Raw genomic sequence first — 121,896 nt, forward strand, 5'->3', positions numbered from 1 at the left:
CTGGCTTTTTAATGCCCAGGCGGGTGTGATCTCCAGCTGTGCATCAATGCCAGGCAATAGCTATGCAGGGAGAGCTCTGGAAATGCAGTTTTCACTTATCCTAAAATGATGAGTGAAACCAGGAAGGCCAGGCACAGAAAAAGGCGTGCGGTGGCACCTCTGCGTGGCCAACTTTCTTCTGCTGAGCTTCGGTTTCCTTCGGTTTCCTCTCCGTTGCGGTCCCCAGTGGGCTCAGCTCCTGCGGAAGGTTCCCGGGTGCCCCAGCCTGCCCCGCTGGGTGGGCAACGCTACAGCTTCTCCTCCAAACTCTTGTCACCCTCAAAGGAAAGTCCCCATACCCAGAGGTGCCTGCAGAGCATCAGCAGCAGGAATGGAGGGAACTGGGGGTGCAGTCTGGGAGCGCTAACAGGGAAGAACAGAAACTTTCTTTCTCTTGCTCAACTTGGAACAAAAATGATGATTTTTAAAACTAAACCACCCCCCTCATGCTTCCTAATTTAATGTGATTGATGATTATTTGGTTGGACAGCTGCAATTTTCACAAATACCTTGGTGTCATTTTGGGGAATGGAAAAAGCATTATGTTGATTTGAGCTGCAGAATTAGCAGTGGCCACTGAAGTGTACAAATAAAAATAACACTTCCAGGACAGTTTGGGATTGGAATATTAAAGGCAGCAGTGGTTACTGCTTTCAGGAAATTGGAGATGGAGTGATTCAATGTTAAGTGTTTCAAACATAGCTAGCAATACAGCAGTGTTTTAATTAAAGGTGCCCAGAAGTAATTAATTATTTTAACAATTCAAGCAGGAGATAAAAATGAGGTTCTCACGCTTTTGTAAATCACTGTACTGCATCGTGTTAGCAGGATGCTGTTAAGGGATGGTCTTTTTTCTTAAGAATTTAAGTGTTACTCTGGCTCTACAATGGCAAAAAGATACAGATGGGATTATTGTTTTGCCCAAGATCAGACAGCAAGTGAGCACAGAGCCTGGAAGAGAATAACATCCCCCCTCCAGCTCCTGGGCTTTGAGGCCAGGGTGTACCAGTCTGGCAATTTTGTGAGGTGCCGCAGAACCAGGACTTCCATGGCCCCAGCGCTTTGCAACCATTTTGCCCTTGTTGTGTGTTAGAGGGAGCAGCTATAGGAGATCCCTGCTCAGAAGAGACATGTATCAACATCCTTCACTGCTGAAAACAGGTCTGAAGGACAAAATCCATTTGAGAAGAAAGAATTACTGCCATCTCCTGCCTGGTGAACCTCCATCAATTCCTGATAGCCTCTGGGGCTGGTGGCCAGTGGCAGCCTGCACGGGGTCTTGCCGTGATCGTGAACCACGTCCCGTGTTTTTGCTGTTGCTGGAACCTGAGCCCATGACTGACGCTGAGCATCCGCTTAAAAGCTTGAACGCAGGGCTGTCCGCACGAGAGCTGGAGATTTGCTCCCCTCTTCAGACCTCACAGAGACTCAGCCTTCTCTGGCCTAGAGTTATCCAGAAATTAACACTGCATGGGACTGTATATCCACCTAAACCAGGCAGCAGCTGCTGCTCTGTTAGTGTGGATTTTGGAAAAGAGTCCTCCTCCTAGCTCCACTTCCCATCCCAGAGATAACCGTAACTCTCCGACACCGTTTCTGCCTGGATGGCAACACTGCAATAGCAGAAGTGATGGAAAACTGGACAAAGATGCTATTAGGTATGCATTTGTTATCCAATTCTTGTTTATAAAAGTGGATACTTGTAGACATTTCCCACCAGCCCTCCATAGGGAGGCACCGATACGCATTGCATGAAGTTTTCTATGCGTGCCAAATTTCTCACTCAGCTGCGCTCTTGCAAAGCCTCGCTCTTTTGGCTCTTTGCTTGCGCTAGCGGCTACGTGTAATGCTGTGGATCCCGCTACGTACATAATTACCAACACAGATGCCTGTGCCAATGTAACAAATAACAGGACAGATAGCACATGCCAACCTCTAATCGCACCACCAGCCTGGGCACCAGCGCCCAGGGTTTCTTGCCCTCGGTGCAGGTATCGCTGCCAGAGAGGATGACGGTGAGGACAGGAGAGCGAGGAAGGCTTTGCTGTCCGTTAGCGGGGCTTGGTCCCCAGTGTTTTTTCATTTTCTAATTAGTTTGGTTTTGAAGAGGGCCAGAAGAAGAGTTGGGGTGAGAGATGGTAAACTGCTGGCTGGGCAAGCACATGCTTGAGTTTCACTGCTACAACACAGCTGCCCCTGCGCGAGCGTCAATGCTGCGGCGGGCTGTGAGAGCAGCTGAAGGGCTACAGCGGTAAATAAAAGCGCTCCAGGCTCACCCCTTCCCTCAGGGACTTGCGAGCCATCGCGCATCCTCGGCCAGGCAGCGGGATGCAGGGCAGAGAGGTGTTCCCCCCTTCTCACGGAAAACCCACCCCGAGATGCTTGGGCTGCTGCTCCCAACCCCTCGCAAGGGCAAGCGGTGAACTGGCCCAGCCTGGGGGGGACCCCAGCTGCCCGCAGGATGCTCGGGGGGGGGCTGTGCATCCCCACTCCCCCATCCGCTGGGGACCAGGAGCCCCGAGGTACCCGTCAGGGAAGGAAGCATCCCTGGGGCATTTCGGTTGAGGCTGGAGGAGCTGCTGCTGCAGGACTGCGCCTGCTCCCACTCCATCTCAACCGGCTGATGGTACCGGCAGAGATCTCTGCGGACACGCTCGGATCATCCTGCTGTGTCAGGGAGATTTTTTTTCAGACAGTCAGCCTACATTTCTACTTTCTTAATTTCATTCTTAATGTTCTTTGCTTAAGCCCTCGGGGCAGTAAATAGGAGGCAGGTTAGCAGGAATAGCTAAGTAGCTGTAATGAGATTTCTGCTCAGGATGGTCTTGCCTCCCTGTTCGTCTGCATCATGCCGCTTCTCCCTGAGTCAGCCTCCCCTGGAGATGTGCCGCTTGCTGAGGTCTTCCCCCAGGATTTATTTTTAGGTCTTCCAAATCAGGACCAATTAGCTCCTTATGCCTCTCCCTCTGTTTCCATGTTTCACCTGCGGCTGGCTGTAGGATCTTCAGCTCCTTGGAAAAACTGGAGAACGTAGGTCCTTCCCAGCTCAAGTCCGTCCATCCTCAGTTACAGCTATTCCTCACCGTGAGGCAGTTTTCTGCAGCATTTCTGAGTGTAGGAGTAGGGGCTGTGATGTATTCACTTTGGCATCCACTTCTCACAGACATGGAAGAGCTTTTGTAGGTCTCGGGCTTCCTTTCTGCTATAAGAGTGACTGTCCTCTTTTTTTCCAAGATTTACAAGATTCCTTTAAGACTCCCACAGTTATTGCTTTCCAGTGACTTTATTTACTTTTCACTTTCATCCTGCCTTATTCTTTCTTAATTTGCAATTAAATTCTCTGATCTCCTGCCCGACTCCTCCTCCTCCCCTTTCACATCTCCTTTTTCTTCCTGGGAGTGAGATGCTCACTTGGGTGGGTCGGCTGCTGCAAAGGTCCAAGGAGACTGGAAGTTGCTCTGAGCCCTACAATGCAACCCTAAATGAGGGCTAACATCCCGGTAGCCCCAGTTTCACCCCGCTGATGGGAAATTTGCCTCCTGAGCCTGCTTCGATCAGCCTGCACTTAGCTATGCCATGTCGAACCTGACGGTCCTCCGGTGCTGTATTCCTGCAGCCCTTCTACCCGCGGATGCCCCCACAAAGCCCTTTTTCTGCACCCCAAGGCTTGCAAAACACACCCTTGGCACCCATTGCTATGAGAAAGCACCGCTCTGGCAGGCTGCGTAGCGACCTTCTTCTTATTTCAGACCCTCTGAACTGGAAAACTACGGAAAAAAAGAACAATTACACCTAATAGCCATGGGGGCACAGTGCAGGGCCCCAAGCCTGGGCCAGCCAAGGACTGGGCACAAGCCACCGATGCCCGCGGGGATGGGGATGCTCTCCCTGGCACTCCTGGGGGGCGCATGTAGGGTGCAGAGGGGCCGGTCTGGGAGGTTTGCTCCGTAAACGGCAATGAATAGTAATGGATGTAGTGTCATCCACTTCTCCTCCGGCACTGCGTGGCCTCCTGCTGACCTGCTCACCGAAGGGAGCCTGCCGTCATCTGAGCGCCGAGCGCCCGGCCGGAGAGCGCAATGGATTTGTTGAAGAGGGCTGTCGAGAAGAGGGCTCCACGCAGTATTAAGCACTTTTTATTCAACATACTCCCTGCTGTTGCATGAGATTTTGACATGATGGTGTGTTTTAGCACAGTCTAGCTTTGAATTCGTTTTTTTACTGGAGGTCTGAAGTTTGTTATACGATGCTGGAAGCTTTTTTTGGCCCGTGGTGTACAGGGAGATGTGAACGGGCCATCCTGGGGTCTCTGTTGCCCATAAGCGTACAGTCTCTGATGGATATTATCCCTTACAGGTCCATGCCTTTGCCAGTGTGTTTTCAGCCTCAACCCTGGCCTCCTCCTGTAATGTTTATCACCTCTGAAAACACCCACAGCATTTGAATCAGTCTGTTTGGGAGGTAATTGATGTTATCAGATGTATGTGTCAGAAGGAATTTGTCCCTAGAGCAATTAGGTTGGTTGGTTGTCTTTCATGGGATCTCTCTTGATTGATATAAATTGCAGTAAATATAGGCTTGGCCTCCTGTTAGTCAGGCTGCGACTGGTCCGACCGGGGTGATGAAAAGCTCCTGGGTTTAATGTCTCGGCATATTTTCTTGTAGGAGAGTTCCTATATTTGCTGCCTGCACGCGTGCACGGACGGTCACGAGTGGTCCCCTCCGAGCCCTGCAAGCGGCAGCCGCACACTGCGACAGGGAGCGAAGCAGCTTCACATCACCCCTGAGCCATCACATTGGTCCAAAACGGGCATGTTTGGTTCAAATTCCTCCTCGGAGCAGCTGGCACAAGATGCCCCTCTTTGGCTCTTCCTGCTATGCTGCAAATCGATGTTCAAATAACAAGTGATGCAAAATGATGCCCTTCCCGCGACAGCCACGGAAGAAGGCACTTTGGGGTTTGAGTAAGCCTATTGATGTGCTTCAGATTTAGCACGTGTGTTAAGTGCTCGGCTGGGACAAACCCCGAGGAAATTTCTGACTGTCCTGGGAGACAAAACGGCTGCGGGATGTGCTGCGGTAGCAATGAGGGGATGCCCTCGACCTGTCCCAGGATGAGAGCGTGCTGCGACCTCCGTTTAACCGACCAAAATAATTCCCATGGATCCCGGGTCTGGAGACCCTCCCCTTGCGAAGCCTCTTCTCTGGGGGAGCAGGGAAGTCATGAAGCGGAGCAGGACATCTCTTCTCCAGGGAGTGGTTCTGGAAGAGCTGAAATTGTGCCAAGCCAGAGCTGTTCCCGCCTGGCAAAGCCAGTTTGCCCTCACAGGCCAGACCTCAGACCTGCCCCATCCTTTTACGAGCAGCCAGGTTCCCCCAAACCCTCCTTCTCCTGCAGTGCCTCTTGGTGGGGACAGCCACCCCCTGCCCTGGTCCGGGCTGCCCCGCGTGGGAGACCCCGCTTACGGGCGCTTCAAGAGGTGAGCTGAGGTCTTCAGGTCCACTTCTGCCATCCCAACGGTTTGAAGAAACGTGAACCGACCAAAAAAATGAAGCAGCGCTAAGGGCCCTGGCTGCCGAGGCTGGGACAGCTCACGGGCACGCACCCCCTCCCGGGACGACTTCCACCCCGGCAGCAATCACGATGAGACGCCTTCTCCATCTTTAATTGCCTCCTTCCGTCGCGCCCTCCCTCGTTATCCCTGACCCCCCGGCCCACGAGGATCAGCTCGTGATGCCCGCCGGCACACGGGCTTTCGCACGGCCCCTTCGCGGCGTGGAGGGGGCTTCGGCGTTTCCACCCTTCTGCTCTTCCTCCTCCTCTCCCTGCTGCCGCTTGGTATCCCGGGTGTGGGCACTTCACCACCAAAACCCATGCCATCGCCACCAGCTTGAACCAACTGGGTGGCACTGATCTACACGTGCACCCTTGGCTTGCCGGCTTGCACCAGAAAATATTTCCATTTAAACCGATCTGGCGAACGTGATCGCAGTGAGTTGCTGCAGCACAGCTGACGGGTACAAATAATTTCCTGAATCGAGGTGCTGCCATCTGAAACGTGCTGGATCTGTTACCCAGGATGAAGAATTGTAACGTCGCCCAAAAGAGAAATCTTGGCCACGGTCAAGTGATGCTGTAGGTGCCTTAGCGAACATTGCTGATGGTGGTGCTCACGTATCTTCCTGCATCTGAAGATAATTTTAAGCATCCTAAAATGCCTAAGAGGTTGCATAAATAAACATTCGAGACAATATTCATGCCTCACATGTTAACACAACTGTTAAGCAACAAACAGGAGGTGAGTAAAGAGAGGACGATGCCTGATTGCTGTAGGGACCTAAAGGACAGAGGAGCCGGAGAGCAAACTGTTTCTTCTGTCTTTGCCCAGAGGCAATTCTCTGATTTTAATTTCCAGATTTCATGCGTTCCTCTAAGGTGAAGGTCCTGAGTCGGGTGCTGCTTGCTCAGGGGCCAGCTAGAGACAGGAGAGCAAATCCCTGGATTTCTTCTTGCTGTGACTACTGCATGTGGGTATTTACTATTTGATGTTTAATCAAACAGAAACATGCATAAATGTAATTATAGTAATAATGATAAAAACCAAACCCAAACGACAGAACACAAGAAGACACCAAATTAGTCTGAAATTAGTCAGACTGTCAAAAACGAGAAAAATGCTAGATGTGAGTGGAGCCTTAATTCCCACCCACCTGGGGTTGACACAGGTTGACAGTCTGTAATTGCACCGTGACACACCAGTTTGTTTGCAGGGCTGGGATGAGGGTTTTCGGGAGGAGGGAGGTGGCAGGAGAGGAGAAGCAAGCTTCCCCACACGGTGCTGCCAAGCATGGCCGGCAGTGACGGTCACCGCAGGTTCCAGCTCCAGCCCGGTGTCCTCCCCTGCACCAACCATGGGTCTGTGTCTGGAACCTCGCCGACCCCCTCTCTGCCTTCGCCGTCCGCCTCCAGCGCGTGGCTTGGCTGTGTGCGCACCCAGGTAATCCTTTATAATGATTGATTTCCTCGGAGGTGCTTCTGCGATGCTGTCATCGTGGCAGCAATCAGCAGCCACTAATGATGCTGCTGTCCCCTTGCAGGCGCAGGCAAGCCTCCCCTCTCGGTTTTGCAGCGGGGGAGCCGGGGTCGGTCTGCCCGTCTCACCTGGGGCGTTCAGGACAGGATATTTTCGGTGTGCAGAGCACGTTTCGGTGCAGCTGTGCCTGCCTAGCCCTCCTCAAAATCACACGTCCCTCTCACTGGGTGTCTGGGAGATGGGGAGGGGAGGTCACTTTTGGGTTGATGGGCTGGTGGCACGGCTTCGAAACATCCCAAGTTCGGCAAGGGCAGAGCCCCGTTTTTTGGCAGGGCCATCAGCTCCTTTAACCCATCACTTCAGTGAGTCACCGTCCCTCTTCCCCTTTCAGTTCCTTTCTTTCCTTCCTGACTACATCACGCAGGCAGGGATCCTGCAGGCAGGAGCCTCTCCTGTGCGCAGCCCAGATGCGTTCCCAGAGCGTCGTCTCTCCTGTCACGGATGGGATCAAGGGTCCCAGGTGATCTCCAGTATGTGACCATGTAATTAATTTTCCTAATGCACAGGTTAAGTGAAAGCTGCACAAGCAACTTGGATGCCGCTGAAGTACAGCTAAGCAAGAGCGATAATATATTGCATTTGTGTACCTTAGACCAGCTATTTGTTATATCATATGCCATGCTGATAGAAACATGTTCTGAAGGATGAAACTAGTGGTTTAAAATGCTGACTTACCAGTTTTTCTGAGTACTTTGATTACTTTTTATTTTTTGTCTGCACAGCATCATCTAAATCCAGCTTTCCCTCAGATCTTAAACTGAAAAAACTGCAAACAAGCCCCACTTGTAGGGAGACCGAACCCTTCAAAATGTTCTTCAAAAGCATGGCTGCGATGGGGGAAAGACAACAGGCGACCCTCACCGTCCTAGCAACGATGCTGACCTTCATCAGCCCTCCCAAAGCAAGGAGAAACACTGAGGCATCTTCCCCATCTCCAGCTCTTCCATGGTGATGATTTCATGGCACACCTCAGCAAACCGTCAGTTCAGCAGAAGAATTATCTGCTGTGTAATGACACCTTCCAGCCTTGCGACAGGATTCCTTCTGCACTTTCTTGTAGCGGTATAAAAGCCACGGACAGGTCATTGGGATGTAGCTTTTTGAAAGCTAATGCATAAACTGCTGCTGAAAGACAGCAGACCTTGTCTACCAGAGCCTTAGGCCACCCTGTTAGTGGATGCCTGGATGGGGACCCTGGTGTGAGCCTGGCTGGAGACAGGCACTGTGTGGGTATAAATATATATAGGATAAATATGAAATCGCTTTGTAGTGGGGGCAGGTGAGCAGCATTTAAAGAAAATCCTGTTGATATCTGCCTACCATTGGATCAGACCCAAGGAGACCCTGTCACTCAGGGTGCTCCAGCCGACCAGCTTCTGGTGGTCCAGCCAACCTCTCCTGTGGACCTGGCTCTGCAGTCACGGATGAGAGGGTGCTTGGAGCTTCACGCTGCCCCTAGAAACAAACCCACCCCTTTTTCTTAGGAGAAAATCCCCTCTCCTTCCTCTCTCCAAGCATTATTGATTCTCAGCTTATGCAGGGAGCAGTTTTTGATATTCCTGCGACACCTTTTTGGCAACATTGATGTCCCTCAGGGAGGGAGGGAGGGTGCAATCATCCCCTGACCTGACAGTAAGCAGTCCCCTTAGCAACTTCTCCAGCGCTTAACTGAGGAGTAAACACCTCCTGCGAGATGCTCTCTCCTCTTAACACATCAATGTTCAAAGCTTCAGTGCAACAATACCTTAATCCAGTGTGAGGGATCCTCATGATGAGTCAAATGCTGTGGCCACCCTGATGCAAAATATTCAGAATAAACTCAGCGATGGGGCTCTGAACGGTGCAGGCAGTGACGGACGGGTGTCCTCGCTCCAGGGCCAGTATGTTCCTCGAGCGACCCTGCACTGCGCTGACCTGGCATTAACCGCAGTGGACTGTGGAGCCTCTCCATAAATTCAACTTTTGGATGAATGAGTAAACTGGCAGCCGTTCTTTATTTGCAAACATTGAGACATCGCTGGGGCTGGCCTGAGCCCAGCCATGACGGTAATTGCCCACGTTAGGATGACAGAGGTATTGAGGTGACCGACCTCCAGTCCCGGGGTTCGAGGGATGTCGACACACCTAACTGGGGAGCGGGGGCTGTGGGAATCCGCCTCACCTAGTCCCAGATGTACAAAAGATGCGTTCGGGTGTTACGAGCAGCTTGCGGGTGCTCTGAACGCCCTGTGCTGGATACGTCCACAGCTGTAATGTTTTATAAATTTATCTCCCGTGATCTTTGCTTTGGCTAGTCCGTGAGGCCGCATGGCAGAGAGATGCTGGAGCGGTAACAGTGGGAGGCGACCCCAGGACACTGCCAGCCCTGCCTTGGGCACGCCAAGTGTGCAATGAGTGTGCAATATGAGTGTGCAATGAGTGTGCATTGAGTGTGCAAAGTGGCCCAGCTGGCTGCAGACCCACAGCCACGGGGGGGGTACCCTGTACCTGCGCGTCCCCCAGCCGCAGCCCCGGCCTGGGTTCGGTTCGCCGGGCGCATTGATTTTTTTGTTGTTGTTGCTGTGAGCGGGCACGTCTTAAACGTTTCAGTATAAAGAAAACGAGGATCAAAATGAGAAACGAAATTCGGGAGGATTTTCCCGCCCCGGATCCGAGCTATGGCTGAAAGGGGAAGCGGTGGAGGCTCGTCCGGGGAGCAGCCGTGAGCGATCCCCACACCGTGCACCCCTGAAACCCCCTCCCAAAACCAGGAGCAGCCTGACCCTCCTCCTGGCTGCGGGAAACCCTTCCCTGGAGAGGTAGGTGAGGGCAGAGGTGTGAGGAAGAGCGAAGCAGTGGTTCCCTGCCGTGGCAAAAGCCATGGGCAGGGTGGAACAGAGAGACTTGGTATCCTCCCCACGCACACTTTCTTTCTTGAAACTAAAAGCTTAAAAATAGCTTTTGCTGCTGCCGTGGAAAGCCTCGGTGGCCCCGCAGGTGCACTGCCATGCCTGGAGCGTGGTGGCTTAGTGGTCCACCACTCGTGGTGGACACAGCTCCTCTTCCTCGGTGGTGGAGCATGCTGATGGGATCCCGCTTCACCCTGCCAGGGCTTCAGTTTGAGATGGATGTAATCCATTAAAAACAGCGCGGTGGCGAGCGGTCGCAGGTTCAGCAGAGCCCTCCATAGCAGGGAGCTGTGGGCAGCTCTGGGCTTGCAGAGAGGAGGGAGACCAGAGCCTGGTGCCCCATACGGCACGGCCATCGGTCTCTGCTGGCTCTCTCCCCACTGCCACAGCCGTTCAGTCCCTTCCCAAGGGAGCCAGAAAGGCTCTTGCAGCGGGTGCTCAGTGCATCGCATCCTCCGTGGGCTCCGTCTGGCCTGGAAACAGGGTGGGTGTGCTTAGCCTGTGGCTCCCTGCACAGCACCAAGCTGCCCAGGGACCCCACTGTTACCCCGAACACCCCGTTTCTGATAGCACAACCAAAGGCTAAGCGGTAAAACATGGGTATCTTTTTTTTTTTTTCTTTTCTTGTTTTTGCAGGGCGTGACTGCCCCGCACCGTGCGCTGCGCAGCGCGAATAAAACGGGTGTTATTCGGGGCTGCGGGGCTGCCTGGCAGGGAGCGTCGCGGGCTTGGCTCCGCAGTACAGCAGCCGTCCATCTGTCAGTCCGCGGAGCTGCCTGCAGCCACTTCCAGTGCTGCCACAGCTTAACTGGACCGGCAGGGCTTCAGCCTCGCGGGGAGACACGTCCTGCCCGCCGGCGATAGCAGCTCCAGCCCCAGAGCTTGGGCTGGGGATGGCTTTTGCTGGCATAGCCTGAGGAGGGGACCCGGGGGCCAAAAGCGGTACCCGGGGGAAGGCACAACCCAAACCCGACGGCATCGTGGCCGTCGGCATTTTAAGGAGCGAGGGGCCGGATGCTCCCTTTTCCCAAGCTGCCTTTGCAGCCCCAAAATTTTAATTTCTGCAGGTACTGAGCCCCGCCATCCCTTTAACACAGTCCACAGCTCTGTCACGTGGTGAAAGGATGCCACCTCCAACGGGTAATGGTTGTGGCAGCGGTGGGGTGACGTGCCCTGCCTTCTGCCCCTCTGACGGAGGCACTAGTTAAGCCATTTAGCAGGGATGCAGTCTTGCTTCAGATCAGATAAGCGGCAAATTTGGCTTCCAGGAAGGTGCACACAGAGGCAGAGCTGGTGCGATCATCCCTCCCCTCAGCCGCACATGCAAATACTTTAAACCGGGCAATCATGAGTGCTCGGTGTAGCCCCAAGGCATTTCTTATTTGCTTTGCGGTAGCAAACTGTCATGTCTTACAAGAAAATCTCTCTTTTGATAGTTTTCCCTTTTTTAGCAGCAAACCTTCAGCTTTTCCCAAGGGCCTTGGCAAGCTAATCCTAACATCCCAGGTTTCAGCTACCACCCACCACATGTGTCAGTGGTGGGAACGCTGGATAGTTGGGGGTGGCACATACCCTTGTCCTTCCACTTTTTGTCTGCCGGGAGAAAAGCCCAGGCCCAGGAAAAACCTCTTGCCAGGGAAGGGAACAGTGTTAGACAGATGTCGAGGATCCAGAAATCATCACTCTTTCTCTAAAGGAGGGGGGCTTAAAGCCGTGCCTGGGCAATGCACTGCCCCAAGCATCCTGAGAGGGGGACACAGGATTGGGGGTCACTTCATGCAGAGATGTCTCACTAGTCCAGTGCAAAGGCCGGGCTAACTACCAGCTTGCCACAAAGCCAAGAAACCAAAATATTCACCCTGTTGTCTGTTTTGGCTTCTCTCACGCTGCCTTGGAGCATCTGTGACACTTACGTCCCTCACTGAAATGCTGATTTGTTTCTGTCAGGCACCTGGAGCGGGTTCCCCGGTGCCAAGCCAACTCATAAGTCACTGTTTAATTTGGTGTGGGACACGGTGGAGCAGTGCGTGATGGGACCGGGGTCACCCAGCCCTGCCGAGGCTGCGCACATGGGGCAGAGCCTGCAGCATCTTCCTCTTGGGGAGAGGAGCACGCTGGAAGGGTAAAACGCACGAAAGGACAAAAAGCAGCCGAGGAAAGCAACCTGGGACCCTTCAGTATGTGTCCGTGCCCCCGGCATCGCTCTGTTAAGACAGCAAGAGGCAAAATTATTCTTAGCAAGAAGAGCAAGGTGATAGAGCTGACAGCAGAGCTGGAGCTCAGACGTGTTCTCCCCCGTCCTGCCTGGCTGACACCTGGCTCCCTGTGCCAAAGCAAACCTTCCATTAATGCGTGGTGGGCTCTCGCCTCCACCCGGGACATTTCTGGAAAGTGAATGATGGGTTTACTGGGGGGGAGAAGAGGCGCGCTGGGGGCTGTCCCCGTACAGCGTAGTGCGGCTGCTCGGACGCGGCTCCTTCTCTTTCCCCATCCAGCCTGGAGCCGTTGCCCCCAGCGCTTTCCTGACTCACCTGCCCAAACCAGCCCTTCCCGACCTGCTCCCGCAGCGGGAGGATGCACGTTTAGCAGAGGCGTGATGCTAATAACAAGGCGTAGGGCAACATAAACAGGAAATCCTGCCACGAGACACCTCCGGCACTTAATTAGGCTTTCAGAGCCAACCATCACCCCAATGAGACGGAGCAGCCCTGTATCCGCTTGTAATGCTGGGTGGGAACGCTGCCGTTGGGGTGACGGAGGACTGTGCCTGGCCCGGCTGCTCCGCCTTTGGCAGCCGTACCCTCCCAAAAGTGAACGTGAGCGGGAGTCAGATGCCTGGCAGATCCAAAGGAGAGAGGTTGACTTGCCAAAACTATTTAGTCTATTCGAGGCAGGGTAATAGATGCTTGTCTGAGTTGTGTCTACTATTAGTGGACCTGTTCCAGAATGGTAGGAGATGTGATGGAAAAAAAAGTGCTTCCATTTTAATAACTAATTAAACAGGCTAACCCAGCCAGGGACCGCTGCCGCGGAACTGAATCCAAAACCTAAAAGAAATAGCGGTAGCTGTTGCCCGAAGCCTTAGCAGTGAATGAGCGATAGAGCAAAGGTATCAGTCCCTTGGAAGAAGGTCAGAAAGGCTGATAGTCCTCTTCCAAATGGAAAAAAGCCTCTCCAGACCGGGAAATAAAACTGCTCCCCTTGGAACCGTGCCCCTCAGCCCTCGACAAGCCGGCCGGCGCGGTGGCAGATGCTCCGTCTGCTGCCGTGGTTCGGGCATATGGCTGCGTGTGGGCTGCGGTGGTCGGGGGGTAGGACAAAGCCGGGGGGATGCCGCGCTGCTGCGAGAGCGTCCAGACTGCCCCAGCCCAGAGCCGGCCCTTCAAGTGGCGTTACTGGTTTATTAAATCATCGGCTAGGCTGACAGCTCCCCAGCGTCCTCGTGGCTCTGCCTGCAAAGCTGGCTTAATTCCTGGCCTTGAAACAGGCTGGGAGCATGGCGTGTGAGGATGTGCAGTTCTCGGCACATTTATTGGGGAAAACCAGGCCTTTTCCACGAATGTTTGGGCCAGCACACAGCCTCCCCCATCATATTGCGCTTGCGCTGGGGACCGTGCTCACCTAGGTTTCCTGATGCCCCATTGACACCGGCTTTTCGTGCAGTTTTCCCCAGTGCAGAGGGCATCCCGCTTTACTCGGGGGGGCCTGTTTTTACTGAACTTGTACAAACCTGGTTAGCTGGGTTGCCTTTGCCCTGCTGCCACATTTGGCTGAAATTGGTCACTAAGGTCAAAAATTACTCCGGAGAGGAGCAGAGAGGCAGGTGCCGGCGTGCCGGGGGGCATTTGCCGGTGCAGGGGGGCACCAGACCAGGGGGATCCGGCAGCAGCAGCAACCAAGGGCACGGGCAGAGAGTTCATCCCACCTGGTTTTGCACCCAGGGACTGTGCGGCCAAATCAGGTGGGGAAAAAAATTGTCTCAGCAGGTGCATTTGACAGAAAAAAAAATATTTTTTTTTTTTTTTTTTCCCCTCTGACAGGTTCCTCAGGCAAATCTGGAACAACCCAGAAAGGATGAGCTGGGGACAGTTTATGCTTAAAGTGGGCAGTCATCTCTCCCGTGATAGCGTCTCATTTCTCTCTGCGTGCACAGCTGCCAGGCAGAGCAATAAATCTTTCACATGGAAGTACTCGGCATGGACCTAAATTTACCTTCCCTTCTGCAACCCCCTCAGCTGCACAGCAGCAACTCCTAACGCTGTGCTCCCGGCCCAGTTATCTGGTTGCAGAGCCTTTTCAGGATGCTAAAACCCGGCTGCCTTGGGTCATATTTACTCCTACTAGTTTGGGATGAGGCAGAGATAAAGCGACTCTCCCTGTGGGAGGCCGCGCGGGTTTATTTGTTAAAGGAGGCCATTCTGCATGCTGCAGCAGCTGGGCCGTGCTGATCTCCGCGAGGGATTTGTAGCACGTATTTGACCCACGGATGCACACGGAGCAGCCCCGGCAGAGCCCACGGAGGACCGGAGCCACCCCCAGCCCTGCTCCGGAGAAGGATGTCGGAAAGCAAATCAGCGCTGGGAGCGGCGCGTGAGTGTTTATTCCAAAATAATCCACGGCGTGCCGGTTGCGGTGCTTTGGGTCCTCGGAGCTGGGGTTTGCTCAACCACCTCTTCTCCTGACCTCGGGGCTGTCAGGATAACAGCTCCTCTCCTCTTATCTCAGCTGATGCTATCACTTGTTCCTCCCATGCCCGCAGACACATGGCATGTGGTAAAATCTCCCTCTGGGGGAAGCCGCCTTCCCAGCTGGGCTGCCAGCGAGCCCGTGATCCTTCACCTCAGAGCGAGAAGGGAAGGGGTCAGAAATAGACGCTTCTCTCCCTTTTAAAGCATCTTTGATGCAAAAAAAGTCTGCACGCTATCCTGCCCTTTGATCTGTATATGAGACCTGGCGAAGGAAGATTTCAGCTTCAACCCCTCTTAGCACAAAGCACAATGCTGGACTCCGTAAATCTGAATTTTTCCAGCCGCCGGCTCCCGTGTGAGCCCGGGCAAGCCCCTCACCCTGGCATCCCATCGGGGTATGGGGACAAGGGCAGGTGTGGTCCTGCAAATAGGGATTTGCCTTCTTCCCAGTCTCTGCCTTTCGCCGAGTGGGGAGAGACTGTTTCTGTGAAAGCTGCGTGCTTGGGAAGCTGGTCTCCGGACCGGAGCTGGATACCCAGTTCGTTGCCTGTTTTGCCGCAGAAATAAATCTCCGGCGGTTGTACGCGTGTGCCTGCGTGCACACAAACTCACCCTCTTGTGCGCACTCCTTCTCCGGTGGCACTTAGGATTTTTCCTTACGCGCTGGTGTTTTGCTGAGCTCAAACGGCCCTGGCAGAGGGAGCTTTAGCAGCATCGTGCCCGAAGGGACCCGGAGCTGGCAGCTAGAGCCGAGGCGGGAGGAGCGCAGCACAGCTTTCTGCTGGCCGACGAGATGAGTCATTTGGACTCTTCTACTCCCTTTACCTTTTAAAATAAGGTGGTGAGTAAGCCTTGTAATACCCAGCTTAAAAGACAACTCTGCAGTTAAAAAAAGTAGATGGCAGGTTTGCTATATATACTTCTTATTGCTGTTTTCCTGTGTGCTATAATCGCTCGGTGTACGTGGCCAAGACAAGCAGGTAAAAAATGGAAATATAATATTGGTTCCCTGAACATTTTGTGTGCAAGGCAGGCACGGGGCGGGGAAAGGTGGGCAGATTCACTCCCCCTTACCCGCCTAGCGATCAATAAAGTCTCCTAAGGTGCTGAGGCAACACTCAAACATCCAGAGCAGATGGGCTGGGTGGCTTTTCTGTGCAATAGGATTTTGGAGAGCAGCTGGCCATCTGGGCTCAACGGCCTTTCTGTAACAAACCGGGGAGACCCAGGGCTGAGGGCTTGCTCTGGCTTCTTGATTATGAAGGATGCGGCATCCCAGAGGATTTGGGTGAAGGCCTGATGATGGCAGGGCTGAGCCTGGAGTGAGAGCACATCCCGTGCCTTGTGAAACCAACTCTCCTAGCCCCTTGCCCCAGCTGCCTGGCCAGGGGCTGTGCCAGCAGCCCAGGCTGCTGCTGGTGGGAGCAGGACCACGGGGTGGTCACCTTGTCCCCTGGGCTGCCTGTAGAGAAACCTCCCGGGGCTGGGTCTCTCTCTCCATATATATCCCATGAGATGCATGGATTCCTCTCGGGTTTCTCTCCAGCACATCACTTCGGAGAGATGGGGGTTGCGTTCCTTTGGTCCTGGCTTTGTTCTCGATTTGACAGGGGTAAAAATAGTAAAGGAGAAAGAAAGGCACCGTGTGGGAATGGTCTTTTTTTCATGGTGCATCCCCCTCAGCACAGAGGCTGGAGGCAAACCCCCACCAGTCCGAAGATGCCCTGTGCCAGCCCTTGTCCCTCAGCTCCATGGGGACGCTCTGTGACCAGCTCTGAGAGCTGGCACCGCCTGTACGGCACAGAAACAGGGCACGGGTGTTGCAGAGATACCTCTCTAATTGCCCTGAAAACTACCGCTCCAAATTCATGATCATCCTCTGACCTGTCCAGACACTCACGATGCTATTTTTGCCTTATCTGGATCTGTGCTGCAGTATGTCATATGAACACGGCTTGTCACCGTGATAGCTCTCTTCCTTCCTAATCTCTCATCACCGTTGACGGTCGCGTGCAAGAGAGTGACTCCTCTCCTGTGACGGAGAAGTGCCATACCTAAAGGATTAGTTTCACGCAACCCACGGGAGATTCATCCTGGCAGCTGTGAGTTACCCCCCTTTTACAGTCCGGTCCTTAAACACGCTGTTTTGGCTCTCTGGTGTCACACAGAAGAGAATTCCAGGCTCCCTCTTAGCTTTCCCCACTACCCTTCAGGAGGTTTGGTGCCCAAAATCTCACAGGAGTTTGCAGGAGCTGAGCACCGCTTTGGCGAAGCAGGGGAAAGCTCCTGGCAGCGGAGACCAGCCGAGGACAACCACCGCAAGAGCTGCTCAGGCTTTTGCAGGAGCTGTAGGAGCCAATTACTCCCAGGAGCTGATTACTGCCAGGCCTGCTTCATTCCCAAGGCAGTAAGGAGCTGCAACACACCATAAATGCCATAGCCCCCTGATACAAAAAGCTTATCTAGAATAAACACGCGCTGCCGGTGGGAACCTGTTTTTTGAAAGCTCGTGACTTAACTCTGTATCACATCAGGGACCGTCTCCCCCTGCGGCTGGTGCAACCCTGTGCCACCTCCTTGGCTACTATAACAGAAATGCACCCAGGTATGTGTCCCCCTCTAACCCGGGTCAGATGTGCCCAAACGGGTGATTTTGCTGAATTTAATGATGACAGAGCCACAGGCTGGGATTGCCCACCTCGAGGAGAGCATCTTAGCCCTGCAAGATGGCATATGCTCTGCTCAAGAAACCCTTGGGCTTCCAAAGAGATGAGAGCAGCCAGAAACGCTACCCCCTAGAGAAATTAGGGGTCAATAACCTTTGGGGAGAGAGGGAGACTTGAAGCTGAATCGCATCCCTGAGAGATTTCAAGAAAGAAAAGGAGTATAAAGGCTGCTGTGAGTGGAGTTTCCACCCTGTGAAGGCAGCCTGAGGAACTGGGGGACACAAAAGCACCAGGGGAGTTTGTAGCAAAGCAGCGGGAATAAAACAGCTTCTTTGCAGGGGGCAACGCTCTCGGCTCGCTCGGCAAAAAGACCTCACAGAGGGTGGGTGCCGTGCCTTTTATCTGCACGTACGTTTGTAGCGATAATTCTGTGGTTCTTGAGAATACCCAAGATCAAGTGTGAAAATCAAAAGAAGGCTTTATTTCAGTTCCAGGGCAGAAGCAAATAAAATGGCCACCTTGCTATAGTGAGCGAGCATCACCAGCCTTAAATCAGGTAGCTCCAGCTCTCTGCTTTCACACAGCAAAGCAAAACCCATGTTTGATATGTGTGTGGCTAGTGGGGGCAGAAGCGTCCTGTTTGAATTTGAAAACTCATAAGGAAAAAAAAAAAGGAAAATTTTGTGTTAGGTTTAGAATAAACAATGTTTAGCTATATTTTGCAGTTTGTGTTATTCTCAGGCACAACCAGCAACAGACTCATCAGACTGAATCATTTCAGAGCTGTGCTCAAGACTGCTGCTTTATCTTTTATTGCCACCAGAATTTAAACAGAAACAACACATTTACTATTCTTTTTACTTTTCTCATAATTTTTTATGGGAATGATAGAATTTCAGAGTCACAGGATAATTTCAGTGGTAAGGAACCCAAGGCAGGGCCAGCTCCAAAGCTAGACCAGGTCCTCAGGCCTTCGGTTCTGAGGCTCTCAGGGATGGAGAGCCCACCTCCTCTCCAGGCAACACGAGCAAGTCTTTGACCACCCTCACGGTGAAATACTTCCCTTATATCGAACCAGAATTTCCCTTGTTGCAACTTGTGACCATTGCCCTGGTCATTTCAGTGTGCATCTCTGGGAAAAGCCTGCCTCTGTCTTCCCTGTAATCCCCTTTAGGCAATGGACGACAGCACTAGGTCCCCCCATAGACAGCATTAGGACACATCCCCCCCTCCCCAGACTCCCCCCTCCCAGTATGTCCACATCTCTCTCATACTGGGAGCCTAAGACTGGACACAGCACCCCAGATGCAGCCTCACAGGTACCAAGTAAAGGGGAATTATCATTTCCCTTGATGTGCTGGGTATGCTCTTGCTGATGTGGCCCCATGGGTGGTCAGCCCTCACCCCCTACTTAGCAGAGCTCTAAACAAGTGCTGCTGTGTTAGTCACAGAGTTTGGAGGGAAAAATGCCATTGCTGGTAGAGTTCCTTAAATATTTGACTTCTCAAGAAGCCTAAAATCTGTATTTGCTTAGAATAAGACTTAGAGGATGACTTGAGAAATGAGAAAGAAGGAAGGGGACATAATCTAGTCAAGATATTCAGCCTCAGTGAAAGCTATGGACAAATATTCATTGGACTTATTAAACAAGTTTAATTCCCATTCAAGTCAAGGATCTCCTAAGGCTTAAGTGGAAAAAAACTAGCCCAGCCATCAGGACGGGCAGTGTTAGACCTGTATGCTTTTGCCCCAGAGTCCAGGCTGCTGCTCCCTGGAGCACCGGAGAGGCCAGCCTGGAAGGTGGTGAAGCTCACGTGCCTTCCCTTTCCCTCCTGCCCCTCAAAGCATTACCAAAAACTACCAAAGAAAGCAGGGTCAGCCTGCTTTTCTGCAGGCTCTCCAAACCCCCAAACATCTCAGCACGTGCAGGAAACCTCCACCGGAGTCCTGGGCTCTTGCATTCCCATCACTGCCTACCAGTGCTTCTGGCACAAAGTCTTGGGCTGCATCCGTCTTTCCAACAGCTCCTCCCTGCAAAAACCCATCTCTCTTCCTCGTGCTGTCTCTTAGTTTTAATCTATGCCCCAAAAATATTTTACCAGCTAGGCTTTCAGCCCACCTCTAACACTGTGGCCAGCCCGTGGTGGTAGGGCTGCCGCGCGGACAAATTCATGGCATGCAGTGGAGTGTGTCCTGGGAGCCCCAGCATCCTGAGAGGGACAGCGCTGGGGGGAGACGGGGGAACCCCCTGCCCGGGGAGACATGGTGCTGCTGGGAACAGTAGTTTCTCAGAGAGCTTCCCCCATGCTTAACCCCTCCTTTTGGGAGCTAAAAGCCCCATCGTGCAGAGCACCTTTGAAGCACTCCCTCCTCTCGCTTCACACTACTCCATTGCCATCACCTTCGCTGCTCTGACGCTGCTAGAAACCTGGCTAGGCTGGAGTAGCCATGGCTTGTGCAGGTTGGGGGGGGGCACAGCCTTTACAAGCAGTTGGTGGATACCCTGACCAGCCAGTTCACAAACACACCCCCTTTTTGTCCTTTGCTTCTTCCTCAAGCTACAACAAACCCATGCCCGCTGACATGGCTGGTGGGTGATCTCCCACGCACCCTCCTCTCCCATCACAGCTTGGACCAAAACTGCGGAGAGGCAGGCGGGGAAGGTTGGGCACATTTTGGTACCTGCTTGGTTACGTGAAAACATGAGCATGGCAAAGCCTGCACCTCACGTCACCACCTTCCCTTCCTCGCTGGATCCCTCGCGTCACCCCAAAGCCGCCGCGTGCTCCCCGGCACCGCTCGCCAAGTCACTTGGAAGCCTTCTGACGACACGTGCTCGTTCACCTAACGGGGGATGCGGCTGCCTTGCTGTCATGTGCTGTGCCCTTCACATCGTGACTCATGCCTGACAGCCCTCTAGTAAAGGCATCAAAATGCCCCGGGGGGGGTTCTGTGCTGGCCCTCTAATTCCCATGCCTCGCTCTTGGGGCGGCCAGACAGATTCCCAGCACTGTTTGCAGGCTGCTGTTTTGAGGTGGATGCTGTTAAGAGGGTGCCTGGATGTACCGGTGTCATTGCTGAACTGCGTACGGTTGCCATAGAAATCTAGGACACATAAATCTGACTGATAATCATCTTTTTTCCCCCCTTTTCTTTCTTTTTTGCATTAAGTAAAGGAAACTGCACAGCTAGACCTGCTTTTCTGAGGAGCTGGACTGGGAAATCTTGGCTGTCAAGTGGTGATTTCAGATGTTGATGCTGCAAGTAGCCTTGTGTGTGCTGACAGATGAGGGTAACACTCTGGGAATAGACCTGCTCCAGAATGGGTGATGGACAGAAGCTGGAGAAGGTTTCTGCTCAGCTGGGACCTTACACTGCCGCTGGCGACACAAAGTGGAAGTTAGATCAGACCCCGGTTTTGCAATGCGCCATCTCTCCACCCCCAAAATCCGCGCCCCCATAACGGTAGAAATATTCCTTCCTAACTAATGATCCATCTTTGCGTCCACAAAGCTCTGCTGGATATTTCATGACAAATACTGTTTGCACTTTACAGCATGCTATGATACAATCTTTAAGTATATAAATCTGATTTCCTCCTGTAGATCCTGGATAAAAGCAATATAAGGCCTCATTCACCTCCAGAAATACCGACTGCTTGGCTCATGGTACATGCCCCGATGCTACTGATTTTTAAGCAATCATGCTAGTATTACTCTTGCTGCAGTTGTGTTTATAACATGCCTGCTCCTTTTGCTTTGCAAGAGCAAGATCAGGGCACAAATAATTATACAGCAAAGAAATAACTGTTCAAACATTTCAGCACAGACCATAACAGAAGCATTTAAGAAAGTGTTGAAGTGTTAAGAGTTTAAAGAACTCTTGAAGTGTAAAGAGTTTAAAGCTGTGTTTCCTGACACAGCCAGAATTACCTCCCCCTTTGCTTGCATGATGTCCTCCCAAAACGGAGCCCTGACCAAACCCAGCGGCTGATGCGATGTGAGCAGCAGCCGAAACATCCAAGACAAGGAAGCCCTTTGCCTTGCTGAAAACTTTGCTTTTTCCCATAGAAGCCCAAAAGCCACCCTCTGCTCACCTTAGTGAGTCCTCCTTCATGTGAGCGCTGCCATTAATGTCAGAGGAAATGAGTACATGCCCAGGGGCATGGGAAAGCCTTGCACAACCAGGCCTAAATGTAAACCGGACACGAAAGATAAAGTCTCCAGTAAATATAATTGCGATAGCTCGGGGGCTCAGCCAGCTCGTGTTAATGTCAGGGGCCATCGGTTCCCTGGCCATCTCCTGGCTTCCCCTCAAATCAAACAGCAACATCAAATTCAGCCCATGGTTGAAAACTAAGGGGTTTTTTTCTGAATTAAAAGCATTAATTCTCAAGACAGCCCCTATTAATTGGTGTTGCAAAAGTGCCATGGCATAAGATGATGAGCCGCGCGGCTCCTCCTGGTACTCTCCAGCCAGGGCAGTCCTCCTCCCTGCGGAGCGGTCAGGACTTTCATTGCGGCAGCTGGCTGCGCCGGCCAGCCTGATATCTGCCAGCTGGTGGGATGCTCGTGGGCACCAGAGCTCATACCTGCATCACCTGGGCCCCATCAGAGGGTGGAAATTCGGGTAATTACCTCCCTGAGAGCCAGACTTCCAGAGCGTGTAATTGAGCTCAAATTAAGCTGCTCATCAACAGGTCATCAGCTGGTCCGCTTGATTTGCTAAGAGTCATAGCTCACGCTTTCCTGCGTTTTGTTCTTTGACACGTTCCAGAGTTTAAGGTCAAGGTGGGGAGCAATGATCAGACCGTCCTGCGTGCCGAAGCCTGGCTTCAAACTCCAGCCTCGTAATATCTTTAAATGGCTTTGTGTTGGAGGTTTCAAGTACGTACCATGGGTAAGATTGCTCTGGCACATCCTTTTTCTGACACTCCTCTAGTGGGAGATATTGCTTCCCAGACAGCTTTCTGGGCAGCCCAGCTGCTGATCTGGCACAGTATGGTCATTTTTGCAATACACCAAAATGTCTGCAGTAATAATGCTTGAGCTTTCTTGCATGGCACTTGAAGGGTATAAACCTACAGCAGCAACAGATGGATTTAATCCTGTGAGATGCTGTGCGCCTCTGAGGATGTTCTGATGCTCTTGCCTGCTGCTGGTGACTTCAGGAGATGCTCCACACCTTGTGAGATATAGGCAGCTGGCCAGGCTCTTAAAAAAAACCCCAAGCATTAACGCAACGCATCAGTTTGTGGCCTGAATTTCAGGGGGTTTATAGGACCTTTTGCACCAGTTTCAGCGAGACAAATATCATTCCGTAGGGTGGTGGTTTGCAGGAAAAGCAGCGTGGCTTGCCTGCGCATCCAGGCAGAGTTTCAAAGGTAATGGAGATCAAAGGAAAAGGCTTCAGACAAAGCCACAGCACCGGGTGTTAGGCACATTAATAATTTAGAAACAGTCAAATGTAAGAATGGTCGAATGCAGGCTCTGAAGGAGTCACAGGGCTTTCGAGGTGAGTACAGCCCAAGGCAGGAGACGGATACCGGTGCGGGACGAAGGGCTCCCGCTGCCTGGCATTCCCTGCCTGCTCACCGAGGAGAGCTGACGGACAGTCCTCCCTCTCCGGAGGGCCTGGAAGCATGACACGTATGGGTGAGCACGTCTTTGGGAATAAAAACCTCTGATTTTTGCTGGGTGTGTATGCAGAGCCTTCGGAAAGTCCTGAGTGCGTAGACTCTGGCCTGCTGCCATTCATTTTGTGCGCGTGTGTGACCTGGCCCTGAGCATGCTGAGTGTGCCCAGCTGATAAAAAGCACTTTTTGGGTGATGGTTAAAGATTGTTAATAAATATTATTAGGGGGATTAAATGTTTCTTGGGAAATAAAGGATTTTTAATCAAGCTTTAATTACCACGTGCCACAGATCTTCCTTAAACTGAAAATAATGAATTTCAGTGTGAATTGTATTCCTAGGTGACTAATGGGATATTGGAAAACTCACATGGTGATTTTTAGGGATGACTGAGAGAGGGTGTAAACAAAGGGCCTGTCAGAAAAGCGCTTGTAATCATTCAGCGCTGGTTGCATTGAGAGACGAAAATGGGAATCTGAAATGGAGCTCCTTTATAAACCCATCTCACAGTAATAAGGTATAAATTTTAGAGGCAGCCCACATAATGGCTTTAAGTTTCGAGTCACATGTATGATCCATTTTTAATGGTACTATTTTTGCTGTGGCGCTTCTGACAAATGGTCAGAGAAACGTCAGTCTTGGCAGTCCATAAAATTAGCAAAATCCCCCTAATAAAGCTAAAAGCAGGAGCCACTTTCCGAACCTGTAGGGGCCGGAGCAGCCCTGGGTGTGCGGCACGGCTCAGGCTCCCCAGTGCTGCCGGGATGTCTCTCCGCGGCACAGGAGAGCCTCTCCTGGTCCTTGTGCCACAGCCCTTGCTCTTACCGGGTGTGAGCATCCACAGCTTCTCTGGGCAACCTGTCCCGCTGTCTCACCACCCTCACGGTAAAGAATTTCTTCCTTATGTCCAACCTAAATCTGTCCTCTTTCAGTCTAAAACTGTGGCCTCTTGTCCTGTCCCTGGTAAAAAGTCTCTCTCCATCTTTCTCATAAGTCCCCTCTAAATATTGAAAGGCCGCAATCAGATCTCCACAGTGCCTTCTCTTCTCCAGCCTGAACAACCCCAACTCCCTCAGCCTTTCTTCATTGGAGAGGTGTTCCATCCCTCTGACCATTTTCGTGGCCCTCCTCTGGACCCGCTCGAATAGGTCCATGTATTTCTCATACTGGGGACCCCAGAGCTGGATGCAGTACTGCAGGTGGGGTCTTACCAGCGTGGAGCAGAGGGGCAGGATCGCCTCCCTCAACCTCCCGGCCACGCTTCTGTTGATACAGCCCAGGATACGATGGGCTTTCTGGGCTGCGAGCGCGCACTGCCAGCTCACGTCCAGTTTTTGCCCACCAGTATCCTCAAGTCCTTCTCCGCAGGGCTGCTCTCAATCTCTTCATCCCCCAGCCTGTATTGGCACCGGGGTCACCCCGACCCAGGTGCAGGACCTTGCGCTTGGCCTTGTTGAACCTCACGAGGTTCACGTGAGCCCACTCCTCAAGCTTGTCAAGGCCCCTCTGGATGGCATCCCTTCCCTCCAGCGTGTCAACCGCACCTCTCAACTTGGTGTTGTCTGCAAACTCGCTGAGGGTGCGCTCGGTCCCACTGTCCACGTTGTTGATGAAGATATTAAACAGTATTGGTCCCAGTACAGACCCTTGAGGGACACCACTCGTTACTGGTTTCCATTTTGACATTCAACCGTTGACTATAACTCATCGGACATGGCCATCCAGCCAATTCCTTATCCATCTAACAGTCCATCCTTCAAACCCATATCTCTCCAATTTAGTGGCAAGAATGTTGTGTGGGACCGTATCAAAGGCCTTACAGAAGTCCAGGTAGATGACATCCGTAGCTCTTCCCTTGACCACCGATGCAGTCACTCCATCGTAGAAGGCCACTAGATTAGTCAGGCACGATCTGTCCTCGGTGAAGCCACAGAGGGTGTCTGTGCCCACAGTGTACGGCCAGCACTTTTGGGCTGAGTAGCTTAGACCAGCCGCGGCAGGGCAAGGGGCATGATGCCTGGGGGTGAGGTGTTGAAGAGTCCCAGAGCTGGTGGATTGGTGAGGCGGTGGACGATGAAGCTTCCTCCTACAACTGGCTGCTCCAGGCCACACAGAGCTCCCTCGTGGCCTCCTTCTACCCGAGCTGGGGCTCGTTTTGTCCATGCAGTCTTGTAACCCCATAATTGCTATTTTTTTTTTCCCCTCAAGCGCCAAGAGGACGCTAGGGTCTCTGAAACAACCTGGTGGGGACCATGCCCTAGCTGCAAGGCGCGCACGGTGGAAGCATGCCATCAGTCCTGGGCTGAGCCCGGGGGGCTAGCAGCCTGCACAAGGCACTGTGCATCACCATGCCGGGTGCAGGATCAGCCCCTGGGGAGGAGGACTGGGCTGGGGGCGATGGAGGAAAATGCTTACTCAGCACTTAATCTTGACAGATTAGGAGTTCCTTAAGGTACCTGCCTACACCTACACATACTTAAATATATACATACTTTATATAGATCTCAAATCCAAAGTTGAAGTGTGAAGGCTTTTAAAAGCTTTAAAGGATTTAAAGACTCCTACTAGGAGCGATGCTGATGTGGGAGAAGAGAGAAAATAAAGGTTTGCCCTGGCTTGGGGAGCAAAAATGCAAAAGGGTCATCGTGGGGAAGCCCGATGTCAGCTTCTTGTCCTTACCCAGACTTTTTGTCTGCTCATGAATCGTGGTCAGTGCCTGTGAAATGGGGGCACTCAGCCTCTTCGCCACCATGGTCCCTGATGTCCTCTGCTCACGGGTTGCCCCTCGGTGCACAGCACAGCAGCAATCCTGCCGCCTCATGCTATCGCAATAAAAATAACATGAAATAACAGAAAATGAAGCTTGGGTCAATAGCTACTGACTGGAAACGAATGGAAGGGAACCAATTTCGGGGAGGGCTGGTATCGGGTGATACAGCCAAGAGCTGATGCTTCAGGCAGTATTCACCAGGGAACGTGGGTTTTTCCTCTCTTCTTTTCTTTTTCTCTGCATCTTTTTTATTGATCTGTGAGAGGAGAGAGTTCTGTGGCTGCGATATCTGAGAGCTGGTGGTATCTCGTGCCTTTATCTGCAGCCCCCGTCTCCATAATTGTTTCTGGCTTCCTCTGTACGGCATCTAGGGCTTTCTCTGGGAGGCCTTTCAGCCACCTGAAATTAAAGGTTCTTCCTCATCAGCCCCTCACTTGAGCTCCTTGCTTCCACTACTAACCAGCATTTTTCTCAGCATCCTGAATTGATTCAGTATTTCCATCGGAGGTCAGATGTTTCAGCTGGGAAAAAACATTGATGGTGAGGCCATCCGCCTCTCCTTTCGGCCCCAGCCCTCTCCCTCCTCGCCCAGCACACGGGAGACTGGTTCAATTCTCCCAAGTCCTCCTCCAACACGAGGAGCTGGAGCGATGCTGCAGCCCTGCATCTCCCTCGTTTCAGTGGGGGTTTAGAGCCAGGAAAACAGCTCAGCCCCCCCTTATATTTTAATTTTTCTGGGGAGGTGGGTGGGTGTTTCCGTCCCATTATCTGTGTGCTCAGAACCAAAGGAGGGGAAAGCGTTACCCTGCTCCTCGCACCTGATCCCCTCCTCTCTGCCCCTCTGTGCCCGGCCGGTGCGTCCCCGCGACAGATGGCCGCTCCGTTTGCATCAGCATTCAAGCCCAGACACACCGGCGTTTCCCAGGCAGAGTGGTAACCGGACGCAGAGATTAGCTCTGGCACATCTCCATGTTTAAATGAACTTCCCCTAATTAGCAAAATTGCCTGTGATAACACTTCAGACAGATCCTCCCTGGAATTATATTCATAAACTTCTCATGCGCCGCATCACAAATCAAGCCGCCAGCTCAGTGCGAGGTGATGCTCATCCCCCAGCCCCTGCCTGCTCCCACCTCCGCTGCGGTGGCCACGTCGCTGCCCAGAATTTATGCCCTTTCGCCCTCTCTTTCCACACCAGATGATGCTCACCTTTTCGGCTTGAAATGTGCAGCTTCCTCTTCCCCCACCTCTCGATGGTTACCCTAACACCACCAAAACCATGACCCCCCACCTAAATTTTTATTATCCACCACCCCCTGCTTAAATCCCACTGAAATCTCTACCTGGCCAACTGATGATAAGACTTTCCCTGCCTCCCTTTGCTAAATGTGCACGATTTTTAGGAGACCTTAAGGAAGAACAACTTAAGGGGGCTGTGCGCATCCATGTTATATTGCCACATTTTTGCTCAAAACAGGCTCTTTTGGGATATGGTGAAGACTGTGAGCTCTGAGACAAATTAAGTCAGGGGAAAAAAGAAAGAAAACCAACCAAATTAAGCTTGTTAAGTTTTACAGTAAACCGCTGCAAGTCTGAGGCATGACATAAAAGCTGGGGTTTTCAAAGGGCCCTGAGGGAAGCAGACCTGGGGCTGACACTGAATTTAATTTGCTCTGTGCTGAAGGAGGCAGCTTTGGAGAAATGCCCATATGCATACTGATCCCTCAAATAGACGTTTTACCAGGTTTAGCAAAAAAATTATGTGCTCCAGAGCAGCCAGGGAGTCCTCACGCTGGATAGAGAGCAGCATCCAGAGAAGGGGGTCCCTCCACCCTGGTGCGTAGTGGGGACTCCATAGCACCACACCTTATCTTTTAATAGAGATATTACTTCTTCTCGGGAGATATAGTGGGAATTTCTCAGTGTACACAGACAAGAGAAAACATTTTCAGAACAGAAAAATACCACCCCCAACCCTCGATAAATGGCAGATGAAATCTATATAAGAACAGGAAATGAATTTTCTGTTAATAATCCTTAAGGTTAAGAAACTCCTACGAGCCAGAGGACGAGGACGCTGCCCACCTCTGACATCTGCCCTCCAAAGCACTTTTTATTTTATGTCATTTTTTAATTTTCTCTTTTTCTGTTCTTTGAATTGTGAAGATGCTTTGGACAGCATAAAAAGGCACCTAGCCAAAACGATCTGGAATTGAAAGAGAACTGAGGGAAAAGCGGAGATTCCCTGGTTTGAGAATATTTCTTTTTAATGTGGGAAGAGACAAACCAAATGGGCGGAGTTCCCTCCAAAGGAAAAAACACCAAAGCCTAATTCAAGTCCTGGCTTCAAAGCCTGGTTCCTTATCTAAGCAGCAGGATTTGTCATCACAAGTATGATCACACAGAGAGTAATAGAATAATAAGAGTGAAAATGCATTTAGTGCTTTTAATACTATGTTGTCAATCTGAATTATTTCATCTCGAATTCCAGCGTCTGGAGCTTTTGTTAAGGACCAAGATGCTGCAGTCGTGCAGCTTTAGCAGCATTCTAACTTTTCGTTCCAGCTTCTTCTTTCTCTCCTAGACGTGGGGGAAGAAAGCTTGAAACCCCAAGTCCTTGTGAAAGATGTCCAGCTGTTGTGGTTTGAAAGCCCCAGTGTTTACAAGCAGGATGAAGATTTTGGGGGCAACCAGGTGAGCGTCTGGGGTTGTCCAGCACGAAACATGAAGCGGCATCCAGGGGAGGCGAAGCATCTTCATTCCCCCTTCACACGGAGGAGGCGCGGAGTGGCCATGCGGCCGTGCTGCAGGAACTCGGACTCGCAGCGCCGTCCTCGGAGTCCGTGCTCTCCCTTACGGCCTTGCTGGCTCCGTCTGCAGCTACTGCCCATTTTCTTTGCCTTTGAGGAACAAAGCCACCAGCCTCCCTTCTCCGGGGATCTTGCCCCAGGCTCCTGCCCAGGCGTCGGGGCAGCGTGCGGAGGGCACGCATTGGACTTTTGCATTGGCTCATTAGAAAAGCAAGTTGTCAACGATGTGTTGGAGCTCAGAAGGTCCCCGTGCTTCTCGGTGAGCCCGGGCTGGCTTTGAGTTTTGCTGTACCTCCACAGAGATCCCTTGCCCAGAGGCCAGCTGAGCATCTCGGTTTCCCTCCAACTTTTGGCTTCATGGTTTCAGGAAAAGAGTGAGATTGTGCACTGTAACCAAAAACCAAATAAAGAGAGTGCCACGTACATGATTTTTTTCAAATAGCAGGATTTTATGTCAGCTTCATGATGGGAAGAAGATGGCCGGATGCTGGCAGTTGGCAATCCTGCCTTTACCTAGATGTCATCCAAAAGTGGGATGACATGAATGTGCTGGAGGGGACTCTTAAGCCTGGGGTTAAGGTTTTGCCTCCCTGCAGGAAGGGAGGGAGTAGGGTGTCTGTCCTGCCTCGGGCAGACCTTTGCGTCCCACTGACATCCAAATGCTGTTTTGGGGGCTGAGTATCAACGATAGTGTCTCTCCTGAGTAGGGATGTCTCCCTGCAACCAGGCAGGGATTATGAGCTGTCATGCAAGGTCCTTGTCTCCCACTTGAGTACTTTTGCCTGGGTCTGCTTTGTGGTTGGATCTTTGACTGGTGGCAGAACTTAATTTCATGCTAAATTTGCCTGGAAATTAATCCAGTTCCTCCAAGCGCCAGCTATTTGCAAAGAAATAACAACGTCCCGGGTTAGAGTAACTCTGCAGCCAGTGATTTTATCGCCAGCCCTCCCTCTTGCTTCGCACAACACATGATGAACACAGCATTATAATGTCAATATACTCGGTACACTTTTCAAACCCAGTGAGTAAACACTCGCCGAGAGCACGCTGCAGATAGGCTTGCTTGCCAAGGGCTGTTACCTCTTTCCTTAGCTGTGTTTAGCGAGTACATGGTTTTGTTTAAACAGGACAACACATTAAGAGGCACTTCATCTTGGAGTGTTCCCCTCTACGCTGCCTGCATTCCTGGCTGGGGTGTTTTACATACATTAAGTGCAACGTGCTCATGGGACCCTCTGATTAAAATACCAGCAGGCCAACAGCACTGCACTGGAGTAATCGGGGTGACTACTTAACTAAGAAAAGGCCAGTTATGTTCAGTTTTTCATCATGTTTCTTTTTCCTTAGGTTTCACCTCCATTGTCCAACAGTCCGTATGCTTCCGATAGAGGCTCCGGTGGCCACAGCGATGGCACCTGGGATAAAATCCACAGTCACGATTTTCAGGCATGACTTCTGGGGTTGGGGTTGGGTTCCTTTAGCTCGCCCCATGTGAAAGCTGACCTCAGCCTCAGCCGAACATCTGGGTTTCTTGTGTGGCCAGGATCAGTGCGGGGTCGGTGAGCCAATGCTCTCCCCATTCCCATTTTTCTGCGGTGACCATGGACAGACACGGGATGGCTTACGGAGGAGGGATGATGCTGCATGAGGTGAATCCCAGCTGAAGGTGCTCTATTTTCAGATGCTCATGTTGAGAGGGGTCAAGGTGCCCAGACTTTGTGGGAGAGCTCAGCACCAAATCTAGCTCCCTTAAAGTGTGTTGAGTTGAGCAAAGACACTCATCATCAGGCCAGGCCCTCATCCTGATTAAATCTGTATTCGAAATTTAGTTTTATTCTCTTCTGCTCAATGGGGTAATACAAATTTATAGCAATGCAAGGCTTGCCCAAATGTGAAAATTTGCAGATGCAGCTATTCCAGAAGAATTACACCAAAACCAGTTCTTGACTATTACTCCAAACCCCAAAACACATTCCTCCACGATGTCCTGAAACAGATACTTTGGCTGAATGTAAGAAGCTGTCTCCTTACCTTACTGAATTTAAGTCCCCAGACATCAGATCCACAGCCCCATAAACTTCTTGGTCTGCAAAGATGACAGCACAGCCTCCTTCGGGCACCCATCTCCTCCAGCGTGGGGTCCTCCCCGGGCTGCAGGTGGAGATCTGCTCCCCTGTGGACCTCCCTGGGCTGCAGGGGGACAGCCTGCCTCACCGTGGTCTTCCCCATGGGCTGCAGGGGAATCTCTGCTCCGGAGCCTGGAGCATCTCCTCCTCCTCCTTCTGCACTGACCTGGGGGTCTGCAGGGCTGTTGCTCTCACATCTTCTCACTCCTCTCCTCAGCTACTGTTCTGCAGCAGGTTTTTCCCCCTTCTTAAATCTGTTATCCCAGAGGTGGTACTACCACTGTCACTGATGGACTCGGCCTTGGCCAGCGGCAGGTCTTGGAACTGGCTGGCATTGGCTCTGTCGGACATGTGGGAAGCCCGCGCTGGAGCAGGCTCCTGGCAGGACCTGTGGCCCCCTGGATAGAGGAGCCCACGCTGGAGCAGGTTTTCTGGCAGGACTTGTGACCCCGTGGGAAGCCCACACTGGAGCAGTCTGTGCCTGAAGGACTGCAGCCCGTGGAAGGGACCCACGCTGGAGCAGTTCGTGAAGAACTGCAGCCTGTGGGAAGGACCCACATTGGAGAAGTTCATGGAGGACTGTCTCCCGTGGGAGGGACCCCACGGTGGAGCAGGGGAAGAGTGAGGAGTCCTCCTCCCCCTGAGGAGGACGGAGCGGCAAAGACAACGTGTGATGAACTGACCCCAACCCCCATTCCCCGTCCCCCTGTGCCGCTGCGGGGAGGAGGTAGGGAAAATTGGGAGTAGAGTTGAGCCAGGAAGGAGGGAGGCGTGGGGGGAAGGTGTTTTAAGATTTGGTTTTATTTCTCATTATCCTACTCTGACTTCTAATTGGCAATAAATTAAATTAATTTCCCCGAGTCGAGTCTGTTTTGCCCGTGCTGGTAATTGCTGAGTGATCTCTCCCTGTCCTTATCTCGACCCACAAGCCTTTCATTATATTTTCTCTCCCCATCCAGCTGAGGAGGGGAGTAATGGAGCGGCTTTGGTGGGCACCTGGCATTCTGCCAGGGTCAACCCATCACAACTCAGTAAAATACTGCTTTTTCCTTTAAATGAATTCAGAATTGTTCAGAAAATGGGAGAGATGAGGGCAGCTAATAAGCAGAGGGAACTAACATTAATCAAAAGGGAGCAAGAGTCCTTTCAGACATTCATTTAGACAAACTAAGGGGAGGATGATGAAGGAGAGAGTAACTGATAAAACACTGAGGAATTAAATTAGTGGAAACTAAATAATAACTGAGATCTGAGTTTTTTCAACAGCCAACTTTTCTCTAGCAAAGAAACATGCCATGGCCTCCAAGACGCAATGAAGTAGGTCATCAGGATTTGAGGGATTATGTTTCTGGAGCCCCTGAATCCAGAGTCAGATTTTCCGGGCCTCTGATGCCGCGACAAGGAGTTACTTGACAGAAGGAGCTGTACAAAACAAAACATTTCAAGGAGAGTGAGGTTATAAGGGGCTTGCCTTGTTCAGTCGGGGCTGACGGACGTTGCAAAAGACCTCACCACCAGTTTATTATTAGTGGGACTGCAACAGTCCTAGGCACTGTGTCAAATGCGCGAGGAGAGGCTGGAGGTTTTGAAATCTGAGCGGACCGACACGGAGCACAGAGGTGAAGGGACTTGCCCGGGGTCAGAGTGCAGGCTAGAAGGGAACTTGGGCAGTGAGCCCAGATCCCTTAGCACTGCATGTTCCTGTTGCATGTACAGTTAGGCAGGGCTGCTTTAGGGCTTTTACATACTGTGTACATTTTTGGCCCGGTTACTGCAGACTTAAGCTTTGACTCCTTCTAGCAGTGCCATGCTGCCCTGCGGTACCCAAGCGGGAGGTTCTTCCTTTCACTTCTTCTTTGCCCGGCTGCACGCAGCCCTGGGGCAAACGGCCAAGAATGGCAAGTTCTCCTTTGCAGCTTCCTCAGCTGAGTTATGCAAGCAATTAAGCGGTTTATGGCCCCCCATCCTGCCCCCATTTTCTACCTTGTGACTTTATGCAGGGTATCTTTCCGTCAAAATTAACAGCCAGCTATCTTGGCACTGGTCTCCAGAGCTGCTGACCTGCCCTCCTAGCTCCAGAGCTGCATATAACTGTGCTGGGGCAGCGCGGCTGTGGCCCTCCTCCAGTCCTCAGCACAGCTCTTTGAAGAAGTCACAGCCAAGATGCCGAAGTTTCATAGGAAGCCGAAGCGGTTGCCTTCACTGAGTGCCCAGGCCGTAGCCCAGCTGCCCTGGAGGAAGCCGTCTCCGCCGCACACGCTCCCTCTCGCTGTTTTGAGCAGCTATTCCAGCTGCCGGGCAGAAGCCTGTTGTCATTCATCAAAGCCATACCCATGAGAAAGGGCAGTAAGAAATTATTCGAGGATATTTTACAACGGAAACTATTTTTTATGCTTCCTCTTGAGATCGGCCAGTCTCTACCCAGGCACAAAGCATCTCTTTTCTCTTCCCTTTCCCCTGTGCCACCCTGGTCCCGGGAGGGTGCTGGCAAGGGCAGAGCCAGGCGCTCAGCTCCCGGGGCTCCAGGAGCTCAGGATACTCAGCTCTTCCAACACCCATGAGAAAAGCAGCAGGGTGATGGGCAGGAGCACCCACTACCCTAATTGTGAAACTTCAGGCAGCCGGCACAGCAAGTGGGAGTCACTCGGCCGTCTCGTCCCCTGACGCTGCCACCCCCCCCTCTCCCTTCCCCTCGTTCAGCTCTGTGGGGTTCAGCCCAAAGCACTCCTTCAAGGTGAAGATTGCTTCCGAGAAGTCTGGAAGAATGCCCCAGTCTTTTCCAGCATCCCCCATAGATGGGGGCCCCTGTATAACTCCCTCAAGAGTTCCTAGTCTTGCTGGAGGGCTGGCAGCTTGGCTACAGGAGATTTTCTGTATGCACTTTACCACCTAAAATTTCTTTCAGAACCGATTGCTCGGAATATGAAGCTGCAACACATTTACTGTGCCAGGGTGTGCCTGACCCACCAGCTACAGCTCACAGTGCATCGCTTAGTCTTTGGGAAGACTGTAGGTGCTAAGCTGCATTGCAAACTGGATAGGGCCAAACCTTCCCTAACTCTGGAATTACTGTATTTGCCTTCCCAAGCCCATCTTTTCCACCTCTTCCCTGTTTTTAGCAACGTAGTCTGACCAAAGCGTTTGGGAGAGAGGTGCAATCAAGCCCTCCAAGGGCAAGATGGGAGAACAGGCAGGCGTCTGTTCCGTCCCAGCTCTGAGCCTGACTCCACGTGTGGGTTTGGGCAAGTCATGCAGAGGTAGATGCACGTGAAATCCTGGGCAGCACTGGTTGTCTCTGGCCAAAACGATCTGGCGGCCAGAGGGTACACTGTCTGGCTCCTGTGGTTTTTGGGAGTTCGGAGGACGAGCCGTGCCCATCGTGCCTGTGGGACAGCAGGGACCTGTGGGACAGACATGCTGCCCACCTTCCCTTCCCAGCACGGCCGGTGCAGCTGCGCAGGAATAAGAGGTTTTATAGCTCTTGGGAGCATCTCAAAGATGTTCCTCGTCTGCTCGAACATGTCCCGTAAGGTGTAAGGGAGCCCGGAAGGGACTGCGTGGATGTTGAAATTACTGCCCTCTGCTAAGAGAGCCAGCCACAGGAGGGAGGAGAAGAGGAGCCTGACGACCCTGCGGAGCAGGCAGCAGCCTCGGCGGGGCAGGACGATGATGATTTCCAGTCCCTGCTTCTGGGCTTCTTTCTGAGTTTCTCTTTGTATCGTTCCTTGTGAGCTCCTCCGTTACTACGGGGGACCTCAGCTGCTACCGATGTAAAGCCGTGTGTTAGGGGCTCACAGAGGGCCTGCAGCAGCGGGAGACGCTGGAGACAGGTCCCCACGGAGCTGTCTAAGCAGAGAGAGCATCCTCCTGCCCAGCATCCCCCCTACTTTCCACCCCAAACCCAGCCACACACCATTCCCTTTCAGGCCTTCTGACAGCACGTGTACGGACCTCCGCTTCCCACGGGGTTAGTCGTTCCCATCGGGATGACCCGTGACACAGCCGGCTGTGCTTCGGCTCCCACCCACACATCCCGTTCGCTCAGCCTGGCACCGGGACGCCCACCCAGTGCCACGTCTGCGCACCCCGATGTTAAAAATCATAACAGTGAAGCCAAAGGCTGTGCAGAGCAAGGTGCGCCTGCGTGGTGGCAGGGAGGGGACCGGGCTTTCTGTCGCCAGCAGGTGGCATCGCCACTTGGCCAGGGAAATCAAGCAAAATTTCTTCTTTTCCATTTTTTTTTTAATTTTTTAATATTTTTTTTTTAAAGTGCAGGTGAGCCTAGAGCTGCAAAGCACTTGATGGATAAATTTATAAAATGTGATTTTCTCTGAAAGGTCTGTTCACGCAAAACCTAATGAAGGAATGCTGTCCCAATTATTCCTGGAAAATAAAGAGCTGGGTGTGCAATATACCAAGCATCCTTACATCCTCCTAACCCGAGGAGCTGAGGGTACTTGGTGCCTCGGGTCAGGCCCCAAGAGGACCCAGCAACACATCTCTGAGTGCCTGTGAGGTGACAGAGAACCACGCTGGATGCTGATCCCAGCCTGCTCGCCTGCCAGCTCCTACATTTCACCCTGCACCACACAAGCCCTGCCTGAGCAAAGCGCTGCCCAGGGAAGATGGGCTGTGCCTCCAAAAGCAAAGTCGGTGAGTCAGCAGAATAAGGCTGACTAAGCACTTCCCCGTTAGATGCTGGACATCAAGAACAAAGCATCAATGACTTTGCATTTATTAGGCGGAATTACTGAAGTGGCTACAAGCTAGCAGCCTTAAAATACCCCATTACTCTCTTTCAAATACAACATCCTTACCAAGCTCTGGTGACAGAGATTTCAATTCTTCCCTTCCCACAGCGAGGCAGATTTGTCCAGGAGAACTACAAGCCAATATATCCTGTCATCTCCACTTACATGCTTCCTCCACCACGTCAAAGGGTCAAGTATGTTAAATTTTGCACATACCATTAATGATTAACTGTTGTCTGTAGAGGAACTAGTTTTTCTCTTGGTTTTAAAAAAAAAAAGATCTTGAAAGATGAAATGGAAAACCAGGCTTGGGTTGGCTCCAGTGGGCATTTATGACTACGGCATTGATGGTACAGAAGATTAGAAGGCATTTGGAATCTCAGGCATTTTTTTTTTTTTTTTTTGCTGATCTGTTCCTGGTAGGTTTGAAAATGGTTAGGAAAGCGTAAGAGAAAAAAACCAGGCTTGTGGTTGGGGCACATCATTTCCTGGTCTGGTTGCCAACTCTGTGTGACCTTGAACAGGTCACTTGGTGAGGAAAGCGAGAAGGGAGTATCCATCATTTCTGTTTCTAGGCTTTTGCAAGTTCAAGTCCAACTCCCAGTGATAGCAAACCCTGAGTCAAGGTCATCCCCTGAGCTCTGGGGATATACCAAATACCACAGGCTTCCCTGAAGGTGGTTGTGTAGGTTCTCCTTACAGCTGATGGAGGCTGAATCGTCCCACTTATTTTGGGATGGGGTGAAGTGCTCTCTGGAAGAACCTACTAAAAAGAACATTTTAAAAGAGAGGTTCTCGCCTTGGCTTAGCTGCTTAATTTTGAGACGGCTGAAGATAGCTAGGGTGAGTCCTAGCCTTAACCTCCTCAAGACCTTGCCTCTGAATTGGGAGTAACTATCCCTTCTGCTGTCTTATTCCTTTGTATGTTAAGATATTCACAGAAAGGACCAATTTCTACTGTACAGTATCGGGGACCTTGTCTCCAGCTAGATGCCAGATCAGGGAGGGCCAGCCTGACCCGGGGGAGCTGGGCGAGCTCCTGACACCCACGCTCAGGGATCCCCCAGCACGCTTGTGCTCCCGCTCACACATACGCGCGCCGAGCTCTCCAGACACCTCTGGTGGCTCTTGGCTGCATGAAGCCTTTTGATATGTACCTCGTGGGATCGCAAAGGTTTGGCCAGCCCTGCTCCTGGCACTGCGTGAATGCAGGAATAGGTAGCTGTATCGCTGGTAGGAGAGCAGCTACGCTGGCTTGTAGGCATGTACCTCAGCTGGACGAGATCAGATAGCTTGTCGTTGACTCCCATCTTGGTGGCAAGGGTCGGGCAGCACGTTCGCCGTCAGCCCGTGGGCTCACTGTGCCGGCGCTGAGCGTGTCTGTGCAGGAAGCCGGCTGCTGTGCGCAGGTCTGCCATGGCGGTGGAAACCCCCTCCCAATGGACATCAAAAGGACCACAGAAATAACCAAGAGGACCACTGATTCTCCCAAGAGAATCATAGAATAGTTTGGGTCGGAAGGGACCTTTAAAGGTCACTTAGTCCAACCCCCCTGCAGTGAGCAGGGACATCTTCAACTCGATCAGGTTGCTCAGAGCCCCGTCCAGCCTGACCTTCAATGGTTCCAGGGATGGGGCATCGACCACCTCTCTGGGCAAGAAGTCCCACCTCTCCACAGCTCAGATTTCACATGATAACTATCCCCTGACAATAAAGGAAAATAAAACTAGTCATGACCAAATTATTCTTTCAAAGACACCCTCTGGTCACTGGGGAGAGATGGAAGCATGAATAGAGAGTCACAGATCAGTCAGTTGCTGTACACAGAGACTGTATTGATGGACATGTTAAAAATATCCTGATGGCTGTAAGCCAGAAACTATTTTGTGTCTAAAACAAGATTTCATTTCCTTTTCCTTTCTTCTGTTTTTGTTCCACTTTTTCTGAAGGACCCTTTCCATGATTCATTATGTCGGTGCTTTACACTTCAGTTCTGTGAGGCAGCAAGGGTTTTTTATCTGCTAAGGTGCTTACAACAACATTTTGGATGGTACGATATGGACAGACTTGCAGGTACGATTCTGGTTTGCTGCTGCAGAGCGCTGCACTGAGGAGCAGAAAACTTGGCGCATCGCCCCTCCTTCCAGCTCTGCAGGGAGCTGGCCTGCCCTGGGGAAGAACAAAGGGTTAAAAATGATATTATCCTAGAAAAAGTCAGGTTGGAAGGAACTTCTGGAGATGACCTGGTGTGACTTTCCCTTGAAAGCAGGCTCTTAGATCAGATTTTCCAACTCACTAAGCACCGTGGTGGCCATCCACTGCACCCACTCCCATTTTCCAACGTTTCTTTTGAACTGGGGGCACCAAAATTGGACCAGGCCCATGAACTGAGTAGAAGAGTGCAAGAATCCCGTCCCCTGCTCTGGCAGCTATGCCCTCACTGGTCCAGACCAAGAGAGGGCTTGCTTTTACAGAAGCACGCTGCTGACTCAAATTTGGGAAGCTGCATTTCTGCTGCTCAGAAACAGTTTGGAAGGCTGATTTCAGGGACACGCACGTAGTAATATGCACGGATCTGTTTGGGAGCAAACACGTGCTGAATAATTGATATATACTGGGTACAGCACTATAGTATAATCTATACTGGATGCAACAAGAGTGTTGCAAAAGAAGCAGGGGAATACAAAGGCCTTTTGCCCAGGAGCTACAATTATTTAAAATCATCATCCAATGAGTTAAAACTTTCTTTCAAAGCAGCCAGTTGTATTTCAGCATACAAATACAGTGCATTCCTCAAAATGAATATAATAATCAGAAAGCTTTTACCAAAGGTCCCCAATTAGTTTTTGGATATGATTTCACATTGCAAAATTTCAAGACATTGTGTGCAGAGAGCAGGTAGATCTTCTCTGGCATAATGGTGGTCCTTTGTGAGACGTGACAGCTAACTCCCTAATTAATCTTTGAAATGTCAGAGCCTGCTGGAAGTAATTGGGCCTGACAGTTTAAGGCCTAATTAACTTTAAACCTTGCATTTTCTCCTGCTTCCTCCACAATTCTAGGTCGCTTATTTACTTTCTTTTTACATGATTTTTAATGTTCTGGAGCGTGTCTGTTTGTATCTGCTTTTCTGGACCTGAAGGTCAAGACTGAAGGTATTACATTGGGTGTGTTGCACCTTATGAAGCCTCCTGCAGTATCTTGACTTCACGGGAGAAGAAAGCTGCTGTAAGCGGAGTGCTGGTCCCCGGGGAGCAGCTCGCTGTGGGAGATGCTGGCTGCAGCCTCCGGGGGCCTCCTCTTTGCTGGGAAGTACCAGTAGTATCCGGGAGCAGGGAGCAGGCGGTGTTCCTGAGGCTGGGCATCCTGCGGAGCGGAGCCAGTGCCATTCATCATCATCATCGCCGCCCCAGCGAGGCAGCAGGGAGCGGTTTTACGGGTCTCATAGCACTGCGGTTTCACCGCTCAACTTTATGGGAGCAGCGTTAGGTGTGCTATGACCTGCTGTCTCGGCAAGCCTCCGCTGGCCTCCTGCATCAGGTCTCCTGGGGCCGGTGTCCCATTTGTCTTTCTCTCTCTGCAGTCTCATTTGACCCTTGGCTGAAAAAAGATGAAGGACTTTTGCAGCAGAGGCTCCAAATCCCATCCCCTGCTGCCCGTACCCATGTCGAATGACCTTGTGGCTATTACTAGAAATGCATGAAAAGCCTTTTCTCTGGTTGACAGGCTCAGTCTCTGGTCACGCACGGATATAGAGCACGTCTTTGTGAGAGCAGCATGTGCGTAGACTGCTGAGCTGACCCCTGCATCTCTTTGGTTTCCACATGGCCAATTTACAAGGACGAGAGAGGCAAAGAGCTATTCGGGAGGCGTTCCCCGTAGGCACACCTGCGCCAGGAGCCGCGGGGCTGCCTTCAGGCTCTCTGGAAGCAGGAGCCCGGTGGTGGGAGCAGGGTCCTGCGGCAGCCCCTGACCTCTGCCAGCCCTGAACGGGTCCCCACCAGGGCATGAGAACGGGGCAGCAGCATCCCTCCGCTACCTCCTGCTGCTGGCGATGCAAGTCGCAAGTGCCAAATGATATCAGTTTCTTTCTGCTTCTGGCATAGCTGTGCTGATTACATTTGCCCTCAGCGTAAGAGGGTATGAAGAATGGGAAGGAAAACCTATTAAATTGTGAACTATTTGGGGGGAAGAGATGGTTTCCATCTGCCCAGGTCTAAGCACAACAAAGCTGCGATTCGCATCTCTGGGTGACTGAAGTTAAATCACAGCAGCAGCCATCTCCCGTTTAGCCATTAGCTTCAGACACACACGGCTCATACCTGAGCAGAAGGATCATCTGCTCCAGAGAATAGGGGCTGGAAAACTGTATCTGATTTCCTTGCTCTTTTTTTAATCCTCATTTCCTCTCAGCTAGGGCCTTCTTACAGCTGCCGCATAACCTTCTCCAGACAATATCTAATCTGTCTGTCGCAGGCATATCAAGATGTCCCTTGAGTGTGGTACCTAGTGATGACTGACAACTGTCATTAAGTGCTACTCCTCAAATGACAAGGCTCATTTTGTTAACAGGATTGCATAGACTCAGCCTGCAATCTTGGAAGGGAAAAAAAAAATGCCATATGTTCACAAAGGATTTATATAATATCTCCTTTTACGATCCCTGTCATTTAGTAGCCCAACAAAATGAAGAACATATGATGATACTAACCATATATTTCATGTATATTTTTTGTTGGTTTGCTTTTAAGTGTTCTGTCAAAGAAAAGAATGTTTGATCTTATTCAGGCTGTTTTCTTTGACTAAATGTTATCCAAGTCACTGCAAATTGTCTGAGCCAATGAAATAGAGGTGAAATGTCAATGGAGAAGAGGCTTCTGAAAAGTTACTATCTGATGGTAAAGGGGTGGTGGTGGTGGAAAGCAAATATAATGAAGCAGAGAGCAAATGGCAGCATGAATCCTTTCCATACAGATATTGCAATATTTCCTCTGCAGTTATGGCTCTTTTTGTTCACACTCTTCTAGGAAGGCCATATGAAAGCACTATTAATTTCAGTTTTTCCTGGTCACCTTCCTATCCTGTGTTGAATGATGCCGTGACGACAACTGTTCAACACCACCAACTGAAATCAGCTCTGCTATGAATTAAACTACTTATTCAAGTTAGAGAAGTCAGAGGTTCATCAGACACAGGAATCCAATGTCAGAAGTAATAAGTCTTTTGTTCAGGCTAGAAAGGTTCCAGAAGCGTAAGGAAATCACCTCCGCCAGCTTCCTTTCCTCAGTGTTGCAAAGGCGGCACACAGTCACACGACAGGAGCCAGCGATGCTGAAGGAGGGGGAATGACTTTGAGCAAAGAGCCCGGAGTTTGTTGCCTCTGTTTGCATGGCTGAAGCTTACATTTATCCTTGCTTCAGTCTCAACACCCTCCACCCCCTTGCCCTGGCTATCCTGCTCGGCTCTGGCAGCCAGGACCACCTGAAGCCTCTTTTTGCGTGGGTAATGGAGCAATCCCATGCTGGGTGCCCTCATGCAGCACCTCAGTACGCTGATGTTTTTCTGCCTCGAGACTGCATCCTTTGCCTCTGTGCACAAGCTGTACCACACGCAAAGACAAAAGTCAAGCGAGGACCATTTGTCTGGGAAGATGTTGGTGTCGGGGAGGGATGCTCCTGGAGTAAAAAAGTCATTTGTTTTCCTTAGTGAGGTCCAGCTCTGACAAAGGCAGGGAGTCACTCCAAAACATGTAGATGCTTCCAGCAGCTGAGATTACTGCCCCAGGAATTTTGTAGGCCTTTAGGATCATTTTCTTCCTGACTCTGTATGAAATACTGCCCACAGTAAACCAGCATTCGCCTTTGGGTTTAGCCCAATTCTTCTTCTGAAAGTAGTTGTTTCTCCCCACCCTGTCACCGATGTATTGGGAGGAATTAGGGGAAAGAAGAGGGTATCTGGGCTTCTGGCCGCAAGTGTGAAGCCTGGCACACCAATAAGTCCATTCAGATACAGATAACCATGCTTTGAGCTGGCTGTCAACAAATCAAACAAACCAGCGGCGTTTTCACATGAGAGAACTTCACGTGCTCTGGAAATAACCAGGGAGGAGAGCAGCTGCTTGCTGTCATGTGTCTAGCAAGCATTGTGCCTGCAGGGTTCTCTATCTGGGTACTGCTGCTTTTTCTTTCTTCACTCTCCATCAAAACCGTGACTTTTGTTGCATCCACGAACAGAACCAGATGATTTTCATTGTGCTTTAAAAGCTGGAGCAGAGCAGTAGCATGCAGCAGTGAGTGGGACTAGCAAGACTTACTCTGACCACCGCTGCCTTCTCTGTTTTGTAGAGCATCCCTGAAGGAGCGTAGGAATGGCAACGGACCTTCTGCTGCTGTCTCCAGAGAGATGAATGGTTTTGCAGGCACTTACATTTTGGCAAATGGAAACTCCAGCATCGCCTGTAGTGCTGTGCACTTGCTTTCTAGTGAGGGGCTCAGGCACCGGGCTTTTTCCTGACACCAACACAGCTTCGTCCTTTCCCTCTCCTGCACTCCAAGGACAAGCCTGAAGGTAACCAAAGGCGGCTTTCTCCTCTCCAAGCTGGAAGGCATTTGGGGATGGTGCTGGGAGCGAAAGCCAGCATGTGGCTTCTCTGGGTGTGAAATGTGGAGTTCAACATCGGGGAGAAAATCCTCATGGGTTCCTGCACCTGGGTGTCATTACAAAACTAAATGATTACATTTTCTGCTTTGTGTGTGTTTAGATTTTTAAAAGGCATAAGCACTTTCTGGTTTCAAAGTGAGAAGCAGTAAATACATTTGTACCAGAAGTGGCTTTTGAGTGTTTCTTATTGTCTTTATTTTCGAGCAGAGTATTTTAGCTCCTGCATAAGGAGACACTGCCAGCTTTCGCCATACAGAATATGCAAGCTACCCGGGGCTCTGTGCTATTGCCTTTCCCCTGACTTCACTGTGTATAGGTGAGACCATTTTTTCCACAATATACAAGTAAAAGCACATTGGTAGTGTGGGCGTTTCTAGTGATTAATGCTGGAAAGGTTAGGCATGGATCCCTTGTTGAGATATCACTGTGCTCTAGCAAAGATCACTTTGCTACTGTGCACAAAGTGGTTTGTTGTTTTAAGAACAGTAAAGTGTTTTGTTGCTCTAATATTACGAAGGTTGTTTTATTTCGATGTAATGGCCAAAATCACTTGAGCACACTGTTGTTCTCAGCCCGAGGCTCCTCACTGCTCAGCATGCAGCTGGAGGGGTATTTTTCTTTTTTTGCATATCAGCAAAGCAGGAATGCTCTGGCAGCAGGAATATGACAGTACCACATCTCAGCTGAGAGGCAACCAGTTTTTAAAATTGATCTGGCATGACATGAAGTGCTTGGGGTTTTTTGGAAGAGGAACAATAGACTCTGTTGGGGGACCCAGAGCTACTCAGTTTGTCTTAAGATTAAAAATATAAGGTTGGGATTCCTATCACCTAAATTTAGCTTTTCAGGAGTCAGGCATCTAATCTAATCTAGCCGTGTTGGCTGCCTGTCTGGTCAGAGGAGAGATGGGTTGCCAAAATACAGTTCATCCCTCTGAAGACAGCTGCCAGCGTAGATGGGATGACTTACCCTCTGCTCTTGCCTTTATTTGTAGTTCATTTGAATCTTAAGGTAAACACCAGCCTTTCAGATGGCTTTGAGGGGAATCCATTTCTAAGTGTTCACAGCTGCTGCAGAAGACTTCTCTCTGAATTGGAGGACTGATATTTTCTCCATGAGATGATGTTGTTGAGGTGGGTTTTTTGACGAGCATGCTTGCAACAAATGCGAAACCTGTTAAGAAATTAACAGATGGGGTTTTTTTCTGGCTTGGTTTGTTTTTTTTTAAATGTATGTCAGTATTTTCCAAGGGAGGTGTTTGATCTGAGACCAGCTTGTATGTCAGAAAATGTTTGTACTGACCCCTCAGAAAACAGAATTCTGGTTCCCCCTCGGGGAAGAGAGGGTGGTCACAGAGCTGAGAGCAGGAGGGTAAAAGAATGGGGCTTTTGGCATCTCCTCACCCATTTGCTAATGAAACAAGCCTACCCAATACATAATTTGGTAGCTTAACAAAAGAAGCTATCCCTGCAGAGCTGGAAACAAGCTTCATTATGCCATGTCTTTAAAATTGCCAACAAGTCTCTACAGGACCTAATTTAACACATTCATTTGCTCACAAAAGTGCTTGAAGAACAACAAACCCGTCCTGTACAAGGACAAAGAAACTCTCTATTGCCGTACTTTGTCAAGCTGAACCAATCATAAAAGTAACTGTATCCTTCTCTGCTTTATTTGCACATGTATATCTGATTCTGTACAATGAGTGAGAGTACCCATAAAACTTTCCTGGGGCCCCAGAGTGCTGTGGACTCTTAACTAAAGCACTCCAAATGCCCTTCACTAGAAGACCCCACCAAACTTGCCAATTACTTCTACAACACAAAATGCCCAGAGGGCCAAGCACCAGGTAATAGCGCTCCCAGGCAGGGGATTTGGGGAAAAAGAAACAACTGACTTTACTCATGTACACACACACACATATACTTTATAAATATATATTTTAATTATTTTTTTTTCTATGTTCACCTATCTGATCAGTATTTTTCTTTGGCTTCTCCAAGAGCTGCTGTTCCCCGGTAGGATGAAGTGGATGCCCAGACTGCCTTGGGAGGAATTGTCTGATCAATACATGACAAGAGCATCCATCATGTGTTGCTCCACCTTACACAAATTCCCTGACAGTGAGCCAAGGTCACAAGAGGGAAGAGACTGTCCCCATGGGACTTCTGACAGATCTGACAGGTCACCTACCGCGTGAGGAAAGGGCAAGGACTGATTCAGATTCCCTGTTCTCCACAGCTGCAAAGCCAGGACTCGGTCTGGAAATGAGAGAGAAAAAACAGGGCTGCACCCAGACCTGGAACACTATGGACCTTACAGGCAGAAACCATGCTGAAACATCTAAGATGGACTTAAGCCAACAACTTCAGCTTGGCATTTAGTCCAGACCACCTGAATAGCTCACTGATCTCCTGAATTTAGTTGCCACAGCAGGTGCTTAAGCCTGATCTCCAAGGTCACGGTATGCATGACCCAGGGAATGCCTCATGCCCACAGGGAGAGGATGTCTTCTCCCCACCCTTGACCGGTGGAAGTCAGCCCCATGCACCACGCACACGGTATAGGCTTTCCCAGGAGATGATGGATCCCCACATAGTCTCAGCACAGGTCAATAAAATACTGCAGGCTGTGCTTAGTTTGCACACATAAACAGTCCGGGATTAGTGATGCCGTTGGGGTTAAGCATGTGCAAAAATACTTTGCCAGAAAAAGGAAAGAAAGAGTATGAGAATGGAGGCCGGTGATGAGAAGACAGATGCACGCTTTGCTAGCTGCTTAATGCAAACAAAATATTTGGGACAAGATTAAACATATGCTGCCCAAACTATTCAGCTACTTGTTCATCAACCTGTAAAACACCACGTCAAATCCTGTTAAACTAATTGGAAAATATTTTTGATATGAGAAAACCACTCTCACCTTTTTTATTTTTTTCTAATAATTTCTGAATCTATAGAGACCTTGTCTCTACCATCACTTTAAGTGCTTATTTATACTTGCTAGCATGTAAATCCATTTTAAGAAATCACCTGTCTTTAAATTAAAGGGTTGAATGAAAGGCTTAAATGCTGAAGAAATCAGCACAATTATTTATTTGTGAACATTCCCTGATACAGCGATCCTGTGATGCATCACTTGGATGCTCATTACCGAGGAGGAATGGCATTGCAGTCAGTGAAATGAAACTGAATCTAACGATGCATGCCAGCAGCAAAAAAAAAAAATTGCTTTGCAAAAGAATTTATAGGGACACTGTTTAAATTATTTGTTTCCTCAAACCAGAACAGTGTCCGGTGTTGCCTACCTTTCCTCATTACTTTTGATGTAAGTTGCTACAAGCTGTTGTTTATTTAAGGGTTCAACTGCAGAAAAGGAAAAACAAATGTGGAAAAGAAAAAAGCTTACCACTTTGCATATAAAAATTCAAATTCTACAAAATATTGCCAATGGCTTAGAAAATACTGAAAATGCAACGGTTGCTCTCATGGGTTCTTGTGTAATTTCAGGAGGGCACACACTGCTGCCACGGCTCACCAGGCAGGCAAGTGATGGTTCGGTGCTGGTGAGACTACAGCAAACACATGATGCTCATCTCTGCGCTAATGTTTCAACTCTGTAGCTGTATTAGTACCTGGGCAGTACATAAGGACTAAGCCAAAACCAGACATAAGAACGGGCAGGGTAGTGTTGGTAAATGGCTTTGTTTTAATGAGAATGTATTGCCTTAGTCCCCGAGTTTATGAATTGCTTAGCTACATGTTCCTCTTTATTGCTCTTCTCCATCCTACAGGCTGCAAGCTACTCTAACTTAATACTCTTGCGTTTCCATGCTCACACTGTTTTTCTCATGTCTTTTTTAACCTGACTCATATTTGCAACATTCTAGGCTCAGATGTGATTAAGAGTCACCAGATGGTATTACTGGAGATGGTTTTGCTGATCTTATTTAGACTGACTTATTTAAGACCAGTTCCTTCCTGAAGAAATGTTTATGGCCAAGTGTGATACATTGCCAGTCTCAGTTGTGGAGAGGCTGACAAGTAAAATCTATCTTGTCTAAATGAGGGTTTTTTTCAAGGCTGGTGTTTGGATTCTGCCTGTTGGTTACATCTGTGCAAGCAAGCAGCCAGGAGCCTTGTAAATCCAAAATCAATCTATGGAGAAGTTTGCCTATATCATTACATTTGCTGGGATCCTAGAAAGGATTGTAAAGGTCTGATACTCTTGGGAGCTGGAAAAGTCAAAGCAGCGTGAGAGCTCTGCTGGATCACTGACAGCCTACAGAAATGTGCTGCTTTGAAAATCAGTTCTTTATCAAAAGGTTCGCAGGCATATATTGCCTGCAAAAGCTAAAATGGAAATGCATTTTTTGTTTCATCATGCTACACACAGTAATCAGGAATAGAACAATTCAGTCTGATGACAGTTTTCATTCCTTTTCTTTTAGGGGAAAAAAAATACTGAATAGCTTTTTGTTTTTCAGTACTTGCCTTGTTCCTCTAGTCTAATGTACAGCTTTCACCCGCTTTTTCAACTGCCACTTATACACTTTCTAAAGCACAGGAAAATTAGTTTTTCATACAAAAGGGGAGAGGTGTTTCATAAATAAGGAAAAGCAGGAGTTCACTTTTACTGCAGTCATTTGTCACAGAAAGGGCAGGGAAAGTGAACAAGATCTTTGTTTGGTGGCATTTTTAATACTCCTGAAAATACTCTGCAATATTCCGTGTAACCAGTCTCTGTTTAAGAACTACCTCTTGTTGCACCTACAAAGAAATCTGCAACAGTGAACTAGAAAGGATACACATATTACATGCCATACTAAAGCTATGAAGAAAAAGAGATCTAGACATGTTTTCTCCCAGCTTTCACGTCCTCTTCTTGTTCTCTTTCGACAAGCCTTTAACGATCAGCTCCCTCACTGTGTCCTTGGTGTCCTGTATATGGATCCTTCTGGAAAACTGAAAGGTTTTCAGGCCTGATGCAACTCTCACCTGGGTAGTGGGACTCTGCCCATATAGTTTAATAGCAGCCAAGGCTGCGCCCCGAGGACCTGACGTCGCAGACTCCAGAGCACACGCTGTGATCACTGAGTAGCCTCATTTAGCAGAACCGCCAGCCCATAACCTTCTCACCTCTCTCAGGAGAGCACCGAGGTGTTTTAACTGATGCCATGATTGTAACGCTTCCAAAGTTACTTCATCATTCATCAGTTTGAAAACCGAGTTAATTAAGTGACAATAGCAAGTTTTGTGCTGCAAAGGAAACAAAAGAAGAACATTTTCTTGGCTCGAGGTGATTATTATTTAAGCCTTGATCCTGCCAAAGTTTATGCACCTGCTTAAGTACATAACTAGGTCTGCTTGCTGTCAAGTAATTCATTCAGCCTGTGCCCACAGACTCCAGCCACGGCAGTACTGCTTTCATGCTGAAGGTCCTGCATAAATGTTTGCAGCATCCCTGGTGTTGGATCTCAGCACTTCGGAGCATTAACAATGCCAGGGTCTGGGTGGGTTGGTGCAGAACAGCCCTGAGCAACAAATCATGGTTAACTTTCCAGCTAAGCAGTGTGTGGAGCTGAAAACACCTTGTTGGTGGGGAGAAGTGGAAGAGATTGGAGATAGATTCACCAAGGTTATCTTCAGCTGTATAAAAATTAAGTATCTAGTCTAAACTAATTGTGCAGGCTTTTTTAATGCTCAATAGAGTGAAGCTACGCATCTCATCTAAGAGGTCAAGATGGTGGACGTACCTTGCTCTGCTGATGACAGATGGACGCCGGACAAGTAGCTTAGGTAAAAGATATCCAATATTTTTAGAGGACTAAATTTAGGTGAGTTGAATCCCACCCCTACCGTCTGATAAAGGGAATCTGAAAATGTGGCATAAGTTTTTGCACATGGACAAACATTGACACTATTGCTTCTCATTCATTTGTCGTGCCTGCAGCTGGCATCCAAGACACCAGCCCACTGCCAATGACAGACGCAACATAAGTGAGTAGTGAGACTGATGTCTGACAAATTCTCCTTTAATTTAACTTTTAACTAAAATAATTTTAATAAATTAATAAAACTAAAATTAATAAAAACTAATAAAGCTCTTTAACAGCAACTACACATACATAGAACAAACTCAGATGTGGTAAAACCTGTCCACTCACTCTTTCAGACTCTGTTGCTCTCTTGCTGACAGTAAACCAATTAGATGATTTTTAGTGCTGGCTGTTTTGGGAGCAGTTGCCTATACTACACAAACACCTATTGCTGTCCACATAGGCTTTGGGACTGGAATGAGAAAGGGAGGCTAGAATTAAATCAGGCCATCTTGGGTTTTATGGTCATGATGAGCGAAAATGAAAATAGAGAAAAAAATCGATCACAACACTGGCAGTATTCAGGAGCCAGGTGACTGTGAGCTTGGAAGTAACATGGAATTCAGGCTCCTATTAATTTCCCCAGTCCCTCTCTCACCTTATTGTAAACCGGGAATTATTCAGATTACGTCAATGGAGTCAAACTCATATAAAATTTATGTAAGATCTCAATGCAGCCCAAAGTCTGTTAAAAAAAAAAAACAAACCCTATATGCAAGACTCCATTCCCCAGAGCTATTTTTTCTGTATTTTCCCCTTTAAATCTAAAAGAAAGGGGACCATTCAGCAAAACAAAAAGCAGTTATTCAGTGTTTCATATACTGACAACATTCATCCTCAGGAAGTCTTTGTCGATTGTGCCTCGCATGTATAGTAATAAAGTAAAAGAAACACAAAACTGTGGTATCTCCATATCCTATAGATGACATGAGACTATTGTCCCGTTATGTTTAAACAATGCGCCACTGCTCACGGAGAGCCTCCCCAGCAACAGTAACCAGTTACCAGAGGTCAAGCAATCTCTTTAGCCAATTAAAAATAGCATTTCTAGATGCTGCTTCATTCAGATATTGTTTCTGGTTTGGAGACTAATGAATGATAGAAAATAAGGCAGATGAAATGTTATATTACACTGACATAACGTATGTAAACAACAATTATCTCCTCAGCTCAAATTCTGAGATGGGTTTTGTTTCAGTGCAAGTAGCATCCAATCAGATTTGAGTGTAATCTATCTGAGTGCTACAGTTAATTTAAAAAATGTTCAGAGAATTAATATGCACGTGTGCATATAGATTTAGAGCCTATATAAACATATGCTTATGTATATATACACACGCATATGCATATAAGTAACAGCCTTAAATTACAGACATATGAAGACCCTTAAATTAAAAAACCTGAAGAGCTCTAACATTGTGTAGATAACAGACATGAAAATCAAACGAGCAAGAATGATTTCTTACTTCAATTTAGTATTTTCAGTACTGATTTCATAAATAGTAAATATGAGCTGTAATGGAAGCTCACTAATGCTTAGCTGCCCACTGGAGACCCTTACAGTAAAAAAAAAAATATATAAATGAACCTAGCTGCCTGATAATGTAAAAAATGACTTGCTGTAGTCAGCAGGACAGAGGGATGATAAATCAGTCAGTACGCCAGGGTCCCCACTGAGTTTGGCTCTGCCCAGCTAATAGGCTACACTCAGCCTTGGGCTGCAGTGGCTCCCGTATGGCATAAATGAAGGCTGGGATCCTGGTAGCACCAACAAGCAATTTGAGCTTTAGCTCTCGTGTTTAACAGTTTTACAAAGCCATTTTCCTTCTACATCCCTGGTGGGACTGAGAGTGATTTCCAGTGCTCTTTTACTGTCCTCTCTTGAACATTAACTATGTATTTTTCTTTAATTATTTTCTAGATAATTTCTTTTGCAATGTTGAGTTTTGCAACAGCCATTCCCCAAAGTCACAGATTCTGTTCCTTTTTCTGCAGAGCTGTCATTTAATTTGATATGGTACTTTCAAGGATCTTTCTGACCTCCCTCTTCTCTGGCAAATTTTAATATTGTTGGCCACCACAACCCTTATGACCAGTTGTCTAGGACTTTTTAATTTCCACATATTTGATTTCCTGATATTAAAGAGCATTTTACTGCTATGTTTTGTAAATCCTCTGCTAAATTTACATTTCAAGCTCAGAGCTTGAGCGTTACTTCAATGCTCCCTTAGTTCCTCCTTGTTGTCAGGAAGCCCATCCACCATGGATGCTTCTCCGCTAAAACTTCTCCTTCCTGTTTCTTATCTATTATAAAACAAGGAACTTCTTCCAATTGTTTTCAGGGTTATTTTTCTATACGGACTGGACAGATATATCAGTTAATTCCTAGACATACCAAGAACACCAGTGGTTTGAGCACTCTCTAAAACAGGCCTGGGGACTTCCTGTTCTTATTCGTGTTATTCTTTCCTTCTCCTTATTGCACCTTTGTACCCTCCTCTATCAGTCTTCACCCCTGCTCTTAGGAGTTCCCTGATGTAATTTATGATATCAGTAACTGTAACACCACTACGTCATATCTCTGCTACAGCCATTGGATTGGCAGGGCACAGTTCCTGCCTGGTTCAGCTGCATCAGGACGGTCAGGAATAACCTCTGGCACTCAGCATCACTCCGTTGTTTCCTATCGTCTTGTATGTGCACACAGGTACTGCAAATGTGAGGAGGAAAATAAATCCTTAAAGCATATTGGGACATTCAGGGGCCTGATGTGAGTTGTTTTAAATAGCTGTGCATTTTTATCTTCCAGCAAGAACGGTCTGATGAGTAACTTGAAAAGTAAATAAAGAAACCATGAATCTGGCCGGTGGTGTGTATTATACACTCTACAAAACCTCAGAGGTCCTTTTGTTGCCTTCCTGCTGGCTCTGAGGCAGGTGAGGACCACTAAACGCTATTCCCAGAAGCCAGCTGGCATCGATGGAGAGGCCGGTAGGACCCACATGCTGGTTTGGCTTGACACAGAAGCAGCAAACAGGCAAAAATCAATGTTCTTCCAAAGGGAAAGGAATCAGTTGAGTCCAAATAAATATCTGAAAACACAAAATCTGTTTTTTTTCAGAGGCCAGCACAAGAAACCAACAGTGCACAGGAGCAGACAGTGGGCAGCAAGCACGCTGCGGGATCCAGACCTCATTTCCAGTGCAGCTTTTTGCCCGAACGCTCCCTTGTAAGGGGCCTGAATTCAACAGGACTGAGTCACACCGAGTTAAATGCAAACTTGGCTCTGTAAGAGTTAAAAAAAATGGCCACGTGTTTCTACAGAGGTATTAAAAGTATCCTGTTGACTAACCCAGTGTGTTCCTTGCTGCCCTGGATATCTTGTCTCTGTGGCTGCCAGAGAGGGAAAGAATCCTGATCTGTCCCACAGCCAAATCCCAGAGAATTAAACCCTTTGTCTCAGGAGCCTTTCACCTTCTCAGGCTGCTCTGAAAATCTGGAGAGAAATCAGAAACGATGGATATTCTCGCCTTGGAAGAAAGTTCATGGTGCTGTGTTCCTTCTCCTGAAGATGCTCCTGTTCACAGCCTGCCTCAAAGGGAAAACGCTGGAGCACAGTACGGGGTTGAAAGCTTTTAATGTCGGTCTTGGAGCATAGATTCGACATGGTTTCCAACCCCAGCAGTAACAACTGTCGGAAGAGAGAGCTGCTCTTTTGAAAAATGGCAATCAGTCTTACATGTTATAGATGGGTTATTCAGCCATTAAGGCTATAAAGGACATGAAGTTTTGTGCTTCAGGGCATAAACCAGCCTCTCTGGCAGCCTTGGCAGCAGTAGAAACTCAGCAAATAAGAAGATTATAACATGATTGTCCACTGTGGGGGTTTGTGTGTCTTTCTCTGAAGCATTTGATGCTGGCCACTGCTGGAGACAGGATATCACATTGACTGGACTACTAATCTGATTTAGAATAACAGACCTTTTATTCCTATTAGGTGCGTCTCAGTACAGAGTCAGGTTTCAACTAGTACTGATGGCCATGAAACACTAAAACCGCAGCCCAATCTACTCATAGATACCTGGCACAATTCTTCTCAAAGGGAATACAGTGTGGCAAAACTCTACTTATTTACTCATGCCATGTCATTCTTTTCAAATGAGGAGCAAAATACTAGTTGTATACTTCATCATTTTCCCCCATAAATTGCCAAAGCAATGATGATGAATGATTTTGTAGCTGGACAGCTAAATTTACATGATAGTTCTGCAAGGGAGACTAATGGAAATAAGATTTGTGCATCTGAGCACAGGATCAGGTCCCAAAAGCAGAATAGCCTTTTAAGCTCTCTATGTTGCTAGCACTCCTCTTGAGCAGCATTTCCCTTTTTGCTTGATCCTTGGATGTGGGAAAGATTTGTTTTCAGATGTGTATGCCTGTAGCACTTGCTCAGGATTTATCTGCAAGCTGATCCCAGACTCAGCCTGCAGTTAGGCTTTTGCAGGGTCCCTTCTTCCAGCCGACTACTGCTGACCACAACTCTCATTTCCTCTCTGTGCAAATGTGAAATGAATACTATCATAACAGCCTTTCTTAATACATGCCAAGGAGAAAAGACCTTTTTCTGTTTTATATTCGACCACACTGCATTTCAAATACATAGCCTTAACTCTACAAAATCGGTGGGATTTACCCCTGTCATCACACGTAGTACAACTTCTACCAGGATCATCATGCAGCACCTCTTTTTGTTCATTTGCCCAGCACACAATCAACCTAAAATGGTCTCCAGCATGTACCAGCTGTGCTGGATCCTCCATTTGTTTGTGTTGGGTCGTCATGGTGAGAGCCAGGAGAAAAAAATCACACAAATGCGATATAAGTGTCAACTGTTGAGTAAACCCAGCACCATGAACTTTTCAGGACAGAAACTGGTGTGTGCTTCTACTGCACTGTGCCTAATACAGTGGTATTCTGGCCTGCAGTCATAATTGTAGATTCACATACATAGTAATAGTAATAATAAAAGATAATTCTTCATAGTAACAGTAATAATAAAAGACAATTCTTCATGCCATCTCTTGGACAGCACAGCTGTGTGTCAAAGAGAGCAGCTGATCCTCATTTATACAACAGTTGGCAGAAAAGTTGACCAACTCAAGTGCGTACACCAAGTAGCAAGGACAGTCCCCTGACTCCTCCTATACCACGCTGCTTCATCAGCACGAAATGCATGATCCTTCCTTTTAATGGACTGTTAAACTAGAGGCAAAAAAGCAAAACCCATAGAACCATGCTGTTTTAGGCTCTATGTCTTCTGTATTCTACCCTATGTTTATGTCCTGTGGATGTGCTTATCTTTATGTGCCACAGATGAGCTCATCCATCTAAATAATTTAAAAGAGCCATCTCCAGTGCAGTGGAAGTGCCCTGCTGCTGCCTGCTTGCCTTGCTGACCCCTCATCCAGTTTGCCTGTGCTTGTTGGTGTCCTTACTTGCCTGACTTGCTTAGGCACATGGACTTCTGCTGCTCAGTTGCCAGGTATTTCCATATAACCTTCGGCAATTCACCCTGCGAGCTGTAAACGATTACAAAGCCCTGCAGCCTGCCCTGTCTCCTTGTAGCAGAGGAGGTGGGAAGGGCCATGCACCTCAGCTGTCACAGCACGGCCAAGGACATAATTTTGAGTTGCCACCAATTTCAGTTTACATGAGGAGACAGCTGTGAGCTGCAGTGCCTGAAAAGCAGTCATGGTACCTATTCTCTTGCCCCTACTATGAGAGTGGTAGTGGGGAGGGCATGGGCAGACCAACTCCTAAATTACCCTGAGATTACCTCCAGGCTCCTGCACAGGGCTGGTGTCTGCGTGGAGTGAAGGGCTGGTCTGCAGGATGGCCTTGGAGCAGATCTCAAGAGCCTGTTTAAACCTAAGCTGTTGTATGTAAGGGGTTTTTTTTATTTTTTTCAGGGAAAAGCCCACATTAATAATGTTCTAAGTATAAAATCTATTCAGCAAGATCTATTTATGATTCTTTGAGTCTGTCACTGATTTAACTAGAAAGTCATATGTGCCCAGGAATGCATATTATTAGGGATGGAGAGACATCCTTCAGGGCTCATCCATTGGACCCTCATTTATGAGTATTATTATTTAGATGCTTTATGAAAGTTAAAAAAAAAAAAAAAGAAAAAAGAATGAGGAACCCTTGCACTTTCTCTGTCCCTCAAGGATATGATATTGGAGAAAAAGTAAGTGATGCTTCAACAATTTGCTATTACTCCCACAAACACAAGCCTTTTTATCCCATTGGCAGCTAGAAGACCTGACTAAGATTGGGGATGACGATATAAGGTACCATAAAAGCATTGATCAGGGGAGAGTCACAGTCACAGCACCATTCGGGTTGGAAGGGACCTCAGGAGGTCATCTAGTCCAACCCCTTGCGCAAGCAGGGTCAGCCAGAGCAGGTTGTCCATGACCACGTCCAGTTGGGTTTTGAGTATCTCCACTGACAGAGGCTCTGCAACCTCTCTGGGCAACCTGTGCCAGTGTTCGGTCACCCTCACGGTAAAAATAGTCTTTTCTCACATTCGGGTTGCATTTACTGGTTTTTATCTTATCCCTGTTGCCTCGTTCTGTCAGTGGGCACCACTGAGAAGAGCCTGGCTCCCTCTTCTTCATTCCCTCCCATCGGGCACTTACACGGACGAGATCCCTCCGAGACCTCTCTTCTTGAGGCCGAACAGTCCCAGCTTTCAGCCTCTCCTCCTGTGAGAGATCCCCCAGTCACTGCCTCCCAAAAATGTACCATCTAAGCAAACTAGGCTGACAAAGGAGGGAGTGTCGTGCCTGAAGTCACACGTGTGACAGCACAGGATCCTCACAGAGGCCATGCGTGTGGGGCCGCTTCCGCTGGCCCCAAATCTTCCCCCAGGCTTCAGACAGGGCTGCTTGCTGTCAAATCTGTCTTCTGAAGTCAGTAGCTTTGTGCTGTTTTGGAGCTGAGTATAAAGAAAATAATTATAACCTCTGCAAGGGATGATGTCTTGCCAGGGGTTGCCTTTGCTGCGTGAAGTCCTAAAGAGGAAAGGCAGCCTCGAACTTTTAGTATTAAAGGGAACAACTCTGTCTTAATTTCCTGTGGTTTTACATGAGATCTGTCCCCAAAGGAACCAGGATGCATCTGTCACAAGCTCCATCTACTTAATTTTCTTGATTTTTTTTTTTTTCTTGGACAGTTTTACAGTACCGGCACATGACCATGTCTCTCTCAAAAGGCCTACTCGTTTTTTCAATAGATCTGTACCTTGTGTAAGATTTTTTTGTGTCTTTGAGGTGGGATGCATTTTTCATCAGGCACAGCCTTTCTTTGTTGAATGCTGGTATCTGGGAGCAGCCTGGAATAAGGAATAAAATACCCGTTACACACACCATTTCAGATAACGTGGATCCATAATGAACGCGAAGCTCTTCGGGGAGCAGGACGGCTTCTGAAGGGGGCATGTTGCAGGCTAAGTGCCCTTTCTCCAGATGCTTCTAGCTTGGAAGTCATCATTTTCGCTGTGAATCTTACAGGAGCTTTGTTCATTAATAAAACTACAGTTTGAAAAAAAACAAAAAAATAGGAAACCAAGAAGAAGCTTGGTATTTCAAATGCTAAAAAATAATGTGAGAAATACAAAGAAGTGAGGTACAGGACCGGACTTGCGGACCTGGGGTGCAAAAAAAACCCCAACAAACCAGTAATATAATTTTTTTTATTATTATTATTTGGAAGCCGTCCGAAAGTACAGCACAGGGCCCACACACTGGGAAGGGGATCCACGGAGAAAGGCCTGCAAAGGGGGAGCCCCAAGCTGCAGCCGCCCTCGGGAAAACGACGATTTATGTGGTATTTACCCGGGTGGCGGAGGAGGAGGAGGAGGAGGAGGAGGGAGGAGGGCGGGTGCCTGCTGCTAAGGCGAGGAAGCGGCACCGAGGCCCCGGCGGTGCCCCGGGGACCCCTCGCTTCGCCTCAGCCCGCCGCCACCCTGAGGGGGCGAAGGACCGGACGAGGGGGGGACCGCGGGGGCGGGGGGCAGTCGGCGGGAAGCCCCGCCCCGCCGGCGGCCGCTTCCCCGCCCTAGCAACGGTTGCTGAGGAGCGGGGGGGCGGGGCTGCGGCGCTGCGGGGCGGGGCCAGGCTGGCCCCACCCCGCTCTCCTCGGCAGCCTACAAGCCCCATGTTGCCGCGCGGCGGGAGCGGGCTGGGGGGGGGGGGGGGAGGAGGAGGAGGAGGAGGAGGAGGGAGGGGGTCCGTCTCTCCCCTGCCGTGTCCCCTTTCTCGGCTCGGCAGACGCCATGTTGGTTTGAGGCGAAGATGACAGGGGGCGGCTGCGGGCGAGGATCGCGCTGAAGGAGCGGCACCTCCGGCTCACAGCGGGGCGAGGCAGCGCGGCTCGCCGAGGAGGAGGAGGAGGAGGAGGAGGAGGAGGAGGAAGGGGGGGCGCCCGGAGCCGCCGGAGGACGAGGCGGGGGAGGGAGGGAGGGCGGGCTGGCTGAGGAGGAGGAGGAGGCGGCGGCGGCGGCGATGCGAGCGGAGACCTGAGGCTGCCGCCGTCGTCGTCGTCGTCGTCGAACGCTCCCCCGGCCCCCCGCCGAGGGCCGTCGCCGCCGGAGCGCCGCGGGGGAGGGCTTTCCCCTCCGGCCGCCCCTCAGGCAGCCCTCCCCGGCCCTTCTCCCCGGCAGACCCTGTTGAATGTCGCACACCGCCTAGGGGGGGGGGCCGAAGCCCGGCGTCCTCCCCAGCGGCCCCGGGCCCACCCCGGCTCTCCCGCCTCCCTGCCCCGCCGCCGAGGGCAGGAGCGAGGTCCTGCCCGCGCTGACTGAGGAGGTGACTTGGACGCACCATTATCCCGTGAATCATCCCGTCGTCATTTGTCAAGGCTGGGAGAGAAGGAAGAGGGAGAGAGGAGGGGGTAAAAAAAAAAGAAGCCCGCACGCAGCTCATGTGGCGGTGTAGTCCTGCCTGGTCTACCTGGCACCGCTGGTGCTGCTGCCGCTGCTGACAGGGATCTGCTGCCATCTCTGGTCTCCCGCCGGCTCCTCCGGTACAGCCCCGGCACCGCTTGCCCCTGGATATTCCTCCTCCTCCTCAGCCGGCCGCCTTCCCCGCTGCACATCGGGCACCTCTGTTTCGTAGGGGACGTGGAAGTTGCTGCCTCCGACATTGACACCGGTTTTGCTTCTTGAAGATCTCCGGCGGGCTGTGCTTGGTGCTTTTTTTTTTTTTTTTAAACTTGATTTTAAGCCATTAGGGTAACATCAAGATGTCCAGCAGCGTTCCAGCTGATATGGTAAGTCTTACAGTCCTTATTTAATAGTATTATTGTGGAATAACGTTTATTTCGGCCTGTTTTGGCAGAGAAGGTGGAAAGAAGAGGGGCGTGGGAAGGAAAAAAAAAAAAAAAAAAAAGGTCTCGGTTACATATTTAAGGAACAAAAAGTTCCCGGTTAATAACCCCCCCTCCCGCCCAGAACCAGAATGCTGGTTCTGCTTTGCTGTTTGGTAGCGGAGTGGGGAAATCTGCAGCGTCGCCTTCTGTGTAGCAAGGCAAGGGGGGGATGTCTGCTTTCTCTTACCTATGGCAGTTAATATCTGACTGCTCTTGCTTATTTCGTGTGGCACTGCTGTTCAGCTCTGGCGAGCGTTTTTGGGGGGGAGAGAAATACGAATTAGAACATTCAAAATGATTTAAACAAGGCGTTTCTCTCTCTTTTTTTTTTTTTTTCCCCTAAACCAGCTGAAATTTAGTCTCAGCCTTCTTCCTTTTCTTCTCTGAAACTTCGCTTGTTTCTTACCGACGCTTTGTCTTCTGTGGTGATGGGAAGTTAATCTCTTCACTTGCTGCCAGGTCAAGAGCGAGAGAGAAATTCTCATGTATTTATTTACATAGCGAGTTCCTTTGTGCACTAGCTGCAATCTGGACATTTTTCAAGGGCACTCCTAGTACTTCTTATGGCGGACTGTACTTCAGCCTGTATTGGATACTCGGCTCGGTACATTTAAAATAGGAAGGTATAGCAGGGCATGAGGAGGGAGGGTGAATCAGGTCTGCTAGGTAATCAATCCTTCGTTCAGCACGACTTTCCCCATTGGTATATATTTCCATAAATCACTTAATTGGCGGAAAAAAAAGTTACGGCTGCAGTTTGCTATGTTAGTTCTTTATTCTTACGGCAGAATATTTTCACCTATCTCTCCGTGGCTGTTCACATTTAAAGGTACTTTTTTTTCTAAAAGCAGCAGACTTGTCCATGCTTCTTTTTTTTTCCTTTCTGGGTGAAGTTCTGTTCTGCGAGTAAAACCTGCCCCGGTAGTGATAACAATAAAAGCTAGTAGCCCTTGTTTCAGCCATCGATATGCAATTAATGGTGCGTATGTATGACAAATGGGCTATTGAAATAGTGGTATCCTTTAGCTGCTTACTTTCAGTGTTTCCTTCACAGCTTTTGTGCTGCAGTCAAAATGAATGAATTCTGCCAAAAAAGCAAGAACCGTAAGTTATAGAGGATGATCAAACACGGTTTTAAACTCACTTTTTTTTTAATCTTCTCCCGCCCCCCCCCTCCCCTGCCTATCTCAAATACTATAAATAAATTTTGACCCCTGGCCGGAAAGGGTGATGAGGAGACTATTGCCTCTGACTTTAAATCCTTTCAACTATCAATTTTCATATATTTCTTTTTAGGGTGTCTCTGGCTAACGTTTACTCTGAACCCCCTTCTCACTTGCACGTTTCTGTCTAGCATCACAGAAATCCTCTCCTTAGCTGTGGAGGTTAGATGCAAATCTTTTAGTGCTGCTTTTTAAATTGCCTGGAGGAGTCCCTTGACGGTGACATGAAGCACTCCTCTTCCCTCTCACCCTGGGCTGAGCGCACTGCCACCTCCACACTACTAGTAGGTCCTGCCTGTCTGGGAATCGTGGTGTTGCCTCTAGACTTGTCATGTTTGGCGTTTGACATTTTATACAAAATATACGAATGTTTGATATTTGACATTTTATACAAAACACAGGAATTTTAAGATAGGTATAATACTATTTTGTTTCTATGAAAACTATTTCCTTCTATTGTTATGATGTAATGAGAATACCACTGATGGGGATAGGTAGGCCTAGTGATGCTCTGTTTCTTCAAATCAGGAAGAAGCTTGTTATACATAGTGATGTTTAAATACTGAGTCATTACAAAAACATTGGAATGAAGATGTTACCAATGTCGGTAGAATTTAACTGAATAAATAGATGTATTCTGGTCTGTATTAGGATCGTTTTGTTGAGTTTCTGCATTAGTAGCTGCAGTTTCTCTCTAAAAGTTGGAAGTGTGTTGTAGAAATTCAAGTTATTAAATACAGCTATTAAATACTGCTTTGTAAAAAAAAAAAAAAAAAGTACTTGAAAACTCATTTTGGGTCTCCTTTTGTCTCCATCCTCCTTTTTTTCAAAGGATCTTGTTCAGGAAAGAAAATGGGATTGGTATTTGATTGCTCTTTAAAGAGGAGCACTTACCAGGCTGTCACCTTGTTTATCTATGTTTTTATTTAGTGTAGGATTTTGCAGTTTGCATTTCTCTTATCCACCCACTGTGTAATTTGCATTTACAAAAAAAAATTATTTCCCATTTTTGTAGGAGTTGGCATCAGTGTGATGGAGTGTCATGTTACGAAGACGCCATCACACTTAGTAAATCTGCTATGAATTATTTAAGTATTATAATAATTATGTTTCAAACTGTTTATGTCAGATTCATGAACTAACCCTCTCATAATAATAATAATAATAAAAACTACTATAATTGCTTCTTCTTAAAAATGTGTTAATTTGTCTTCCTGTCCCATCTTTGAGAAGGATCTGCTATACATAAATTCATAGTAAGTTATCAAATCTTCACTAAGCTTTGTACTTGTATGTAGGCATAATTTGATCCAGTGTCCTTTTCCCTGACATTTAGTAGACTTCTTTCCAGAACTACAGCTGATTTTACCAGCTATTTCAACCTCACTTCTTAAATAACTAACACAGTATTTTATCATCTGCATTCCACTAATAAATTGGATAGTGACACACCACATTCCAGGTATTGTAAGTTTGTGGTGCATTATTCCTTAGCGATGTGTGCTACTTACAGGTTAAAACTCCACTTCTGGAATGAAACCTGCTATTATTGACCTCTCTACTTGAGTAGTTTCATTAACTTAATTAGGACTAGACATGTATGGGGCAGTGCTTGAAGACTATACTGCATATCTAGAGCCTAATTTTGTTTAATTTTTCACATAAATACTGGCGACTGTAGTGGCAACAGGGCATCTCTGAATATGTTCAATAATTTCATCAGGTAATTTATCAGTTTTATCATTTGGTAGCAGCTAGAGTTTGAATAACAGCAGGGCTATTTGCAAGTTGTATTTCTTTTGTAATAGTGAAGAGACATGAAGTGGTTTATGGACTTGTGAAGTTAATCACACTGGCTTTTGGAGTGGACCAAATGAAAATGGTTTGGTATTTGTTTAAACACTGTAGCTGATTATTTTAAAACAAACTATAAAAACCTACGCTCAGTCCAGAAGTTATTACTCTACTGAAATAAAGGGGATTATTCAACTGAGTTATCACAAGGATCTGGGAAGCTGTGTGTCTGTATTCTGTGTGCCTATGATACTTCACCTTACAGATAAAATTCTTCAGGGATCTTAGAAGTTCACAGTAAGGGGCCTGTATGACTGAAAACTATTATGGTGTGTGCCGTTTCCTGTATTGGTGCATTTTTATGTAGGTACAAAAAGACTGCCAGTGCTTTCTTCCTGGGCGGTTCTTTGTGTGCCCTCAAGGATATCAAATTCTTTTTCTGTCTGAGTAGTAATCGAGAGTGATGCTTTTGGCCCATGGTGGGTTTTTATGTGTGTGTTTGTTTTGTTTTGGTGGGGGTTTTTGGCATTTGATAAACAGCAGAACGCTGAAATCTATCATACAGTTAAAGGTTTTCAGTGTTATTATGTACAGCTATTGAATCCACACGCTATATACTTAAGAGATGTAGGCAGTATGGGGGAGATTATTTTTAATGAAACTGAATGTTTGTTGTGAGGCATTTGCAGACATGCAAGAGGGTGGAGTCTATGGTCTAAAACACTTAGATACATGGACAACGTTAGAAGGGGGCAATATGTGGAAGAAGAATAACAAATAGAAACCCTGCTCAGTTCATGCCTTGTGAGTGTCAGCATCTTTAGTGGAAATGTGTATGTGTGTATTCTTTCTTTAAGAAAGTCAGTATAGAATGGTGATGAGTAGCTTAACGTAGGTAAGGACTTCCTTTTTAATGCATATTAATGCCGGCTAACAGGGGAAAAGGATGGACGTGTAACTGATGCTACATCAGTAGGGGAAGCTTGGCATCCAGGAATAAGATTCAGACAGGAAGGACTTGAAGGAGTAGCTGGTTGTATGGCAGTTGAGTTTTGTTGTCCATCATTCAGTCTAAACACTTCTTTCATTTAAGAATAAGTGCAGTATCATTATAATATTCTTGGAACATAGAAGATAGTTTGTTTGCTCATAGCTTTTTAATGTATCAGAACAAAATGTAAGAAGCCATGCATCTCTGTTCTTCTATTTTAAGTGCTTTTCCTTTTGCCTTCAGTAGATCCTTTTTCCTGGTTTTGAAAATTATTGTATTCCTAGTAGCCTTTGTGCGTATAGTCATAAGTTAGTCCCTTAAGTTTTTTTATAATAAAGGTCTAATTATTTCTCTTTATTTTTGTACGCCCTCATGTTGAAAGTTCTAATTCATTACATTCTAAGATAAAAATAGCTTATCAGGTTTCTCTGTGCAGATATTTTTTCCTTCCCTTTTGATTTTTCACTATTGTTTGCTGATTGTAACAGATAGGAATATCCTATCCTTTGTCATTCTCAGTGTTTTGTTTTGGTTTTTTTGCCTCCTTTTAGAGAAGGAATTGATGGGATCTGTGTTAGAAAGAGACTGAAGCAGCTCCTTCCTGACTTCTTACATATTAAGCCAGCCTTTGTAGCGTATTGCAGTGTTTCTTGTAATGAGGTGAAGAACCTCCTTCTCTGTTATCTGCAGCTGTGGCCAGGGATAAACTTGTTAAAGCTGATGTTGTATGTATATATTTGGGTATACTTCAAAATTATTTGTATTTACCATTTCCCCCACCCACCCACCTTTTTTCTTCCACAGATTAAAAAAATGTCTTACTAAGATATTTATTTTTGGTTGTTAGATAAATAGATAATGACTGGCATTTTTATGTATGACACTGTAGTGGAAATTCCACAGCATCCTAACACATTAAACATACTCTGAAACAGCGTTTGCATGTCCTTCATCTCATTTTCTTTGGGGATGAACAGCTGTAACCTGTGGGTGAGGTAATGATTGATATTTATGCTGGGCCTTGGTGCAGCACTGTACTTCAGATGGAAGTGTAGGCCGGCAGCGTAAACTGTTTCTTCCTTCCTGCCACCCACCCTTGTTGTTGTTGTTACCTGAATTGGTTTCTCTCTACTTTTGTTGTCTAATTCCGTGGAATACTGGAGGTGATGTGTACTGAAGGACATTTAACTCCTCCCTTGTTGGGAATGCTGGGAAGCCAGCAGCAGGTTCCAGCGGGACTGAGGGAGAGAAAACAAATGCTGAGTATCTGAGTGTAGCAAAATGATCACCTCAGCAGCAGGAACATTGAATTCTGCATGTTAAAAAATTGCCAGACATGCTATGTGGGAACTGGACAGCTCAGTCAAGACCTGAATGGGAACAAGTTGCAGCTCTCAGCTGTGGGATTAGGGACAACTTCAGGTACCGGTAATCTGTATTTCACCTTGGAGCTTGTGACTGCTGTTTGTGCATATCTGAACTTGAATTTTAGATCATTCAGGCCCATAGCTCTCTTCCTTGGCTTGGCTTAAGGCTGTAGTAGGAAATTAGCCTGTCTGAATGTGGTCCTCGCAGCAGACTTGGTAAGCAGTACTTTTATGATACTGTAAACAAAATGACTAAGGGCATGCATTTCTGTTTTTTTTTTAACTGAGAGTTCTGCCTAAGTACAACTTTTGTGAATGTTAAAAGCCATCGTCATGGTATATACAGTAAGTGGGAATTACTTGTTTTATATTTCTGGTCAGTCAGCTTTGTGTCTCAGTAAAAGTCAGAACGTAAACTTTTGATGATGTCCCTATATACACTTGTGCAGTACTGAGCAGAATGGAGAGCTCAGTTCTGACTCAGCCTCTGAGTGCTACTCTAGCTTGCAGGAATCCAGAAATATCTGGAATGTGACTAATCATTCTTGTGGTTTTATGTAAAAGAGATAGTACAGCTTATTTTCAATCTTTTCTTTGTTCAGTATTGGTTCCACTAACTTGGTTATTCCTCATTCTAACTATGGTGAAAGGCAGAGCTGCTGATCAATACTCTTCCACGTTAAGTCTGTTTTTGCAGCAATTAATTGAGCCTACTGAAGTAGCAAGCCTTCCCTGCCACAATTTTGCACGTGTAAACTTTAGCTCACCATAATTATTAAAGGGATATGACTGAGTGCACTGCTCTCATTTTAGAAGCTATTGAAAATGAGGAGAATGTCAATGAGAAATTTTAATGTAATTGTTCTCACATCAAATCTAAACTCCGAGACCCCAGCTCTTCATCAGTTTTAACATAATTTAGAGGTCTGTATTTTGAAATTCAGCTGTTGTTAAAAATTACCTTGTACATTCTGCTAGAAGGACAGCCTTTAATTTTTGACATCTTCTGTTATACATATGTTGCAGAACATGTTAAAGCACTGACTGGAACATTTTTCACTTGGTATACCTCCAGACAAATTTAAATTCACAGATGTACTACTAAGTGCACTAAGTATTGCAAGCAATGGCAGTGAGGAAATACTGAGGGAAGAAAAGACTGAAGAATCAACACCCTGGAAGAATTTTTTTTTTTTTTAATTTATTTTTTTTAAAAACAGGTTGCTGAGACATCAGTTGAGGTTCTGCAAATAGCATTATTTGCATTATTAATACTATGGGGTTTTGTTTCTGAAAATAAATTTGAGGAGGGAAAAAAGTTGCTAACAGGCTTTCTAAAAATGTAGAGAAAATTATTTAGGAGGTCTGTTTATTTTTGAGAGTAACACTTAAAGTTAAGACCTTCTTACTTGTAGGTCTTCTGGCCTTCAGAAGTATAGTTCTACAGAAATACTTAAATTTTGTTGCAGCTGAGTACTCTTACATATTTGTGGAACTCTGGTGTATTTTGCAGTCACTAACTGGGATTTTGTTTAGCTCCTTGACAGAGGATAAATTTGTTGCTGCTTGTAAACCATCCACAGTGAAGGCCATCTCTCGATTTGTGTTAAGACTCTGAAAGTATGTTGAAATCTGATTTAAAAAAAAATGTAGTGTATATTTTCCACAAATACAAACTATGTAAAATGAAGATTTGGCAGATTACACAATTGTGATACTGCTATCAGCATTTTGTAGTTTTTTCTACTTTCTCTAAAGAAATTTGAAAATAGCTTGCCAGTGACAGGATTACATTTGTGGGGTTTTTTTGGTTTGTTTTTTTCCTTAAAATTATTTGGGAGATTCAGTTTAGAGTTAAATGGAAAGTTTGTTGCAGAGTTTAGCTGAGACTTTATTCCATGATACTGTCGTTATGGAGACAGAGGCAAGCAAGAAACTCCTTGAGTTTTATGTATCCCATATAAATTAAACAAGTGAAAACAGAGATTCTGCCTTGGAGTTTGGTAGGTTTGTTCTACTACCAAAAAAAATTAATCTGTGCCTTAGTGGGACATAGGTACCAAAATGGTACTTCGTGTTCAACGGCACAGGAATGCAATCTGGAAATGTTTGTGTTCATGTCTACATACTGTGATGGTTTCGGTTTCTCTTGAGAGCTGGCACAGGTTACTATTCGGACTCCTCTAATTTGTGTCAATGGCTTGGACCACTGCTGAGGAACAAAGATGGTCTTATCCTGGAGTGCTCTTTAGCTGCATCTGAGGATCTGGATTTTAATCTGTGAATATTGGCAGGAGTTTAGCTGCTTTTTTTTTTTTTTTTTTTTTTTCGGGGGTGGTCCTGAGCTCTTCTGGAAGCTTTGCTTTTCTGTGATCTTCATTATGCAATATTCCCTGTTTCATGTTGCGTAAGAAATTCTCTCAAGCACTTGATAAAAGTCTAGTACCAATTTTGAAATAAACACAAGGAAACTAAATGTGTTTTTCTTTCAGAGATTGAAAAGAACAATGTGTTTCATCTCAAAAAGAATAGTACTTCAAAGTCATATGCTGTAGCATTGGTTGGTATCTCCTCAGTGGAGTTACATGGTAATGCTTTGTGGTCTGGCAGAGATCCACATCACTATAATCTGTTTCTGATACTTAACATATATTCTAGATGGTACTACTTAATCTGTCTCCAGAATCTAATGTATGTTTTTAATATAGAGAAATAATGGAACAGTGATAACATAGTCAAGTGCAGTGTTAGTCAAGTCTTCCGTAGCTGGGGGTGTAAATTTAGGATTCTCTTCTTAAAGGTAGATTAGTCCCAGTCTACATGTGAATATATGTGGCATATGCTGGTAAACTTCAGGAAAGTTATTATAAATCATATTAGTATAAAATAATTCTTCTCAAATAGTAGTCCTTTTCTACAGACATGCTTATCTTTTGTATAAGGGATTAACTAGAAGCCTTTGTGTGCCTTTAAAGCCTGAAATACCTAGTTGCAGTGTTCTGTATTTATTTTTTTTAAATTATAAAATTCATATTTGTGTGGGCAGTAACATCAACATCAAAATAAACTTAATTCTTGCAATAGTGTTCTGTGGTTGTATTTGATGCGCAACATGTTACTTAGGGCATATTAAATCTGAATATTTATGTCATTTAGTGAAAGAATATACTTTTCATCTCTGCAAACAAGTTACACATCATAACAGCTGTGCAGTGTGATAGTGAAAGCTTAGCTCTCACTTCTGAATCCAGGTTATTGATCTGTGATGGAAACAAACTTTATTGGACTTGCATGTTTTACTGATTTATACTTTGTATACTTGTGTAGCTATTTTTGGCAATAAACCCCAAACTTTCAGAAAGCTTTATTAAAAGATTTTAAGTGAGGGGAATAAATCCCCATTCACTAACTCCATATGATTCAGTAATAATGAAATTAACATGAAATCACACACAAAATTAATAACTTCCACTACCTATATTACAGCACATACATGGTGATGAGGATGTATTACTGTATGTTTATAAGAAGAATTAAAAAGCTGCGCTCTCAATAGAGTTGTGTGCTTTCTCTTATGAGGACTTCCGAAGTTTTTACTTGTGTTGATTTTCTGGATTTTAACTGTTGGACTGTGTTGTCCTATATTAAGCAGGACTAATTGTCATGCAGCACCATGCGCATGCTGTAGGTGCCCCCCCGATAGTTGCTCAATGTGGGCAGTGCCGCAGGTGAATCCCTGCCTGAAGTCTGCCTCGCACTGGTTAGTGTGGTTGGGACACTGGAATTGGTGGTTTAGCTGTTCTTGTGAACACCTAAGCAGATGCATTGCTTTCCCCTTACACAAAGGTTGTGGTAATATTTCTTGGAGTCATTCTAGTTTGACTGTATGGTGACATGGTCCTGACATGATCAGAAACTCCATGTTTGTAAGGTGGGGTTTGTCTGGCAGGTGATAAAACATTCAGACATAAAAATGTATAGGGATTGTTTGACTTGAATATTCAAAGATTTTGTATCAGAATGTGCTGTAACACATTCATGCTATGGATTTCCAAGAAAAGCTATTTTAAAGACCACCTTTATAATTTAAAGATGTGGTAATTATTTTATGTAAGGTCAGCTCTATGCTGGTTCACTTCAAGCTCAAGTGCAAAGGAAGGGAAGCTTTTATCTCAAAAAAAAAAAAAAATTAAAAGGATGCTAGTGAGTGTTTCTAGTTGTCTAGACACAAGACCAGGGTTTTAAGGTACAGTATGTCAGATCTGGCACCAAGAGAACAGCTTGTTACTGAGAAGTTTGACTTTGTCTTGAGGATCTCATTTTTATAACTAATGGCAAGATGACTAGGAGCTCTTATTAAAGATAAACTGCAACTGTGTTTGATTTCTGTCTAGTTATTGCCTCTGGCCAGTATAGTTTAATACAAATCAGGATTTCCTGTAAATCTGGAAATGGGTAAATTGTTTTTTCCAAATTACATATGTTTAAAATTATTTGGAGGTTTAAAATATCCACTGTAGTGGGTGGAATGCTAGGTAAACTGTAAGCAGGGTTGTGATGAGGGTTCCAGTGAAGGAGGCAATGGGTATTTGCAAAATTGTTTTAGCTAAGAGAGGACTGCCTTTGAACTGTGTTTCTTCTCATTAAGAAGGGAGTCCTGTAGAAGGGGATTCAGGGGAAGAGTGTAGGTGCTCGGAATAGGGTAGCAGAGGAGTCTGGCGATGGGCTGTAGTGCTTCTTCACTAGCAAGGATCTCAAAAATTCTAGTTTTTCAAATTCATTGTAAAAAGGAGGGTTGAAGCACATGATTTTGCAATGAACGGTCATCACTGACCTCAGCCGGGGTGATGGGACTTTTTAACTTTCTCCTACATGCCACTTTTTATGGGAATGAAAAAATGGGCCCTGTGCGCCCATTTCTTCAGCTTTGGGGATAGCCAGGGAAATCCCTATGGTGGGCTATAGTGCAGTTGCAGAATACTTCTTGTTCCAGCGCTCTGATGCTGGCACTTGATGATGCAAGCGTACATGCTCCTTGTGCTTACTGCAGATGGTAAGTAGGACTTTGAAAGATTTTAATGGGGAATCTATAAAGTTTTGGTGGGGATGGACTCCAGAGCCTCAGCTATCTCTTTCCCTGAATTGACTATGAAGAGTGTAGAATCTCTGTATAAAGATCCTGGCACTTCTAAGGTGAGGTTGTCTTTTCCAATACAAGTTTGTGGCTTTTAAGCAGATAGAGTTTATCTTGTATTCATTGCCACTGTGAGTATGGTGTATGTGCCATAGCACTATTTGTATAATACATGGAAAACTCAAATTAAGAGGGAACTTTTCCACTTGTAAAATGAGGTACAAAACCAGTCATAAATACCTGACTGTTCAACAATATTTATCCATCCTGTGGTATACATGCATAATTGTCTCTTCTTCCAGAATCATGTGCTTTTCCCCCTCTCCTTATTCAGCACCTCCTCATTGTTCAGAAACTGGATTGGTGCCTTACCTTCCTGTACTGCTCAAACTTTTCTTGGAAGATAAGTCTTAATTAATCTTGGGGCTTCCTGTGATACTAGTCTCCTTAACAAGTACTTAATAAAAATCCATTTACTTTTGGAAGATCTGTGAGAGAAGAGTTTATTATTTATAAAAAATTGTGGATATTGTGGAATGTAATTTCACTTAAATATACTCTTATACTAGATAACTGCAGCAGAGTTGCAGGGAGTGAAATCTTACAGTTTGAACTGCAGTCAGAAACAAAATTCAAACAAGATAAAGATTTTCTTTTTTCTTTTTTTTTTTTTTTTTTTTTAAAGTGATGTTGTATATTTTAGTCAAATTTTGTTGAAATTTCTCTGGCCAGCTCTGGTCTGGTGCATCTTCAGTGCCTGTCAGTCTTGGTTGTTCAGGGCAGTTGTATTGCATGACTGTCCCAACATTTCAGTTAAGGTAGTAATGTGCTCTTTGCTGATGTGGAAGTTTTATTCCAGAAGTCTTGTTGTGGACACTGAGTTAATTAAAATGCAAAAGTCAATAAAGTATTTATACATTGATAGATGCTCCCAAGAACATTTGGAGAAAGGTTGTAACCATATTTGTTAATGAGCTGTAAAAAGCAAGTCTTGAGGCTAATGCTTTAGAGGAAGCTCGTTTTCCTATCAGCTTTGTTGTAGGGCTATGTTAGTACTTCTTTCAACTCTGAGAATCATGTGATTTTGCTGAAGTGTTTTTGCTGATCTTTGAAAGAAACTGAAATTCTGAGAGCTTTATTATCAAATATTGCCTTAACAGAACTGTCAATTTTCATGTTCCTACTTTTCAAATAGCATAGTATCAGTTTAAATCTGAAGCAATCTCAGGAGAAGAAAACAAATCCACAACAGTTTCTGATGTTCAAGGACATGGGGATTTAGTTTTATTCTTGAATTATCTCCCTCAAATTCTCTATTTATATTTTTTTAGGAAATGAAATGTAGGAAAAACAGCTTGCCTTATCCATAGAGCACAGAATCATAGTCAGTCAGTACCTTTATCTGCAAATGTGCTGCTTGGTAAATTTCAAACTCAGGTTAAGAAAAAAAAAAATGCAAGCAGCAAAGTGAATAATTCAGTGCTGACTAATGCCAGATAAGGTGGAGTGAAGGTAAATAGTTTCCTGCCTTTTATAGTCGATTCTGCTGCTGTGTATCAGTCCTGACTTTGATGCTTAAATAAGTGTCCTAGGTTATGAATTTTATTTATAATGAACATGTGGTTAGGAGGTGATTTTGTTCCCCTTTGTTGTTCTGTTCTGCAAAAAAAACCCCAAACGACTTTTTGTTGTATCTTGTAGTTCTTAGCATATAGAAAGGAAGACTAGAGGGAAAGAAAATTGGTGTAGTTAGTGCCTCTATTAGTACAGTTTTGAAGTTTTTTTTTTTCCTTTTACTAAATGTTGTTTTGCAGGAGATGGAAGATAGATAATTATACTGGAATAAACACACCATTTTCTGCAGTCTTTTATATCCCATAGTAATTTTTCTTGTAAAATCAGCTTGCAACATGTTCCAAAAAAAAATGTGATACAGTTTTTAGGAAGAACCATAGCTCTTTGTTGTGGGAGTTTGAAATTTCCTATACAAAAATCACTTATTCAGAATCTTAAAATATAGTAGTCTTGTATTTTTGTTCTGTCCTTAACTTTGGGGTAAAGCCAACAGTTGTTTTGTGGTGCATTATTGGAAGCTGTATTGGCTAACCCTAGAGTGTCTGTGGAGCTGTTGGGATAGGGAAGAGAAATCTTTTGAATTGTTTCAAAATAGTTCTTGCTGGCTTGCTGGAAAAGACGGCATTCACTTTCTGTTGTAGGCATTTTGGACTGCTTTAGCAGTTTGTAGGATGGGTGGTGGTAGCAGCTGAAAGGAATGGAGGGAGAAGCCAAATCATGATTACACAACCATCTAGTGACAAAGGTACAGGCACTGAACATAGCAGTGTCAAAGCCTTCAGGCTTATTTATGGACAGTAATTTGCCATACAAGCATGACAGGCAGCAAGAAACAGTCAAGGAGTCGTCATAATTTTCTCTTACCATGCATAGGTTTTATACTCTTGGTGATTAAATTCCATTCAATGAAGTTTTTAATGCGGCAGATGAAAACAGGTTTCTGATGAAGGACATCCTCACGCTTCCTCTGCCTGTCAGACACAAACATCCAAATCCATCCCTTAATATTTGTATTTTCAGTATTGGTGCTGCATGGAGATAGAAAAGCAGTGTATGTTACTTCGCCGGGTGGAAAAATTATGGAGATGTGTCTGTGTAAACATTATCTCACCTGGCAAAAGTAAACCTTACATGACCAGATATAGGCTCTAAAGCAGCAAGGCTTCAAAGACTTGATTCAGTTGCCTAAACATGGCATTCAGTGCCCAGTCACACATGCCAGTGTGTCCAGGATGGCCAGAGAGAGCAGACGGCTATGACACATGAGTTATGGGAGGCCCATGCTCTTCAGGAGGAGCAGCTGCACTGTATGGGGGGGGGGGGGGAGGACTTCACAATGCCTAAAAATAGCACTAGATGTATATGTTTAGGGAATTATTTTGAGCTGTTGGGGCTTTGTAAAACCTCATTTGCAACACTTTTATATTGGTTTTTGGTAGGTTGTCTTTTCCTAGCTTAAATTCATTAAGTAGTGCTTCAAAATCATTAAATGTTTTGATTTACAGTTCTGCTAGCTTTGTTATTTCCTACAGAAAACTTTCACGTCTACGGTTGTGAACACTGCAGTAGAAAGAAAATTTTCCATCATTCAAAATGCATTTCTTTCCTTTTAGCGTAGCAGATCTTCCCCTACAGCTATATGGAAATTTGAGTTGTCGTAGGTGTACTACTGCTTGTTGTGGTGAAATAGGTACAGTGTGATTGCAGATCTTTGCCAAATGTGATCTGGTCTAAGCTGTTGCACACAACCTGTTCAAAAGAAGAAAATGGAAGTTTATACACGTTATCACAGTAAATTTAAAAGTAATTTAAGTTGCCAAACAAATGGAAATTTCTACACAACTGGGCTAATTTTGAAAATTGTCTGAAGTCTTTGAAAATGCATTATCCATCCTCTTTGTAATTCATTGTATAAAACTGGACTTGAATGGTCTATTCTGAACATCACAGCAGAAGTGTGGTGTGTTTTTGCCTAAGTGGAGCAGGAGAGAAAGAATTCTGTCTATACAAATGCTATGTTGTTTTAACGATACTGAATTTTTTATAATGGAGTCTTGCAAAGAAAGTCAGATATGTGGGGGTTTTTATATATTAGATTAAAAGAAAGAGGCTTATTACTTGAAGCTTGATAGGTCTCTCTTGATATTTGGCCTGAAATGTTTGCAAGATATTTCATATCCTCAGAGCAGAAATGAATATGAGTGGGTTGAAAATTTATGCTTACATAATTAAATAATGAAGATTCTTTGGCATTATGTAAGATATGAATGTAGGGAAGCTTGTTATCATTGCCCTAGCAAGGTTTCTCTTGTATACTGGAGTAAATTTCATATCTGTAATTTGATAAATACTTTTTATGTTTATATTTTGGAGCGCAGGTTTTGATACTTGTGTATTGCAAAGGTTGAGTTACGGATTGAATGAAGCCTTTATGTTGTGTTTCATATTAGCACTTTTGGCTCAATTTAAGTTTTGAAACATTAGTTTTGTGTGGTGTGGTGGGTTTTTGTTTGGTTGTTTTTTGGGTTTTTTTGGTGTTTTGGTTTTTTTTTAAAGTTAAGGTAGAAATCTAATGATCATAAATGACACCTTTCCAGCATAAATTGTTGTAAGCATTTGTAAAAGAGAAAACAGGCTACTTCATGATTATCTTCAAACTAAACATATTTTGTCTCTGCATACTTAAAGGCTAGATCTTATTTTGCTTAAACACTTCACGTTTTGAAGAATTTCATGTAGAGGAATCTTTATATGGTAACTGTGTAAATATATATATCAATATAGTCTTCATTCCTTTGACAAGACTAATCTTTGCATTTGTGCTTCTAGTAGTCCTCTTTTGGATGGCTAGATTTCATTACTGAGGGATCAATCAAGAATTTACAAAGTAGAATTGATAAATCAGGAACCCTGGAAATAACACTTGACCTGAAGAGTCAGATTTTTTTTTTAATAATTTTTAAGTATAAAGAAGCAAAGAACTAGCAGCCCACAAGTATACTTGTTCAACTCCATCCATTTTCTGCTATGGATACATGAGCTTTTACACTCATCCACAAATAGAAGCTGTATTATAAAGTGTATCATGATTGTTGAATGCAGGCAGTCTATTCAAAAGACTTTTATTGTTCAAACTAAGCTGAAAATGATCTGTAGGATAAAGCTGTGACCTAGTTCTGGATTTCCATGCTTTGGAAAGCATTATATTGCCAAATCTGTGCACGTGTATGTCTTTAATTCCTTTTCCTTCTCTTTGAAGATTGATGATTAATAAATTATTTTTAGGTTAGTAGTTACTTATCTATGAATAGAATGTGCAAAATATTCTATTCAATGTTAAATTTTAGGGGGTTTGTGGGAAGTGAATTTTTCACCCAATCTAATGTATTAGAGAGAAGGTCAGCCTACCTAACTCCGGCTGGCTCTGAAGTAAGTATCATGCACGTTCGTAGCATCAGCATGCTATGTATGTAGGGAGAATTGACTGCTTAATCTGCAATGATAGGTATTTGAATTCTGTGAGTTTAATAATGTTTGCATTTCTTTTTCAGGAATGCTCAAGTCTCTGTAAATGAGCAAATTTATTACTAAGACATGTACAAATATTATAGACTTTAAAAATCAGAATGAAGAATTGCAGTTAAGCAGTTATGTTCTGTGTTTTGCTTTGCTTTTAAATTGGTGAAATATGTGGCTGTGCTACTTTTAATAGTAGCTTGACCCCACATTGAGCTTGATTTTTGTGGCACTGAACTTCCTGGTTTAAGAGTTCACAGGACTGACAGATGTTTATTTGCAAGTTTAAGAAAAATTCCTAATATAAAACAATATTTTCTGAGAAGATATCTTCACTTTTCCCTATACCATGTGAAAAGTTTAAGACTTTGATTTATAAGTAATAGAAGGGAATTATACTTGTTATTTAAAACAAATATCATTTCCCCCAAACCTTGTGATAAAGATGATGGGATTACTATTTTTCTCTGTGAAAATTGGGTATGGTGGCATGGCATTACATGCCAAAGGAGTATATATAGAAGGCAGCTTGGTGGATATATGAACAAGGGGAAATCTTTTATTGTTTGGGTTTTTTTTTACTACAAAGCAATATAATATTCAGGCACACCCCTAACTTTTTTGCTTAGCATGCCTCTAAGTTTTTTTGTTTGAGGTACAAGAAAGTAACCCTAAAACTCCTCATTTTCCTGAGCATGGATTTTTTTTTCTTAGACAGCAGAAATGTGGAATAGGATATAATCTATAGAAACATGTTTTTTGTTCTGAACGTAAGTGTATGTACTACAATAAATGCTTAGTTTTGTTTCATTTGAGAAATATTCTAAGGCTATTTAAATATTGTATCTCTGTTACATTAAAAAATAATATTCAGAGACTGAAGCAAAGACCAATTTCATAACCTGTGCCACCATCTGTTAAATACACCAGAAGCTTATTTTTTTTTCTGGATGGGTTTAGCCAGCTGTCCATTTTGCACTGTTGCCTGGATGGAGGCGTGCATTTAAGAATAACACAGTAGGCTTTCTGTGAGTTGACAAAAAAGCTTTTTTATTTTGATCTGAGACTCCTTTAGCTTGTCTGACACTTCCTTATATTTAGTCTCTGGCTGAGGAATGTATTGGAAACCTTTCCCCTGTTGCACTCCTCTAGTCTGTGCTTTCATCTTCTCCCACTCAGGTCTGGAGCTGCTCCACAGGACAAGACATGTGCCTTCTCAGCGAACCCTCTGTGAGGCATGTGGATGTATTTGCTAGCTGCAACCCAAAGTCCATTCTAATCCTATTGACATCTAACCCAAGTGGCATTTAGTTAATCTGTCTGGAACTCTCCTTTCTTTATCTGACCCTGTGAGATGATGCAGCTTTTTGTAACTTTATTTGCTTTTACGTGAGTGTTTTGGGATGGTAATACAGACCAGTAGAGTTTACTGAAATCGTTTTCCCTTTTAAAATGTTGTCTTCATGATAAATAAGATCTATTCAGTAATGGTGTTAGGGTGACCTGGCAGATTTTAGTGTTATGTTGTTATTATGCTTAATTATAATTTATATAAGGGCTGATGAGACAAGGAAAAAATTTGGTATTTACAAAAGTCTGGACAGAAAGTTGTTGCAGGTCAGTTGATCATTCCTATTCTGCTGTTCAGTTTGCAGCAAAACAACCTGTATTCAGAAAAAAAAAAAAAAAGTTGCAGAAAATGGTTTAGAATTAGAAACCAGCTCTCTGCTGACTGCAATTTAGAGCTGGCTTTAACTCTAAAATGTAGAAATTAATTTTCTGACTTCCACAAGAGTTTTGCTTTTTTAAAATTGTAAAATAATGCCCAGGTAAAATCTAACAGAAGTCAGCTGAAGAAGCTACCTGAGGCAATGCACTGTATTTTCTGATTTGGATTTCCATGAAATACGTTGTGTGCTGCATCTGATCACTCACACTTAGAATGGCAAAGCTCCTTTCTTTGGCTCACTCTGTTCTGTCAGGTTGAGACTGTTGGGTTGGGAAAGGATTTGGCTTCACTTCATGTGGAAATCCTTGTTTGTTTATTCTTCATCACAGAGTTAGCTAGAGGTGTCTGCACCACTTAAAAGCATGAAACCTCTGAATTCAATGTTGTGTATGGATATCCCAGTATATTCTCATTCTGTCCAGCTTTGTTTTCTGATCTTCTCAGAACAGCAGGACTCTGTTTTGGTGCAGCTTGATGGAGCAGCATTTTGCTATGTCTCTGGAGTGTAGATAAGCATATGAAATGGGAACAAGAATTTGTCGCTATTGTATGGAGGACATCTGTGCTACTAATCAAGCTATGGTATCAAAATACTTGAAATGCTTGCTTTTCTTACATGCATGTGTCAGTTGGATAAACTGAACTTGAGAATTAACTGCATGCAGGCTCTGCTGTTTGTACATGGTTTGCTTTGGCTTAACTTTATTGGCCCAGCTCATCAGAGGTTTATTCTAGGAAGATCAAGGACCTCAAATCTATGCTATTAAAATCTCCTTTGCCCCAGCCCTTGTCTTCAAAGTCTCACTGGAAGCTTTGTAGCTAAAACCAGGATATATAAGGTGATTGCAAGACAGTCCATTTATCTGTGTTCCTGGCAAGTGGACAGCCAAACCAAGCACTTAATGCCTTCATTCAAATGTTTTGATGAACCAGTGGACAAAATTGTGCTGTAAGCTCTGTTTTGGCAATTCAGTTTCTCCCTCTACTTTATCATCTAGTCATTATGTCTATACATGACTAGCCATGTAATGCTTGCCTTCCCCTGGCTGTGTTGCCACCATGTCCTTATAGTAGGATTTAGTTAGTGGTCATGCAGCCAAAAGAGACATTGGCCACTGAGTGATTTGATAGAGGAGTAATCTACCAGAAATTCCCCCAAAGCATTTCCATATGTCCAGCTTAAAACCACTCATATGATGATACTAGTTTCATTAGATCTGACCCCAGCAAAGGGGAGAAAGTGGGACCATACCTTTAATTCATAGCCTGCATTCACACAAGTTCAAATGTAACAGAAAATGCACTGTGTTTATGAAAAGGCAAGCTAGCTGAAGGTTAGAGATCCAAACGTGCTTACATTTATGTATCCATCAATGTACTGAGATGATACCAATCTTCAAGTAGGATTATAACAATGAACATAGCTTAAAGGATTAGTTGCGTGTCAGGCAAAAGCAGCACTCTTAATTTTTTTAATATTTTTGTGAACTGAATAATAGTAAAAGGCACATGGATACCTAAATAGTCTTCATTTTAAATAGTTACTGCTGTTTTAAACTTCAGATGGAATTGAATAATCAAGAAGAGACTTAAGGAAATAAATTTCTTTCATTTTAATACCTTTTTGATCCAATATTTACTCACTCCTTTCTCACATTCCTGGTGCCATATTTGTCAGACATTAATCTCCCGACTGGTGCTGCTTTGTGTGTGTATGGAAATAAATCAGAGGAACAGTGAGAAATCTGTAGCAATAAAAATCCTTTGGCCTGACAGAGGACATGAGTTTTAATAAAGATATAACATGCATGTGTGTGGGAGGCATTGGAGGAGTTCACCTATTCCTGTAGAATGTTGGGGTTTTTTGTTTTGTTTAGCACTTCAGCTATCAGTTGTAGTAATAAGATAATAGTATAAATTGTTAAGGTAGAGTAAAAGATTTTTTTCCTTTTTAACTCTTGGAGTCTCATAGAAAATTTGAGTCAGAGGCTGTTACACAGAGATACAGTTCTATACCTGTAATAAAGTATTTTTTCCAGAACTTATTAGTTGGGCTTAAACCTGTCGGTGGGGCTGCCAAATACGGTCTTTGAAGCTCCTCTCAGTTTAGCAGGGCCTTGATAATGGAACGTGTTTAATACAAATGACATTCAAAAGTAAGAAAATCTACATTTATAGATCACGGAGTCTTAAGGTTAGAAGAGACATCTGAAGGTTGTGTAGCCTAAAGCAGGTCTAGCTGCGATGGTGGCTCAAAGCAGGGCTAACATCAAACTTAGATCATGTTGCTCAAGCCTTGTCCACTTGAGTTCTGACTGTGTCCCAAGATGCTGATTCTGCTGCCTCTCAGGGCCAGAGCTTAAACTACCTTCACTGGTAGGTTTATCTGCATGTGCAGTGGGAATTTCCCTTGCTGCAGCTTGTGACCATCAAGATGGTACAAAATGCTGTTAGATACTTCAGCGCTCTGAATAAGAACTTGCAACCAAAGTACATCAGAATTCCTTGTATTTTAAAGTCTGTAAGTGATTGATTTGAAATTTGTAGCAGATAGGGAGTTTGCCTGTGCGCAGGAGTTTGAAGAGATACCTGTGATTTTTTTTCAAAATAACCTGTCATTCTGCATTCATAACTTCTCTTCATTAGGGTGTTTACCCTCATCCATAGATGGAATGGTTGTGGTTGTATAGATTTTTATTGAAAAATGGGCTTAAATGAAATACCAAAATAAAATTGTTCATCTCGGTTATTTAGGTGAGAGTAGGGAAGAGAAGGTAAATTTATTTTGGGGGTTAAGAGGGACTTAAAAATAGCAAGACACTTCAGTTAAAAATAAATAGCTAAATAGGAACAAAGGAAAGAATTCTCCCCAACTGCAATAGAGGCTCTTGTATGTATAAAGCTTTGGAGAGGAGCAGTTGTTAAGATTTTTGTAAGGCAAAAACAATAAACAAGGAAAAGTTTATTCTCTTTCTGTTGTTGTTTGTAACAGGAAAAAGTACTTTAAAAATGTATGCACAATGTTATGTTCTCATCTTCTGGGGTCAGAATTAACCTTTTGTTCCTTGCATGTATATATATAACCTGCGTTTTGTTCGCTCATATACTCTGTTTAATGTATTGGGTTTTTTTATTTTTAACTTTATTTTAAGCATTCAAGTTATTGAAAGAAACAAACAGAAAAAGGGGAAAAAGACACCATCAAAATGTCTTATTTAATCTGAATGATGTCAGTGATAACTGAAAGAGGTGGAAAAAGTGCAAATTGTGTTTAAGTTGTTCTCTAAAACGCTACATTGCATGTGTTTCATAAATTTTTGAAAACAGATATTGCAAGAGAGGTTCTTAACTCTGAAATATGCATCCTGGTGGAATTTAGTACTAATTACTGGGAAGGAGGAAGATCTTCTGGAACAGAATATTGCTCTTTGCTTTTGTTACGAAGAGGAAAGGGGCATCAATTAGTGATCTTGTCCCTAGCTGGGCAAACACTTGATGTGTGCTTCCCGGTCCTGTGCTTAACGCTGGATCCTCCACTTGGATGTCCATGCTGTCGCCATACCTTGCTATTTGTATATAACAAGGACTCATTTATTTGAATATCTGTTCCCCTGGCTTTATTTACGAAAACCCCTTCAGTCTTCTGAAGTGTGATAAAACACAGCTAACGTTCTTAGTTAAATGCTGCAAGGCCATTGGGACCTGTGTTCCTCCCATACAGATAATGTCACATCAAATGTACAATACCTCCATCTGCATATTATCAAGCAGTGTCATCCTCACAGCAGGTTGTGAAATTGCCAGGTACTATTTTAGATGATGTGACAGTATTTTAGATAATGTTCTTCACTTTATGACTGCTTGTGCCTGTCCATTTTGCTATCTCATTCTATTACCAAGTGTAAACAGGCAATGAGTCAATGAAGAAAAGCACGTTTATAGTATTTACATATCTAAGGAATGTGAATGAGTGCTTATACCTGGTGACTTTTTTGATCCTTTCTGATTTACAGGAAAATATCCATGCCTGTTGCTCAAAGAAAGAATTTCCATACTGGAAATAAAATTATGATATAACACCCAAACCACCTATAAAGCTTTGTAGACTCAATAAAAGGTTTGGATAATATTCTAGAGAAATGAAGCTTCAGAAGATCTTAATTTTAATGAAAATGACACTATACATTTTTTTTCTCCCTTCAAATATAAGCCATGAAGAGAAAAGTTCATGCTGTTTTAATGAATTTTAAAAATGACCTTTTTGTAATCTTAGTAGTTACAGGAAGAAATAATAAAAAAACACAAAAAATACCTTCAAATCCCAAATGACTTTCTCAACAGTTATTTATTCCCTGCAATATGTTTGCCTTTCTAAACAGATCCAAGGGTTGGCTTATTAAATTTACATTTAATTCTAAGTGCCAAGAGAGGATTATGAGTAAAATGAGAATAATTTTTAAGTAGGTTTGTATACCAACAATTGAAAACATTCTGATAAGACATGCCCTTCTTCCCTGGACTTTTGCCTGGCCTAAAAGTCCTAAAATCACTGGTCTGGTTGTGGGAAGAGCTATGTTAATTCAGGTATTATGTAGACAGCCATATAGTAAGAGAAGAAACAGAGGGATTTTTTTTTTTTTTTTTAATTAGATAATGGTGGAGATACTGTAGACTACAGCATCCTACAGTGCCAGCTGGAAACTGTGCTGTGCCCCTTGCTAAACTGCTGAAGCTTCACTTTTCTGAGCTTTCTTCATCAGGGCTTTTTGCAAGTTCCAGTTCTTCTAAGTGCAGGGATAATCCATCCTAATAATCGGCGAAAATGAGTAAATGAGCCAGTAGACTGGCTTGGTTAAACAGGGAACTCATGGTTGGATCATTAAGCTTAAGAGGTCATGCTTAATGGTTGGTTTCCTACCTGTAGGTTGGTTGCAAGCAGACCCGCAGGGGTCTGTTGTAGGACCTAGATTGTTTAATATCTTTATCAGTGACCTGGAAGAGGACACAGACTCATTAAGTTTGTGAATACCAAACTGCAGGTGCAGTTGACCTGCTTGAGGGCAGGGCTGCTGTTCAGAGGAACCTAGGCAGGCTAGGGAATGGACCAGCAGGAACTTCATAAAATTCAGCAAGAACAAATATCTTGCACCTGGGGAGGCCTAACCTCCAGAAGTGATGCCTGCTGGGTACTGACTGGCTGGGGAGTGCAGTCGGCCAGATGTGAGCTGCCAGTGTGTCTTGGCGGCAGTGAAGGCTAACAGCATCCCCGGGTGATAGCAGGAGGAGCGTAAACCAGGGAATTAAGGGAAGCATTTGTTCCCCTTTACTTGGCACACAGTAGACTGCATCAGGAATACAGTGTCCAGCTTTGGGTGGTTTTTCCTGTACCACACTGGAAGAGGAATTGTATTGATCAGCTGCAGTGTGTTCAGCAGAGGGCACTGAGGTGGTCTAGGCTGGAGTGCTTCTCCTGTGAGGACAGGCTGAGGGAACGGGACTTCATCAGCCTGGAGAAGAGATGGCTTTGGGGAGACCTAACAGCAGCCTCCTTGTACTTACAAGGAAGTTATCTAAAGATGGAGCCAGGCTCTTTACTGAAGTAAAAAGGTGGGAGAATGAAGGACAGTGGTCATAAATGGGAACAGGAGAGGTTTTGATTTAAGGGGAGGGGGGGAAATAGTGTAAGAATAACTGATGGCATTATGGTTTTTTGCTTTTGCATTCATCTATATGAAACTTTTTTGACTCATTCATAAACTTGCTGCACATCTTTAGTGTTCAGGTTTATTCTCCTCTATCTTGTTGCTTGGTAGAGAAGTCTTCTGGTCATAACAGTTAGTAAAAGAGCTTCCTTCTTTTCCTGATCCATAGTGAACCAAACCCCACCCTGTGCAACTTCCGAGGGTATATATTTTATCTTTATTGGATATCCAGTAGAATATGCTGGGAATTAAAGATGCTTCGTAAATTGGCCAAATCCTTAGGTTGTATGGCTGCTTTGTTGTTAATAAATTACCTTGAAATAATTTTTAATGAAATCTAGGTTAAGGTAAAATTAAAAAACACGCTCTACTTATAATATTTCAAGTAGAAAACATAAATGATATACAGAACACAAACACAGAAATGGAAGAGGGGTTATAGCTAGTTGATTTACATTAAAATTGAATCTAGAAGACCTCCCTCTTGTATCCAGATGGTTTGCCATATTTTATTTCTGGAAACCCACCTTGACAGGGATGCTGTCTTTTTGTGTTGTGTTCCATATGTAGTTGCTCCTCCTGGAAACTCTTTAAATTTTTTTTTTTTTTTTTTTAAATCCCTGACTTTTTTAAAAATCCTGAAAGGCTGTGAACATATTTAATCTCTCCCTTGAAACTTCTTAATTTATACTTCAGAGAATGTCTTCCACTGTGTTAACACAAGTACTGTCTTGCTTTCTGGAAGATGGAATTGCAGGTTTGTTTTATCAGGTGTTGTTTTCAATTGTTTTTGTCCTACTAATAACAACTAAAGAAGACTTAAAACTTCTTGTTCTTCCTTCTGTGCCCGCTCTAATGCCTATAAATCTTTGAGAGAAATGTCATCTTCAACTACATCATCTATCCGTGTCCAACATTCATTAAATAACACACTTGTTGCTAACATCTAAATAAGATAAATGTATTTATCTCACTATTGGTTGTAGATTTGGGAGCAGGCATGGCAATAAGTTACAGCTTTGGGGTGATAATGGGTTTGAGGTATTCTGTCCTTCAGGGATGCTATAATATTTTCTCTTGTTTTTTCTGCAGTGTTTTTGTTGCAACCTCTTTAGATGACTCTTCGCTCTCTTACTCCAAGATTTCTGTAGAGATTTCACAACACTCTGATCTTTGGTACTTTGCTCAGTTGCATTTGTGCATCTGTCTCTCCCTGCTATGACTTTACCAAATGCTTCCTTGTTTGCAGACAGAACCATCTGCTGTCAGGTGTGTATGAAAAGCTCTAGTCCAGGCTTGTCTCCTGGCCCAGCTAAAATCTGTCTGTCCCTCTGACACATCTTTGATTAGCTCAAGCACAACTGAGCCTAAAGCCATCCACTTCTCCTCTCTTCTGGTTATGTGGGCAGTATCAGCTTTCTGATCATCACTTGGGCCTATAATCTGGGTGCCATTTTTGAATGCGTGTGCTTGAAAGGCCTTAATGAGATCTTTATCTAAATCTTTCAGATTCTTGTTTGATAGCAACTCTAAGTAACTTACGTTCTCTTTACTGGTCTCTACAGCTAGAACTCTCCAGGTTCTCCTCATCTCATCTTTTTTTCAGTTACTTCAACAGTCTTTTCTATGACCCCTTTTATATGCTTCCAGAATAATCTGCAAAGGTATAAATGTAACGTTTGCGTTTTTAATATATCCATTCACTATCTCTTTCTTCCCTAGTTCATGAAAAATAGGTTACCTATCTTTGTATCATACCCTTCAGTTTTCTGCTGGCTTGTTTGGCTCTCAATGGCAACTGCTTCTACACATGCACTTAATGATCCAGTGAGTACATCTTGACCTTTAATCCCATGCTGCCCATTCTGCTCAGAAGGACTGTTGTATATGTCTACTGCAAAGTTACCATTTTCCATTTTTTTTCCTCCTGAATTTCTTGTGCGAATTTCTGCAAGAATTTTGACAATGCGTAGGTGATGTTCTAAGATCACTGACCATAATAGTCAGCAGTGCTGTCTTCGTGGTTTGTCTGTAGGGCTTTTGTATTTCCTTGCCAACCTTGAGTTATAAGGGACAGTTTCTTTATTCTGGTCACAGTTAAATGTGTTAGACTTTGATTTCTAGGCAATATTGTGATACAGATAAGTAAGAAAAAGGTGGACAGTGTCTGTCTATGTTTATAAGGGGTGGTGGGGATGGGAATAATACTCAAGGCAATCTGAAAATTGTAAGGTGCACCTGAATGATGAAAGTCCTGGTCAGCAGCTACTCACAGCAGTCAGAAAAATGGGACAATAGGAGTAGGTGCAAGTAGGACAAGAGTTTGAAGGTAAAAGGTAAGCATGCTTTGGATTGTGCTGAGACTGAGCTACCTGCAGATGAAATGAATTGGCAGATAAGTAGGAGACTAAATTAAGGGAAAGTGGTTCGATGTATAGTATCAGATAAATGTGTGAACACAAATGAGTCACCTTGGACTGGGTGCTGGTACATAGAAAACACTGCTGAAAGGAGGAGAAGTTAGGAAAATAGATAAGAAAATTGATAGGAAGCTGAAGTGTTGTAAGAGGCAGGGAGGGCAAAGACCACATGCGATCACAGCAGTTCAGGGGAGACTAGGGATTAAACAGAGTCATCAGAGTGTTTTATTGCAGTTCTTGTTCACCTTCTGGAAATAAATTGGTTTTTGGCTTCCTGACAAGTCACAGTCAAACAGGAAGGGTGATGTAATATGTGTTTTCTAGTGATTTGTGCTTTTTTTTCCACAAGGAGCAAGAACTTACCCACCTAGAAAAAGTAAAGTTAATTGTATAGGATGATTCATGAAAGACGCTGAATATGATACGTAATGCTCATATAAAGATTTCCTCAGCATTGTATACTTACCTGTATAGCTGTGAATGGTTGGTTTCTTCGGTTGTATTTACTTCTTTATGTAGTTGCGTCTAATTCGTTGTGAATTGAAGTAGGAAATAAACCTCACCTACAGACAGTAATGTTGGCCAATGAATTAATTACCAGAAAGCTATCAACTAAAATGACATCCGCAAAGGATGACTTGTTGCGAAGCTTCCCTTTAAGATGTAACTCTTTCAGGAAGGAGTAAGTGGTGTGTTCTGATATGCCTTCCAAGATAACTGTAAATAGATGAATTTTCTTATCTTGACTTAGAAGGCTGCTATGTATAGATCATCAGTTAATGTTGAACATATAGTACATCACTCAAGCCTTACCACCGGACCTTTACATTTATTTCCATTTGTCTTGATACAATTGTTTTGAACTTTTAATTTAAAAAGTTGCTTTTTTAAAAATAAGTGGAAGTGCTTCTCCTTGTTCCTTGTCCCTTCACTTCTCAGAAGTGGTCACTTCATTCTGGTCCTCCTTTTGGACAAACAGAGCAAGCCCTATCTTAAGTGAGAACCAGTGTAGAAAATCTCAGCCTCACAGGTGGAAGTCTCAGAATATTAAATGTGATCAGTGGCAGAAGGCTTCGATAGAAAACCTTGGTCAGTGTTAACCATCTCTTTCCTTCTAACACTGTATGTATTACTAATGCAGTGAATGTGAGCCTGTTTTTCTCTAAAAATGTTTTTCTGGACAAGATTGAGGTGGATATACAACCTGCAGTTTTATACATCAAAAATGTAATCTTATTGTTTCAAGAGCAATTAAAATAATTGTAACTGTTTAAAAACCAAAACCACTCTACTAACCTTTATTGTACATAAAAAGATTTAATCTATTAAAAGATACTATTTTTTTATAGTTAATGAACACTGAATGCTTGCTTTTATGGAAAGGAAAGCAATCAGTGTTATTTCAAGAAATGAAATATTTGTTCTGTTTTGTACTGCTTTCATACTTGAACATGTGCAAAGAGAAAAACATTGTGATTAGTAATATAATTTCTATGCTAGAGCACACTTCAAGTGTTAAAAAAAATATGAGAAGCTAACATAAAAATATATCAAAATTCTTGAAGTACTGTTGGAATAACTGAAAGTTGTTCTCCTTACTAAGCACTCCTGATCAGAAGTTGTAAGGTCTTTGGCTGTGCCTGAAGTGCTTATTATGGTTCTGGTTTGGATGAAAGGAAAATCTATTAATTTTGGAAGCTGATGGTTCAGTAGTTTTGTTCTCTACATAGTGAACCACTGCCTGTGGAAGACACTGGTAAAAAATGTTGGTTTTGTTTTTTCTTAAGCTCAAACTGAGAGCATATACTTAGAATAGTACTTCTACACCTGTTTTCAGGGACAATATGCCTAACTAAAACTATTCAAAGTGTGCACAGGTACAGCACAGCTTTCAAAATGGGAACAGAAGGCTTTCTTAGGTTGAGGCTTATGCCTTTGGCCTGTTGTCATGAACTTACGCTTCCAACTGTTAATGTTGCTGCTTTGCTTATAGGATAGCTTTTTTCCCTATATGTATTTTTTAGTGTTTCTATCTGCACTGGTTTTTGTGCAGGAGAAAAATCATATGACAGCACGTGTGTATTTTTGGAGAGACAGAAGGGGATGGAAGGGGGTCCATTTAGCTAGCAGCTTGTCATCGTTAATATTTCTCTTTGGTTTTCTTTTTAATGCTTTTCTACAAAGCAGTAACAACTCTTCAGGAGAATCTGTTTGGCTTCAGCCTGTTGTTACAAGGCAGCAGAAGCAGCAGCCTGGGGAGCCGCAAGTCAAATTTCCAGGTCCCCCTCAAGCACATAGAAATAATGCAGAGGCTTCTCTTGTAATCTTCTCCTATTGAATCAGTGTTAGTTGGACACTCAGCATCCATTCAGAGGACAGCGTAGTTGACTGAGAGAGAGGAAAAAAAAAATAAATTAAGAATCACTATGACTTGGTCTCTTGTGGTTTGCAATGTCAGTTATACTTCCTTCCTTGATGAAACAAACAGTAGAAAAACAAGGGAGTATTAATGACCATAGTATTTTCCTTTGGAAAGTTTGAAGTCTTTAACTGAGGAGTGTCTGTGAATGTAGCTTGTGAAGCAGAGAAGTAGGGTGACTTTTTTGACTTATGTCCCTTTACTCATTTAGCTTACCACAAGTACCGTCCCTCTGTGAAAGTGCTGTTACCAAACCACAAAAGAAATAATTAGTAGGCAAGAAACATTTGGGTTTGTGTTGCAATTTGCAGAGTTCTGAAGTAACATGTTTTCTCTGTGCGTATGTACATGTGTTTTGGGGTAATGATTATCAGTATTTAAAGAAAGATCAAAGTTCTGTTCTTTCAAACCTCTCTGCAACTTAAGACTTAGTGCAGTTGTATTTGACTTCAACTTTATCTATACATGGAAATATCACTTTGTGAATTATGTTTACTATTTAACTTAGAAAATAATGTGTTCTGAGTAGCTATGAATTGTTATTAGCCCTTAAATTCAAGGATAAACGTGAAATTCAGGTATATGCAAGGGTAAAAATGCTGTTTTGGGAGTAAAAGAACACTTTTTCTTGATTAAATACCATCTTTCAAAACAGACCAAGCTTGAGTGGGCCGCATGTTGAATTACTACCTTTTTGGACATGAAAAATATGCTTAATCCTTTGTTTGAAGTAAGAAAACGGATGGGAAAGTGCTGTAGGAGTTGACACCTATATAAATTGTGTTTGGACAGTGAGGCAGATGAATTGTAAGATTTAAAGATCATAGAGGTTATGTGAGGTAAGTATTCAGTAGAATTTACTGGTTTGTTTTAATAAGGCAAAAGATGTAATTTAATAAGAATCACTGTGAAAATTATTGTCATGACTTAATGTCAAACAGAGCTGTTAATTTTCAAGAGCCAAAAACAGTAACCGAAGGCAGGAAAACATCCTTCAGTTATGGCACTGTGGAACTGAGACTCCCCATAAAGATTTTATTCTTTTCTCTGAGACATCCAGAATAGGATTGTGTCAAAATATGACTCCAGCTATGTTAGATACTTGGATTGATCTTTGATGGTATTTTTTATTCCTTTGCTTTAATCACAAAGGGCAAGAAAAGTTCTAAACAACTTTTTATCTCCCCTCCACCCTGTTTCATTGCTTTATAGCTCTACCCCTATGTTGCAAAATGACAAAGTACTCTTTATATCTTGTTTTACCTTAATTTTAAATTCTTCATTAAAAGTTAGACGTAGCAAAATTGAGAATGTTGCAAACTTTTCAAATTGGGGTAGACTTAGTTGGGTTGACTTTGAGATTCTTGCGCTGTAATGTAATAACTGATTACATAGGGCAGTTTTGCTGTGCATTGAAGTACACTGTGCAGAGATCCATCTGCAAGTTAGTATTCTCCATAGGTAGTTTTTATACTGAGAAGTAATACTGTAATTAATAATTATAGAAGTGTTTGCTGGTGTATGGACTTGACTCTTCTGTTTATTTAACAGAGGCTTTAATGGGGAAAGGTGGAGGTGTCATTTGCAAAATGCCTATAATATTTGAGTTGCAAAGGAAGTATCTCAGAAGTTTGAGAAGTTTAGACTTGTGAGCTGACAAACCTTCTAGAATGTAAGATCAAAATACTGTCTTGGTTTTCTTTTATCTTTGTAAAAGCACAAATTATTAATACTGTATGTAGACTCACTATTAATAAAACTAAATTCTGCAGGTAATGTATCTTAATTTTTCATAGCAGCATTGAATGTGAGTTATTTTTCATTATAATGCAATGAGATTGACTCAGTGTATGTCTTCCAGATAATACTTAAAACACCACTGGTTTTTAACAACACTAGTCACTTTTTCACTACTTTGGATGGGTGCAAGACTGTGAGATCTATGTTTAACATATGAGCATGCATGCAATCTTTCCTACATTGTTTTAAGAACATGACACCAAGGGTTTTGAGATTTGATTGTTAGCAGGTAATCACAATAATGGTCTCTTCTTCAGAGAGCAAATAGTACCCTGATGATTTTACTGACGCACTTGGGGAGGAAGGTGAATACAATCAGCTGGTTCAGTACTTGCATGAAAAGCCAATTAAACTTTTTAATCCTACCTCTGAGGCATGTATTGGAAAGGTCCAAAATACCATGGGTTTTGAAGAAAGAAGTTTTGCTTACTGTCTGTTACAGTTCTCTCTGCTGCAGTTTTTGAAATATGAGACTAGTTTTTGCCAGGGTAGAGTATAATCTTTGGTATTTGATTAAAAGTTTCAAAATGGTTGGCTCAGAGGTACTTTGGGCAAGCTTTTATTTGGGGCTTAGCATGTTAGGTATATTTAACTCATATTTCTGTGAAAGGTTTGCAACTTGAGAGGCTCAGTCGATTAGTACCTTGGTTTTACTTATTTTTAACTGCTTGGCCATGAATATTTGTGGCCAGTTACTTTTCATTACTTTAGAGCCTTGTAGGCTTCATGTAGCTTTACAAAGATCACAGCTGACGGCCATCAGTCTCATTCCATGCCATGTTCATCACCATCATGTTTGATTTTCTTCCTTTTGCTGCTGTTCTGTTTCCCTGGCTGATGTTATTCCTGTGTTCTTTGCAGTCTGGAACTGGGTTGGGTGGGGGGTTTTGTTTGTTTGTTTGTTTGTCCCGTCCCCCCCGTTGTTATTTTGCTCTGGGTTTTTTTTTGTTTGGTTTGTTGTTTGTTTGGTTTTGTTTTTTTTTTTTTTCCAGGGAGACAGTTTCCAGGTTTTACAAGTTTTTGTAGCCTGTCATCTTGTTCAACTTCCACCAGTTTCCTTTGCTGTTCTTCTCTGGGCTGCCTTGTTTAGTTGCTTTGTAGTTGTTTCAAACTTTTTAATAAAGTCTTAAATTTAAGAAAAAAAAGTAATTTTTGAGCATTGCTTACACTTAGTTAGACTAAATCAGAACTGAACTGTCCCAGGTGGTACTCAACTGTCAGTTAGCTGACACATTAACAAATGTATTGCTGAGATGACAAGATTGAACTTTCCTGTAACATGGTGATATTTAGATCCTTAGACTAGAATCTGGCACAGTGTGCACTTATCCAGCTACTCAGATCCCTGATTTGTAGTGTAAACACTACACAGTGTTCATGCAACACTTACTTTGTGTAATTTGATAGGCTGTTTATTATAAGTAAACAGTCTTGCCTGTTGAAGTAATCAATGAAATAGTTATATGCACATGAGAATTCATTATGTTCTTTGAAAACTAATATCTGAATGAGAATGTTAATATGAAAAGCAGATGATGCCATAGTTGTGTCTGGCACCACTAAGTGACAGTATCACTAGTCGCAGGTTGATGCTGATTGACTCTCAGCTGAATAGTCGCCCAAGCCATGGGTAGCTTAAGACAATAGTTTTCTTGATAGCTGTTTTGTATGACAAATGCACTTTTCTTTCTAAATGCCAGATCCTCCTTTCAGCTTTGTATAATGTTTTGTCTCCCAAACTATTGGGAAGAATGAAATAGTTTTGACTATGTGGACTTTCATTCTCCTCCTATAGACCAGCTGTATTTTCTATACTGTCTTGTGAGTATATGCTAGACCCTTTGTAAGAAATAGTTATATCTACAATTCTACTACTGTGCTGTAATTGTGACATAGTAATTAGCTAGAAAATCAGTTGGCTGATAACTAGAAACTTTTGAGCTGTATTGCTGTTAACATCAGGTTGTATGCAAAGAATTGTCATTCAGTACATACCTACAAACATATTTCCCCCCAAAAAGATTCATACTAATGGATGTTGTGTCTCCTGTCAGACAGTTTGCTAAATTCTATTCTTATACTCTTCTCTCCAAAAGCATAGTTGCTTTAACTTTTATCATGTCATGACAACAAATGCAAAGATGTGGCATCTTTGTTTCCCATAATGAAAAGATGTTGTTTTTCTCTCTCTCTGTTGTTGTTGTTAAATAATTATTTTTGTTAAAGATTGGTCATCATAGCTGACATGGACATCTATCCACAACTTTGAGTTGAACGTGTTGAGTCCCAGTAGGAAAGAAGACCTTCTGGCTTGTTTGTTTTGGGGAGAGAGTGTTTGCTGTTTCTTGTAACATCAAAGTAATGCTTCAATTGAGATAATTACAAAAGTTTAGTAATTGTCTGGGAAATAATTCTCCATTAACTATAGTTAGTCATAACCAGTGGTACCAGTGAGATTTTTCATAACATGGTCAGTCATTGATGCTCTCTCTCTAGACTGTCATGCCTTTTGCCTCAATGAAAAGAGGGGGTGAGAGGGTCTTTAAAACCCATCACAGAATTTGTGGAACTATTAATAAAACACTTAGTTTTAAAACATCTGTTCTGTAAATGAGCTATAGTCTGGAAGTATTATGTATAAAGCAAGACAAGCAGCTACCCTAAAAAGCTGACAATCTGAGTACATGAGAAACAAAAGGGGAAGAGAGACAGGTCATTTCCACATCTCGGAGAACGCGGACGTGCAGAGGTGGTGAGTAGTATGTCCTAGCTGTATGGACCACGTGGTAAAAACATGAGGACAGGAAAGTTTAGGATTTGGAATATGACTTAAGTCTAAAATTATTTTATTCTAGCAAAAGTCACAATGTATGAGGAGAAAAGCCTGTTAAATGGTTTATTCTCCTGTTGCCTAGGTATATAGATTCAAACAAATTAGTTCAGGGAAGTAATACCATTTCTTTTTTGCTTTAAAGGTAAGAATCATACTTTGGGGAGCTTTCAATAACATACCTCTGTATTTGTCCATACAGAGTGTTTTGTAAACCATAATTAAGATGCAAGCTAGAACACATGTTGCCCCAGATTCACAGAAGCCAACCTTACTCACTACATTGACACAGAGCAGATGGCTTGTTATAATGTAGTTGTTGATGCAGTAAGAACTGAGAGCCATGACTGGTGTTGCTTATAATTGCTACCGATTAAAAGACTGTAATGCCTTCAAGAAGACATCACTATTCTCCCCTCCTGCTAAGGGTTTAGTGAGATCATAGACCAAGATGGTATTTATGCTTAGAAAATGCCTGAATATCAATGGGATCTTAAATTTGTTCTTTTTGTATTTGTATGTAGATAGATTTTTCTGGAGGGCTGGAATGAAGCATATTTATGTAATTTGATGCTTTCTGTGTAGACGCTGGGCATACAAGACAAATGAAGAAAGAAAAAAGATATTAAGTGTGTGTTCTCTAAAAAGTTTTTTGTATTAATTCTTTTTTTTTTTCTCCTCACTGAAATCTAATTTTCTTTGAGGGATAACTCTTCATGGATGAAAAATGCTAAGGTACCTTGCCAGGAAGATGCAGTCTGCTTTGGAAGCACTTGACTACTGTGGTGCAAGTATTTCACAAAACTGTGTGGTAGACATATAGGGATACTGCATCAGGAACTAGACCATCCATGGAAGTTGAGCTGTAAGCTAACAACTGGTAAATTACATGTTTCTGACTCTGTAGAAGTCTTAACAATACTGGAGGAGGCCAAAATGAAAGAGCAACTTTAACTAACTGTCATTAGTAGACAGTCTGGACACACTAGTGCTCTTCAAGATGGAAGCAGGATAAAAATTACTGTTAGACTGCCAGTTGGTTGGGAGAACACAAGCACTTGACTAGCATGCAGTAGCAGAAGGGTGGATGAGCTGTGCTTTTAGTATTCAACAGTGAATGCAGAGCACAATAAATAATTGGATCAGAACTTATTTGTGATATCACTCCATTAACTTCAGTCAGTTGACTTTAGCAGGCTAAGCTGAAGGATGAATTAGTGCCATAATGTTTAAATAGAACAAAACCATGTAAGCTTTCCATAAACAAGTCTTACATTTTTGTTGAACATTAAGGGTAACTCACTGAGGAAGGAAAAAATGGAAGGTAAAGAGTGTTCATTATTCTGTTCTGAGAAGTGCAAGCATAGGTCAAGGTCAAGCTGTTTGCTCTTGAAGAGCTGTATTCTGAATAAATTGGCATCAGCATCACAGTCCTTGATCTCTTATCGCATAATTCAGTGTTTTCTCTGGGCTATTTTGGGAGGAAAACAATTAGAAAAGGTTGTGTTCTCATTCATGTACGAGTTGCTTGCTTTTGCTAGAGTAAACAAGATCTATGGTCATCGAAACATCCATTTTGATTAAAATTTGAACTATCTTTTGCATCAGAGACAAAAATATATAATGCCCTGTCTCTTGCCTTTAATTATCACAGCTCAGTGATTTAGATAGTGCTTGGGAATGGCAAAACTTTGGCTGACTGCCATGATACACAGTAAGCCCAGAGAAGCTAGGAATCAGTAGCTAATAATAAAAATTTAATTTTATGGTATTTCCACCCAAGTGAACTGAAATACATCTCTAAGTCAAGGTGCAACTCTTTGCCTCTTTCATGTTTTAGAAGATATTTAAGACTTTTTTCATTTTGTTTTTGACACTTTCTCTCAAGGGTTGAAAAATTTAATGCCTTAGTGCTGACCAAGGTACAGAATCATACGAGGTGAAGCGCCTGTCAGCAGAGTCCCAAAATGCTTCTAGTGCAAGAAGCTGCAAACGTACTTCCTGTTGCTGGCATTTCCATTGGGATGTAGGTCCTGAAAAATCTTAGGGAAGTTTTTTTATTCATACAATATTCTTACAGCATAGAGCTGATATGAGGGGACTTTCAGGGGACCATGTCACTATCTGTCTTTCGGGAGTGACTTTTTTTTTTCCTATAGTTTTTCAAGCTGTGTCTGGTTTAAATGGCAAATCGTATTTGTAATAGCTATAACCCTCCACTTAGTTGCAGTGTGTTGGTTGCACTGCACAAGAAACTGCATTAAAACCATATAATGCAACAGTTATTGCAAGAGAAAATAGAATAGAAGACAAAATTGGATTCAGAAGGTTGTTTCCTTGCTCTTCCATTATTTTTCTTCTGATCCAAATCAGGCTATTTTTGTACTTGGTTGTCACTGTCCCTTTTTTGGGGCCTGAGGAGTAGCACATTTTAAAAATAGGCTTTGCATTGGAGATTAATTTGTTTCTGAGGAGAAGTATCATCTCATGAATCTTTATGCTCTCATAAGGAACTAAGGGGTGGACCTTTCATTTCCAAGAAAGTGGCGTGGTGTGGGGTTTTGGTTTGGGGGTTTGTTTATTTTTTTTTCCCTTTTTCAATAAATGCATTTTTTCCTGTATTTAAAGATTTTTCCAAGGAATTTTCTAAATTGGGTAGTTACTTGTATCTTTTTGGTGAGAATTGAAAAATGAATATATACACTAACTTTGAAGTGATACTTGCTGTTCCTGTTTCACGTGGTAGAAAGTGGGAGCAGGGGGAGGAGCAATTTGACTTCTGCAATAAAGATTAATTCAGGAATGCAGAGAGCCAAATACATGTTTATTACGTTTAAATAACTTAAAATGAGAAATCACTTTTCTAAAAGCTGTTCAAAAAACCCTGACCCCCCACCCCAAAAAAACCCCAAACCCAACCAAAACCTAAAACCAAAATAAAAAAACCACTTGTGTCTCATGAAAATTAGCATGTGGAACTAGGTGATATCCATGACCATGTGCTGCTTGCTATTATCATTGTTTTGATTGCCTCCAGTTAGTAGCACCTCCCTTGAAATGTCCATTTTTTCCTCTGTTTTTAATGTTTTTCTATGTGTTCACATTTTTTTTCTCACTGAACTTAATTTCTGGTCAAATTGAAGCTGATGTTTGTTTTTATCCAGGCTATAAGTGAAAGATTACTTTCAGCTTTGACTATGGTTTCACTGACCTGTTCTGGTTATAAAATTGTAATACATCCCAGACTAGGTACACTGTACGCAGTTTTTGAAATTCCCGCTATGCAGCAGGAAACTTGGTTTTCTGCCTCTTTTCTCATAGTGCACAAACAGAGCATTCAATATACTCTTCCCTGCCCATCATTAGTTTTTCTTTATTCTTTGTAACCATGGAACAGCTGCATCTGAAACTTCTAGGAACGTGGGTTAAATCAAATTGAGCCTTAAAAAAAATAGGTTAAAGATAGGAAAAAATAATTGATTGGGGATTAAGAAGGGGTGGAGGGTATCTGGCTGCCCCTTGGACTTGGAAAAAACAGCTATGTATGGAACTGGTTCCTTGGAATTGTATTTTCTCCTTTGTTAGCAGCAGCAGTAGTATTCATTTTCAAATCTGAGATGTTAGGCATTTCACAAAATAAGCATTCACAAACTTGATGGTCTTGTATCTCTCATTCTAAAAATGACATTGAACTGTCCAAAATAATATTTTAAAATATTACATGAATTCTCTCTATATAGAATACATTAGAACAAATGTTGAGTTATATCAGAATTCAATCCAAATTTAAATAAGTGCCTAGCATTATCATTATTCATATTCGTGTAGTGAACTTCTAGGCTATAAATACCAACTGATACAAGAGGGTGTAAACAAGGTGATGCGCTTATCCAGGGGCAGCTTTTGAGAAGAGATGGCAGAATGGTAACACAGATGGTACGCGCTGATTTCACTTTTAAATTCTGGAGTCAAATGTTGGGATGTGTGTCATTAGAAGGTATTTTTAGGGAGATAGAGATTGAAAATACAGAAACGGACACCTTCTCTCTGCCACTTGCACTCCAGAAAGAAAACCAGGAATGCTCTTCTCTATTATGGTATGTATATTCTGAAGTGGTCATACAAAAGCCTGTGTTTGTTGCTGCTTCACCACTAACTCCATGTGCTCCGGGCAAGGGACCCCCAGGATATGTCACTTCAGGATGGGCCAGTTCCAGTTTCACTGGGAATACCTCCTGAGAGCAGAAGCTCTAAAACACTGGAGTTATCAAACCACCTCGCTGTGACCGTGCTCACCAGAGCTAACCAGTTCAGTCTGCAAGCACAAGCTTCTCATATGTGCATTGACATTTGAAGCAGTTTTATTATTATTTCCACTCTTGTGTTTTGAAATGACTGGTTGAGTGTGGTATACTGATTGCTAAAATGATCCCTACTAAAATTTCATGTTAATCTCAGTATATCGGTTTCTCTGTTTCATGTTTTAGTCACTTTATTTCAAAGTGAAAATACGCTTACTCCAACTGGGTTGGAAGGATGAACTTTGAAAATAGCAAGCTTGGATGCTGCGTGGTTAACTCTTTCTGCTGTTTTTGCTACCTATTTGTATTAAAGCTCAATTCCAAAACATGGTCTTCTGTATGTTGTAATTTACACATTGTGATTATGATGGACTTAGACATTTCTGTCATAACATAAGAGAAATTTATTTTGCATGTGCAGGGTGAAACTGCCCTGTCTCTGGCTAGTGAGTAATCAGCATAGGTCTTTATCTGAATTTTTCCTGTCAGAGTGGATTTGCTTGGGGGCCAGCAGGAGACAGGTTAATTCTGTACCCTACGATTAAAGCGTGCATGTGGGATACAGTAGACAAAATGTCGTTTAAGCTGAGAAGACCAGATACTTGAGTACTTGCATTATTTCAGGTAATGGAGTGCCTCTGTTATCTTGTACTGCTGGGAGAGAAATTATTTCTAGGTGGGCATTTGTGCCTCTTATTTCATCAAATTATTGAAAAATCTTTTACTGATAGAATCAGTATGTTTCAAGAAAAGGTTATTCTTCTGTTTTTACTTTCTTATTAAAATGGATTTTCAGTGAAAATTTTTAACTAGCTCCAGCTGACACTTCGGTGTGTCACCTCACCCCTCTCCAAAAAAAAAAAAAAAAAAAAGGGGGGGGGGGGGCTGCAAAACCAGCCTTGTCCCAGGAATGCTAATCATCAGAATAGTAAAAGAAACATTATGTAAACTCCACTGAAATCCATTGTATTCTACTGGTTATTTATGATAGTATCTGTATTAATGTATTTTGAAGAACAATGTTTCCTAGATATTTCTTCGTAAAAGATAACCCTGGAACTCATAGGAGGATATTGTAGAATATATTGCCATTGTTTCTGTGTTATTTGAACTGAAGTGAGGGAATGGATGAAGTGTGACCAAGCACTATGATTTTAAGTTCAAGAATGTCGTGGTTTCCATAGAAACAGCTTGCTCTATCATAGCTACCAAGTTAAAATCCTATAAGCATTTTCTTTTCCCTCTAAATAAAATTTGATTATGCTTCATTTTGGTTTTGTCTTTCCCTTCACTTCAAACTTCTCTGAAATTTGCTAACTTAATTTTTATCAGTGCAGAGTTGCCTTAGCCATTTCTTGGTTGAGAAAGTAGTTGCGCATAAAAACGTATTTATTTCTCTTGTACTCATCTTTAGATTACTACAGTCATTGGAACTGGTTATGCAGTTCACCTTAGTTTGAATAGAGTGATGTGGGGTGCTGTCACGCTTTCATGGTGTCATGTTGGGATTGCCCTACTTCCACAAGTGGTGTGGCTTTGAATGAGTGACGCAGGCCTGTCAGCCGGCTGGCAATGAAACTTCAGAGATTTGTTCAGTCACATTGACAATTTATGTTACTTCTCATGTTCCATGGCCATTTTTTTTCCTGATATGAAGTAAATTTATTATAGGTGCAAGGTATTGTAAGGGTACAGCAAAGCCCCTTTGTGCAGCTAAAGCTAAATGCAGGGGTTCTGAGTGTTGCCAAATGTAAATTTTAGGTGCTCAGTTGAGGAAGTGCCGTTAAGTTACCTGTATTCCTTATAAAGTATCTGGCCAAAATATCTGTCTAGATGTGTGATTCATAAGAACTATAGTTTTGTTTATTTTACCAAGTGACTCTTGAACAAGAGTCCAGAATCAAAGATCTCTTTTTCTCTCATAAGAATGCTTGCATTGTTGGGCTACAAATTCATACTTCTTGCTCACCTACTTTTTTACCTTGTGCACCTGCATCTCAGTCCCTCTACCAGCTAGTTTCTTGGCCAAGAAGGAGCTAATGTTATTATTCTGGAAGTCTATCCTAAATTCCCAGAAAGCTCTAGAAATCTTCAGAAGGTTGCTTGGGAAAATGACGTTGGATCCAATGATCGCGAGCTGATACAGTTAAAGTCAAATGGAAGAATAAACAAAAGTAGGAGTGTACATAAATAAAGGCTTTGGATTTCAAGGGGGCAGATGCTGATTAAACTAAGTGTACTGGGTTAGTATAAGGAACAGATCTACAAAATATGCATGCTTGGTGTTTCTTCAGGTCAAAGACATTAAAGGTATGAAATACCTGCATGCTAGATGAGTGAAAGGATGTATAGAGAGACTTTGAATTTGACAGATGAATAACCACCTCAAGAAGGATATTGAGAAGGGGGAGGGAAGAAATAATGGAATAAAATCACAATATATATTTACCCAAGTTAGATTATGATGGATTCATTAGCCAATTTCTTTTTTTTTTTGGAAGGAGAATGTTGTTCAGATGAGGGAGATGCAGAAGAGGCGTAATCTGTCGACTTCAGTGGATAGTCGATGTTGTGTAGGAAAGGATTGGTTTGGGAAGGTAGGGTTTGATAGCATGTGTGACTTGGGTGGAGAAGATGGTAAGATACAGTGTTCAATGTGGAAGTGTCAGGCTGGCAGTTATGCTTTGTGGAATCCTTTAAAGATTAGTTTGGGGACCAGCTATCTTTCTGATGTTTTCATTTATGCTGCTGACACAAGGAAAATCAGTATGCTGATGAAATTTGTTGACAAAGATTTGGAGGCACCAATAGTACAGAAGATGATCATGGTGTTGTATGGAAAAGATTGGATTATCTCAAAGACTGAATTAATAGGAACAAAATTAATTGCATTAATATAAAAATATCCTGTACATGATGGGTGGTTAAAAGCAGTATTTTGTAATGCAAGCTTCAAGGTTTATGTCATGGAAATGACTGGACTAGAGAAGAGCATTGCAAGATTACTGCATTGCAAATGTGAGACAGTTGTGATGTTTGTATGGAAAATGGAGAGGCATTTGTAGTCAATTTAAGGAGGTTCTAGTATCATTTTATAAATTCCTGAAATACTATGTATAGTTCTAACAATAAATACTTAAGAAAAATGAATCAAAACTAAATGCAGGTGCAGATTAAAGTGAATTGTAGAATCATTCACTTTGGAAAGGACCTTGAGAAATTTTCTAGCCCAGCCTCCTGCTGGAAGCAGGGTCACTGCTGAATTCAGACCAGGGTGCTCAGGGCTTTCCCAGCTGGGTCTTGAAAACCCCCAAAGAGAGAGCTTCCAAAGCATCTCGGGGTGACCTTTTCCACTGCTTTGATGTCCTCAGGGCAAAAACTTTTTTCCTTATCACAGTTCAAAGCCTCTTGTTTCCATTTATGGCTGTTGTGTCTTGGACCTTAGTAAAGAGGTCGTTGTATTGGTAATTTAGGCATAGGAAAGCTGCTAATAGGTGCCCACCAGGCCTCCGGGCTAACCAAGCCCAGTTTCCTTAACCTCTGTTGATGTGCTTCAGAGCTTTGAAGACAGTGATCGCACCAAGGGCAAGCATATTAATGAGGAAAACCTTTGCTTGGTTATTTTAGCAAAGTGTGTCCTTGTCTGCAGATGTAGAAGAAAGCCATCAAAACCCCAAGGGGCAGAAAAGCACAAAGTATGTCTGCCATCAGTGAATGTAACCTGTCTAAGAATAAACTTATGCTGCGAATTAGAAGAAAGCTCTGCTCAAGAGGACAGTCAGGTTCTAGAGCAGCCTTCCAAGGAGTGTAAAAACTGAAGTTCTTCATTATATTCAGGTGGATACATTTCCACAAGGAATTACATCAGATGATATATCTACCCTAGGAGTGAACTGGAGTCTGGAGCCTGCAGGTCCCTGCTGACTTGGCCTGTGTAATGCTGCTGCTTCCCTTAGAGTGTTACTCAGGCTTGGTTCAACCTCTTATGTGAATCTGGTGGAATTCAGTCAGTAAAGGGTACTGCATGGTGCTGTGAGGTTTCTCTTTGGCCTAGAGTCATTAGGAAACTTGATGTGCCTTTGGAGAACAAAGGTACCTCTTAGAATTCTGAACTTGAACTAGGAAGTAAATGTATTGGATTTTGAAAACCGTAACTTCAGTCTGTATTTCTGAATGCTCTTATCTCATCGCTTTCCCTTCTGGTCCATCGTTAGTTTTTAATTCAACTTCACATCTATTAAGAAAAGGAAAAAAATAGTCTTTGTATGTATTTTTATCTTAAACAGCTGAAGAAAAGCAGTTAGTTTAAACCTGGGGTTGTATAGCATGTGCCAATATGACGCTTTTCCTCCTCTGCACTTTAATTGTAGGATGGGAGGAATCTTAAGCTGCTACTGGAGCATAAAATTGATATCAATAACTTCTTTAACTGAATAAATGGGAAGTTGCTTAAAGATCAAGAAACAGGTTGTAAGTTGTAAATCTCATTTCTTGATGCTTAAGTGACTTTCCATTTATTTAACTTCAGCTGTGAAGTTAGAAGCACTGTGGCACTAAGACATTTTGTAGTTACACCTTAAAGTTAACAAACTCTGTTGCAGATGCCTATAACAAACAAAATGCACCTTACTCTACATCTGCATATACGTGACCCAAATGTCTGTTCCAAAAGTTGTGATCACAGTTGTTACTACAATCTTTGCACATATCTATTTTTTTTTTTTTTATTTTATGTTTGGGGGGGGGGTTGTTCGTTTACAGTATATAATCTACACTGAAATTCTTTATTGTGTATGCGATGCAACTGATGGGATAGTTACTGGAGCTGTAATTATGAGATTGGTGTTGGCTGTGGTGTGGGGGGGAGAGAGGGCGAGGTTTGCATGCTTGAGATCACAAACAGAATGTGCTATTATATAACTGTGCAGAAGGGATGTAGTCCACACATTGTATTTAATCCTACTTCTGATACTGTGGCTCTTAACTCCTTTCATCAGTAACATTGCAGTCCGTGCTGTAATGCAGAAGTGTGAGGATATGATCCTTATCAGTTTGCTGTAGCAAAAGGCTGGAATTCCCTTTGGTGGCCTGGACCAAAAAAAAACCCCAAAAACCAAAAACCAGGATGGTCATTGTTATGTCCGCTGTGGAAGAGCAGACTTGTCAGGGCTAGTCAGGGCCATGAGAATCATGAAAGTGTCTCAGGACCAAGACTTTTTGGACAAGAATAGATGGAGGGACTTTAAGCATACAAGGGATACAGATACAACTTCCTTGCTAACTTTTAACATAGGAAATAGGATACAGGGTAGCTAAGACCACTAAGAATCCATTCATAACTTGAAAAATTAAAATTTTCTGCTTTTGTGTCAAACTTCTGTACCCAATCAAGTTTTTTTTCTGCACTTTCCTTTGAGTAAATGTGTATACACATATGCTCTTTTCTTTTTCTTTTTTTTCCCGTTTAGGTACGAACTTTATTAGTGGCATTTTGCCAGAAAGGTTTGTTTAAGATCCCCTATAGCTTGTTTGAAGTGGGGTTCTCAGGATTGCAGAATAAGTAGTACAGCAGTTGCAAGCCATTAAATTTCCCAGTGCTCTTGAGGGGAATGAGATTAGACTCTAAAGGCAAGTTTGCGGATTCTTTGCTTCAGACCCTTTTGAGGTAGTGTGATGTGCAACTCAAGACTAAGATTCCTTCAAGCCAGGATTAAGAAATATAAAGATATATATATCTTATATATATATGCACATATATAGAGAGACAAACATGCAAACTAAATGTGTCAGTGGCATGCTGTACTATAAATAAGAAAATACTTTAACCTTTCATTAGAGCAGCTGTTTCCTTGCACTTGATGCAACATCTGCTTGACTGATTTAAGGATTTATTTTGGGCTTCTGCTGATATTTGGTTATATTCTTTTTTCTTTTAAATGAAAATATTCGTCCTGCATTTTACACATACTTTGTAGTATATCCTGTAAAATTATTAGTTTATCTTGATGTGCCTTTTGTATTTCATAGTAAGACTATAAGAAATGCTCTTCAGCAACAAAAAAATTCAGCACGGTTAAGTTATCCATCTTGGGGAGGTGGGGTGGAAAGAAGGAACTAGCATTTTTCACTTTTTTTTTTCTTTGTTGCTTATATTGATTTTATGTTGTATATTAACTGCAGAAGTACGACTTAATCAAATTTTCCAGGAAACCAAGTTAGTTTGGGTTATTTCTCTGTGATATTCTTCTCCTTTCTGTATTCACTTTAGTGTGCCTGGTAATCTCAAAACTCAGTAGTGAGAATAAAAAGAAATGTGTCTCCTTAATGTTATGCTAGCTGAAGAATAACTTTAGTTCTATATTAATGCTGTGCCCTAATCATATTTTAAGTGCTGAGCAGGACTAATCTGGGGTTTTTTAATCATCTCCCTGTAGGATCCAAATCAGACAGTTCTAGGGAGCTGATGGTTTGGTGTTATGTTTACCGCCTAGGAAAGTGTTGTGATCTTCAAAACAGGTAATCCCCACCACAGATAAACTGCACACAGATGAAGGAAAAGAAATCCTTAGATAACCTGCATAAAATCAGAGGTGGGGGACTGCTTGGCCAGAGGGAGCAAGCTCTAAGGCAGGGGGGTGTCTTGGGAGCCAGTTAGAGGAAATGGATGCGGGGAGATTCGAGCGAGAGACAGGAGGGCTGCTGGTGAAGAAGCTCCTCACCACTAGTGCCTACAGCAGGCACTGCTGCCGAATATTTGGGGTTGGTTGGTTGGTTTGTTTTTTAAACAGGCGGCCCATTCCCAAGTACAATAACAGTTTGTGATGCAGTCTAAACCTCCTAAATTTTTGGCAGTATGTTGGTGTTGTAATGAGATGCATTAACGATTAAAAGATAATTAAAGATAATGAGGTATAGAGAAAGTAGAATGGAGCGCAGTACACCACGTCTCTGAAAGCTGGAGCATGGCGAGCTGACTTTTGATGAAAAGAACTTATTTTCTACATAGGCATTTTTATAGTTTCATCTGAATATGTACACAGTAACTGATGTAGTGTCGGATTGCAAACTGTTGGTTAAATAGCAGAAACTAGGATTTAATAGAGACATTGTGAGTGTGCCTAAGGGCCTAACATAAAGGACCTAGCTGAGAGAAGGGGGAAACCAGCTCAGAGAGAGCTTGTTACTGGAATTGCTGTGGAACAATTGTCAGATCAGTCTTTTCTGATTCATTTAATGACAAAGGTACACGTAAAGGGATCTTGCTGCTAAAATTTGTTGATGACATGAAGTTCGAAAAATGGTCTTAATGTAGAGAAAAAGAAGTGTTAAACAGAAATTTGGGGGGGGGATTTCATAGGCCATGGGCCCAGACATCTGAAACATCTTTGTGGTGCAGAATACTTCTTTCCACCTAGCCTCCTTTCTCTGGGAAGGATGGAGCCATAGGAGCGGGGTGACATTTGGAGCCTTGTGCTTTAGGGTGTTACAGCCAAAATATCAGTTATAAGCTTGGAGGCTGAATAATTGAAAGGATCAAAGTAGAGAAGGGTACGAGGTAACTGAGCAAACGGCGTGGTGCAGTTGTGAAGAAGGTATACGTGCTTTTGGGACACAATCACAGAAGATGTTTCCAGTAGACAGAGAAAATTACTGGTGGTGTTATACAAGCATCTGGTGAGACATCATTTAGTATGCTTCAGAAATAGTCATCTGTTTTGAGGAGGAGAGAGAAGAAATTGAAATGTGCAGAGGCAGGTTCCTGGGGTGAATGGGGAAATGGATATCTCACTAGAGAAAGCTTGGAGAGCTTGTTTTGGGTAGTCCAGCTGAAGAAACCATATATGTAAGTGTTGTCTATACATACACAGGTGGAGACAGCTAAGAGTGGGGAACCTACTTAAACTGAAAGACAATGTAAACAAAAAACCAAATGGACATAGTCTGGCCATTGCTAAATTTAGGCATAACATTTTGAAGTTGTAATTCTTTACAATAGTCAGGTTTTTGGAGTAAACAGGAATAGTGGAACTTGGTCTGCTTTTTCTGCTAAATCTTGGTGAGATTTGAAAGTAATTCCTTAATCGTTCTGGAAATATCAAAGAAAATGGAACTTTAATGTTTATAGCCAGATGTGTTCTGAGTTTTATGAATAATTATCTTTGACTAAAAAGCATTCCTGCAGCTTCTCTCCTTGAAGCTTTTTTTCATGATTTCCTGCTATGCAGCGATACTCTTACAGTGGCTGTGGTACTTTCTCAGAGACAGCTACCACTTGGCTTCTTTCCTGGGCTAACAGCAGAACTCATATTTTCTGAAGGGCATTAGTAGAGGGACAGGGAGGGGAGCCTAGCACTTTTATGCTAACTCTTTTTATCCTTGCTACGCTTGGAAGTAGAGACTGAATTGCTTTTTGGAGGGGTCATTTTCTTCATTGACCTTGAAAGGTGCAGGATGATAGAGACTGTAATTTGGATACCTACATTAGGTGCTTAAAGATAGGTGGGATGAATCCAAGCCAAAGCATTCAAGAGAGAATAGACAATCTGGCTGGAGAGCTTCTGAAATAAGTGGTGAGTAGGTAACTGAGGCAACGCTGTCATGTTCAGTGGATAAGATATGCTGAGGTTTTTGTCCCTGAAGAAGTCTTGAAAACTTTGGCATTGCTGTCAATTTTTCTTTTTGTATTTGATCTAGAAAACTGTTTACTGAATTCCAACAAGGAAAGCTTTGTTGCAGCTTAACTTAAAATGAGAGCCACAGTTTGAGAGTGTGATTTGGAAAAAAGTATCCAAGCAGTTAGTATGCTAAGTCTTGCTAAAAGTTGATGCAATTTAGGCTTGTAGGCCAAAACACAAAAGCAGCTAGACTCCTACTTGCCATGGGCATTAGTAAGTGCTAGCTACCCAAACACATTTTATGACCTTGCTAGCAGTTGCTTGAGGAGCCAAAATTTAATCTCTTTTGCATTGTAAGTAATGTCATAGTGAGCTCTTTATACAGGTTATTTTAATGCTATATGGAAAAGGAATTATACTCAGTAACTTGCAAATACAAGAGAGGAAGATTATAGCTGAAGATGCCAATGGTTAGATAAAGGAAATCGATGATAGAAAAACTATGATGTGCTGTTATTACTGTATTGCATGTGGATCTCAACCACTTTGCTTTGTAGTGACAGACAGTGGTGGAACAAAGTTTTGGGTTCAGAAGACTGGTAGAGGGATTCAAGTTCTGTGGCAGCTGGGACCAAAGAAGGATGCTGTCTGAGTCCCTGGTGTTTTGTAGGAGATGCAGTGGGTGAGATCAGGGCTGACAAATACCGTACTGGAGGGAGTGTGCTAGGGCTTTTACTGAGGCTCACAGGCTATTCAGGTGCAGATTTTGATATTTTTAGTGCTCTTCGTTCAGGTTAATTTTTCAGGTTTATATTTTTCCTCTTCATTCAAGAAGATGTGTTGCCAGTGTGTCTTGGCTGGAATTTTTTTATACTCTGCTGAAAGCTTTTTGTAATGGCACAGTTGATTCAGTCACTACCTGTCAGAATCTTCTGGTGTTTATCATAAAAAATGCCAGCTGTTAGAATTTAATCTCCCTAGATTATGTGTAAACAAACAAAACCTTATTGACCTCTGACCCTATTTTTAACACCATCTTAAACTGTTTTCTCAGATCACTTTGGATCAATTTTCTTCTAAAACCAATGGAACCTTTTTAGTAACTTTAAAAAAATAATAAAAATTTAAGTCTTCTCTGGATACTTTCCTAATACTGCTTCTTTTTTTTTTTTTTTTTTTTTTTTAACAGATAAATTTGCGCCTCATCTTGGTAAGCGGGAAAACGAAAGAGTTCCTATTTTCACCGAACGACTCTGCTGCAGATATCGCAAAACATGTGTATGACAACTGGCCAATGGGTGAGTAGCTGTGTGGCTTTGGCTTTTTAACTGGTGAGCTAGAAGCTTCCCTGTATTTTCAGACTGAAGCGTCAATAAGCCAACCTCTGTTCTCAGTGTTCAAATTAAGGATGTTTATTGTGTATCTGGGCATAGATTTATATACAAATACAATTGTCGTCTTGCCTTCTTTTTCCCTGTTTCTTCGGTTGGGCAGATTTTTAGATGTCTGGACTATTTCACACTTTATTTCTAAAATTTGCTTCTCCAAACTGAAGTACTTCTTTCCCCCTATCTTTAGACGCTTTTCTTGATCAATATTGTTAGGGGATCTGGTAAGTGTGAGGAAATGTTGGAGATATAAAACCTCTTATGTGAGGACAGCTAATGTAAAACATGGCATGTCACAGGAATGCATTAGTGAAATTGAGTCTGAACTACTTCTTCCTTACTGCCGTATCTTGGAAACGATCTGTAATAATGATATTTTTCCAGGAAAAAAAATCAACTATAAAAGAACATTTTAAGAAACATTAAAAGACTGAGGGAAACAGAGGTTGGTTGTATGAATATATTTGGTGTTATGCAGGAATACTAGCTTAAGAAAATGGAGTTGAAAACTTCAGACATGTATTCACATATGTGAATAATTCCACAAAAACAAAGTGCTTCTGTTCTCCCCGACTATGATTTCATGGGAAAATAGCCAGAACAGAGACATAGCATTACATATGGTGAAAGAAAATGCTTCTTTTGGTACAGGACTTCATTTGCGTTACTGTTTTGATGTTAAAAAAGACTACTATTTACACAAACTAAAACATTGTATTATCTGTTTCTGTGGTGCCTTTGTCAAGGAAGTATGGTGGATGATAGTTCATGCCAAAGATTTAGTATTGATAATCTGTATTTTAGGCCTTAAACTGGTCTTTGAGGTCAGGAAGAACAGGGTTTCAGGGGACTTGCTCGCTGTTTGTTTTGCTGGGATGCAGCATTATGTATTTAGTAAAATATGTAATGAAGGAGGAGGTTTTTAGTCCTCTGAAGTATTAGGTACAGATGTAAAACACTTTTACACTAAGAAATGTGGTTGATGTAGCAACTGTGTAGCTACTGTGCGCATTTTAATGTTTGCCTACAACATAGTTGTTGTGACCAAATGTTTTTTGCGTACATTTATCTGAATTAGTAAAGGCAGAACTGTTCTCTTCTTACTCAAGATTATTCCTGAACATGTGGTCTCATGTTCCCAGTCTTGTGAAGAGATTGAAAGTGCAGATTCTGAGTTCAGACTTGGGAAGAAACCCAGACTTTAAAGTCTTTTTTTAAAAAAACAAGAAAAGTAGAACTGGACATGGAAGCCTCAGTTTAAATACCTGCTGTCCTGAGAGAGTGCTCTAAATCTTGATGAATATTTAATTGCCTGCGCAAAGAAGAATAGTGTCAATTTAAAAGAACGAGGAAAAATCTACTTCAGAGGAGTGTATAGGTTTTCACAAATACTAGCCCAGTAGCTGTTTTCAGACTGAGAGCTGCTCTTTGCCACAGGACTTGAGAAATCTTGATGAGGACTAAAGTTTCCTTGAAAGAGAGATGGTAGGAAATTATTGTTTTTACCACCATTTTGACTTGTCATGATCTTGTGGGGAAAAAAAGTCATGAAATATCTTCAGTCACATGCTGGCAGGATTAAGGCAAACCTCTCCTCCCCTCTTTTGGCAATACAGTTGTTAATTAAAGATCTCTTGACTTGTAGTGGAAAATGCCAAATTTGTATTAAAGTATATCATCTAGGTAGGTTACCTGTTCTCTTCCTCCTCTCCATTTTCATCTAAATAATATTAACTTTTTTCTTGTACAGCAATTATCTGCTGAACTTTTTTTTTTTTTTTAAAGTAGTAGGTAAATATTTTCTCCTTGGCTCATTTAGTCATCAGTGGAAATTAAAATTTGAAGTCATGTCAGAAAGAAATGTTTCAGACTGCCAGCCAAGAAGCAAAACTTAAAAGGATGAGTAAATTGGCAGTTTAACAATGAGCAAATACCTGTGCCAAAATATAGTCTGTCTTCTTTTGGTTGCTGTTTTACGTCATTGTGGCAGTGTAAACTGGCTGAACTTCTCTCTACAGCCATAGTACAGTGGAGTTCAGACTGTATGGATTTAAAAAAAAACTTAAAAAAAAAAAAAAATCTGGTGTCTTCCAAAAAATCATTTACCCTAGCAGTGTGATAATTCAGATCCCTAATGTAGCCTGCTTCACAGCATAGCAAAAAGGGCATGTGCTTGAGTTGCAAGACAATTGAATCAGACCCTGAGTGGAAATACTTGAAATTCAAATAGCTTTGGTTGCCTAATTTGATCTAATCTTATAAACTAGGCACATGGCAGCACCCGGGGATATTGCAGTGTCTGCTGTTGATACCAGCCCTGCCTCTGCCGTGTTCTGGGGCTGCGATGGCTCCTGCTGCCCGTCTCTCTGCCTGCTTGCTTTTTCGCACCAGATGCCTCTCCGTGCACGCTCCGCAGCCGTGGCTTCTGTTTTAAATGCTTCCCCTTCTCCCCTTTTCAGTTCTTGTCCTTTTGTGGTGCCAGTTGCTACTGCCCATATGTTAATTGTATGTTCCCAGTGAACAGGTTGGTTTCTGTTGCTTGTCGTGATCCCTTGCTGAATATTCATTTTGGTATATAAACACTACAAAAGCAGAAAGAGAACATTTGTGAACAGCTGTTGCCAGATATCTGGTCAGCTAAGAAACACAAAACGCTGTATTCCCAGAGAGCCCATTTAAATTCAGCATTTCAAGGTTTTATGATATTTGTTCTGAAAGCAAAGTGCATATTTATTTGTTGTTCACATTGTGACAGGGAACAGTAAAAGAGTAGGAAAAGATCATTTAAGCCTATAAATTATTTATGACGGCTTAAGCATTATAGGAAATGCATTATAGGAAAACGCATGCTTGCTTTTCCCGAATCGCTGTTTGCCACATAAAAACATCCACGGATTGTCCTTTGAGAAGTTCCTTAAAATGTATCAGTCAGTGTGTGCTCTGCGAGAGCCCTCTGTTCAGGCTCTCCGCAGTGACCGGTCAGGGCTGCTCAGGTCACTGCCCCCTCTGGATATTTAACTGGTTGGATCTGGCCATCATCGAACACTGCTGAGCAGCCTGCGGAGCGTTTTCAGGGCTGTGATCTGAGAATCCCGTTTCAAATGACCCATCACATGTGCTTTCGCTCTGTGTGTGGCCGCTTTGCATTGCTGGAGAACAGCTCCAGTTAGACAATTAACTGGTGAGGGGTATGGCTTGAGAATCTTCTGAATGGGAGGAAGTAAAGGCAGTTTTAGCCTTTAGTGGATATTAAGCCTCAGGAGGCAACTTGCATTTATGAAATATTTTGTGTAGGACTTGTTATATGTGCTAAATATCTCACGCAATCTGTGAAGTAAGTTAGTAGTATTTATGCTTGCAGGCATAAAATTCTGTGTTTAATGCCCAATGTCAAATAGTAAATTTAAGAATAGATTTCAGGGGTGCTAGCCTTTAATTATCCTTATGTATCTTCAGTGCTCTCTCTTTAGCATTCCATGCAAAAGAGTCCTGTTCTTAGTTTTCTTCCTGGGTAAAGGTGAGAGAAATAACAAAAGATGTTTTTATTACAACGTAACTGTGAAAATTCTCTCTCTTATTTTCAGATTGGGAAGAAGAACAAGTCAGCAGTCCAAATATCTTGCGGCTTATTTATCAAGGGAGGTTTCTTCATGGCAATGTGACACTAGGAGGTATGAAAATAATTTTCATCCGTGTTACAGCCAGGCAAAGGGGATATTTATTTACAGTGCAGTAAATGCTACTTTACTGTTCAAGATCACAGTATGGCTTGCTAGGCACTATTTTTCTTCTGCATAGAGTGACATTGTATCTTATAGTTACCACTAGCTGTTAAACTTTGGGAGGTACCACCTGGTAAGTCAAGTCTCCTCTTGCATAAAGGAACAGTAATACTGCTTTTATTTGTTGTCTTTCTAAATGGATACTTTGTTCCACCTGGCTTACACTGCACTTGCAGGGTAAGTTTCTTCATAAATGTCTTGAGCATTTTAAAATGCTTGATAAAGATTATGACAATTGGTTAAACAATACTTTAAATCTTAGTGCAACGAAGGAAGACACCCTATGAATGAGAATGAGGGGAAGCATTCTTGCTGTCCAGTGCTCTCCCAGGGATACAATTGCATAGTTATGCGAAAACAAAAGTAAATGGCCTCACGTCATACGCTAAGGAAATGCAATTCAACTATGCCCCCTTGTGGCAAGTTTTTACTAGAATTAGGTATTTTGACGGGTATCTTTGATAGAGATATGACACAAATTTATAACAATAATCTTTCCTTGTGTACATAAAAGTTGCCAGTGTGCATATCAACTATATCAATAACTAAATAAAATGAGAGTCTCTTCTCTGTGCCAGTTTAAAAATAAATTAATACTCCTATTTTCTCTGTATCTTCAGATTGTTCATGCATTTGGTAATTGAGTGCAATACAGAGGGGAAAATATAATACAAAATCAGTAATGAAATGTTTCTGAAGTTAAGGTGAACCTGAAAAGAATATTTCTGGACTGCTTATGGTGGTCTTTCCATGAAGAAGTGACTGGGATGATATAGCTATTGATTTGCTTTCTACCATTACTGATGTTGGCTAGTGATGTACTTTTAGAATAGATTTACTCTCCATATAAATCAATTTTTAATGCTGCTATATACACAAACAAGATCATGGTCAATTCAGCTGGGAGAACTCTGAAATTTTTATTCACCCTTTAATTTGTATGTTTACCAAGTGCCAATGAGTGCAGCTAGTAGCAGTTGGAGTAGGGTTGAAAGACAAACGTTAAGTCTTGGATCATCTCTGCAGTTACAGAGATGTTAATCTTACCCTGTATTTTCCAGGCAAGGATAGCTAAATGGGATTTTCTTTGCCATTCATCTCTAGGTGTTACTCTTGACCACCAGTGCTTGTTCCCTTTAGTGACATTTGTCAAAATCTGAAACAACTTTGAGTATTTAATTTATTTAATATAGTGGTTAACAAGTTAAGCTGAAAAATAATAGCTGCATGCTGTTGACTCTTGCATTAACTCAGGTCTATGGATTTTGAACACTTACTTGGATTCAGGGCATTTTAGTTCATTCTTAATCATTCATGTGTTGCAATTTAATCATCATGATTTTACCCTAAGGATCTTATATGTATATTAGTGTTTTTCAAAGATCTTTTTGTTGCTGTATTGTTTTAAGGAAAAAAAAATCCCTAAAACATTGGCTTACTTCAGTATTAATGAAGTTATCTAGAGTAAGATTATACAGCTGAAAGGGGAACAGCAATTCATGAAGCAGCCTGAAAAGACTGTTGCTTCAGTTTATGGTGTTCGTTAGATGTAACCCTAAGTGAACTAGTTATCTTAAGGGAGGAGGGGGGAAATTTCTTGCTAAATACAATATTTAGTTTCTTATGCTGTTATAATACGGTTCCATTGAGCTTTTCTATCTGCAGCTGTCTATAACTGAGTTATAGCACTTAGTGTTTTATTTGCTTTAAGTAATTAGGAAACATTGACTGGAATTTGGACCTACTGTGTACTGAAAGTACTTTATCAACTAGTGAAACAAAAGTTTCCAAGGAATCAGTTTGGTGTTTTCTTTTTTAACAGGAGTCCATTTTTGTACACATTTAAAAATGACATTGTAACATTCTTGTTGTAACCTCACATGTAGACATAGCGTCTTATGAATTTGAGACTCCTATAAACTAGGAAGCCTGAAAAAATGACAAATTTATAGGAAAAACTGCCTTTTGAGTGAAAAAAATTATTTTAAAGAAACCATCTCTTTTGCCAGCTTCTCTGAATGGACTGCCACTACAAGAACAGTACAGCTAATGGCATTGGAAGTGGCAAAGAAAAATAGATCCCTCTAAAAAGGTTGCCGTGCCGCTTTTGCCTGCGGTGCTTGAGCCACACTGTTTTGTTGTGTCCTGCCTGTGTGACGGGTTGGGGAGTTAGCTAGCAAGTCAGTCTGTTGTTCAGCTTCCAACAGGAAATTTCATCCTTTAGCTAAATATTTGGTCTGCAGTTTGCATTTGAAATAATATTAATAAGGGAGGTAATACATAACTGACAGTTCTTCGTTTCTTGTTAGATAATGCTATGACCACCAATGTTTTACTTCCTTATTTATTGGGAAGGGGGGAAGGGAAGCCAACCCACGCTGTGCCATACACATACCAAAAGAGGTGGCAAAAAGTAAGTTCTGACAACAGAAAATCTGGAATAAAAGTGGAATTAAGCAGATGGGAAAGGTATTAAATATAAGTTTAGTTAAAGTGAGAGAAAGGGTTGAGAGAATGAAGACAAGCGCGAGAAAGGATTACTGAGCATAGGTTAGGGTGCTCAGATTCTGTCATGGTGGTCCAAGCAAGAAGCTGGAAATTGCTAATAAGAACTTGTGTGAACTATGCAAACTACTAGCTGAAATTAGTTAATTGCAATATTAGCATATTTTTACTTGATTACTGTAAATAATTAATCTCCACAGCTCACTAATCAAGTATTCTCAAGTATCTTGATATTATGAAAGATATCCCTAATGTGATTAGTTTGTAATATTTTGCTCTTTCTGTAATGGCTTTATAAGAGTTTGTCATGAAGACAATCCTTTTCCATTGAGTTTAACAGACTGTTAATATGCTCTTTGCAGAGTTTTCAGTTGTACCACAGAATCAAGTACCCAAAATACTTCATCCTTGTCAGACTTCAAGCTACCAATAACTTCTAGTTGCAGGCACAGGCAGTGCATCAAGTAAACTAAGCAACTTTTAGATCTGACTTTCTGTAGAGATGGCTTTTCCCAAAGTACAGCTACTTCAAAGAAGCTTGTGGAGCTGTGTAAGCTCCGTATGCTTACACCTCTGTTTTAATTGTAACTTGCATTTTTTCAGAAAATACTTACGCAATGAACATGATTTAATAGCAATGTTGTAGCTGTAGGCTTGTATTTGAATACAAGTAGTAACAAAATACTAGGTTTGTTTGTTTATTTTTTTATTACTGAATTTTTATCTATGCTGTAGTGATTAAAATAGAGGCATTTTTCTCTTCAGTCACATTCAGGTTTATTGGACATTCATTATTAATTTATTCACTTAAAATGCCTTGGTGCACTGTATGTGAAAATAGAAGACATAAATTGAATTTGAGAGGACAAATTCTACTCAAGTCCAAATGACTTGTTTATTTAGGGTTAAATTATTGTTACATTTACCACTAACTTTTTTTCCTCTGTAAAGGGGGAGGACAAAACTTAGAGCATCTTTACCTTAGATTTTTCTGAAAAATAATCAAGGAAGATGCTTAATCTTAAGAGTTGGAGAGAGGAAACAAAACTAAAGTTATGTAAAGAACCTGTAAAAATAACTCTCCTCCCCCCCCCCCCCCCCCCCCCCAAATAATTAGAAGAAGTCAAAGTTCAGAATATTGAATCTGGCAATGCGAATCTGCTAAATATCATGAGCAACAGAGAACCCTTTCATTTCAAGGAAACTAGAAGTTTTGATAAATACTATAGTACAGTGCTAAAACCACAAATACGGCACTGTGTTGGTATACTTAGAATGTGAAAATGATCATTTTGGTTTCAGAAACAAGCAGAACAAATTGTGGAAAGCTCCAGTTTTGTTATTTTGTGTTAGTAAAGCTCACAAAGGCAGCATTGTGAGAACTACCTTATCTGTTTTAAAATGTTCTAAATTTTATATTTTTCACATGCAACTGATGTTACAGATTAATATTAAAGGCAAGATGCAGACATTTTGTATTTCAGAAAACCTGTATCATGGATCAAAGTATGTTTTAGGAAAATCTGTTTTGTAGTAGTGGCTCAGTGTTTTGATGTCTCAGGAGTAACAACTTAGTGGCTGAATTAGCCACTTTTTTGCATCCTTATCAATAAAGAGTGCTTAGCACCCGAGTCTTGGCATGAATGCCCACTTCTACTTTTACTCGAAAGAGGAAGGCCAAGTTTCCTAACAGGAATATCATGTCTCTAAGAACATAGTGTTTTAAGTGATTCTTATCGGGTCCCAAGACCCTGATCTACAAAACTTTAGCCAGAAATCCCCTTATAAATCTATTTAGTAAGCAGTTCAAACAGTATAACTTTTGAACAGATGCTAATCCAATTATAGTTAGTTTCAGTTGGGTATTTTGAAGAAAGACGACTGCTGTATTGTATTGATAAATTTCCCTTTTGCCTTTTGCAGCATTAAAACTTCCTTTTGGCAAAACAACAGTGATGCATTTGGTGGCTAGAGAGACATTGCCAGAGCCAAACTCTCAAGGTACGCTGTGCGCTAGAGGTATTTCGTACTCAAGTACATGGCAAAGCAGTCAGATCTCTTACAGGCTTTTTGAGTATTTCATAGTAGAGAAAAGTCAAGTCCTTGTGGTCTTTTGTGAAGCAAGTAATGGAATGCTTTTGTACGTGTTGTTTATAGAAAACTAAGAAATTAACTTTCTGGTTTAGCATTTTTGTAGAATGCAGAAATTTACTCAAACCTTAAAAGCTTTCAGTTTTATTGTCAAAAACTACTCGTGATTTATTTTTCAGTTACCTGCGCATGCATATAATAATAAATAATTTTTTTACTAAAAATAATAAAAAGCATACTTGTATCAAGCATACTCACACACAAAACAACCTAATTGCTGTAGAAATGGCATGTAAGCAAAACTTTCTTCTTGCTCCACAGGTCAAAGGAACCGTGAAAAAACTGGAGAAAGCAATTGCTGTGTAATCCTGTAAACCCTGTTAGCTTTACCTGCTAAGTGTGATGTAATATAGTCTTTGTCTTTCATGCTGCTGGAATAGAAGAGGCCCTACCTTGCTTCAAACACCTGTAGGAAGAGCCTGTCTGTAAATCCATGGAACTGAAATATTACACGAACACTGTCTCATTAGTCTTTTTTTTTTTTTTTTAAAGAGAAAGATCTATGAACACTTTCATTGTTTGTTTATTTTTTTAAATTCCTGCTTTTTGTTTGTTGAATAATCTTACAGTACATCAGTTCTCAAAAGAATTCAATCTCCAGAAAAGTTAATGTGTTCTTTTCCATAGCAGGAATCATTTTGCTACCACAAAAATCTCCATTAACCGGATCTGACCAGTCAAGCTTTCTAGATGCAATTTGCACTAAATATGGTTGACAGTATATTTCTCATCAACAATCTCTAACAATATTTGAGACACCTAGTAATAACCTACAATGTATAATGCAACACTGGAAAATAGTATATCTATAATTAAATCTCACTTATGGCCAAATCAAAGGAAAAAGTGTTAAGTCAATTCTACCTAAGTCAACCTTGGTGGCCGAACTGGCACAGAATACTAACTAAACCAAGTCTAACTATATATATTTTCACTGCAACAAACAAACAAACAAAAAACTATGTGCCTGTAATTTAAAAGCACTCTGTAGAGGGCTGATGAAACTGATTTTTTCGTTACTGCATGCACTCTGATCTCGTACGTTAGTTGAGTGCTTATTCAGACAGCACAAACCAGTGCAGAGAGTGCATTTCCTAGCCTTAATATGGGAGGGGTAATTTCCTGTAGTTCATAGGCTTTTATTATTGTGCATAAATATTAGAAAACATCATTTACTAATCAATTTTATGTATTTGAATATTGGCAATTGGTGTTTTTCAGTCATTTTCTCATTGTACCTTAGTGTCCAGTGTCATGCTTACTCATTAGAGACTTCAAACTTATTAAAGTTTAAAAAGCAAAAAGAAAAACCTCTGCCATAGTACTAGTTTTGTTTCTTTACGTAATCTGCATTTGGTATTAGTGCTTGCAATTGTATTAAAATCAGAAGCTGATTTTTGAAGGCATACATAATTAAAAAGGATGCCATTCTTTTATTTCATATCAATAATTTAAATGTTGATATGCTAAAGAAATTTGCACAGCACTAAAGCATGAGCTAGTTTCATCTAAACCTGTAAAAAATAAAAATAAATAAAAATAAAAAAAAATATAAAAGATTTTATATTTTTTCACTGGGGAGGAATTCTTCCTGGGTGAAATTACAAATATGTGTAGAATATATTTAATAAAAATCTTATAAAATACATAACTATAGAAGTTAAATATAGATTGGCGTGTAGTATAATAGAACAATATTCCATATAAATAGCTTTAGCCTTTAAAAAAAAATGAGTCACAGGTTGACATTGTGTTCTGTACTTAAGTGTCCACAACTCTTACAGATGTTCTGTGTAATCGTTTTTTCGAATGATTGGCATCATTCAAATGTAATCAGGTTATTTTATTCATTGTTACTGCTTTGATGAAATGCTTTATATGCAGTAGATTTACAAAAATATTGTTCATACTGATCAGAATTAAATTTGTATAGAGCAGAGTTTTAAAACAAATTGTAAATAGCACTAAACATTTTCTTTCTGCAACCTGTACTGATAGACTCTTCTGTAAACTAAATAAAAGAATATTGTAGTGCATTTTGGTGGTGTTTTAAGGGTTGTAATTGGGTATGTAACTAGTTTTAAGAATGCTTCTTAATCTGGAAACTTAAGGATGGACTCCATTTTATTTATTTTAAAAAAAAAAAAGGAGGGGGGTCAAAACCTGCTGAAAACTGCTAAAGCAATTTATCGCTTCAGTTTTGTTTTCGTTTCACGTCAAAAGAAGTGGCCTGGAGCTTTTTTTTTCCTGTTGGAGAAGAACGCGAGCATGGACAGTTGCAATTGCAAATGTACAGCCATGTCACACCCTGGTGTACCTCACAGAAGTTATGTGCTGATACTGTAAGTCTTTGTAGTCTTCATTTACTTATAGGGAAGAGTATACACATACCTCTTAGGGTGTTGGGTACTGACATAACAGCATTATTATGTGCTCATTGCCTAAATGCATCTTGCAGGGGGATGGTTTCCTTGTACTCTGCAGTGTAGTTGCTAAATAACTAACTATAGGGACACAAACCTTCTTATTTTTAAAAAGGAAGTTTAATAAACATCAGCTTGAGAAAGCTACTAGGAGCATGTTATCATCTTTAACTATAAAATGAAACTTCCCTTTTCCAAAATGCTGACCACTGAAGTAACGCAGGCTCAGATGGGAAATGGCTATGACAATACAAGAAGAAATGGGCTGAGGCAGGACATGTTTTGTTAGTTCAGCAAGTCTTTTAGACGCATTGATTTTGAAAAATGGATGTTTGAAATGTAATCTTGGTTTGAAAAAGTAGCTAGGTACTTAATACAGTATAAATACATGAAAATCCAGCAGCTTCTAGTTAAAATATTTGGTGAGCTTGAATAGCAAAGTATGTGGAGTTCTCTTTTGTTGAGATGAATAAGATGCATATATTCACATGTCCAAGCAAATCCTTAAATGCTGCTTGGCATTTAAAGCGTGAGCTTGCCAAAATAACTTCTGCAGAAAGCGGGTAGAACCGTTGCCTTAATTTTCCTGCAAATTGTCAGAGTTCTGCCCATTGCAAAGCATTTCTGTTCTGGTGTGAGGTGGGTGGAGAACTGTGGGGGAGAATTGCTAAAAGATTTGTGCTTTTTTTCCATGGATGCTTTGTATTATGGATTGTATATTTGCCAAAACAAAAGCAGTAGCTCTTAATCCCAGACTCCTCAGCCTTGCTAAAGTTCACGCATGTGCTTCTCTTCTACGTTTATTGCAGTCAAGAGGATACTTGCAGCCCATAAAGATTAAAGCTAAGTCTTTGCAGGGTCAGGCTGTTGGATGGTCTGATAATATGTTGAAGAGTTTGACATTTGATTTTCACTGTTAGGTAGAAATTATATTTTTCCCTATGGATGAGTTAATAGATTTCATGAAGGAAGGGAAGGAGAAGATGAATTGAAGCCCTTCATATTCTGAAATACCATGAAGGGACCACATCTATGTCCCATTCCATTGTGTGGGTTATCAATCATAAATTAATATTCACACATGTGAGGAATAATATCTGATAGCAATGAAAGTACTCTGTAACTTCTGTTTTCTTAAATGATAGCAAAAATGAGACTGTTGAAACGGTCTTTGGGAATAGCTCAGCTGCTGGAGGAAGAAAGTATGGCCGCTGTAACGTTAAAGGCTTCGCTAAGGTGCTGCATTGATATTAATCCAGTGCCGATCCCTGCATTCTCCGAGTACCTTTCCTTAGTACGCTGCATTTACAACAGGACGAACAGTGATTTAATTTAGAAGAGCAATATACGGCGCTCTGTAAAAGCTTCCTTCCTGCCTTATAGGTAAGAAGGAAAGCAGCCGTTTCTGGGCTGGCCAAAAGTCAGGAGTTTCTGCTGCTGCTCTTTGGCAAAGTAAAACTTGTGTATTTTGTGGTTCTGTGTGTGCTCGGATAAGATTCGTTTTACAAATCTTACTTCAAGAAGCGAATAGGAAGATGGATATGCTTCTCCACCTAGAACTCTCACTAACTTTTTGCTAATTAAATGGGTAAGCTTAAGCAGATTTTGGGTTACATGTCTTGTGTAAATCGGCATTTAGACCATTAACAGAAGTTGTTCCATTGAAACCGATGGGACTTCTGTGCTTAAATCAGAAGAAATGCCAAGATCTGTTAAGATTCTTAATGGAGATTTCCTACCCCTTTTACTACTTCTGAAGTACTTAGGTTCTTCCTAGATACTCTATCTTGGCTGTAACTTGTCAGTAACAAGCTTATTTTCAGAGCACAATAAAAGGCCTTTGCTGTTATTTGAGAGTCTGACGGTAATATATGGGTCACGATAGTAAGTTGTTAAAAATCCTCATAAGGTAATAGCATACTTGTCCTTCTGTGCCATGTGTACATACCTGTGAAGAGGTTTACAATGTAATAGCTAATTTGCTTATCAATTTATTATACTAGACTGTAAAATTGCAAAATCCTCTTTATGCTCTGGGTTTTTCCAATAGTTACTTCTGCTTCTTTTTTTTTTTTTTTTTTTTTTTATTTATAAGGGGTTTTTTTTTTAATTAATCTGGAAAAGTAATGACCGGTGAAATAGAAAACGGTGAAGGTTATTAAAGTCAAGCTCACAAAAAAATAAGGAAAATTTAGTGGTACCCTATCAAGCTTGTGGAATGCATCACAGTGACAAATGAAGTTCAGTTTTGAATGTAAAGGACGGCATAGTTAAAGAAAGCAAAATACTCGCACAACTCTGAGTTCTAAAATTACCTGGATTAGTCCAGAACTGAGTTCTGGGCATCATGGGCAAACACCTTGTACTGCAAGTTCCTTAAGGTCTGGAAAATGATAACAAAAATAATGAGACAGCAGAAATATTATAGAGAGATTGAAGAGAATGAGTGGCTAAAATAGCTACAGTTATGACTAACACAGAGAAAATGGATGGGGAACTTCTATTTTTGTCTTGTAACTTTATTGGCCCAGTTTTTATATTTGTCTTTAGAGCAGAGGTGATAAATTCAAATCCAATAGGAACATTTTTCATGAAATCAATGGCACTCACTTCCACCAGAAGTAATTTGCAGGAGAAAAGCTGAGCAAGATTTAAAAGGAAAATGGATCATTGTATTGATGAAAATTGATAGAATTTTCAGAATTATCATAATTAGGGAGAACAACTTTTTCTCAACAAGCCAGTAATTTTTATCCTTCAGGCATTATGCTAATTTTCAATGAAGAGCCCAACTCATGGGGGAAAAAATACTTCTGGCACATTACCACCTCCGTTATGTACAAGCAACTCCATGATGGGAGCCCCAGGCTGTGCAGGAGAAGCGTATCGTGTACCCGGTAAGAGTTTCTCTCTACAAACCTGCTGCTTCACGAGAAGAACTTTGGGTCAGAGTCGAGGTGATGTTTGTTCTTTCCTGGAGCGAGCTTGAGGGAATAAGTTCCTGGGTTCAGCTGGTGGAGAATGTAAACTGCCTGCAGTTCCTTAGGGCCTCCTCTTGAGCAGTGCAAGATGAAAGCAACCCTGCTTTTATCAATTCAGAGGACGCTGAATTCATAGCTAGGAAATGTTTTGACTTTTCTACCAGAAAATACTCTTCAGCTACTTTTTTTTTTTTTTTTTTTTAAATATAGAGGCAGGGTAACAGGATGAAACAGAGAACAATTTTCTTTTTGTGCTTTTATCTATTCTTTGAACTAAAGATCAGGAAGCAATAATGGGAGAAGTTTTAGATGCCTGTCATAGGATCAACCATTAAATGGCTGGTCAAAATTCACCTACCAGCAGCTATCCATGCCACAAAGAGCAGCTGTGGGAAAGAGGTGACTCTTTTTGCTGGGGTGGTGTGGCTCAGGTTGTGAATGAGGTGCAGGAGGGGGATGATATTTGGTTGCTTCATGAGGCTTTCAGTTGTTGCCTGGCAAAAAAGGGGGATTGGGATCTTGCACTAGTCATTGCAGGGCAGAATAACAGAGTGGAACTTCCTGTAGAGGTTAGATTTTAAAAAAATATAAAAATAAATCCATGATACTGGAAGTCAGCTATGCTGGATGGATGATACTGCACTTCTAGACCAAGACAGGGAAATACATATCGGTGTCTGTTACCTGCATCTGTCTGTTACCTGTGCTCGCTAAATTAAAGAAAGATTGAGTTTCAGTTCTTTAATTTCTGCAACTCACGCATGTCTCTAAATAAGGATCGTTAATCCCTGGTGCTGCCAAGGTTACGGTTCTGCTGTAGCAGGCAGCGGAGCTGGCAGGGAGCTCACACCCCGCAGCCTCGCCGACCGAAAAGCCAGCGCCACAACTGCGCACACCGGCGCGAGATGAAAAGCACGTAGGTCTTAAGTGAGAGTAAATGTCCATGTGGCAAGTCAGCAAGTGTCCGGCCAAGGGAACTCTGCCAAATCCACACGACTGTACCTGCAGCTGAGTTTTCTGTCTTTCAGTGAAATAAATTCAGGGGGTATTCTTCTGGAAAGCAAATGTGCAAGAGTCTTCTCTTGCACTCTTGCATTAACTAAGTGATGTCAGCCAAATCTTTTGGTGACCAGGACTCCCAGCCTCCCAGGAAAGGTCTTCTCTCAACAAACAGATATGAAGGCTGCTTCAGACTCTTTTTCTTGTCCTCTGAGCAATGACCATCTCTGCCTTCATCACCAAACCCTTTGAGCACCCCATCATTCGGATTTTCTCCCAGCCTGGTGCTTCTGGGATCACCACCAGACACCTGCTCTACTGAGCTGAGTCCACCGCAAGGACTGGAAAAAGCCATCGCCAACGTGGATGCAGCGTGTGCCTCTGCAGCCACCTCTGCCGAGCTGCGGACAGGAGTCCTTCACGGCTCTGGTTGTCCATGGGTAGTCTGAACTGCCTAGAGGAGAGAAACACGCTTTGAGCTTCCAAACCAAGGGCAGACCCGGCTTTGATGACGCCGTGGCCAGGCCCCAGCTCCAGCCGCGTCTGCTTCTTTCGAGTTGGGTAAGACCGAGTGTTGCAGCAAAGAACCTCGCTGGTGATCAAACTGGTGAGAGCTGCTGCCCCTCCTGCAGCAGGGAGGCCGTAACCCCTGGGGCGCTTTCCCAGGTCTAATCGTGAGAGCAGACGTGGGTCAGGAGTACCCTTAGCTCTGCCCCTGCTGCAGAGGCGAGCGCCGCGCTGGCACGGGGCTGCCCCTGGGAGCTGGTGGGGCTGACGTGGGTTGTGTCACTCTTCAAAGACACGGTTTCTTCTGCCTGGTGGTTAAAAGGTACGAGGAGGCTTTTGTTTGTGTTAAATACCGTGCGCGCGCTTCTGTGCCTGGTTGTTTTAATCAACTGAAAATTAATGGTTAAGCTCCAGAGACTGCGGCCAGGCACCAAGAAGCCTTTCGTTACCTCTGGAAATTAAGGCAGCTGGAAGGTGTGGTGACTTGCTGCCTGCGTACGTGCCAAACGCCCACCCTGCCTTTGAGGAGAGCTGTCTTGTCCGTGGTGTACGTTTGTGCTCCCTGCGCGTATGGGAGGATCCGGCTGCGGCAAGGCTTGCATGCACAAGTTCATGGGCTGCTTAAGGAAAAGTGGTCTGAAAGATGTTGGGTCGGTGTAGTGGTATCTAAATCTTTAACTCCCCTTTGATTTAGCAAAGAACTTTCCTCCCGTTTCCTGGAAAGGGGAGCCAGTGTGCAGAAGTTACTCAACTCCATTTTTTTCAGGTAACAGTTCTGCTGGAAATAGTTGCATGGAGGGCAGGCGTAGGTTATTCCCCTGTGCTGCAAGAGGGAAGGGTTGGCCAACAGAGCCAACGTGGAGCTTCCTCATGTCCTGCTTAGGGTGCAATGTAGCCGCTGCCAGGGAAAACCTGAAGGGTTCCTTTGATCCCTGCAGGCTGATTCCAAAACCTGGAGCGACACCTCTCCTTTCTTAGATGGAAAAATGGAGACAAAACCAATTTTCCTGTTGGCGGGTCAGAGCAAACACAAGAGCCTGGAGATAATAAAGCTTCTGAGAACACAACATAACTGGCATCTAATGCACAACTCGCCTTTTCAGCTGCTGAGAGGTATTTAAATGTGAGTGGTTCAGTTCCTGCACCTCTGGGGCGTTGCAGTCGTTAATGCCTGGGACGTGCGTAAGAGGGGGAGAGACGTGACCTTCCGTATAAAACATTGAGGGCACCCAAATGCAGTGGACTCTGGTAGCTACGAACGCTCCCCGACTCACCAGACCTTTCCCTGAGGAAAGCCAGTGGGATTTGCAAAATCACCGACTGGAGCTTATTGTCTGCCGAGGGAGAAGACGATGAGATGTGATAGCCCTCCGGTGCCCCCGGCCTCGCGTCGGGCAGCCCCCGCCGCGCCGGCACCGGCGTGGGCAGGAGGGAGCGCGGGGCTCGGCAGCTGCACCGTGGAGCTGCCTGCGGCCGCGCTCGCCGGCGTGAGGAGGTTTAAATTAGAGGCGTATGAATCCCTAATTGCACGGTTTGGCCAAATACGTCAAAAGGGTTTTCAGCCAAAACTAAACCGAAGCGTTTGTGGAACAATGAAAAGATCATACGTCCCCTGAAGCAGAATAGCAGCCAGAGGTGCCGGTTTCCGAAGCGAAAGGTAGCACGGTTAATGGGGGAGGAGGAGGAGGAAAAAAAGGCTGAGTGCAATTCGGCTGGGGAAGAAAGCAGGGTACCGCAGTGTCTGGGCATCAGCAACGAAAAGCTAGTTGTAAATAATGCTGCTCCCGGCACTTTGGGATTTTGCAGACTGTCATATTGAGTCTATATTGATTCCTGGATACAGGTGCTGAATTTCGACATCTGATAGTCCTTTACAACTGCAGCTCTTGAGCTTATTTCTTTATAGAAGTACAATTTCTATTGGCGAAAAGAGCTTTGTGTTCAGAAATACTCCGAGGGAGAAGAGCTGGGTTTATTAGGAGATGCCCAAGCGGCTGGTGTGGGGAGCAGAGGCTGCGGCTTTTCCTCGGATGTTCTTGCCACGTCCTGACGAGGTGCTCGCGGCATCTGCAGATCAGGATTTTCCCTCCTGTACCTGCTGCCATTCCTGCGTTGGGATATTTGTGCTTCCTGTCGTTTTCTTAAATGTGAAAATAGTGTCTCGCCAAATGATAAATACCAAAGCAGGCACTTCTAGTCAGCTTTACAGTAGTGTAAAAGCAGCTTGACTTTTTGTCCTAGTTTTGGCATGAAAACAGTATTTTTCTACTGAAAACCAGAAAAAAAGATTCTGCATGAGACACTAA

At 43.4% G+C, this 121,896-nt stretch overlaps 1 protein-coding gene and 1 long non-coding RNA gene across 2 annotated transcripts; one reads left to right on the forward strand and one right to left on the reverse strand.

Moving 5' to 3' along the window:
• Positions 1–28,198: 28,198 nt before the first annotated feature.
• LOC115353188 lies at positions 28,199–30,695 on the reverse strand. The gene is made up of 2 exons (XR_003927480.1): positions 30,620–30,695; positions 28,199–28,975 (listed from the first exon to the last, which is right to left on the reverse strand). It is a non-coding gene; the product is annotated as an uncharacterized LOC115353188 (long non-coding RNA).
• A 26,435-nt stretch (positions 30,696–57,130) lies between these two features.
• On the forward strand, positions 57,131–114,716 carry UBL3 (ubiquitin like 3). The gene is made up of 5 exons (XM_030042829.1): positions 57,131–57,339; positions 104,044–104,152; positions 107,827–107,913; positions 112,453–112,530; positions 112,942–114,716. Exons 1-5 carry the CDS (start codon positions 57,313–57,315, stop codon positions 112,992–112,994), a joined length of 354 nt encoding a protein of 117 aa, XP_029898689.1. The 5' UTR covers positions 57,131–57,312; the 3' UTR covers positions 112,995–114,716.
• The last annotated feature ends 7,180 nt before the right edge of the window (positions 114,717–121,896 follow it).

Source organism: Aquila chrysaetos, chromosome 19, assembly GCF_900496995.4.
Source record: "Aquila chrysaetos chrysaetos chromosome 19, bAquChr1.4, whole genome shotgun sequence".
Taxonomy (NCBI): Eukaryota; Metazoa; Chordata; class Aves; order Accipitriformes; family Accipitridae; genus Aquila; species Aquila chrysaetos.

Excerpts from the sequence above, each read along its gene's own strand:
- UBL3 (XM_030042829.1), top strand. The coding sequence starts at position 57,313 with ATGTCCAGCAGCGTTCCAGCTGATATG. Across the intron at positions 107,914-112,452 it reads TGGCAATGTGACACTAGGAG|CATTAAAACTTCCTTTTGGC; the intron begins GTATGAAAATAA and ends TGCCTTTTGCAG. Across the intron at positions 112,531-112,941 it reads GCCAGAGCCAAACTCTCAAG|GTCAAAGGAACCGTGAAAAA; the intron begins GTACGCTGTGCG and ends CTTGCTCCACAG.